This window comes from Coffea arabica, chromosome 1e, assembly GCF_036785885.1.
Source record: "Coffea arabica cultivar ET-39 chromosome 1e, Coffea Arabica ET-39 HiFi, whole genome shotgun sequence".
In the NCBI taxonomy this organism is placed as follows: domain Eukaryota; kingdom Viridiplantae; phylum Streptophyta; class Magnoliopsida; order Gentianales; family Rubiaceae; genus Coffea; species Coffea arabica.
Genome location: NC_092311.1, coordinates 7640814 through 7784992, shown reverse-complemented (window position 1 = coordinate 7784992; position 144179 = coordinate 7640814). Strand labels below are relative to the sequence as shown.

Here is a 144179-nt window from a genome sequence, read left to right as displayed (position 1 = left end):
CCGGGTTTCCAGGATTAGGGTTTGGGTTTTGGCCTTGTTGCTGCACTACTTGTGCCAGCAGGTTGGTCATTTGTTGCATAGCGGCAGCTATCTGCACGTTGGGGTCAACTCTCGGTTCAGGATTAGGTCCAGAGAAGGTTTCCCCAGTGCCCCTTTCAGGCGTAGGTTGCCTATTCCCGCGCCCACGCCCCCGTCCACTACGTGTGCCTTCCATAAAATCTAAGTCGATCTAGGTCACAAAATAAATATACTGTTAAAGGGCACCTAACCCTCCTTTTCGTAGCACTAAACAGGAACAAGTAAACAAGAACAATTAACTAACAACTCCCTCGTAGAGCATTTAAACACATAACACATATACAGAGAACACATAACAGAATCAACAATTATACAGAACAGTCAGTCAGGTACATACAAAGTCATCCCATAAAACAAAAGGGTCCTCCAAAAGTACTATAGACAGACTAGGTCACGAGTACAAAAGAACTAACGAAAAGCTTTCTTTCCCCCCCTAGGGCTCCACCCAACATACACGAGAACAACACCATTTATATCTTAATCAAGGTTAATCACGATTAACCATACCCGAACAAACCACTCGAAGTTCCATAGAATCGCCTTCCTAGTTCGCCCAATCCTTTCTAACCTAAGCTCTCATCTCTTTCGTATCCGGGCGCAAGAATCCCATCTAAGATAATTCACAACTCGAGCCGGCCGGTCCCAAGCGTAAATCATCCATATTAAAGATTCCTTCCCGACATACTTATCTGTCGTCCTCAAGTTCCATGATAAAGATTTTTACACTTATAACATGCCCCGGTCATAACTTACGCTCAAACGAGCACTTAGACATATCCATGAAATCAGGACCATAACACCACTTAGCCCAAACTCACTCCGCGCAGAGACCACGCGAAGTGGCTCTTATACCACCTGTGACAGCCCCACTTTCCCCTAAGGCGAACCAAAGGGGTTAGCGGACTGCCTGCCCAACTCTCGCTAGGACTAACGGTGCAGTTTAGAGCGATCTATTGCGTTCCGGAACTTGTAACGCGCGTAAACAAGTCAAACTGGCAAAATAACCCAAAATAAAAAAAATGAAATCCGGAGTCGGCCATGAATAGTAACCGACCCGTCAGAACCCAACCAAATATCAAGCAAACATTCACATCTTGAAATTTAGCATTTACAAGCCAAAATGGCATATGAAAATTTCTCAAAATTAATACATGTACGGTTGCCAAAATAAAAGTGAAAACGGCCCCAATGGCACATTTAGGGTTTCAATTCATAAACTATACAAAAGAGATATTCATCTAGTTCATTCGGCAACCAATTATCAAAAGTCATTCCAAAAGCAGTCAGATTCCTGTGAGGAAAACAAAAGGAACGGGGTGAGCTAATTGCCCAGTGAGAATACTATCACTCAAGCAACCAAGTACATATAAGCATCAAACTTTTCATTCAATACATTAAAAGTAAGCAAAGGCACACATCACATGTGGTGATAAAAGGATACGGGTGGCTCTCAAAAGCCCTTTTCCCTCGTTTGCATTTCTTGATCGAACTTCATTGACTCTCCGTCAATTCAAAAGTAACCAACCGTAGACTCCACTTTACTTCCATTCCTTCCACCCAACATACTCCTACCGGGCCCGAACTCCAAACACTTGCACTTTGGTATTATTCTAGTATACCGGAATCGAGAGTCTCTCATACTACAAGATTCCATATAACAGTCCCCAAGATTCATTAATTGGCACGACCAAGCCCTCGCCGGCTCGATTCAATCCACTACCAATGGGGTTGAGCTCAAAGATAACAATTGTAATCGTTGGATACTCGTCCAAACGACACCAAACCATGTACTTTCATTTCATGTAACATGTCGTATAACATTCCAATAACATGGTAAACAATAAGTGAGAGTGATAAAGTACGCTCTCACTTCAATCAATTCACATTCAATTCACTTCAAGGAATTCACATTCAAAGCCATATAGTAACACACAAGTGAGTAATACACTCACCAAGCTTGCAAATGAGGTTTCATGCACTTCCGTCAAAAGAACGTCGTGCACCAACGTCACGCCCTAAAACATGCAAACAAGTACAATGAGACTCGATAACGAGTCATAAACCAATGCCAAATACGACCCCAATAGGGAGTGCAACCATGTCAAAAATGCAAGATACTACACCAAAACCGTAAAATAGATTCACAGAACGCATTCTAGCGGAAGCATCATAAATCAGGCTATCCAAGTCCAAATCCAGAAATTCTAGAACCAACGGAAAGGTAAGAAACAGGGCTACATTTCATTAGAAGACCTCAACAACCAATTCGGAAGCAATCCCAACCAAAACAATCAATTACAGCCGTAATTCTTACATTCGGATAAAACCAGGACAGCAAGGGTAATTTCAATTTTTCTCATCCTACACTACTCCGATTGACCTGAAATTTTGTAGGTACCTCTAAAATATCATTCCCTACAACTTTCATGTTTTAAGACAAGGCCAATTTGGCCTCTAACTATGAGATACAAAACCGGGCAGAATGTACCTTAATCAAACCCTAATTTTCCAGAATTGCTTCCAAAACAGAAATTGGTTATAATTACCCACTTTTTCCACCTCCTAGAGTCCTTATACATCATTTCCAATCATCATAGATAACCACACAATCATGTTCATATTAAAACAGAAAAATCACCAATAAATAGAAAACTTCACCAATTCAACCAAAACTCAAGATGTAATCCATAAAGTTTCATCTCATACCATCACTAATCATAAATTAGGCATCATTAGAGGAAGGAAAGTGGTTCTTCACAACTCACCTTAGAAACAAGAGAGAGAGAGAGCAATAGGTCCTCTTAGCTTTCCAAATAACTCCACAAATCAACTCACTAACACTAAGTGAAGAGGTTTTATGGAGAGATTGCAAGATTAAATGGTTAGATTGTTGAACTTGAGCAAGATTGAAGCCAAAAACTTGAAGAGTTTTCTTTCTTTTGTTGCTCAAGGAGCTCGACCAAGATGAAGAGAAAATGGTAAAGTTTTGGTTATTTTTTTGATTTATTTGGTCAATGGTAAGACCATGAATAGTGTTTATAAAGTAAACCCACTCAAATGGTGACACTTGTCACCTCATTAATGACTTGCCTAACTTTTGTCTCTCTTATACCAATCCACTTAGTATCCTCTACTTATCTCTTAACACCCGATAAATTAATTCCAGTATCCAAAACTTAATCTAGTTGGCCGAATTTTTCCGAACTTTTCGCACTAGTGGGTCCCACGTCCGGTATACGCTCTTAATTTCTCAAAAACTATTCGATACTAGAAAAATCATCTAAAAATTATATCTGCTCCTTAAAAATATCTAGAATTTTTCCTAATCATGAAAATGCAGAAAACAAGCCATTGAATATAATAAAACCCTAAAATGGAAAAAATTACGGGCTCTCACACTCTCTCCCCCTTAAAAGAATTTCGTCCTCGAAATTTCTCACCTTGGTTCACAAACAGATCAGGGTATTCCTTTCCACCTCCCAGGTAGCCTCTTCTATCCCATGATGTCTCCACTTTTTTTTTCCCGAGCGACAACAATTGCGACTTACTCCAGATCGTGGGTTGGATAGCTTTGTTCGAGGGGTTTCAATTTCCCAGAGGCAAACGATATCACATTCTGGTTTTCCGTCAACACACACCCCAACCTTCCCTCGAAGCATCAGGGTAAACAGTAAAACTGTCCTTACCTTTAGGCAAGGCCAAAAGAAGAGCCATGGTTAACTTTCGCTTTAATTCCTGAACACTATCCTCTCTCTCCTATCCAAACACTACGATCCTTACAAACCATACCAGTGCTCAAATGATGTTGTCCCCATAGGAATACTACTTTCAGGTCGTAGGGTAGACGAGCAGGTTTGGTATCTATTCCGTCTATCAAAATTGGGGTTGACAAGTGAATGAATAACACCGGAATCTACTAATATTTCCGCAGAAATACCACAATCGTACCTTCCTCAATTTCAGGAGAATCGGGGACCTGTTGTGGCTCTAGTGAATACACTCGAGCTGCCACCTTAGATTTGGTCCCTTCCACCTTTGCCGGTTCGGAATTAGTTTTTGTCGATTGCTGACTCCCCTTTCCATCTCGTGATAGGACTGGACAAGTGGCGAGCTGATGGTTTGCACTTCCACAGCGCAAACATTTCCCCTCCTTCTTCCAGCAATTGTCCTCCGAGTGGTTTGACTTTCCGCAATACCCGCAGGGTCCGCGTACTGCAGAAGCCGAGCCTCCTTTCTGGCCTCTCCCCACTTAACACTTGGCCACCTCGTGACGGGCTCTCTTGTGACACTCACGGCATCCTTTCTCCTCCAGTTCCTCGCCCAAACTTGGAAGGGGTACTCTCATCCCCCTGTCCAGAGCTGCTTCCAGGAAAACCCCGTTTCTTCGCTTGGAAGTTTCGTACTTGCACTCTGGCGCTCTCTACCTGTTGGGCCTTCTCAACGGCCTCGCTAAAAGCGTTAATCTGGGCCACCTCGAGGTCCTTCTGAATTTCTACGTTCAGGCCCTGGACAAATCGCCGTATTCTTCGTTGCTCGGTCATGATGAGTTCGGGCGCAAATTTGGATAGGCGGGTGAATTGGCTCTCGTACTCCGCTACAGATTGAGCCCCTTGGCGGAGTCGGATAAACTCATCTTCCTTCTGCTCCTGGACTAGAGGAGGGAAAAATTTCGCGTTGAATTCTCTCATAAAATTCACCCAAGTCCTGGGCGTTTGTTCCCGTTCCCATTTTTGTCGAATGACATTCCACCAGGAACGGGCCGCCCCTTCCAGCTGGAAAACGGCGAAAGTCACCTGCCGTTCTTCGGTGTAGTGCAGGGCAGCGAAAATGTCTACCATTTTCTCGAGCCACCTTTCGGCGACATCCGGATCGGGCCGCCGATAAACTTCGGTGGTGCGAACTTCTGGAACCTCTCAAGTGCCCTATCGTCGCTTTCGACATGGTTGCCCGGGTTTCCAGGATTAGGGTTTGGGTTTTGGCCTTGTTGCTGCACTACTTGTGCCAGCAGGTTGGTCATTTGTTGCATAGCGGCAGCTATCTGCACGTTGGGGTCAACTCTCGGTTCAGGATTAGGTCCAGAGAAGGTTTCCCCAGTGCCCCTTTCAGGCGTAGGTTGCCTATTCCCGCGCCCACGCCCCCGTCCACTACGTGTGCCTTCCATAAAATCTAAGTCGATCTAGGTCACAAAATAAATATACTGTTAAAGGGCACCTAACCCTCCTTTTCGTAGCACTAAACAGGAACAAGTAAACAAGAACAATTAACTAACAACTCCCTCGTAGAGCATTTAAACACATAACACATATACAGAGAACACATAACAGAATCAACAATTATACAGAACAGTCAGTCAGGTACATACAAAGTCATCCCATAAAACAAAAGGGTCCTCCAAAAGTACTATAGACAGACTAGGTCACGAGTACAAAAGAACTCACGAAAAGCTTTCTTTCCCCCCCTAGGGCTCCACCCAACATACACGAGAACAACACCATTTATATCTTAATCAAGGTTAATCACGATTAACCATACCCGAACAAACCACTCGAAGTTCCATAGAATCGCCTTCCTAGTTCGCCCAATCCTTTCTAACCTAGGCTCTCATCTCTTTCGTATCCGGGCGCAAGAATCCCATCTAAGATAATTCACAACTCGAGCCGGCCGGTCCCAAGCGTAAATCATCCATATTAAAGATTCCTACCCGACATACTTATCTGTCGTCCTCAAGTTCCATGATAAAGATTTTTACACTTATAACATGCCCCGGTCATAACTTACGCTCAAACGAGCACTTAGACATATCCATGAAATCAGGACCATAACACCACTTAGCCCAAACTCACTCCGCGCAGAGACCACGCGAAGTGGCTCTTATACCACCTGTGACAGCCCCACTTTCCCCTAAGGCGAACCAAAGGGGTTAGCGGACTGCCTGCCCAACTCTCGCTAGGACTAACGGTGCAGTTTAGAGCGATCTATTGCGTTCCGGAACTTGTAACGCGCGTAAACAAGTCAAACTGGCAAAATAACCCAAAATAAAAAAAATGAAATCCGGAGTCGGCCATGAATAGTAACCGACCCGTCAGAACCCAACCAAATATCAAGCAAACATTCACATCTTGAAATTTAGCATTTACAAGCCAAAATGGCATATGAAAATTTCTCAAAATTAATACATGTACGGTTGCCAAAATAAAAGTGAAAACGGCCCCAATGGCACATTTAGGGTTTCAATTCATAAACTATACAAAAGAGATATTCATCTAGTTCATTCGGCAACCAATTATCAAAAGTCATTCCAAAAGCAGTCAGATTCCTGTGAGGAAAACAAAAGGAACGGGGTGAGCTAATTGCCCAGTGAGAATACTATCACTCAAGCAACCAAGTACATATAAGCATCAAACTTTTCATTCAATACATTAAAAGTAAGCAAAGGCACACATCACATGTGGTGATAAAAGGATACGGGTGGCTCTCAAAAGCCCTTTTCCCTCGTTTGCATTTCTTGATCGAACTTCATTGACTCTCCGTCAATTCAAAAGTAACCAACCGTAGACTCCACTTTACTTCCATTCCTTCCACCCAACATACTCCTACCGGGCCCGAACTCCAAACACTTGCACTTTGGTATTATTCTAGTATACCGGAATCGAGAGTCTCTCATACTACAAGATTCCATATAACAGTCCCCAAGATTCATTAATTGGCACGACCAAGCCCTCGCCGGCTCGATTCAATCCACTACCAATGGGGTTGAGCTCAAAGATAACAATTGTAATCGTTGGATACTCGTCCAAACGACACCAAACCATGTACTTTCATTTCATGTAACATGTCGTATAACATTCCAATAACATGGTAAACAATAAGTGAGAGTGATAAAGTACGCTCTCACTTCAATCAATTCACATTCAATTCACTTCAAGGAATTCACATTCAAAGCCATATAGTAACACACAAGTGAGTAATACACTCACCAAGCTTGCAAATGAGGTTTCATGCACTTCCGTCAAAAGAACGTCGTGCACCAACGTCACGCCCTAAAACATGCAAACAAGTACAATGAGACTCGATAACGAGTCATAAACCAATGCCAAATACGACCCCAATAGGGAGTGCAACCATGTCAAAAATGCAAGATACTACACCAAAACCGTAAAATAGATTCACAGAACGCATTCTAGCGGAAGCATCATAAATCAGGCTATCCAAGTCCAAATCCAGAAATTCTAGAACCAACGGAAAGGTAAGAAACAGGGCTACATTTCATTAGAAGACCTCAACAACCAATTCGGAAGCAATCCCAACCAAAACAATCAATTACAGCCGTAATTCTTACATTCGGATAAAACCAGGACAGCAAGGGTAATTTCAATTTTTCTCATCCTACACTACTCCGATTGACCTGAAATTTTGTAGGTACCTCTAAAATATCATTCCCTACAACTTTCATGTTTTAAGACAAGGCCAATTTGGCCTCTAACTATGAGATACAAAACCGGGCAGAATGTACCTTAATCAAACCCTAATTTTCCAGAATTGCTTCCAAAACAGAAATTGGTTATAATTACCCACTTTTTCCACCTCCTAGAGTCCTTATACATCATTTCCAATCATCATAGATAACCACACAATCATGTTCATATTAAAACAGAAAAATCACCAATAAATAGAAAACTTCACCAATTCAACCAAAACTCAAGATGTAATCCATAAAGTTTCATCTCATACCATCACTAATCATAAATTAGGCATCATTAGAGGAAGGAAAGTGGTTCTTCACAACTCACCTTAGAAACAAGAGAGAGAGAGAGCAATAGGTCCTCTTAGCTTTCCAAATAACTCCACAAATCAACTCACTAACACTAAGTGAAGAGGTTTTATGGAGAGATTGCAAGATTAAATGGTTAGATTGTTGAACTTGAGCAAGATTGAAGCCAAAAACTTGAAGAGTTTTCTTTCTTTTGTTGCTCAAGGAGCTCGACCAAGATGAAGAGAAAATGGTAAAGTTTTGGTTATTTTTTTGATTTATTTGGTCAATGGTAAGACCATGAATAGTGTTTATAAAGTAAACCCACTCAAATGGTGACACTTGTCACCTCATTAATGACTTGCCTAACTTTTGTCTCTCTTATACCAATCCACTTAGTATCCTCTACTTATCTCTTAACACCCGATAAATTAATTCCAGTATCCAAAACTTAATCTAGTTGGCCGAATTTTTCCGAACTTTTCGCACTAGTGGGTCCCACGTCCGGTATACGCTCTTAATTTCTCAAAAACTATTCGATACTAGAAAAATCATCTAAAAATTATATCTGCTCCTTAAAAATATCTAGAATTTTTCCTAATCATGAAAATGCAGAAAACAAGCCATTGAATATAATAAAACCCTAAAATGGAAAAAATTACGGGCTCTCACACTCTCTCCCCCTTAAAAGAATTTCGTCCTCGAAATTTCTCACCTTGGTTCACAAACAGATCAGGGTATTCCTTTCCACCTCCCAGGTAGCCTCTTCTATCCCATGATGTCTCCACTTTTTTTTTCCCGAGCGACAACAATTGCGACTTACTCCAGATCGTGGGTTGGATAGCTTTGTTCGAGGGGTTTCAATTTCCCAGAGGCAAACGATATCACATTCTGGTTTTCCGTCAACACACACCCCAACCTTCCCTCGAAGCATCAGGGTAAACAGTAAAACTGTCCTTACCTTTAGGCAAGGCCAAAAGAAGAGCCATGGTTAACTTTCGCTTTAATTCCTGAACACTATCCTCTCTCTCCTATCCAAACACTACGATCCTTACAAACCATACCAGTGCTCAAATGATGTTGTCCCCATAGGAATACTACTTTCAGGTCGTAGGGTAGACGAGCAGGTTTGGTATCTATTCCGTCTATCAAAATTGGGGTTGACAAGTGAATGAATAACACCGGAATCTACTAATATTTCCGCAGAAATACCACAATCGTACCTTCCTCAATTTCAGGAGAATCGGGGACCTGTTGTGGCTCTAGTGAATACACTCGAGCTGCCACCTTAGATTTGGTCCCTTCCACCTTTGCCGGTTCGGAATTAGTTTTTGTCGATTGCTGACTCCCCTTTCCATCTCGTGATAGGACTGGACAAGTGGCGAGCTGATGGTTTGCACTTCCACAGCGCAAACATTTCCCCTCCTTCTTCCAGCAATTGTCCTCCGAGTGGTTTGACTTTCCGCAATACCCGCAGGGTCCGCGTACTGCAGAAGCCGAGCCTCCTTTCTGGCCTCTCCCCACTTAACACTTGGCCACCTCGTGACGGGCTCTCTTGTGACACTCACGGCATCCTTTCTCCTCCAGTTCCTCGCCCAAACTTGGAAGGGGTACTCTCATCCCCCTGTCCAGAGCTGCTTCCAGGAAAACCCCGTTTCTTCGCTTGGAAGTTTCGTACTTGCACTCTGGCGCTCTCTACCTGTTGGGCCTTCTCAACGGCCTCGCTAAAAGCGTTAATCTGGGCCACCTCGAGGTCCTTCTGAATTTCTACGTTCAGGCCCTGGACAAATCGCCGTATTCTTCGTTGCTCGGTCATGATGAGTTCGGGCGCAAATTTGGATAGGCGGGTGAATTGGCTCTCGTACTCCGCTACAGATTGAGCCCCTTGGCGGAGTCGGATAAACTCATCTTCCTTCTGCTCCTGGACTAGAGGAGGGAAAAATTTCGCGTTGAATTCTCTCATAAAATTCACCCAAGTCCTGGGCGTTTGTTCCCGTTCCCATTTTTGTCGAATGACATTCCACCAGGAACGGGCCGCCCCTTCCAGCTGGAAAACGGCGAAAGTCACCTGCCGTTCTTCGGTGTAGTGCAGGGCAGCGAAAATGTCTACCATTTTCTCGAGCCACCTTTCGGCGACATCCGGATCGGGCCTCCGATAAACTTCGGTGGTGCGAACTTCTGGAACCTCTCAAGTGCCCTATCGTCGCTTTCGACATGGTTGCCCGGGTTTCCAGGATTAGGGTTTGGGTTTTGGCCTTGTTGCTGCACTACTTGTGCCAGCAGGTTGGTCATTTGTTGCATAGCGGCAGCTATCTGCACGTTGGGGTCAACTCTCGGTTCAGGATTAGGTCCAGAGAAGGTTTCCCCAGTGCCCCTTTCAGGCGTAGGTTGCCTATTCCCGCGCCCACGCCCCCGTCCACTACGTGTGCCTTCCATAAAATCTAAGTCGATCTAGGTCACAAAATAAATATACTGTTAAAGGGCACCTAACCCTCCTTTTCGTAGCACTAAACAGGAACAAGTAAACAAGAACAATTAACTAACAACTCCCTCGTAGAGCATTTAAACACATAACACATATACAGAGAACACATAACAGAATCAACAATTATACAGAACAGTCAGTCAGGTACATACAAAGTCATCCCATAAAACAAAAGGGTCCTCCAAAAGTACTATAGACAGACTAGGTCACGAGTACAAAAGAACTCACGAAAAGCTTTCTTTCCCCCCCTAGGGCTCCACCCAACATACACGAGAACAACACCATTTATATCTTAATCAAGGTTAATCACGATTAACCATACCCGAACAAACCACTCGAAGTTCCATAGAATCGCCTTCCTAGTTCGCCCAATCCTTTCTAACCTAGGCTCTCATCTCTTTCGTATCCGGGCGCAAGAATCCCATCTAAGATAATTCACAACTCGAGCCGGCCGGTCCCAAGCGTAAATCATCCATATTAAAGATTCCTACCCGACATACTTATCTGTCGTCCTCAAGTTCCATGATAAAGATTTTTACACTTATAACATGCCCCGGTCATAACTTACGCTCAAACGAGCACTTAGACATATCCATGAAATCAGGACCATAACACCACTTAGCCCAAACTCACTCCGCGCAGAGACCACGCGAAGTGGCTCTTATACCACCTGTGACAGCCCCACTTTCCCCTAAGGCGAACCAAAGGGGTTAGCGGACTGCCTGCCCAACTCTCGCTAGGACTAACGGTGCAGTTTAGAGCGATCTATTGCGTTCCGGAACTTGTAACGCGCGTAAACAAGTCAAACTGGCAAAATAACCCAAAATAAAAAAAATGAAATCCGGAGTCGGCCATGAATAGTAACCGACCCGTCAGAACCCAACCAAATATCAAGCAAACATTCACATCTTGAAATTTAGCATTTACAAGCCAAAATGGCATATGAAAATTTCTCAAAATTAATACATGTACGGTTGCCAAAATAAAAGTGAAAACGGCCCCAATGGCACATTTAGGGTTTCAATTCATAAACTATACAAAAGAGATATTCATCTAGTTCATTCGGCAACCAATTATCAAAAGTCATTCCAAAAGCAGTCAGATTCCTGTGAGGAAAACAAAAGGAACGGGGTGAGCTAATTGCCCAGTGAGAATACTATCACTCAAGCAACCAAGTACATATAAGCATCAAACTTTTCATTCAATACATTAAAAGTAAGCAAAGGCACACATCACATGTGGTGATAAAAGGATACGGGTGGCTCTCAAAAGCCCTTTTCCCTCGTTTGCATTTCTTGATCGAACTTCATTGACTCTCCGTCAATTCAAAAGTAACCAACCGTAGACTCCACTTTACTTCCATTCCTTCCACCCAACATACTCCTACCGGGCCCGAACTCCAAACACTTGCACTTTGGTATTATTCTAGTATACCGGAATCGAGAGTCTCTCATACTACAAGATTCCATATAACAGTCCCCAAGATTCATTAATTGGCACGACCAAGCCCTCGCCGGCTCGATTCAATCCACTACCAATGGGGTTGAGCTCAAAGATAACAATTGTAATCGTTGGATACTCGTCCAAACGACACCAAACCATGTACTTTCATTTCATGTAACATGTCGTATAACATTCCAATAACATGGTAAACAATAAGTGAGAGTGATAAAGTACGCTCTCACTTCAATCAATTCACATTCAATTCACTTCAAGGAATTCACATTCAAAGCCATATAGTAACACACAAGTGAGTAATACACTCACCAAGCTTGCAAATGAGGTTTCATGCACTTCCGTCAAAAGAACGTCGTGCACCAACGTCACGCCCTAAAACATGCAAACAAGTACAATGAGACTCGATAACGAGTCATAAACCAATGCCAAATACGACCCCAATAGGGAGTGCAACCATGTCAAAAATGCAAGATACTACACCAAAACCGTAAAATAGATTCACAGAACGCATTCTAGCGGAAGCATCATAAATCAGGCTATCCAAGTCCAAATCCAGAAATTCTAGAACCAACGGAAAGGTAAGAAACAGGGCTACATTTCATTAGAAGATCTCAACAACCAATTCGGAAGCAATCCCAACCAAAACAATCAATTACAGCCGCAATTCTTACATTCGGATAAAACCAGGACAGCAAGGGTAATTTCAATTTTTCTCATCCTACACTACTCCGATTGACCTGAAATTTTGTAGGTACCTCTAAAATATCATTCCCTACAACTTTCATGTTTTAAGACAAGGCCAATTTGGCCTCTAACTATGAGATACAAAACCGGGCAGAATGTACCTTAATCAAACCCTAATTTTCCAGAATTGCTTCCAAAACAGAAATTGGTTATAATTACCCACTTTTTCCACCTCCTAGAGTCCTTATACATCATTTCCAATCATCATAGATAACCACACAATCATGTTCATATTAAAACAGAAAAATCACCAATAAATAGAAAACTTCACCAATTCAACCAAAACTCAAGATGTAATCCATAAAGTTTCATCTCATACCATCACTAATCATAAATTAGGCATCATTAGAGGAAGGAAAGTGGTTCTTCACAACTCACCTTAGAAACAAGAGAGAGAGAGCAATAGGTCCTCTTAGCTTTCCAAATAACTCCACAAATCAACTCACTAACACTAAGTGAAGAGGTTTTATGGAGAGATTGCAAGATTAAATGGTTAGATTGTTGAACTTGAGCAAGATTGAAGCCAAAAACTTGAAGAGTTTTCTTTCTTTTGTTGCTCAAGGAGCTCGACCAAGATGAAGAGAAAATGGTAAAGTTTTGGTTATTTTTTTGATTTATTTGGTCAATGGTAAGACCATGAATAGTGTTTATAAAGTAAACCCACTCAAATGGTGACACTTGTCACCTCATTAATGACTTGCCTAACTTTTGTCTCTCTTATACCAATCCACTTAGTATCCTCTACTTATCTCTTAACACCCGATAAATTAATTCCAGTATCCAAAACTTAATCTAGTTGGCCGAATTTTTCCGAACTTTTCGCACTAGTGGGTCCCACGTCCGGTATACGCTCTTAATTTCTCAAAAACTATTCGATACTAGAAAAATCATCTAAAAATTATATCTGCTCCTTAAAAATATCTAGAATTTTTCCTAATCATGAAAATGCAGAAAACAAGCCATTGAATATAATAAAACCCTAAAATGGAAAAAATTACGGGCTCTCACACTCTCTCCCCCTTAAAAGAATTTCGTCCTCGAAATTTCTCACCTTGGTTCACAAACAGATCAGGGTATTCCTTTCCACCTCCCAGGTAGCCTCTTCTATCCCATGATGTCTCCACTTTTTTTTTCCCGAGCGACAACAATTGCGACTTACTCCAGATCGTGGGTTGGATAGCTTTGTTCGAGGGGTTTCAATTTCCCAGAGGCAAACGATATCACATTCTGGTTTTCCGTCAACACACACCCCAACCTTCCCTCGAAGCATCAGGGTAAACAGTAAAACTGTCCTTACCTTTAGGCAAGGCCAAAAGAAGAGCCATGGTTAACTTTCGCTTTAATTCCTGAACACTATCCTCTCTCTCCTATCCAAACACTACGATCCTTACAAACCATACCAGTGCTCAAATGATTTTGTCCCCATAGGAATACTACTTTCAGGTCGTAGGGTAGACGAGCAGGTTTGGTATCTATTCCGTCTATCAAAATTGGGGTTGACAAGTGAATGAATAACACCGGAATCTACTAATATTTCCGCAGAAATACCACAATCGTACCTTCCTCAATTTCAGGAGAATCGGGGACCTGTTGTGGCTCTAGTGAATACACTCGAGCTGCCACCTTAGATTTGGTCCCTTCCACCTTTGCCGGTTCGGAATTAGTTTTTGTCGATTGCTGACTCCCCTTTCCATCTCGTGATAGGACTGGACAAGTGGCGAGCTGATGGTTTGCACTTCCACAGCGCAAACATTTCCCCTCCTTCTTCCAGCAATTGTCCTCCGAGTGGTTTGACTTTCCGCAATACCCGCAGGGTCCGCGTACTGCAGAAGCCGAGCCTCCTTTCTGGCCTCTCCCCACTTAACACTTGGCCACCTCGTGACGGGCTCTCTTGTGACACTCACGGCATCCTTTCTCCTCCAGTTCCTCGCCCAAACTTGGAAGGGGTACTCTCATCCCCCTGTCCAGAGCTGCTTCCAGGAAAACCCCGTTTCTTCGCTTGGAAGTTTCGTACTTGCACTCTGGCGCTCTCTACCTGTTGGGCCTTCTCAACGGCCTCGCTAAAAGCGTTAATCTGGGCCACCTCGAGGTCCTTCTGAATTTCTACGTTCAGGCCCTGGACAAATCGCCGTATTCTTCGTTGCTCGGTCATGATGAGTTCGGGCGCAAATTTGGATAGGCGGGTGAATTGGCTCTCGTACTCCGCTACAGATTGAGCCCCTTGGCGGAGTCGGATAAACTCATCTTCCTTCTGCTCCTGGACTAGAGGAGGGAAAAATTTCGCGTTGAATTCTCTCATAAAATTCACCCAAGTCCTGGGCGTTTGTTCCCGTTCCCATTTTTGTCGAATGACATTCCACCAGGAACGGGCCGCCCCTTCCAGCTGGAAAACGGCGAAAGTCACCTGCCGTTCTTCGGTGTAGTGCAGGGCAGCGAAAATGTCTACCATTTTCTCGAGCCACCTTTCGGCGACATCCGGATCGGGCCCCCGATAAACTTCGGTGGTGCGAACTTCTGGAACCTCTCAAGTGCCCTATCGTCGCTTTCGACATGGTTGCCCGGGTTTCCAGGATTAGGGTTTGGGTTTTGGCCTTGTTGCTGCACTACTTGTGCCAGCAGGTTGGTCATTTGTTGCATAGCGGCAGCTATCTGCACGTTGGGGTCAACTCTCGGTTCAGGATTAGGTCCAGAGAAGGTTTCCCCAGTGCCCCTTTCAGGCGTAGGTTGCCTATTCCCGCGCCCACGCCCCCGTCCACTACGTGTGCCTTCCATAAAATCTAAGTCGATCTAGGTCACAAAATAAATATACTGTTAAAGGGCACCTAACCCTCCTTTTCGTAGCACTAAACAGGAACAAGTAAACAAGAACAATTAACTAACAACTCCCTCGTAGAGCATTTAAACACATAACACATATACAGAGAACACATAACAGAATCAACAATTATACAGAACAGTCAGTCAGGTACATACAAAGTCATCCCATAAAACAAAAGGGTCCTCCAAAAGTACTATAGACAGACTAGGTCACGAGTACAAAAGAACTCACGAAAAGCTTTCTTTCCCCCCCTAGGGCTCCACCCAACATACACGAGAACAACACCATTTATATCTTAATCAAGGTTAATCACGATTAACCATACCCGAACAAACCACTCGAAGTTCCATTGAATCGCCTTCCTAGTTCGCCCAATCCTTTCTAACCTAGGCTCTCATCTCTTTCGTATCCGGGCGCAAGAATCCCATCTAAGATAATTCACAACTCGAGCCGGCCGGTCCCAAGCGTAAATCATCCATATTAAAGATTCCTACCCGACATACTTATCTGTCGTCCTCAAGTTCCATGATAAAGATTTTTACACTTATAACATGCCCCGGTCATAACTTACGCTCAAACGAGCACTTAGACATATCCATGAAATCAGGACCATAACACCACTTAGCCCAAACTCACTCCGCGCAGAGACCACGCGAAGTGGCTCTTATACCACCTGTGACAGCCCCACTTTCCCCTAAGGCGAACCAAAGGGGTTAGCGGACTGCCTGCCCAACTCTCGCTAGGACTAACGGTGCAGTTTAGAGCGATCTATTGCGTTCCGGAACTTGTAACGCGCGTAAACAAGTCAAACTGGCAAAATAACCCAAAATAAAAAAAATGAAATCCGGAGTCGGCCATGAATAGTAACCGACCCGTCAGAACCCAACCAAATATCAAGCAAACATTCACATCTTGAAATTTAGCATTTACAAGCCAAAATGGCATATGAAAATTTCTCAAAATTAATACATGTACGGTTGCCAAAATAAAAGTGAAAACGGCCCCAATGGCACATTTAGGGTTTCAATTCATAAACTATACAAAAGAGATATTCATCTAGTTCATTCGGCAACCAATTATCAAAAGTCATTCCAAAAGCAGTCAGATTCCTGTGAGGAAAACAAAAGGAACGGGGTGAGCTAATTGCCCAGTGAGAATACTATCACTCAAGCAACCAAGTACATATAAGCATCAAACTTTTCATTCAATACATTAAAAGTAAGCAAAGGCACACATCACATGTGGTGATAAAAGGATACGGGTGGCTCTCAAAAGCCCTTTTCCCTCGTTTGCATTTCTTGATCGAACTTCATTGACTCTCCGTCAATTCAAAAGTAACCAACCGTAGACTCCACTTTACTTCCATTCCTTCCACCCAACATACTCCTACCGGGCCCGAACTCCAAACACTTGCACTTTGGTATTATTCTAGTATACCGGAATCGAGAGTCTCTCATACTACAAGATTCCATATAACAGTCCCCAAGATTCATTAATTGGCACGACCAAGCCCTCGCCGGCTCGATTCAATCCACTACCAATGGGGTTGAGCTCAAAGATAACAATTGTAATCGTTGGATACTCGTCCAAACGACACCAAACCATGTACTTTCATTTCATGTAACATGTCGTATAACATTCCAATAACATGGTAAACAATAAGTGAGAGTGATAAAGTACGCTCTCACTTCAATCAATTCACATTCAATTCACTTCAAGGAATTCACATTCAAAGCCATATAGTAACACACAAGTGAGTAATACACTCACCAAGCTTGCAAATGAGGTTTCATGCACTTCCGTCAAAAGAACGTCGTGCACCAACGTCACGCCCAAAAACATGCAAACAAGTACAATGAGACTCGATAACGAGTCATAAACCAATGCCAAATACGACCCCAATAGGGAGTGCAACCATGTCAAAAATGCAAGATACTACACCAAAACCGTAAAATAGATTCACAGAACGCATTCTAGCGGAAGCATCATAAATCAGGCTATCCAAGTCCAAATCCAGAAATTCTAGAACCAACGGAAAGGTAAGAAACAGGGCTACATTTCATTAGAAAATCTCAACAACCAATTCGGAAGCAATCCCAACCAAAACAATCAATTACAGCCGCAATTCTTACATTCGGATAAAACCAGGACAGCAAGGGTAATTTCAATTTTTCTCATCCTACACTACTCCGATTGACCTGAAATTTTGTAGGTACCTCTAAAATATCATTCCCTACAACTTTCATGTTTTAAGACAAGGCCAATTTGGCCTCTAACTATGAGATACAAAACCGGGCAGAATGTACCTTAATCAAACCCTAATTTTCCAGAATTGCTTCCAAAACAGAAATTGGTTATAATTACCCACTTTTTCCACCTCCTAGAGTCCTTATACATCATTTCCAATCATCATAGATAACCACACAATCATGTTCATATTAAAACAGAAAAATCACCAATAAATAGAAAACTTCACCAATTCAACCAAAACTCAAGATGTAATCCATAAAGTTTCATCTCATACCATCACTAATCATAAATTAGGCATCATTAGAGGAAGGAAAGTGGTTCTTCACAACTCACCTTAGAAACAAGAGAGAGAGAGCAATAGGTCCTCTTAGCTTTCCAAATAACTCCACAAATCAACTCACTAACACTAAGTGAAGAGGTTTTATGGAGAGATTGCAAGATTAAATGGTTAGATTGTTGAACTTGAGCAAGATTGAAGCCAAAAACTTGAAGAGTTTTCTTTCTTTTGTTGCTCAAGGAGCTCGACCAAGATGAAGAGAAAATGGTAAAGTTTTGGTTATTTTTTTGATTTATTTGGTCAATGGTAAGACCATGAATAGTGTTTATAAAGTAAACCCACTCAAATGGTGACACTTGTCACCTCATTAATGACTTGCCTAACTTTTGTCTCTCTTATACCAATCCACTTAGTATCCTCTACTTATCTCTTAACACCCGATAAATTAATTCCAGTATCCAAAACTTAATCTAGTTGGCCGAATTTTTCCGAACTTTTCGCACTAGTGGGTCCCACGTCCGGTATACGCTCTTAATTTCTCAAAAACTATTCGATACTAGAAAAATCATCTAAAAATTATATCTGCTCCTTAAAAATATCTAGAATTTTTCCTAATCATGAAAATGCAGAAAACAAGCCATTGAATATAATAAAACCCTAAAATGGAAAAAATTACGGGCTCTCACACTCTCTCCCCCTTAAAAGAATTTCGTCCTCGAAATTTCTCACCTTGGTTCACAAACAGATCAGGGTATTCCTTTCCACCTCCCAGGTAGCCTCTTCTATCCCATGATGTCTCCACTTTTTTTTTCCCGAGCGACAACAATTGCGACTTACTCCAGATCGTGGGTTGGATAGCTTTGTTCGAGGGGTTTCAATTTCCCAGAGGCAAACGATATCACATTCTGGTTTTCCGTCAACACACACCCCAACCTTCCCTCGAAGCATCAGGGTAAACAGTAAAACTGTCCTTACCTTTAGGCAAGGCCAAAAGAAGAGCCATGGTTAACTTTCGCTTTAATTCCTGAACACTATCCTCTCTCTCCTATCCAAACACTACGATCCTTACAAACCATACCAGTGCTCAAATGATTTTGTCCCCATAGGAATACTACTTTCAGGTCGTAGGGTAGACGAGCAGGTTTGGTATCTATTCCGTCTATCAAAATTGGGGTTGACAAGTGAATGAATAACACCGGAATCTACTAATATTTCCGCAGAAATACCACAATCGTACCTTCCTCAATTTCAGGAGAATCGGGGACCTGTTGTGGCTCTAGTGAATACACTCGAGCTGCCACCTTAGATTTGGTCCCTTCCACCTTTGCCGGTTCGGAATTAGTTTTTGTCGATTGCTGACTCCCCTTTCCATCTCGTGATAGGACTGGACAAGTGGCGAGCTGATGGTTTGCACTTCCACAGCGCAAACATTTCCCCTCCTTCTTCCAGCAATTGTCCTCCGAGTGGTTTGACTTTCCGCAATACCCGCAGGGTCCGCGTACTGCAGAAGCCGAGCCTCCTTTCTGGCCTCTCCCCACTTAACACTTGGCCACCTCGTGACGGGCTCTCTTGTGACACTCACGGCATCCTTTCTCCTCCAGTTCCTCGCCCAAACTTGGAAGGGGTACTCTCATCCCCCTGTCCAGAGCTGCTTCCAGGAAAACCCCGTTTCTTCGCTTGGAAGTTTCGTACTTGCACTCTGGCGCTCTCTACCTGTTGGGCCTTCTCAACGGCCTCGCTAAAAGCGTTAATCTGGGCCACCTCGAGGTCCTTCTGAATTTCTACGTTCAGGCCCTGGACAAATCGCCGTATTCTTCGTTGCTCGGTCATGATGAGTTCGGGCGCAAATTTGGATAGGCGGGTGAATTGGCTCTCGTACTCCGCTACAGATTGAGCCCCTTGGCGGAGTCGGATAAACTCATCTTCCTTCTGCTCCTGGACTAGAGGAGGGAAAAATTTCGCGTTGAATTCTCTCATAAAATTCACCCAAGTCCTGGGCGTTTGTTCCCGTTCCCATTTTTGTCGAATGACATTCCACCAGGAACGGGCCGCCCCTTCCAGCTGGAAAACGGCGAAAGTCACCTGCCGTTCTTCGGTGTAGTGCAGGGCAGCGAAAATGTCTACCATTTTCTCGAGCCACCTTTCGGCGACATCCGGATCGGGCCCCCGATAAACTTCGGTGGTGCGAACTTCTGGAACCTCTCAAGTGCCCTATCGTCGCTTTCGACATGGTTGCCCGGGTTTCCAGGATTAGGGTTTGGGTTTTGGCCTTGTTGCTGCACTACTTGTGCCAGCAGGTTGGTCATTTGTTGCATAGCGGCAGCTATCTGCACGTTGGGGTCAACTCTCGGTTCAGGATTAGGTCCAGAGAAGGTTTCCCCAGTGCCCCTTTCAGGCGTAGGTTGCCTATTCCCGCGCCCACGCCCCCGTCCACTACGTGTGCCTTCCATAAAATCTAAGTCGATGTAGGTCACAAAATAAATATACTGTTAAAGGGCACCTAACCCTCCTTTTCGTAGCACTAAACAGGAACAAGTAAACAAGAACAATTAACTAACAACTCCCTCGTAGAGCATTTAAACACATAACACATATACAGAGAACACATAACAGAATCAACAATTATACAGAACAGTCAGTCAGGTACATACAAAGTCATCCCATAAAACAAAAGGGTTCTCCAAAAGTACTATAGACAGACTAGGTCACGAGTACAAAAGAACTCACGAAAAGCTTTCTTCCCCCCCCTAGGGCTCCACCCAACATACACGAGAACAACACCATTTATATCTTAATCAAGGTTAATCACGATTAACCATACCCGAACAAACCACTCGAAGTTCCATAGAATCGCCTTCCTAGTTCGCCCAATCCTTTCTAACCTAGGCTCTCATCTCTTTCGTATCCGGGCGCAAGAATCCCATCTAAGATAATTCACAACTCGAGCCGGCCGGTCCCAAGCGTAAATCATCCATATTAAAGATTCCTACCCGACATACTTATCTGTCGTCCTCAAGTTCCATGATAAAGATTTTTACACTTATAACATGCCCCGGTCATAACTTACGCTCAAACGAGCACTTAGACATATCCATGAAATCAGGACCATAACACCACTTAGCCCAAACTCACTCCGCGCAGAGACCACGCGAAGTGGCTCTTATACCACCTGTGACAGCCCCACTTTCCCCTAAGGCGAACCAAAGGGGTTAGCGGACTGCCTGCCCAACTCTCGCTAGGACTAACGGTGCAGTTTAGAGCGATCTATTGCGTTCCGGAACTTGTAACGCGCGTAAACAAGTCAAACTGGCAAAATAACCCAAAATAAAAAAAATGAAATCCGGAGTCGGCCATGAATAGTAACCGACCCGTCAGAACCCAACCAAATATCAAGCAAACATTCACATCTTGAAATTTAGCATTTACAAGCCAAAATGGCATATGAAAATTTCTCAAAATTAATACATGTACGGTTGCCAAAATAAAAGTGAAAACGGCCCCAATGGCACATTTAGGGTTTCAATTCATAAACTATACAAAAGAGATATTCATCTAGTTCATTCGGCAACCAATTATCAAAAGTCATTCCAAAAGCAGTCAGATTCCTGTGAGGAAAACAAAAGGAACGGGGTGAACTAATTGCCCAGTGAGAATACTATCACTCAAGCAACCAAGTACATATAAGCATCAAACTTTTCATTCAATACATTAAAAGTAAGCAAAGGCACACATCACATGTGGTGATAAAAGGATACGGGTGGCTCTCAAAAGCCCTTTTCCCTCGTTTGCATTTCTTGATCGAACTTCATTGACTCTCCGTCAATTCAAAAGTAACCAACCGTAGACTCCACTTTACTTCCATTCCTTCCACCCAACATACTCCTACCGGGCCCGAACTCCAAACACTTGCACTTTGGTATTATTCGAGTATACCGGAATCGAGAGTCTCTCATACTACAAGATTCCATATAACAGTCCCCAAGATTCATTAATTGGCACGACCAAGCCCTCGCCGGCTCGATTCAATCCACTACCAATGGGGTTGAGCTCAAAGATAACAATTGTAATCGTTGGATACTCGTCCAAACGACACCAAACCATGTACTTTCATTTCATGTAACATGTCGTATAACATTCCAATAACATGGTAAATAATAAGTGAGAGTGATAAAGTACGCTCTCACTTCAATCAATTCACATTCAATTCACTTCAAGGAATTCACATTCAAAGACATATAGTAACACACAAGTGAGTAGTACACTCACCAAGCTTGCAAATGAGGTTTCATGCACTTCTGTCAAAAGAACGTCGTGCACCAACGTCACGCTCTAAAACATGCAAACAAGTACAATGAGACTCGATAACGAGTCATAAACCAATGCCAAATACGACCCCAATAGGGTTCCATAAGCATATACAAGCATTAGAGAAAATTAGAAAATCCGGAAATGGATTTAGCTTTGCCCTGAAAAAAATAGTTTTTGACCTCTTTTTGCGGTAATGGTACCCAAGGCACTACGATTACCGGATGAAGGTGTAAGATACACCGTTTCGAAGCTAAAAGACAGGGCTACAACATTACAGAAGGTCACTCAACCCAGTTTCGAGTGCAACCATGTCAAAAATGCAAGATACTATACCAAAACCGTAAAATAGATTCACAGAACGCATTCTAGCGGAAACATCATAAATCAGGCTATCTAAGTCCAAATCCAGAAATTCCAGAACCAGCTGAAATCTAAGAAACAGGGATACATTTCATTAGAAGACCTCAACAACCAATTCAGAAGCAATCCCAACCAAAACAATCAATTACAGCCGCAATTCTTACATTCGGATAAAACCAGGACAGCAAGGGTAATTTCAACTTTTCTCATCCTACACTACTCTGATTGACCTAAAATTTTGTAGGCACCTCTAAAATATCATTCCCTACAACTATCATGTTTTAAGCCAAGGCCAATTCGGCCTCTAACTATGAGATACAAAACCGGGCAGAATGTACCTTAATCAAACCCTAATTTTCCAGAATTGCTTCCAAAACAGAAATTGGTTGTAATTACCCACTTTTTCCACCTCCTAGAGTCCTTATACATCATTTCCAATCATCATAGATAACCACACAATCATGTTCATATTAAAACAGAAAAATCACCAATAAATAGAAAACTTCACCAATTCAACCAAAACTCAAGATGTAATCCATAAAGTTTCATCTCATACCACCACTAATCATAAATTAGGCATCATTAGAGGAAGGAAAGTGGTTCTTCACAACTCACCTTAGAAACAAGAGAGAGAGAGCAATAGGTCCTCTTAGCTTTTCAAATAACTCCACAAATCAACTCACTAACACTAAGTGAAGAGGTTTTATGGAGAGATTGCAAGATTAAATGGTTAGATTGTTGAACTTGAGCAAGATTGAAGCCAAAAACTTGAAGAGTTTTCTTTCTTTTGTTGCTCAAGGAGCTCGGCCAAGATGAAGAGAAAATGGTAAAGTTTTGGTTATTTTTTTGATTTATTTGGTCAATGGTAAGACCATGAATAGTGTTCATAAAGTAAACCCACTCAAATGGTGACACTTGTCACCTCATTAATGACTTGCCTAACTTTTGTCTCTCTTATACCAATCCATTTAGCATCCTCTACTTATCTCTTAACACCCGATAAATTAATTCCAGTATCCAAAACTTAACCTAGTTGGCCGAATTTTTCCGAACTTTTCGCACTAATAAGTCCCACGTCCGGTATACGCTCTTAATTTCTCAAAAACTATTCGATACTAAAAAAATCATCTAAAAATTATATCTGCTCCTTAAAAATATCTAGAATTTTTCCTAATCACGAAAATGCAGAAAACAAGCCATTGAATATAATAAAACCCTAAAATGGAAAAAATTACGAGCTCTCACAATAATACTCTCGTAGGAAAACGAAATCTGGATCTTCCTGAAGACTACTCATTACTGTGTGAAGTGAGAAGAAATTTCTGTATTAGTTGTTATTTTTGTGAAATTTTACATCAAAATATTCTAATTAGTAAATTATATTTTACTTACCAGCTTCTTCATTGTCAAGTAATTCGTCTACATTAGAGACATTCATTGGGCAAATAGATTCAATTGTAAGTTTTTTTTTTCCTCAATCTCTTAGTTTGTTCTTTTATTCCCTTTTTGGGAATACCTTGGTGCCATCCTAGATCACCAAAAGGAAACATTAGTGGGTACTGAAGTGGATCATAACATCCGTAATAATATTGAATATTTTTTGAGGTCCCACTATGAGTGTGCACTCTAATGTTTCGCTTTCCTGTCTGACAATTGTCTTCACCTTCAGCCCACAAAGCTGCTACTTGTGAGGTTGTAGGTTTATTATAGACTCTTTGGTCTAGAGCAGAAATGGTCTTTAAGACGATGTGATAACTATCAAGGTTAGGCACTCCACTTAAAGCTCTAAAAAATTTAGCGTATGGATTGTTTTCCAATAAGCACATCAGTTTCCTGACTAAAGTTTCTGATAGTCTCGGGCAAGAAGCTATCTGATTGGCTAACTCAATTTCAGGATCATGGAAATATAATTGAAGGTCTTCGTCATGATCATTGGTTGAATTTAAGTCATTTAGAAAGTGATAAACCTGCCCTTGAATTCTAAATGTATAGACTCCTTTATTTCTTCTACAAAGTTTTTTGTCATATTTAACACCAAAAGAAGTGAACCCAAAGTGGTTGTTGTAAGTTCTAATCATAGCTCTAAAGATTTTTGCTTCTTCTAAGGATGAAGTTAAGAGCTCTTTTAGAACATCAGGAAGTTTATTTTGAGAGAGGACTACTTCACCGTTGGAACAGCAGAAATTTATTGTCTCAGAATAGAATTTTGTTGCTCTACAGTGTTGGCATTGTGGCTCTAATGGTAACCTATCTGGGCAATCAGGTATGAAGCCTAGCAATTGTCTTCCAGTTGGAGAGCTTTTACCTATAACGTGATTCACATTCGTTGATTAGTATTACTCGAATGTTGCGATTTTTTTTATGGTAAAAATTGAATAGAAGCGAGTATAAAACTGAATGGTTATTATTGGAGATTTTTAAAAAACCTTTTCTTGCATGAAAACATTTGTAGAAGAAAGTAGAAATAGGCATATGTTAGACAGAACATTAATTACCTTTTCGTGTTAGCAATTGTACAGCAGGTTCTAATGCAAGGTGGGTAATAGTTGCCAAACTCTGAACCCTTTCCAATCTGATGGCTGGTACACGTGCCATTTTAGCGCTAACATGTGCGCGTAATTTCTTAGATTTCCACTTTATGTATGCTTGTCTTCTATAATTTTTTGTCTCAAAGTGTTTTTGTTAAAGATAATATGGAGAAAGATGAGAAGATATAGCAGAAAAAGGTACTAAGGAAGAAGTTGGCTGAGAAGTGGAAACATTTTGTGTTTCACTTATATCCTGAGGTCGTATGACTGTCAGATTATAGTTTTCATTAAAGGTGTTTTGACAGGAGGATGTTGTATTTGAAGTCCATCTAGGATCAGTATTGTTAGGTTGGGAAGAGTTCTTGATTTGAGAAGTATGAATTTTAGGGACGCATGTAAAGTTGATAGGAGATGAACATTGAGAGCGAGCATAAACCTCATCAATATTAGAGGTTAATAAGAGCGGGTGATGATTAGATAGATGTAAGTCATTTAGATCAAAATCATCTAAGGTAGGCATACATGCGATATTAGGAGTGGATAGATGGTTCAAAACAAGCAGAACTCCACTACTATAATTTTGATGATGCTTCCTGATGATGTTATTATTTTGGTCTGTCATAGAGTGGACAACAGGACCAGGTACATGATTGTTATTTGTTGAGGTCTCGGTATCTGCATATCCAGCATTAGAATGGACATGAATTGCATTAGGATGATGGGGCTGAGAAAGTGGAAAATTTGTTGATAGCTCTTGAGATTTTACTGTATTGTGAGAGCTATTGGGGTTCACTTGTGAAGCGTCAGCATTGTAGCGTTCATCAAACCACTCATCTACTAAACTAAAGCTTTTAGTTGCATTCCTTTTTCTTTTCATCTTAATGAAAGTAGTAGTAAGAAAATGTGAGTAATATTAGATAATCAAGAGAGTAATAATAAGTTATATATATGTGTGAAATGCAAACTGCTAGATAGAAGCAATTGAGCAAGAGATACAAAGGTGCAGACTAATTGTTTGAAATTACCATATTTATCCAATCAGAGTCATTAAATAGTACAAGGCAAAGTGCGGAAAAAAAAGGTCATATGAAACATATATTTAGTTATCATATTCTGGATGATGCATTGATGGAGAACAAAATTTAGGCACTAAAATTGTAAGGTACAGTCAAGGAATATAAGAAAATGACCTTGAAGTGAAGCAATTCTTAGTATGAATCCATCAAGCCCAAATATGCTGAACTAGTGAACGGAGCTGGTAATGTAAATTGGATGTAGAAGAATGCTATCAGTCAACATAAAACTATGCAAACTATCTTATAATATTAATACTCACAGAGGAAGAAATAAAACAAAAAGAAAGGTGTAATTAGTTTTAGTAGGAAAGATTGTAGACGTGCAATTATTTTCAGGCATATTCAGTCAATAAGTGAAACCAAATGAACTTACAACCTAAAAACTACAATCATTTAAGCTACAAAAGAACATAGTATTGTTTCTTACCAAACAATCTGACTTCATTAGGTTTGTGCATTTTTTGGTGCAAATATCAGTATGGTTCAAAGTTAGTGAGCAAACATATTTCATCAAGAAAACCTCATTTTTTTTAATGTTCCAGCTTTACAGATACTCAGATTTAGAGAAACTGTCACAGATTCTGTAATCTTTAATTGGGTGTAATAGTATTCATATAAGAGATTATGCATCACTCACTGCATTCAAAATATGTGAATGCATAAAACAGCCAACGTGTTGTGGTTTTAACATTTGATAGTTTTGTGGAACCAAGAACGTTGCCCTTACAAATAGCTTTGAGGAATTAATATTCTACACTTGTAAGCCAGGTACAACAAATCCTAGAAACTCAATATTAGGATTATCTGTTTTAAGCTTTGTTTCTTCTATTGCCTACCTGATTTCTGTGCATAATACCTTTAACGTAGGGTAAAACTTTAATATATAAGACTATCTTTTATTCTCATTTTCATCAGTGGGATTTTGGCACTTTTTTCTCATATGTGTAAGACATGCACATCACTACTCGTTCTAATGCTTTTACATAAGGCTGGAACTTTAGTTTAAACTTTAGGTTGAGAATTTAACTTGTTTTAGCTTGGTTATTTGTATTCAATAAACGGTGACAACCCTTAATTGGTAATGACTTGTACTATATTCTTAACAGGAAAAGAAAAACCAAGAAATTGAAGGACTAAAGAGAGTGATCTAAAATTGAAACAACTACTTGCTAGAAATCCGTGGATGCTAAATCAGAAGTTTTTCTGAACCAATTGTTTCAAATTGCAATTAAACTCTTGAAGAAATTTGGTAACTAAAATAAAAAGTAGACAGATTATCCAATCTCTTAAATACTGGTAGAGGAACAAATTAGACAAAGAAAAGAAGTAGTTACCTTTAGCACGAAAGGTTGCAGAGAACAAAGTAGAAGAAAGGTGTAGTTTTTTTGTGACCAGTATTTCTGTTTCTAATATAAAGGCACAAGGTTTCCTTCATTCTTGATAATTTGGCAATTGGTCAACAATATTAGGAAAACAGAAGGACAAAGCTATATCTCCAACAATAGTATTAGCCATCATGAATAGAGCAGATAAAGATGCAAACTTGATAAGTTGTCAGAGATTTTTCTTTTGAGTCTGGGTAATTTCTCAACCGGGCAAGAAATGAAAATGAATACAAAAGGACAAACCACATTCTCATGGTTGGGTATAATAATAAAGAGTACAGATGTAAAAAAACTTGGATGGATAGCCATAATTTAGGGAAGAAAACCATGAAATTATTGACCGAGTGATCTGAAAACAACAGAAGGGGGAAAGTAAAGAACGGAAAATAGAAAAAAAAAGAGACAAAGCAAGAGGAAAAGAATGGCTGGGGAATAAAAAGGAGTAGATAAGGACTAACGAAATAATTCGATGAGCAGCCGCAATTTAGCGAAGCCAATCCTGAAATTGTTGACAAATTGTTGGAGAAAGCAGGCGGACAACCCATTTCTTGGCCATTGTTTCTAAAAGCTATTCAGCTGCTTCTGTACTTCTTTTTTTCCACCGAAGAGAAGAATAGTCCAAGAAACGGGAACAATGAAAAGGAAAGGAGGATTATCATCTTTTGTGGAATAATCTCACAGTTCAGATATGGATGGGCAGCCATAATTGACTCTTTGTGGGAGAAAAGAAAGCTAAAAGAAAAATTAACGGGAAACAGAGAGAGACAGAAAGGAAGAAGAAAACAAAAGATGATGGGCTAAAGTTGTAAAATGAAGTAGAAAGGGAGTGTTTTGCTTTCCTGCCATCGGTGCACTTCCAGATTTTTATTTGACTTTTTGACTCCTATGGGCTAAAGTTGTAAAAATGAAGTAGAAAGGGAGTGTTTTGCTTTCCTGCCACATCGGTGCACTTCCAGATTTTTATTTGACTTTTTGACTCCAATAACTTCTTGTCTTTGATAACGGAGACAAAGAAGTGAAGAACAACGGAGGTGATGGCAACTACGTCTAAGAAAAGATGACAACTGAGAAATAAAGCAAAAGGCTATTTGCGAGAAGTCAAAAATAGACCTCAACAGTAAGTTACTGTTTTGGGGCTAGTTATTTTATCTGGGCAAGGTAGTAATTTCATGTGAAAAGACAAAAATGACCTCAACAGTGGTATACTGTTCGTAGAACTAATCAATATTCTCAGGGCATAAACGGAAGAAAAAATTCCTCCCTCCCCTCATCCCGCCACGTGGCTGAACCTGGGAGTAGATATCTTAGGTCTTTATATATATGTAAGATAAGCCGGTAAATAGTGTATACTATTGATATACTAGACAGTATCCACCCTAGCTAAAATATTTGACCAGTGTTGCAATGATTGGAATGATGCCGTTGCCATTAATTGGCTTAGAAAAGCAATTCTAATCATCAATTTTTCCTACAGGTCACTTTTTATCATAAGTATATATATGTATATGTATATATATACACACATACATAAATATACATATATATGTATATTTATGTATTTGTGTATAAAGAAGATGATAAATCTTTCCAGTCATAACATTAATTTGTTGTAATTGATGTTATAACTGGAAAGATTTATCATCTTCTTGATACACACATACATAAATATACATATATATATATGTATATGTATATTTGTTGTAATTGATGTTATAATTGGAAAGATTTATCATCTTCTTTGAAATTTTAATACATATATATATACATAAATATACATATGTATATGTATATTTGTTGTAATTGATGTTATAATTGGAAAGATTTATCATCTTCTTTGAAATTTTATACATATATATAAACACATATATATACATATGTATATGTATATTTGTTGTAATTGATGTTATAATTGGAAAGATTTATCATCTTCTTTGAAAATTTCAAATTAAACATGATAAAAAGTGACCTATAGGACAAATTGCTGATTAGAATATACATATATTATATATACACACACAAATATATGTGTGTATATATATGGATATTGAATTCAACATTCTTGGTTGCCTAAAGTTTAAGGTCTCAATTCTCAATGATATTACAAATTAAATAAAGTTAATTAATAGAAGTTTCAAGATTTCATTGATTATTATCTCCTTCCAAAAATAAAAGTTCAATTAAGTTGAGATCACTGTGTGTCTCTATTTTGAACCAAGAAGAAAAATAACTATTCTGAGAAAAGGACGTGTGTTTTTGTTTAGTGATGATAAAATAAGCTCAAGTGGGCAAAATGCAATTATCCCTAATTACATCCGGGTTTAGTGTAATTAACCCTTTATTTTGTTTCAATTTGAATGCAATGAGTCGCGTACAGTTTCTTGTCACTCTTTGTTGTATAGTGGATATTACATTACTGTGCCTACAATCATTCAGGTTGTGTAAAGTTTAGAGTTAAATTTCTCAATGATATTACATATTAAGTAAAGTAAATGAAAGCCTCAAAATTCCAAACAAAGCTATCAATTCCTTCAAAAAAAAATGTTTGATATGATTTGAGAATTGAGATCACAAAAAAAAAAATATTTCTGTAATAAAAATTTGTCAATCAACTCGGAGTACAAATACCGCACATGAGTGTCCTTTTTGCATTAGCACTCTGAAGGCCGAAGTCTTCTCTTAAAACTAAAAGCAGTCTTACCATTCGTTTGTTGAACCAATTATGTGATGAAATCACTAACCCCCATGAATGAGAACCAGCATAACCGTTGATTCTAAAGCACTAATTCGGCAATGGAGAATAAAGGGAAAAAGGTGAAGACCCCAGCAACAAGCCAAGCACCTTATTCATTCCTTTGGAAATTAAAGCATCCAACTTTGCCATCGAAGCCCTGCTCTACACGCATCGAGGGCTCATTATTTGTTACATAATTATCATTTTTTCTGGTACCCATAAATATCTCAATGGTTAGTGTGAATGCAAACATTGAATGCAGCAAATTACATATTTATGTACAATATAAGCATGAATTTGTGCTGTAATCAATATGCAAATGAGAGTCACATTGAATGCAGCAATTATGCCTAGTAATTATTCAGTCTTTCTTTACCCGTTCAATGAGATTCAAACAAATGCACCACAAAGGTTACTCTTTATCAAATTTCATAAGGGAAACAGTTTGACAAAAACAAGGGATATGTAATTGTTGATGCCCCTTGGATGTCAAAATTGAAGCAAATGCATCTTTCAAGTTACTAATTCCCAGACTTCATTGACCAATTTTTTTTTTCAAAGGAAAGAAAATTGGATTGCACCAATTCTCCGTGAAAGTGGACATAAAATCCTTGGTTTTGCAAAGTTTAAAAAGATCGAGTCTGGACAATTTTAAACGGTTTTATAATAAAAATAAATTACTGATGATTATTTTACAATTCCTTGATGATTATTCTCTTCAGAAAATATACGTTCAAATTAATTGAGATCACAAGTTTGGTGACTGAGACACAAAGTTATAAACCATCAACTTTATGTCTCTATTCTCAAACAACAAATCGACAAGTAGAGCCATCAGGAAACTATTGATGAATAGTCTCAACATATTATGTTATTTTTTCAAAGCATTCATGTGTTGCAATCTTCTAGAAATTATTACAGGCTAGAATCCATTGAACGGTTCATAAACAGTGTATCTCAATAAGCAAATGTATTTTCTTGTGGCCAATATTTGTGTCCAATAAATCACCATTGCTTCAATGGTTTCACTCTTTATCCGTTTTGGCCACTTTATTGAAGCAACGTGGAGCAGTAGCAATTAGTCAATTGCATGCCAGTAAACAGATCAAAGTGTATTTCGGTCAAAAATTCACCAAGCAAACAACTAACCTTTCTGAAATAGTGTTCCAAGTATTGTAGGTCATTGTGAGTGCTTTTCTAGCACAAGGATCAAGATGATGATAGTGTATATGATTCCAATTTTCATTTTCGGCTTGTAGCTCTGCCAAGAGAATTTAAACAAATCTCAATTTACTCCATGTACACATATAAAACTCTGTGAAGTTATGAATATATGTATGTATGTGTGTATATATATATTATAAATAAAATTATATATACAGATAATACATATATGTATATATAAGTATGTGTGTGTCTACTATTCCAATTATAAGAAACAAAAAAGAAGGATGGGGAAATTAGATGAAAGAAAGCAATAAAGGGCCGGTAGCGCTTTTTGCTTTTCATTCTCATGAAACGCTTATTGTTACCACTGCTTTTGTCAGTGGAACAGGTAAGGAATATAGGCATGGAATATGAATAAAGTGGGTGGATCCTTAGAAAATTAATAATAGATAGGAATTGAACTCATGATACTAATTATTGATTATGTGTTCACATTCATATACCATTCCAAGATAACTTGTTTTGAAGCCAAATATAACAGATAAAATCATGTATTCAAACAAAATGATACCAGTGATCTTTTTTTTCCCCCTAAAATCTAACCAAAAATTTTCGGTAACCCGTCATTTCGAGCATTTCACAATAAATATTAAGTAATAAGTATAATATTTAAAAACTAAAAATTGACAAATAAGTAAAATATTTAAAATAAAAAATTAAATAATTTGTAAGATTTGATTAGACTTGATGAGTACTCGAGCATAATATTTTCAAGCTTGAGTAGCACAGTGCTCAACTCGATTCACTTGTACATGTACTTTCCCTCACCCTTATAATTTAATACCTATCTCATGCACAACTAATGTGGGATAAACATAACAACTAATATGTTTTAAGTCCAAATAGAAATGGGAAAAAAATAAAATCACAAAATTGAGCCTGAACAAATTTCTACATCAAATGTAAATAAGAAAGCCTAAGTTGTAACTCTGATGATAAATCTTATGCAATATAAACAAAAATTAAGTTGAAGTTTTCAATAAAACATTGGCAGCAATTCTATAAATCTAAAAATGTAAAGATCAAACAACTATTTTTAGTTGTGATGGAGATTTGTATTGATATTTAGGAAATTTCTTTTGTTATATCTCTTATGATTAATTTTGAAATGAAATAGGAGAATCTGACTTTTTTATACAAAAATTAATTGCTCGATTATCAGGTGGGCAACAAATTCAATAATAAACCTCAAACATTTAAAGTTTGAGTAGACATAGACAATCTAATTACTAAGATGACTAGTTTAATATTTTTTTATTACAAATGATTATTAGTTTTAGGATCTGTCTAACGGGTAGCCAAAGTTATAATTCTGATATTAAATTTTTGAAAAGATAAGATTAATTAGGGAAATTGTATAAATATAAGGAAGGGTAATAATTGTTATTATGTGTATATACATGGTTGATTGGATGGAATTTAAGTGTGTTACTGAATGCCCATTGGACACTTATTAGAAAGACCATTATTTTTATTGGCCAATTTTTGCAATTACTAATTTGGAAATCACTTATGCAATTAACAAATCTAATCCCTACGGTACCTTGGACATTGCTCGGCTTATTTGATGTTAAAGAAGGTACATAGACAATTCACTATTATAGGAAACATTTTTGTGTAGAAGCTTTGTCTTTGTGGAGTGTAAGTTTATCTTATTGGTTTTTACTTTATTCTGGTTTAGTGTAATTAACCCTTTACGCTTTAGGCAAACTTTTTGGGTTTTTTTCAAGTAAAGACGAGTAAGATTTAAGATGTAAGGAGAGAATAAAGGCATTAAAAGTTTTCATACATAGACAGTATATGCACTACTAGATTTAGATACCTAGCATATATATAAAAATTTGATTTTCAAATTCAAATTGAGATAATATAGGATGCATTCGAATTGGTGATATATATACTAACAATGCAAGAAAGATTAATTCTTACTTTATTTATGTACACCTTCGACACAAGCAATGTACGATTTCAGCATGAGCTTGGGTTGTAATGAATGTCAAGGTTAATCTCGCCATAAATTGTTGATAGAGCGATTATTGGGTATCTTTTGCGCTGTTATTCTGTCCTAATTTTGGCTACTCACGGTGATAAGTATTGAGATTTTGCTCATATTTTATAATTTGTGTAAATTGTAGGTGATTGGTGTTAAAAGTAATTTTTCGAGGCAAATTTCCAGAAGACCCTTTATTTCATGGCGTGCCTACGCCAGAAACTGAAGAGACACATCTAAAAGACGGACCCTGCAGGATTGGTAGAAAAAAGTGGAAAATTAGGAAATCAAAAGGGGCTCGTGGGCCACGAAGGTGCAAAGGATTAAAACTCTTCTCCTAGAGGAAGTAAAGCTCTGATGCTTTCTTTCTTTTCGGCGGCTACTTTGGGGTGAATTGGCTAAAAAGCCAGATTCACGTGGGATAAGGAGATTGGCTTGGAGCTTTCTTACATTTTTCGTTGGGATAGCAATCTGCTGCGAATAAAAAGGGCCAGATTCACGTGGGATTGATAGATTAGCTTTTAGTTTCTTTTCCCTGTAGACGATTTGGCTCTCTGCTTTGGTTTTGTACGGCTTTCATCAGACCTTTACTTTTACATTTTCTTGCTCCAGTACGAATACGAAACCCAGAGATAAGCAAGACTTTTCGTCTGTCTCCTCATTCTTTTTTCTTTCCCAACTTGTTGGTAATTAATTGAATGATTTCAATTAAATCATGCGAGATTGATATGATGAGAAGCGGCTAGATTTCTCCTCTATCTAAAGGTCGACGCTAAGGCGTGGTCCATAACCTCTGTGAGATTTAATCGAATTTTCACTATTTCTTCCAATTGGTTACTATTCGTGTGTTTCCTGGATTAATTGTTCATGGTTATTTTATTAATTGAGTATCAACGGCCGGATATTTAATTTAATCTAATAGCCTACTGTCACGTTAACTAAATTGAATCCGTAATTGTTCGTTTGGTTGATAACTAGTGGCAACCACCATAATTGGCTTTATGTTGGGGAAACGTAAGATCTAGTTTAAATAAACCCTCTTAGCGTGTTTATTGGTTAGGGTTGGATTTTTCTAACTTTAATGCAACTGGATAATTAAATTCCTACGGTCGTACCTAGGGTTGTTTTCTGGTTAGAGAAGCAGTCAGCGGTCGTACCTTGGCTGTCGAAAAAATAAGGAAAAACTGACTGTCAGAGCTTATTGATAGCTATAACCAACCTAGTGACGAATGAATGAAATACCTTTGCATCGATGATCATTTAATTGGACTGTGCCTAAAAAGTTGATCCTTTGGGTAGAATTTTATTAATTGCTATTTTTAGTAAATTGTATTTGGTGAGTTAGCTTTTGAATTTTGTCTATTTTATTTTTATTTTCATTCCATTAAATTCCCCCCAATTTTGTTCTATTGACTTGGAAAGAAACAACTTCCCATCCGTTCCCTGTACAATCGACCCTACTTGCCATTGTATGCAAATTTAATACTTTTATAGACAATTCTGGTATATCGGATCAAGCAAACTCTTCGGGAACAGGGTGAATCAAGTAACCCATTGCACACCTACACCTAGGGTCCCTGCTCCAGTACTTGGATTTGTTCTATAATTAATTGTAGTGGTAATTAGGACTTTTTAGTAATTATTATTGCACAGACTCGACATCTGTCAATTGTCTCAAGCAATTCGGCCTAATAATTCAAGTTCCGACCTCTTAAATCCATTCAAGTTGTTCTTTTTCAGTTTCATTGGCCAAACGATGTAACATAAACAATCAATTTGTATTAATGCCCCTTTTGTGATAGGATTAAACAAAATGCATTGTTCAAGTTATTCTTAACCGAAGTTCAGTCATCGTAATATTATTTACACATCGATTCCCCATGATATTGGATTAATTTTTTCTATACTGTCAATGTTAGATGAATAATAATTATATAAAATTTAAATTTGACATTCAATTTTTACACAAATACCATAAATTAGTGTACATAAAATTTACTCTTTAAATTATTCCAAGATTCAAGATCTCGCTGATTATTATCTCCTTCAAAATAAAAGTTAGACTAAAGTAGGGTGTGCATTGAATAAAAAAATTGATAATTTGGAAGTTTGAATTCGAAATTTTTTGAAATTTTGGTATCAGATAATCCGACCGAATTCGATTTCGAATTCACCAATTCCGAATTCGAATTTATATCGAATTCAATTCGGAATTCGGTAAATTTCAATTTCACCGAATTCGGAAAAAATTATATATTATTATATAATATAAAATTTATAATATTTTATAATATTATATTTTATAAATTTTATATAATATAAATTTTATATTACATGTATAAAAAATATATATATATTAAAAATGAATTTGAAATCGAAATCGATATTCGGATTCTGATTCTGATTTCAAATTGTGAATCACAATTTGAAATCGAAAATTCTAATTTGAAAAACTCCATTACTGAATTCGAACCAAATTTGAAATATATGAATTCGAAAAATCCGAACTCAATTCCGATTTTGGATTTATCGATTTCAAAAATTTCGAATTTAATTCGAATTCGGTTGATAAATCGAAATTTTTTTATTTTATACACCCCTAGATTAAAGTGAATTGTCTTGTCACCCTTGACTGGGTACTTCATTACCGTACATACAATCATTCAGATTTTTTTTCACACAACGGCCCTAGCATTCAATGAGAGAAGACAATTCAAGTGAAAAAGCCAAGCAACTTCCACGCAAAATTAATAAATAAATAAATTGCCAACAAACTAGGCTAATTATTTAGAATATTATCAAAAAAAAAAGAAAAATTGGACACTTAGAACTCTGATAGGACCCGGCACCTGACACAATTTTTTTTTTTTTAAAAAAAAGATAACTGGCTGCCGGACTGTGTCAGCCCGGCGGCCAGTCAAAAGTTTTTCTTTGCCCGGCAGCCAGTAAATTACTACTCAAGACAGAATAGAAAGATGATAGGAATCTATAGTTGGCAGCTTGAAACGAGGAGGGAGAGGGTAATCCTCTATTTCAGGTGTGAAGTGGGGAAGCAGGTTTCTAATTGAAGAGGTGATTTTTGGACAGATGAGCTGCTTCGGATATCTGGAGTGTTCCCCTACTTGAGGAGACAGTAACACCAGGATCACTTGCTTAGATGGTTAGAGGTAGGGGCTAGGTCCCCCGGTTTTTTTCCGAAAATTAAGTTAGTTCAGGATAAGATATAAAGTTTATGTGTGAAAGTAACATTCTGTTACTAGAAATTCATCCCTTTTCTCAGTGGGATCTCCTGCTATTTATAGGGGACAATTTGGAGGGAAGGACAATGGGGTCCAACTCTCTTGACGTCTGATTGAGACAGCCCATCCCCTTGACATGTCCACTCTGGGCAGGATGTCAGAGCAGTGGTCAATGTCAGGGGTCATGTCGACTGTCCGGTTGTCAGGTCCTTGATCAGAACCCCAGTTATGACTATAACACGGTACCGAGCGGTCACCTCGGTCTTCAAGACAAAAGGTACTGCCGGGGTAGTCCTGATAGACGGGACTGGTATTCCGAAGTGCGGGCATGACCTCGGTTAAGTTGAGCTGGAATAACCATCCTCACTAAGCCCCCAAAGCCTTGGGAAGAAGGAACTTGTTCGTCCCTTCCCGAGGCTTCCGAATATTTTCAATGCGTAAACCTGTAATAATGGCGTCATATACGTGCAAATAGGGGGAAGATGATGAGACAGCTGGCAGATTTAAGGAGATTTATCGAAAGAACGTGAGACAATCGGTCAGATTTGCACTGCCCCATTAATGAGGAGAGAGAATGTTCTCCTAGGGAATCTCAAACGTGCCGCCTGTTTGGTTTCACCCCTCCCCATGGTCTATAAATAGGGGATCCATTCCACCTTTCACTTTTTACTGCCAAAAATCTCAAATCACCTCAGAGCATTCCATTGTAGTATTATCACCTCGGCAACTTCCGAACTCCCAGTCTTTCTCAAAAGTAAGTTTACCATCTTCCTTTTCCTTTGACTATGGCTAGAACAGCACGCACATACAAGGAGACGGTGAGGCCAAGCTTTGCCGAGGCAGAGGAAGGAGCTTCATACAATCCCAGGGAAGGGATCTCGTCTAATCCCGAGGTGGAGGCTACTGAAGTGGCCCATGAGGCCGGGACATCACAAGCACTGAGCCCAGAGGAGTCCGAAGTGCTCTACAATGACGAGCTCGGGACAGAGTTACCGCAAGACGAGGACGTGCTTGAGCCAGCTACCCCTTCGAATTTGTCGACCATTGACTACGGCCAGGTCCCCTTGTTCAACAGTGTCATGGGTGAAGCGCTGACGGTTGAACTGGTTTTCAGATATCCTTTCCGGGGTGACTATAGCATTCGTCCACTGGGGCGGAACTAGAAAGCAGAGCGGCCCCCAAAGGGTAGGGTGGCAATAATGCGGATCAATTGGAGACCGGGCTCAGAATGCCGACCATCAGGTTCTTCCGAGACTGTCTCAGATATTGGGGGGTGAGAATCACTCAACTCGTCCCCAATGCAGTCCGGGTCCTGGTCGGCTTTGATATGCTATGCTGACATCAAAAAATTGTCCCTACCGTCAACCTCTTCCGTCGTTGTATGTCATCAAAAACAGTGGCAGTGAGAAGGGGTGGTTCTACTTCGGGAATAAGGTCCCGAAGTTGGTAGTTGATACTCCCACTTTCATAAAGGAATGGAAGCACAATTTTGTGTTCGTGCTAGCCGAGGACTTCCCGAATGGGTTTTGGTGGAGGCCCCTTATTCCGGTGAAGGATAACTCTCCTGAGGACTTAGAGGAAGAAAACTTCCAAAAGTTGATGGGATCGGGTTTAAGGATCAATTGTTAGGAGTTTTCCGAGGCAGTTCTTGTCACAGGCGGAATCAGCCGAGCTCTCATCAGTCCGGATCACACTCTCTTCTTCTCTACTAGGTTTCGAAAACCTTGTATTTTTTCATTCATTGTTTTGTTTTGTATTTTTGTTTATTTCTAAGTAACCTCACATTCTTCTTGTGTAGTGGCAAGGGTATCCGACCTCATTATTTCGGGATCCGCCGTCGTTAATAAGAGGCCAACAAAAAGGAAGGCCACCACTGGAACGTTGGCTCCGCTGAAGAAGAAGACCACGGCAACAGCTGCGACCCGTACCACTCCGGTGGTTATCACGGGCGAGGCTTCCTGGATATCGGGTATTCCGATGGGATTAGCGACCCGAGGTGTAGCTCTAACCTCTCCACCTCCGAGCCGAGGCGTGACGCGAATTTCCGAGGTTCCTATGTTCGGATCGTCTCTCTTCAACCTCCATCACGTGCCTCCTCAAGAAGCCGAAGAGGATAAAAGGCACTCCGGTGCACAGTGGTGCCCGGAGTGGGATCTGAGCGTGAACGACCGATGTAAAGATCCCAAGGTCGCCCACGGACTCATGGTGCACTCAATCCTTCCAAGGGACTACGTTTATACTCGCAAGCTCACCCCACCCGAGCTGATGCAGAGCGCCTCGGTAGCTTGGACCTCTACTACGGCCTTTCTATCCGAGATGACGCAACGCTACACCAACCTCCTTGAACACTACCAGCCATCATTCCAACTTCAACAAAAGGTCGCCGAGCTGGAGGAAAAGCTTAAGGCTACTGAGCAAGAACGCGACAAGGCTGTTGCTGCTCAAGAACAAACCGAGGCCACAAACAACTCTTTGAGGACGGCTCTCGACGAAGAAAAAGACATAGGGGTCCAAGAAGAGCAGTCAGCCAAGGAGGCAATAGAGAAGGCTGGCACCTCGGCTCTGGAAGCCTTTCGCAAATTCGAGACCTTCATACGTGATCTTGGCGAACTCACGCTACCGAGTTTCATGTTTGGATATACCTCGACGGTCAACGATGCGGCGGCCTTTCTCTCTGCTGAGCAATTAGAATCCCTCAAAGATAAGCCCAACTTTAATGAGGATGCTAAGGAGTTGTGCGACCGAATGGCCGAAGGGATTCAGGCCGGCAGAGACCTGGCCGAAGTCCGGGAAGAATTCAACCAGTGGCTCTCCGAGTTCGACCCGGAGGATGATGAGCTCGGAAAAAATGATGTTGGAGGAGGCGAGGTCGGTGGGGATGCCAGAGAGACAGAGGATGTTGGGGGCACTGAGGCAGGAAATGTTTAGAAGCATTCATGCCTGGGCATTTTGTAGCCAAGTGACGAGGCAATGACCTCGACTTTTTGTAACCCCTTTTTTAATGCCAATGATTTCTTTTTACACTTAATCTTTGTAGTCTCTGTACCTTTATTACTCCGTACTTGTCTTGTCCCACTATTTTTTGCTTAGAAAAGAATAATACCAAGGAAAAAATAACTAACTTGAGAGCAAGTAATTCAATAGTTGTTGGATAGACATACTTTTCATGGGTGGTACAATTTGAAATTCTCCGCATGCTAAGTTCGGGGCACTAAAGAGCCATCTCGGTAGGCCAGTTTACAATAACCATTTCGGCTAGATTCAACGACACGGTACGATCCTTCCCATTTAGGAGCTAATTTTTCTTGGGGTTCAGTTCGTCTAACCCAGTTTTTCCGCAAGACTAAGTCTCCAGGATTAAACCGAAGATGCCTAACTCGTGTATTGTAATAGCTAGTCAGGATGTTTTTATATAGCGCCACTTTAGCTGCTGCGATGTCTCTTTTCTCCTCGGCAAGGTCGAGGTCGACTTTTCTTTTGTCTTCATTTACCTTAGCGGCAAAAACAGCTATGCGAGGGCTTGGGGTGATGAATTCAGCGGGAACCACCGCTGCGGACCCATAAGTAAGAGAAAATGGAGTTTCTTGTGTAGCGGACCTTAGGGTGATTCGATAGGACCACAGCACACTTGGGAGCTTGTCCACCCACGATGATCCTGCCTGATGCAACCTGATTTTTAAGCCATGGAGTAGCGTATGGTTGAAATTTTCAACTTGTTCATTAGTCTGGGGATACCCCACCGAGGTGAAGTGTTACTTGATTCCGAGATTCTCACACCACCCCTTGAAGGAGTTGTCAGTAAATTGCTTTCCATTATCCGAGATGACAATTCGGGGCAGTCCGAAGCGACAGATTATACTCTTCCAGAAGAACTTTTGGACTGCTAAGCCAGTTATGTTCCTTAGGGGTTCAGGTTCAACCCATTTTGTGAAGTAATCCATTGTCACCACCAAGTAGGCATAATTGCCAGTGGTTCTAGGAAACGGGCCGATGATATCTGTTCTCCATTGCTCGAACGGCCATGGCGAAGTGATGGGGATCATCAGGTTGGTCGGTTGATGGTGTTCTGAAGCATGATGCTGGCAAGAAGGACAACTGAAAACCAGGAGCTGAGAATCTTGCCGAATGGTGGGCCAGAAATACCCAAACAACAGAACCTTTTTTACTAGCATCCGGTATCCAACATGAGCACCACAGAGCCCCTCGTGTATATCTTGAAGGATTCTTTCTCCATCTTCGTGTGTGATACATCGTAGCCACGAGCCGACATATAATCTCTTGTATAAGAGATTGTCCCGAAAAGCGTACCGAGATGACTTACGCTGGATTTTTTTGGCCTCGGCTCGGTCCTCTGGTAGCTCTCCTCGAGCGAGGAATCGCACTAGGGGACTCATCCAAGTGTCCCAGAATAAACGGGGTACACGATTTCTTCCGAGTAGCCAGGCTCGACAAGAACTTTGATGAGGACTGTCTTGTTCAAAGCCGAGAAGGAGGTAGAGGCTAGGCGGGACAGGGCGTCGGCCCGTTTGTTCTGTGACCGAGGTATCTTTTGAATCTCAAAAGATTCGAAGTGTGTAGTTAACTGGTGAACCTTGGAGAGGTAACGTTGCATGACCTCCTCTCTGGTTTCGTACTCACTAAGTATCTGACATACGACGAGGTGGGAGTCACTGTTGACCAGAATACGTCGGGCACCGAGTTTGTGAGCTAACTGTAGTCCAGCTATGATCTCTTCATACTCAGCTTCGTTGTTAGAAATGGTGAAATCAAATCGAAGGGCGTACGAACATAGCTCTCCGTGCGGGTCTTCGAGGAGCAAACCTGCTCCACTACCCTCACTTTTAGAAGAGCCATCCACGTGTAGGATCCATCGCTGAGACTCGGCCTTGTCCGAGATGGACTTTTTTACTTCATCAAAAGTGAGCTCCGCCAAGAAGTCAGCCAGAGCCTGAGCTTTAATGGCCGTGCGAGGCTCAAATGATAGGTCATATTCTCCTAATTCGATAGCCCATTTGGTAAGTCATTCAGAGGTTTCGGGACGGGATAAGATCTACCTGAGAGGCTGATGTTCTTAAGTAGACGTGATGCGCAAAGAAATAAGGTTTCAACCTACGGGCTACATGAATCAAGGCTAGCACTAGCTTCTCAGCCTGAGTATACCTGGTTTTGGTTTCTCGGAGGACCCGGCTAACATAATAAACTAGCATCTGGACGCCTTCCTCCCGTATCAGTACTGCACTAACCGCTTCATCGGCTGCGGACAAGTATAGATATAACTTGTCCCCCGGCCGAGGTGAGGTAAGGGTCGGGAGATGGTGCAAGTATTCTTTCATCTGGTCAAAGGTTTGTTGGCATTCATCCGTCCAAGAGAACTTGTCAGCCTTCTTCAACACTTTGAAGAAGGGCAATGCTTTGGAAGCGAATTGCGACAAAAATCGGTTCAAAACTGCCAACCGCCCGGTTAGCCTTTACACGTCTCGGGTACACCGGGGTGAAGATATTTCTTGAATTACCTTCACCTTATCGGGATTCGCTTCTATACCCCGTCGCAACACGAGGGACCCTAGAAATTTTTTCCTGGTCCTCCTCGCTCATTCCGATCTGATGATAGCCCTTAAACGCATCAAGAAAGCAGAAGACCTCATATCCCATCGTCAAGTCCACCAAGGCGTCGACTCTTGGCAGTGGGTAGCAATCTTTGGGACAGGCCTTGTTCAGGTCAGTGAACTCTAAGCACATCCTCCATGCCCCCGTGTCCTTTTTAATCATGACAGGGTTGGATAACCAGGTTGGATATTGCGCCTCCTTGATCATCTTCGTCGGGAAGAGTTTATCCACCTCTTTATCCATAGCTTGATTGCGCTCTGGGCCGAAGTGCCGTCTCTTTTGTTTTACTGGACGTGCCTAAGGGTCAACGTTCAACTCATGCAATATGAGATGATGTGACACCCCTCTAACCTCTTCGGCAGTCCATGCGAAGGTGTCCCGATACTTTTTTAGGAGGCTAATCATCTGGCCTTTAAAAGGCTCGGGCAAGTGGATGCCGACACGGACCGTTTGTTCAGGTTTTGCTGGCTCTAGGATAATATCTTCTACCTCATCTCCGGTCTCCAGCCTTTTTGGCTTCCTGGTCTGCTGAGAGTTGATGCAATCAATTGAAAGAATATTCGACCTTCTCTCAACCCTTGGTTCAGAGGTTGAAGTGGATGCAGCCTATAAGGTGACGAGATAACATTCTCGCGCAGCACAAACATCACTACTCTCTTCGGCGATGCTCGCCGAGGTTGGAAACTTGAAAATCAAATGGTATGTGGAATATACCGCACATAAGGCGTTGAGTGTAGGCCGACCCATGAGTAGGTTGTAAGGAGAGTCAGTTTTAACTACAACGAAATTGACGGGGATGGTTCGGCAGCGGGGGTGACGTCCCACAGTTACCATCAGGGTGACCATCCCTTCGGGATGCACCACGTGTCCCCCGAACCCTACAAAAGGGGTTCGGACCGGGGTCAATTGCTCCTTGGTCAACTTCAAGTTTTTGAAGGTCCGGAAATACATGACGTCAACCGAACTCCCTGGGTCAACGTACACTTTCTTGACAATATAATTGTTGGTGAGCACCTCTATCACTAGGGTCTCATGACTGCTTGAAATGGCAGGGACGGGGTCACTAGATCCATAGGTGATCATTTCAGACAGGCGAGAGTTTGGCTCGACCTGATCAAGATTAGCTTGCCTGTAGGTCCTCTTACGGGAGTTTTGGCTATCTCATCCCGTCGGACCTCCAACTATGGTGTTTATGACCCTAGCCACGTTTGGGCCGTAGTCGAACCCACCACCAGGGGACCCGTCTCTGGGGGGCCTCTTCGGCTCCCTAGGGTCTTGTGGGGGTCGATAGCTACTTCTCGATCCCCGTTTTTCATCTCGGCGCTGTTCATTTCGGCGATCGTGACGAGAATCACTTCTGTTCCTTTCTCCGTCTCGACTGACGAACTGCTTCAGATATCCTTGCTTAATTAGACTCTCAATGTCCTTCAGGTCATTGCAATCTTCGATCTCGTGGCTAATATCTCTGTGGTAGGCATAATAGAGATTAGAATTTCTTCTCTCTCTACTTCCAGCCATCCGTGGAGGTGCACGACCGAGATGATTCTGCTCCATAACAGCGAGGATATGAGATCGGTTGGTGTTTAGTGGAGTAAGATCGGAATCAGGGACAGATGACTTCCCCTTGGCTATCCTGTCAAACACGCTTCGTCGATCCCGATTAACACTCAGGAATCCGCCGCCGGTGCCAGTATCACCTCGGCCTGAATCTTTCTTTCGTCGGGAATCAGTTCCCGAACGAGCCACCTGGGCTTCCTTTTTCATGCGGTGTAGGTCTTCAGCCTGTATGTCTTTTTCGACCTTTTTCCAAAATTCTCGAAGTGTTCGGGGATATTTCTTGTGTATCGCGGTGTTAAACACCCGGGCAACAAGCCCATTGGTGAATGCGGCTATAGTTACCTGCTCGTTGGGATCAGGTATTTGCATGCTTTCATCTTGAAACCTCTGCACATAGGCGAGGAGGGACTCTTTCGAATTCTGCTGCATCTTTAACAGATAAGCCGAGGTCTTCGTCGTCTGTCTGGAAGAGATAAACTGGTGGAGGAATTTGTCCACCAACTCTCCCATAGTGGAGATGTTCCTAGGTTTCAGACTCCAGAACCATTTTCGAGCTGTTCCCTGCAAGAATACTGGAAAAGCCCGGTAGAAAATCGGGTCGAGAATACAATATAGTCGGAATGCTGAAATGAAGGAGTGAATGTGATCCTCCGGATCACCTCGGCCATCATAAGATGGTATAGTGGGCAACTTGAAGTTTGAGGGGAGCCTCTCCTCATTGATATCATCCGTAAAATGCGGAGCCCTCATGTAATCCACTCCTGGCCTTCCGAAGTGCCGAGGTTCTTCCTCAACTCGTTTTCCCAGCAGGCCCCTAGAAAATGCCTTTGAAATGGAGGCAATCCTAGAGGTGGCCCTGGAGGAGACGCATTTTGGGGTACTCCTGATGGAGGGTCTCCCTTCGGATTCCTCATCAGATGAGAGTTCAGGAGACTCATCCGACTTTCTCTTGGAAGACTCAGCTTTCTGCTTGCTTTGTCTCTTAAAGTACCTCCCCAACTCTTCAAAAATATTTGGATTCTCACTTACGAACTCGACCATCCGGGCAATGGCTTCTTCATTCGCGGGCTGAGTACCCCGGGATCCTTGCCCTTCAGGGATATCCCCTTGTTAAGCTACACTACTTGGTTCAGCTCCAATGGTCAGAACCTTCCTGCTCCTAGAACGCGTGGGCCTCATTCTTGGATGTCTTCGGTTCCCACAGACGGTGCCAATTGAAGAGGTGATTTTTGGACAGATAAGCTGCTTCAGATATCTGGAGTGTTCCCTTGCTTGAGGAGACAATAACACCAGGATCACCTGCTTAGATTGTTAGAGGTGGGGGCTAGGTCCCCCGATTTTCCTCTGAAAATTAAGTTAGTTCGGGATAAGATATAAAGTTTATGTGTGAGAGTAGGATTCTGTTACCAGAGATTCATCCCTTTTCTCAGTAGGATCTCCTGCTATTTATAGGGGACAATTTGGAGGGAAGGACAGTGGGATCCAACTCTCTTGACGTCTGATTGAGACAGCCCATCCGCTTGACATGTCCACTCTGGGCAGGATGTCAGAGCAGTGGTCAGTGTCAGGGGTCATGTCGACTGTCCAGTTGTCAGGTCCTTGATCAGAACCCCAGTCATGACTATAACACGGTACGGAGGTGACTGCGGAATAGCGGGGGCACCTCGGTCTTCAAGACAAAAGGTACTACCGGGGTAGTCCTGATAGACGGGACTGGTATTCCGAAGTGAGGGCGTGACCTCGGTTAAGTTGAGCCAGAATGACCATCCTCACTAATCAAGCGGAAATGGTAAAGGAGGAAACAACAAATCCTTCTCAGGAAGGAAGTAAGAATAGAATCCTACCGGTTCCTTTACTAGTTATATTTCAAATGAGAAAAGTCTTTACTTTACTTCAAGCTTAATAAGGGAGTCAATAGACTGATTGACTCATTCTGTAACATAGGAAAAGAAAGGGGACGGTCTCAGAATCTTACCTAAAAAAGATCAAAGATGCTCTGAAAATAATTGTTTTGATACAATATTCCCTTATTTAATACAGTATTCCCTTACAATTTAGTAAATATTCCCTTAAAGTAGGTTATATTTACAATATTCCCTTATTTAATACAATATTTCCTTACAATTAAAGTAGTAAATATAACCTACTTTATTTAATATAGTCAACTTTTTTACCAATAATTATTTTGATATATGTCTTGAATGGTATTATAATTAATGTAAAGGTATAGTGATTAGTGACACCTCAAATATTAATGTAAAGGTATTTTAGAAAAATATTAAACTATATTTACTTTTTCATCAAAGTTATCTAATTTTTTAAAATTATTCTAGAAAAAAACCAAGACTGTCAAAGTAGGACAGATGAAGTATTACTCAGCAAATTTCTTTTATTAGTTCAGGAAAATTCAAAATAAATATTCAAAAATAATTGGTATAACTGTACATAGCTGCGAAAAAAATCAAAACTATCAAAATGAGACGGAGGGAGTATTTCTCAACAAACTTCTTTTATTAGTTCAAGAAATTCCAAAATAAATATTCGAAAATAATTGGTATAATTTTACATGGCTTTGTGATAGGTATGGCCAGACTTTTAAAAAAATGAAAGAAAGAAAGAAAAAAAACCATCTCTGTACCACGGCTGGGTTATAACGAAGAGAAAATTTTATTCATTCACAGACCTTGAGAATGTCCTTTATTCATTCAATGATTTTTTTGTTTTTTACTTTTTGCAGGTGGCTGCCAGGCTGACAATCAAAGAAAAACTTTTGACTGGCTGCCAGGCTGTGTGATCTTTTAAAAAAAAAAAATTTTTTGTGTCAACAGCTCGGCACCAATAGTTTGATACCACAACCCTGTCAGAGCCGTAAGTGTCCGAATTTTTTTTTTTGACAATATTCTAAGTAATTAGCCAACAAACCAGTGCCACTACACAGACTGTGGGCTCATAATCTGTCACATAATTATCGTTATATCCGAACATAAACATATGCTAAAAGCCAGGGTGATGCATGGGTTAACAAAAACAAGTAATGTGTACAAAAATGCATAATTCGTGTTATTGTTAGCCTATGTTCAGTATTCATGATATTGGACTCAACAGCCTTCGCTGTGTAAAGTAAATAGAAGTCTCAAAATTTCATTGATTATTTGATCCTTCAAAAAAAAATGTTTGATATGATTTGAGAATTGAGATCACAAATTTTTATTACAGAGAAAAAATATTTGTTAATCTACAACAAAGCAGTTTTCAAGCTCCATTTCGGCGTGGGCGTGTCAAGGTCCACTTCGCATGTCTGAAAATTTAGGATTTGGCGCGTAATTTTCAATCTTGAATTGGAGTTGGTTTGAAGTTATGGAAGTCAGGCTTTGCCCTACAAGACTAGTCTCCTATTCCTATTAGAACACTAGTATAGTTAGCTATCTTGACTTTTTGAGGCAATCTTTTTATCTAATAGGAAGTTTATTTTATTTAAGAATCTACAAAATAGGAGTGATTGGCTAGTTTCTTAGGTGATTAGTACTTCCGAAAAGGCAACAATTGCCGTGACTATTCTGGGGCCGATTGGAACTTGCTTTCATTTGGGTAGTAGTAGTTTAGTAGTAGTAGTAGGAGTCTGGTTAGTAGCATTTTCTATAGTCGTTTCCTTATTTCTTGGTTATGAAGGAAGGACGACCACTTGGCTGGCTTTCGTTAGTTTTGAGAAAAAAAAACCATATGCAATCAAATAAAAATGGAGTCTTGCGGATTTTCTTTGAGGATGCATAGCTAAATCTCTTTTTCTAGTCAAAGAACAACGGAGGCTTTAGTTCATCTAAAAATTATGAGATCGAACTAATTTTATTTATTCCTCTTATTTACTGGTAGTTGCACATTCTCTGATTGTAGAGCTTATGGTTGTTTTGTTAATTGAATATCCTGGGTCCGGACGTTGAATTAATTTGGCAACTTAATATCAATTGGAGCGTTAAATCCGTAATTATTTAATTGGTCTAAAATAGTGGCAAATCGCATGATTGGATTTGTATCAGAGGAATACGCTGACTAATATAAAATAACCTTGGTAGCGTGTTATTTGGTTAGAATAGGGCTCCTCTAATACGTAAAGCAATTGGGGAATTAAATCTTACGGGTGTACCTAAGATTGTTTCTTGATTAGAGTAGTGATTAACGGGCGTACCTTAATCACCGACACAGTAAGGAGGAGTTGACTGTCATCGCTTGTTTGGCAGTTATAACTTATTTATTAGTTAATAATTGGAATTACCTCTGTATCGATGATCAATTAAGTGAACCATTGCCGAAGTTATTTCTTGGCTAGAGCTTAATTATTATTAATTTGGTCTTAATAATTTGTCATTTAATTTTTAATTGGCTATTTATTTTTATTCGAACAGTTTAATTATTACCATTGCTAGAAAAATCCCCCATTGTTAGTTTGAACTTCAAGATAGACAAATATCCCCAGTCCCTGTACATTCGACCCTACTTATCACTATCTACAGCAATTATATTTTGTTTGAGCAGGTATTTATTATTGCACGGGCTCGACAACCTGCCAAACATATATGGATAATACACACACACACACACACACATATATATATATATATGGATATTGAATTTAACATTCTTGGTTGCCTAAAGTTTAAGGTCTCAATTCTCAATGATATTACAAATTAAATAAAGTTAATTAATAGAAGTTTCAAGATTTCATTGATTATTATCTCCTTCCAAAAATAAAAGTTCAATTAAGTTGAGATCACTGTGTGTCTCTATTTTGAACCAAGAAGCAAAATAACTATTCTGAAAAAAGGACGTGTGTTTTTGTCTAGTGATGATAAAATAAGCTCAAGTGGGCAAAATGCCACTTATCCCTGATTACATTCGTGTTTAGTGTAATTGACCCTTTATATTGTTTCAATCTGAATGCAATGAGCCGCATACAGTTTCTTGTCACTCTTTGTTGTATAGTGGATATTGCATTACTGTGCCCACAATGATTCAGAATTTCTCAACAGCATTAGTTGTGTAAAGTTTAGAGTCTCAATTTCTCAATGATATTACATATTAAGTAAAGTAAATGGAAGCCTCAAAATTCCAAACAAAGCTATCAATTCCTTCAAAAAAATGTTTGATATGATTTGAGAATTGAGATCACAAAGAAAAAAAAAATTTCTCTGTCATAAAAATTTGTCGATCAACGCTTAGTACATATACCGGACATGAGTGTCCTTTTTGCATTAGTTTTGGGAGCACCGTGGGGCCATTTTTGTCTTAAAACTAAAAGCAGTCTGAAGACGAAGTCTTCTCTTAAAACTAAAAGCAGTCTTACGATTCGTTTGTTGAACCAATTACGTGAGGAAATCACTGACCCCCATGAATGAGAACCCGCATAGCTGTTGATTCTAAAGCACTAATTCGGAAATGGAGCATAAAGGGAAAAAGGTGAAGACCCCAGCAACAAGCCAAGCACCTTATTCATTGCTTTGGAAATTAAAGCATCCAACTTTGCCAACGAAGCCCTGCTCTACACGCATCGAGGGCTTATTATTCGTCACATAATTATCGTTTTTTCTGGTGCCCATAATTATCTCACCGGTTACTGTGAATGCAAACATTGAATGCAGCAAATTACATATGTATGCACAATATAAGCATGAATTTATGGTTAATTATCTCGAGCAATTATGCCTAGTAATTATTCAGGCTTTCTTTATCCGTTCAATGAGATTGAGACAAATGCACCACAAAAGTTACTCTTTATCAAATTCATAACTGAAAACAGTTTGACGAAAACAAGGGTATGTAATTGTTGATGCCCCTTGGATGTCAAAATTGAAGCAAATGCATCTTTCACGTTACTAATTCCCAAATTTCATTGACCAATTTTTTTTTCAAAGGAAAGAAAATTGGATTGCACCAATTCTCCGTGAAAGTGGACATCAAATCCTTGGTTTTGCAAAGTATAAACAATTTTAAACGGTTTTATAATAAAAACAAATTACTGATGATTATTCTCTTCAGAAATTATACGTTCAAGTAATTTGAGACCACAAGTTTGGTAACCGAGACACAATGCTATAAACCATCCACTTTATGTCTCGATTCTCAAACAACAAATTGACAAGTAAAGCCTAAGTAAGCTCCATCAGTAAACTATTGATGAATAGTCTCAACATATTATGTTGTCTTTTCAAAACATTCATGTGTTGCAATCTTCCAGAAATTTTTGAAGGTTAGAACTTACTACACGGATTATGTATAGTGTCTCAATAAGCAAATGTATTTTCTTGTGCTCAATATTTGCGATCAATAAACCACCATTATTTCAATGATTTCACTTTTTTTTTTAGTTTTGGCCACTTTATTAAAGCAGCGTGGAACAATAGCAACAATTGAAAAATTAGTTAATTGCATGCCCATAAGTAGATCAAATTATATCTCGATCAATAATTCACCTAGGCCAATAACTAACCTTTTTGAAATGGTGTCTCAAGCATTGTAGGTCTTTTTTTTTTTTTTTTGTCAGCAATGATACATTTGTATAACCTACTCTATCCTAATCTAGGGGGGAGGGGAAACCTAAGGAGACTGTGGTAAGGGGTTAGTGGATATACAGAGCTAATTAGATCAAGGAAGTGTTATGACATAATCCTTATATTTTTTTCGCTGTCACCTACAGCCTAAAGACGTACTTAACTCCCTCCCTGGTGGCTACTGAGCGTGTAGCTTTGCCAAGAGTATTTAAACAAATCTCAGTTTACTCCATGTACACATATAAAACTCTGTGCAGTTATGAATATATGTATGTATGTATGTATGTATGGATGGATGGATGCATGTGTGTATATATATGTTTATATATTAGTATGTATAAATATATATATAAGTATATATATATACATAAGTACATATATGTATATATATGTATGTGTTTGTGTATATCTACGATTCCAATTAAAAGAAACGAAAAGGGAAGATGGTGAAAGAGGGCAATAAAGGGCCGTAGTGCTTTTTGCTTTTCATTCTCATGAAACGCTTGCTGTTGAACAGGCAAAGAATCTGAATAAAGTGGATGGGCCCGTAGAAAATGAATAGTAGGCGGGAATGTAACTCATGATACCACGAATTATGTGCTCACATCCAAATACCATTTCAAGATAACTTATTTTAAAGCCAAATATAACACATAAAATCATGTATCCAAACAAGCTCAATGATACCAACGATCTTTTTTTCCCCCTAAAATCTAACCAAAAATTTTCAGTAACTAGCCATTTTGAGCATTTCACAATAAATATTAAGTAATAAGTATAATATTTAAAAACTAAAAATTGAAAAATAAGTAAAATATTTAAAATAAAAAATTAAATAATTTGTAAGATTTGATTAGACTTAATGAGTACTCGAGCATAATATTTTCAAGCTTGAACTTGATTTGCTACTCAAGTAGCACGGTGCTCAACTCAACTCACTTGTACTTATACTTCCCCTCACCCTTATAATCTAACACCTATCTCTTCCATAACTAATGTGGGATAAACATAACAACTAATATGTTTTAAGCCCAAATAGAAATGAAAAAAAAAAATAAAATCACAAAATTGAGCCTTAACAAATTTCTACATCAAATTTAAATTAAAAAAGCCTAAGTTTTAACTCTGATGATAAATCTTATGTAACATAAACAAAAATTAAGTTGAAGTTTTCAATAAAACATTGGCAGCAAGTCTATAATCTAAAAATGTGAAGTTCAAACAACTGTTTTTAATTGTGATGGAGATTTGTATTAATTTTTGGAAATTTCTTTGTTATATCTCTTGTGATTAATTTTGAAATCAAACAGAAGAATCTGACTTTTTTATACAAAAATTAAATACTAGATTATGAGTTGGGCAACAAATTTGGTAATAAACATCAAACATTTAAAATTTTAATTAGACATCGACGATCTAATTACTAAGATAACCGGTTTAATATTTTTTATTACAAATGATTATTAGTTTAGGGTCTATCTAATGGGTGTCCAAAGATATAATTCAGATGTTAAATTTTTGGAAAGATAAGATTAATTAGAAAAAATATAAGGGAGGATAATAATTGTTATTATGTATATATACATGGTAGATTGGATGGAATTTAAATGTGTTAATGAATGCCCATTGGACACTTACTAGGTAGACCTTTTTGCAATTACTAATTTGGAAATCACTTATGCAATTAACAAATCTAATCCCTACGGTACCTTGGACATTGCTAGGCTTATTTGATCTTAAAGAAGGTACCTAGACAATTCAGTATTATAGGAAGCATTTTTGTGTAGAAGCTTGTCTTGGTGGAGTGGAAGTTTATCTTATTGGCTTTTTACTTTATTTTGGTTTAGTGTAATTAACCCTTACGTTTTAGGCAAAGTTTTTGGGTTTTTTTCAAGTAAAAGAATGGTAAAAAAATTTAAGAAGAGAGAAGAGAATAAGAGCATTTAAAGTTTTCATACATAGACAGTATATGCACTACTAGGTTTAGATACATAGCATATAGATAAAAATTTGATTTTCAAATTTAATTTGAGATAATATAGGATGCATTCAAATTGGTGATATATACACTAACAGTGCAAGAAAGATTAATTTTTACTTTATTTACGTACACCTTCGACAAAATCAATGTATAATTTCAGCATGAGCTTGGGTTGTAATAAATGTCAAGGTTAATCTTCACCATAAATTGTCTCAAGCAATTCGACCTAATAATAATTGAGACCTCTTAAATCCGTTCAAGTTGCTCTTTTGAGCTTATCGGATGTAACATAATCAATCAATTTGTATTAGTGCCCCTTTTGTGATAGGATTAAACAAAATGCATTATTTAAGTCATTCTTAGCCGACGTTCAGCCGTCACAATTTTTTTTACACATCGATCCCTAATGATATTGGACTCAACATTCTTTTGTTGTGTAATAGATTCTCAATGATATTGCAAATTAAATAATTTAAATTAGAATTTATTAGATGAATGATAATTATATAAAATTTAAATTTAAAATATAATTTTTATATGTATGTCATAAATTAAATCGTGATAGTAATGTATATAAGATTCACTCTTTAAATTATTTGAAGTTTCAAGATTTCGTTGTTTATTATCTCCTTCAAAATAAAAGTTAGATTAAAGTGAACTATCTTGTCACTCTTGGGTACTGCATTACTGTACGTACAATCATTCAGATTTTTTTCCACACAACGGGCCCCAGCATTCAATGAGAGAAGACAATTCGAGTGAAAAAGCCAAGCAACTTCCACACAAAAAAACTTCCACACAAAAAATAAATAAATTGCCAACAAACCACGGCCACTACACGGATTGTAGTCTCATAATCTGTCACGTAATTATCGTCATAGCCGAACATAAACATATGCTGAAAGCCAGGGTGATGCATGGGTTACCAAAAACAAGGAATGTGTACAAAAATGCATGATTCGTGTTATTGTTAGCCTATGTTCAATATTCATGACATTGGACTCAACAACTTTGGCCGTGTAAAGTAAATAGAGTCTCAAAATTTCATTCAAAAAAAAATGTTTGATATGATTTGAGAATTGAGATCACAAATTTTTATTACAGAGAAAAAAGATTTGTCAATCTACTAGGATTACAAATACCACATATGAGTGTCCTTCTTACCATGGTTTAATTTTTTCCACGACAAAGGCCCCACAACTTGAAGATGTCAGTAGCACTCTGAAGACCGAAGTCTTCTCTTAAAAGCAGTTTACTATTCATTTTGGCGATTCCTTCCTTGTCTCATGGGTGGCCGTATAACGAGTCCATGAGACGTATTATTGGCGATTCCTTCCTTATCTCATCGCAGAAAGCATCCCCATCACCATCATCGATATCAGAAAACTTTCATCCTCATTCCAATCCCAACCGAGAAAAAATGGCAGATGCTGCTGTTAGTGCTACTATTCAGGTTGCATTGGAGACGGTGGTTTCCCTTGCCGCTGACCATGTTAATCTGGTTCGTGAATTCCCAGAGGAGCTGGAGCGATTCAACCAATCTGCTGCAATGATCCGAGGCTTCTTGGCTGGTGCCGACGAGGATATGCATAGCTCCGACGTGAAAATTTGGCTCGAGCAGCTGGAAGAAGAGGTTTTCAAAGCTGGCAATGTGCTGGACGAGCTCATCTATGAAAATCTTCGTCGGAAGGTGAAGTATCAAAATCCACCCAAGAAAAAGAAGGTACTCTTCTGCTTTTCATTCTTTAATAAAATTGGTTTTCGTTGGAGGTTGGGTTCAATGATCAGGGAGATCAACACGAACCTTGAAAGGATCCATCAGAATGCCGAACGTTTGGGACTGCCCTACAAGCTCCAAGTTGAAGAAGCATCTGAAGCCGCGACAAGCCGACAGACCGACTCTACTATTGTTCGAAGTGATGTCCTGGGAAGAGACAAGGATGAATCAGAAATAGTTAAGAAGTTGTTGGCCGAATCTGAAAGTGTCATTTCAGTTATTCCCATAACTGGCATGGGTGGATTAGGCAAAACAACTCTAGCTAAAGCCGTTTACAAAAATGAACAAATTGTTGGACATTTTGACAAAAAAATTTGGGTTTGTGTGGCTGAAGAAGTAGATAAAATCGAGAAGGTCTTCAAAATGATCCTAGAATCGTTAACAGGAGAAAAGGTTGAAGGGGATCGTAGGGAGGTAACAGTTCAAAAAATTCAAGATGAACTCAAGGAAAAAAGATATTTCCTTGTTCTTGATGATGTGTGGAATGATCAAGAACTATTGTTGACGGACCTTTTCAGCACTTTGGCGGGACTCAATGCGAAGAAAGGGAGCTGGTGTCTTGTTACTACTCGTCTGCAAGAAGTAGCAACTATTCTGTCTAGACATGCGCAGATCAAGTTTACTCGCCATGAGCTAGGAAAGCTATGCAATGATGATTGCTGGTCTATCATGAAAAAATGGGCAAATGTAGGGGAAGAAGTACCAGAAGACATAAAGAAGAAAGTTTTAGGAAGATGTGACGGTCTACCTCTGGCAGCAAGGTTAATTGGAGGTTTGTTATCTAGAAAGAGAGAAGAGAATTGGCAATCTATTTTGGAGGAGAGTCTGTTGAATGGAGATCAGGTTGGGATCAAGCAAATACTTAAGGTGAGTTTTGATCATCTGTCACCTGCACCGGTTAAGAAATGTTTTGCATATTGCTCAATTTTTGATCAAGATGCTGAGTTGGAACAAGATCTACTAGTTGAGCTTTGGATGGCTGAAGGCTTTCTTCAACCGGATTCCCAAAATCAAACGATGGAGGGAATGGGATATGAGTATCTGAGAACTTTGCTGCAAACTTCCTTATTGGAAGAAGTAAAAGAGGAGAGGAGAACATGGTATAAAATGCATGATCTTGTGCATGATTTTGCAAAATCAATTTTGAATCGTAACAGCAGCAATCAGGACCGTTACCTTGCGGTATACTCACCCGAAAGAATCAATGAAAAAGCATCAGCATCGCTTCGCACACTATTTCTGAAGGGTGGCGTGGCTGATGATATGTTATCAAAGTTCAAATACTTGCATGTCCTAAAATTGTTTGGAGCAGATGTCAAAGAGTTGCCGACCTCCATCGGCAAACTAATACATTTGCACTTACTTGACATTTCAGGTTCTTGGATTACAACTTTGCCAGAATCTCTTTGCAAACTTTACCGTTTGCAAACACTGAGAATTGGCAACCTTGATGAAGGTTTTCCAAAGAAGATGAGCAATTTGGTTAGCATGAGACATCTTCACTATTATGGTGATCATATAGGATGGAATATCCAAATGCCATCCAGCATTGGGCGATGGACTTGTCTTCAAACGTTAGAGTTCTTTATCATTGGTCGTCAAGAGGAAGGTCGTGGCATCCAGGAGCTTGGGACCTTGCAAGATCTTAAAGGCTCCTTGGAGATCAGAAATCTTGAATTAGTAAATGGCAAAGATGATGCTGAACAGGCGAACCTATCTAGAAAGCCAAATCTGTATCGTTTGGTACTTAAGTGGGGCAACAGGGATCGGGAAAGTGATAAATGTGACGAAGATGTGTTGGAAGGTCTCCAACCTCACCCAAATTTAAAAAAGTTACAAATTTTGATGTTCATGGGTGATCAGTTTCCACAGTGGTTCATGAATTTGACATCACTAGTGGAGTTGCGGGTGGCGTATTGCACAAGATGCAGAGAACTCCCTGCAATAGGACAACTGCCATCCCTCCAACACCTATATCTGTGTGGATTGGAAAACATAACGTGCATTGGGCTTTCACTCTATGGTATTAGTGATGAGGAGGACAGCAGATCAGGAGGTTCAGGCACTATTAGAAGACAAACATTCTTTCCAGCCCTTAAAATTCTCTCTCTTGAAAACATGAAAAATTTGGAAGAGTGGAAGGACGCACATGAAGCGATGGATGTGTTTCCCGTGCTGGAAAAGTTGTATATTAGTGAGTGCCCCCAGCTGACCACCATTCCAACTCCCAAGTCGTTTCCACATGTGATGGATGTTTTGGAAATCAAAAACAATTGCCACGTTTTGCGGGCAGAAAAGTTTTTGAGCAATATATCCAATCTCTCATCCCTTGAATTACGGGGTGGTGAATGCATGGAGTCTCTAAATTTAGTGATACGACCAGAGGGCAGTTTGAGTATTGATGGCTGTGACGGTCTGCCCACTGACATGCTCGAGCGACTCTGTCTTTTCCCAAGTCTTCAAAGTGTGGAATTGTGGTTTTGCCCTAATATAACAACATTAAGAGGCATGAGTTGCGCGGCTTGTCTTAAGAGATTGGTAGTCTTCTTTTGTGAGAATTTACGGGAGTTGCCAGAAGATCTTTATCAATTTCAAGCTTTAGAGGACTTGAATGTAAAGTATTGCCCGGAAATTGAATCATTTGGATCAAATCCTAATAAAGGACAGAAAAGCCTCCTCAAGTCTCTTGTGAAATTTTCTATTGATGGGTGCGATGGATTAAAAAGATTACCGGTGGAAATGTTCGAGTCGTGTACGTCTCTCCGGGTGCTAGAGTTGTTCAATTGTCCCAATCTGGTCTCCTTTCCCCTTGATTTGCGACGAACCCCTTCTCTCGAGAGCTTCTGGTTACACAAGTGTCCCAACTCGATTGCCGACATGCCTAGTGGATTTGGTTATCTTACCAGCTTAAGGGAAGTGGACATTGATCCTGTCTCAGATTACTCTGTAATGGAATTTGATTGGGCTGGATTAGCATCCTCATCGACACTCCAGCACGTGGGTTTAAGTGGGATGCCTGACACGAAATCTCTGCCACATCAGCTTCAACACTTGACTAACATCACATCACTGTATCTACGAGACTTCGGAGCAATCGAAGCCTTACCAGATTGGCTTGGGAACCTTGCGTCTCTTGAAAGATTACGTCTGGCCAGTTGCCCAAAGCTTGAATATTTACCCTCCATGTCTGCCATGGAACGCCTCAAATTGAGACGTCTGGAAATTGGTAATTGTCCTCTATTAATCCAAAGATGCACTCCTCAAAGCGGCTCCGAGTGGCCCAAAATCTCTAATATTTCACAGCGTGATATTAGTTAGGAGTCATCTTTCCGAGCCATCCGGTAATATTGCAGCTCAAAATTTTTATTCATTGCTTCTGATTATTGGATATGGCTATTTTTCTCCATCTTATTCTATCCATATTTGTCCCTTACTCTTTTTCTCTGTAACCCTCTGTTTCTCTATTCATAAACCGGTAAAGATTACTTTCTCTCTCAATTTATAAACTAATTCTTGTCATTAACAAAGTAGAGTTACGAGCAAATTGAAGACGATAAAAATTGTGGATTTCATCTGCTTTTCTGAACCATCGAAAAGATTAATAAGCATGGTAAAATTCACTACTCTCTATGAACTTGGTACTGACTATTTGCCCACGAAATTCACTTATTTTTTTTGAGGCTGATATTTTCCGAACAACATTAAAACCAATAAAATAGCAATTTTGGGAGAACATTACAATTTTGTTTTTACCGCTGGCATTTAATGGATGGATATGTTCTTAATCTTCATTGTTATCTCCTCTGTAAGACTCTATGTTATGATTGCCATAAAATTAGCTCAATTTCGATCAAGTTAAAATTGTTTTCAGAGGAAGTAGGGTGTTGTTCAAACTATAAATGTTTATCATCTTTCAAAATTTTTGAAGCACAAAAACTATATCTAGCTACTTTTCTGTGTTGTGAATTGGATTGATGATATTATGGCCTTGCAGGCAACAAGTATCGGTGAGATAGAAAGCGGTCATAGTGCCAAAACATTGTAGAAGGCTCAAAAGTGTGCTCAAGGCAGAGTCAGCCTGGAACCTCGAAAGCATCCTATTGCACTTTTCACATTCTGCAACTGCAACATTAGGCTGCGGTTTCCAATCGTTTTTGAAGAAAGATGAGGAGGTATTTGGTTTGGAAAAGTCTCCACCCAACTTACAAGAAGTACAAGGGAATTGGTCCAAGTTTGCAAGTATGTTTGAGTCATGTAATTGTGCTTGAATGCAGGGTGATATCTACACTAGTTTGTGTTATTTATGGCTTAATAAATGGAATTTAGCTTAACTTTTGCACTTTAGGATTTTGAGTGATAAATTGTTGCACTAGTTACCAGACCAAACCTTTCTGTGGCTCATGTTTCTACTTAATGTCATAACTGAAGCAGCACTGTGATGTAATATTGTGATTTCTTTTCCAGAATTTGTTTAGGAAGCATAGATCATGCTTTTTGGACAAAGAACACCAAGGTTCCCGTGTTGTTCTTATGAGAATGTCATGAGGGAGAAGTTATTTTCACTTATCAGTCAGGTTTTGAAGATGGAAGGTAGTTATCTGTGATTTTTCCCACCAGAATGCCATATATTGCTCGGAATGCGGAAATAAAGGTAAAAAATGTTGACTGCATGTCTTTTGGGCTGTTTCAATGGCTTTTTTTTTTTTTTTTTTATCTGTTTTCTGGAAGTGTTTAACAAAATAAATCAAATACTGAACCTTTTCTCCTTGTAGCATGCTGAAAACAGAGTGGCTTGTGCCAGGCTTGTGGAAAGTAGTATGGATGGAGAAGAATTAGAGGGGAGCATGGTAGCTGGTACTAGAGAGCTATCAAGATACAAGACTTGCTTGAAGAAAACTGGACTTACTGATACTTTAGTTCCAGAGGTGAGAATGATCATTTGGATTACATAAACGAAGCATGTGATTGCAATGTCAATCATTTATTTGGGTGAAACAGTTAACAGATTTGGTGCTGCAATTGCAGATGCAAGAATTCCTACGTCCTCATTCAAAGGTTCCGGCCAGATCTTTGCAAGGCCTTTGTCAATTGGACGACAGCTGATACCTTTCCACTCAAGAACAAGAGAGAATCATGGTACAACTGTGCTAATAGTGAGTCATTCTAGGTATTAGACTCAGCGTTGACTTTGTTTTAGTAAAATAACGTATCCTAAGTACCATCGGGGTTCTTAACTAACTTAATTATTTTGACATGTCTACTTCGAGATAAATAGTCACAATCCAAAAATTTGCAGTTTGATCAATAAACAGGTTTTGTTATTGTAGCAAGCATTCCATCATATGCTGTAACATGTAGGAAGCAGTGGTTTCCAAGCAAAAATATATGGGTGGTGATGTGGTAGAAAATTGTTCTCTTAAGGAGTGATGATCATTCTTCTAGAAAGCAATATGCGATGGAGTAAATGAACAGGTATGCGGTCTCAGTGGATTAAAGGTTTACTATGTTTGTGTTGCAGTTGCCATAACTTCAAATCAATCACATATAAAAATTGAGCTTTGCACGTTGTGTGTTTTACGCTTAATTGATATGACTTTGCTTAATTTTCGCAATTCTTTATAATCTCATCTGATGAATGATTAAAAAGAGCATATATGCACAACTAACAGAAATCAATTGTTCTTTTCATCATCAAAATCAAAGATAAACATCAAAACCTCGAGCAAAGATGCGGCTCCCGGATCATTGGGAAGAATTGCAACTGACATACGCTTCTTATTAGTAAACTCACAGTTGCCTTCAATCTGCATAGTAAACAGCATGAACATTAGCTTCCCCTGGAATAGGCTCTTTGCATGTCAAAATAAGAAGTGAAACACTGGCATGATAACTGAAAATTGATACCCTCTGGAACAGAAGAAAGAAAATTCCCACTCTGACAGAACTGTACCTGACGAATAAGTTGCCTCATTTCTCGACGGAACCTCTCAACTTTTGTAGATTTGCAGAACTCACGTAACGGAACAGTGGGAACAAAAGATAGCTCAAAAAAGGCTGCAGAATAGCTCCATTGTGCTAAATGCTCAGTGAGTTCTTCAATTACAGAAAAAACACACATCTCTTGAAATGCCCTCGTTTTCAAGGCTAACTTTTTTACCTGTCACAAACAATTCCAGTATACCAGAATATCAAAATTGTTATGTCCAATTTGCACTTGAAATAGAAGCAAAGACAAGCAATCTAAATTTACAAGGAAAGACAAGCAATCTAAATTTACCCTCAGCATAGTACGGAAATCAACAGCTTCACCAACTCCTCCAGTAGGTGGTCTGTGCAATTCTTTTATCTCTAGCATTTCTAATAGCAAGAAGGAAACCGGAATAAAGGTTCCAGTTGAAGCAGCAATTCTATTTAGCATTTTTATACACCACAATCTGAGAGGAAAATACTGAGCTGCAGGAACTAAACGAGCCGTTGCAGTTATAATCTGAGTAAGTGGGTAAGCAAGGGGCTTAAGATCAGCTTCTGAGCTATATGCACAGATTGCACCAGTCCAAAGCTCAAGACAATTCATAAATTTCCATCCATAAACCTTTCTAAATAACTCCTTGAAGGATAGCTTAGAATTCTGCAAAACAGACAAGAACCGCTATCAGCAGATCCAATAAAAAAAACAGCAGTTTAAGTAAAATGTGACACGATCTAAAAAGCACGCGCTCAGAAAGATACTTCAGTCAACATAACACAGTGTGCAACATAAAGAAGCAACATAACACTTCTTTGAATATACAATATACAATATAAAAGAAGCTAAAGCATCATGTAAACCCCATTTTCTTTGAATCCTCAGCATTTTATTCCAAGCAAAAAGGGAAGTTAAGAAAAAACGAAATATCAGTGACAAAAGAACAAAAGAAACGTTGAGAGTATCCTATCAAAACCCTGATATTGAAGTACACAAAACATCCATTCCTATAACTTTATGTCCTGTATATAAAAACATCATACTTGACCTCACCTTTCAGTTTCAAAGTTTCTAGATGATATTAAACTAAAAACAAATGGAGAAACAGTTCTCCTGTAAAATGCCCCAAGTGATTATGCCATTCAGTTTGAAAATAGATGCCAGTACCATATAACAATGCCATTCTGTTGATAACAGAGCTCTTCATTACTGACCATATGCGTGCATGTTTCCATTTCTGTCTTCGCGTAACATTCTTCAGGTATTTTTATAAGCAAATGTATCATTTACCAAATCTTTCTTGTTACTCAGCTTAATAGATGCAATGTATAAGACCAACCACACACATGTTTAGCTCCTGTGTATGAATAATTTGAAAGTATAAGATCATTTACATGCCAAACTAAAATAACCTAATATCCCTTTATAGACACAAATCTCGCAAAAATAAAAGAGAAACAACTGGCAGTACACCTCCCCTGGTGCCCCAAAAGTGAAGAACCACCTGAAAACATTAGAATGTGTTATTTGATAACCACCTAACTTTGTATAGTGATCACCTATGTAAAAGACTTGGCAACGGTTCACTTAATTGATCAATGATGCCAGAAATAACTCATATATTCGCAAATAGATTGGTTATAGCAATTCAATAACCGTCGAACTACTAATATCTCCTCAATTTCTTGGTAGTCAAGAGACGTCCATTAACTATTTTTCTTGCAAAGTAGATAATCCTAGAGATGCTCATAGAATTTAATCTATTCACGGCCTTTTATATTAGAGACCGAATTCTAGTTAACAACCATACATGCAAGTTCATTTAAACTAAATTAATTATTCTCACAGTAAAAACTAGACTACTTGTGAAGTAATGAAATTGTGTTATGTGCTACTAATATTAAACTATCAAGTATTATGAACTTGATGTCTTAATTGGCATTGAATCATTTAGACAATTGAATACATGGTCAAATTATTCAACTAAACCCAAATGATAGTAAGCAGTGAAATACAGGAAATAACTTAATACTCATGAATATATATAATTAAGCATAGAAAAATTAAAAGATCTCACAATTGATCATGAAATAATTACTTTTCAACTAGACATAAATTTAGTTTCACTCTATGAAGAAAACACAGCCAAAAATCCCCACGAAATTCTTCCTACAAGTCTTGTATTGATAAGCTTGTAAACTAGAAAGAAACCCTAACTAAGTGTTATTTGAAAGTAGGAAAGGAAGCCAATCTAGTGTTATTCCAAAAGTATGAAAAGAAAAATACAACTACTGGTCACATTCCTTCCTCCTTTCAGTCAAGCTCAAGTCACGAAAGAGAATATAAAGAAAACGTCCTCCACGTCTTCCTATCCTGAGTGATTGATCAAATCTTGTCTTTCTTTTTTTCCTCCAACTGTAAATTGACTTTTCCTTTATTTCCTATCCTAATCAACTTCCAAAAGCTTATCTGAAACTAACTTATTCCAAAATAAATGCTAACTAAACAAGTTCCCTACTCTTTCAAACTTTAGAGATAATTTCTGGGTCCCATCTCCAATCTTCAACTTCTCAATCTTGTGAGGACTCGCAAATTTCTTATATTTTTCTCAAAAATGCCCTTTTATTTGGAAATTATTCATTTATTATAGCCCTACTACCCAATCATTTCCCAATAAGTGCAAATGAACCTAGAAAGTAGGGTTTCACTCTACGTTTTCAGGATTGGAGCAAACTAGGGTTTTCGCGATTTTTCGCCGGATGATTTTTCGGTACGGAGCAAATCTCAAATTTGGTGATTAAAAGTGACTTTTAGGTGAGAAATGATGTGTGATTAGGAGCAATGACATAAGGTTAGTGAATAGAAAGTAAAAACCCTAGTACGTGTGATTTGAGGAAAAACGGTGCGAACTGACGTGTACCGCGCACTACCGATTGAATGCACCACTGGACCACCACTTTCTTACCACATGAGCTCATTAATATTTAAGCAAAATATCTCCTTATTTCCAGCTGGCTTTGACCGAAATTTAGGGCTAAAAATGCAAGGAAAGAAAGAGAAAATTTGGATGGTTGTGGAGTTGCCAAGTGTCGGCAACTTGTGGCTTTGACTAAACTTAGTTTTCTTACCTTCTTATCTTGCAAATTTTGCTCTTTCTTCTTCATTATTTCTGCTGGTTGGCCGAACAAGAGAGGGGAAAAGAGAGAGCAAAACCCATCTTCCTTCATCTTGAATTTGAGCTACAAAGTGAGGAAACAAAGAAAGTAAACCGATTAAAGTTACCTTTGAGTGTTGATTTAGTGAGGTGTTGGTGATTTTTTTTGAAGGGGAAAGCTAGGGTTGCCCTTAGTAGACACTAAGCAAGGTAAAGATGGTGATATCCCCAATTTTTACTCTTAATCTTGTTTATATTAGCTTAGCATCTCAAATTTGTGGTGAATAATGGTTGTTATCATGGCTTGGGTGTTGTTTTCTGTTGCGGATACATGACTTAGGGTTTGATGAATTGCTGCCAAACTTGATGTATGATTAATATATGTTGTATCCAAGATTGTATAGGGGGTTTTGGTAGCAAGTGAAGCAAGAAATGAAGAAAGTTATTATTGGAATAAAAAATTCCAGATTTCTGGAAAAATTTCGCCCTGTTCTGTCCGGTTCCAGTTCGTGTGGTTAGAGACCGAATTAGGCTTGGCATAAAACATAAAAGTTGTAGAGAATGGTATTTTATAGTTTCTTACAAAATTTTAGCTCAATCGGAGCAACGTATCCTGTGAAAAGTCCGAAATACCCTCACTGCCCTAGGTTGTATTCCAGTGTTCCACGTAGACAGTTCAGTCTATTTGGCTGTGTTTATTCACCATAATCCGTACGAATTTAGCCATTTTCCAAAACATGAAAGTTTTAGTACTCTGTATTAGCTTTTCAACGCCACCAAGAACACCTTAAACGGACCTTGGTAGACTGAGATATGGCCATTTGAATGCAGTACGGTTAAATAGCCGATTAGTTGGAATTAGGTTATGTGAATTGGGAATTTGATTAGGTTACACTGGAAATTGGACTAAGTGATCTCATGAACATTGGAGCCCTGTCTCTTAGCTTCAAAAGGGTATAAATTGCACCTCAATCTGATAAGCGTAGCCTCGGATGTGCCCATTCCGCAAGAACTCGTCAAAACTGTCTTTTGTAAATTTCATTTCCGCACTCGATATTAGCTTAATTTTTGTTCTTGTATTGTTTTGAGCCTATGGAATGGCTATTGAAATGAAATTGTGTTATGGATAACCTTGGGTTTGATTGAGTAAAAAGATGAAGCCATAAATGGCTGGAAAATAGGAAAATACAAAGGGCATGCTGCCCAAATTTTCGCTCGAGGACTAAGTTTCTATTTGAAGTGGTATACTTACGTTTGGCCTATGAAACCCTAGTTATTTTTGTCCACGGGTCCAAATGTCCTCGTTTCACTTTAAAGTCCTTTTTGTACGTTCTACTCAATAATTGTCGAGTTTCTTTGATTGCACCTAATTGTTGTGCTAGATGATCTGTAATATTCTTTCTCGTTTAATTTAGGTTTTCTCGGTGACTGAGGATAATATCCGGAAGGATATTTTACCCGTTGTTTTGCGTACATAGGTGAGTGTTTCTTGTTTGTTATATTCTCCATGACTTCATGACTTGTTGTTGTCGTTTGATGATGTGTTAAGTGTTTTCAAGGATTTCCAAAACGAATTTTCTAGGCGAGCATGTACTTTATCGCGCTCGACTTAAATGAAACGTGAAATTTTCAATGATTTAACGATTGAAACATCAGTTACGCATGATGTAAGCCTTTTGGCTGAATTGGGCCCTAACCTTCGTTACCGATCGACTCGAGCTAGAAGCGGACTCGGTCGGGCGATATGGTGACCCTGGGTGAATTTGGTATACTCGAGTATTACCTTGTAGTCCGGCCACGTCCAGATGGGTGGAGTCCGGCCAACGTCCGAATGGGGATGAATGAACGAACGCAGGCACGAGGGTTTTCCTTCTCAAAAAGGAAATTTCAAATAATTGGAGGAATAAGGGGAAATGTCAGGGGAACGAACGAACGAACGAATAGCTCCATGTGAGCCCGTATCCTTTTAATGAATGTATTACTATCGCTTTCCATTGTAAAAATTTCTTGGATATTGATACTCCATGTTTAACGTATTGAATTGACTATCTGACTATGTGTTCGGAACCTCACTGAGCTTTTAGCTCACCCCTTTAGTTTTGTTTTCCTTAACAGGGGACGGCGAGTAGGATGAGAGCATAGACTAGCTTAGTCTAGTTCTTTTGTTTTTTTTTGTTTTTTTTGTAATGGTTCTCCCCCTAGTGCTTGGCATGGGCTGGACGTATGAAGGATTGAGAACCTTTGTATATTCGATCTTTATACTCCCTTTTGGGATGGCAATGTATATAAGTTTCGCTTTAAGTTTGGATCGCTACCCTATTTATTCTTGTGATTTATTCCGATTTTAATTGAGGACTGTAGTGAATGACTGAGTCCCGGCGAGAGCTGGGCAGACGACCCGCCGAACCTTGGGTTACGCCCTAGGGGGAAGTGGGGCCGTCACAAATCTCTGGTATGGACATGCTTTGAAGCAAATAGTCTTCTGGAAATTTTAACTTGAAATGTCATTTTCTACTCCAAAATCCTATAAACAATACAAAATACCAAATATAAACAAAACCCATCAATTAGCGTAATATCTAGCCAAAATTAAGATAAAATATTAACAAATAACATTCACAATTACTCAATATCATTAATTCATGTATCAAAATTCCAAGGACTTGTTTTAAATAAAATTTTTCCTCTTTCATCAGAATATGAGTGCAAAATGAACACAAAAAGTTGCTCCAACTATATCAACAGTCCTAATATAACCAAAGAGGGTAGAATCCAGATTTAACTGAATCTGAAAGTTATTTTTGTTCTCTATACGTTAAAATAAATCAAAATCTTAAGTCCTCTGGATATCTTTACAGTTTGAGCTGCCCTGTCTTAGTAGAAACTCAAGAACTAAGATAAATGCTTCTCAACACAAAAGTTTGCGGGAAGAGAATACCCATCATCATACAACGAGGCAGACATGGCCCTAACTAGGAAATTTCAAGAGCCCAACACAGTTAGGCAGCCTATGAAATTCTGATCCTTTTGGGGACCATATATTGGCTACTTGTGCAATTTGACTATCTCAAGTTTGTTTAGAATTGTGACAGCCCCACCTCCCCCTAAGGCGAACCAAAGGGCTCGGCGGACCGCCTGCCTAGCTCTCGCCGGGACTCACTACAGTTCTCAAATAAAATACATCACTCACATCCAATAACATAGGGTACAACCTCAAGAATAAACGAAATAACATTTTTCAAACTTAGAACGAGATAAGATACATTACAAATCTCAAGTAAGGGTATCATTCCCCGAATAAGACAAAAGTCCTTAGTTCTCATATAATTACATCAAATACTTATCAAGTCAATCGAATTCAAATTATATATGAGATATCCCTTCAGGCACTAATCACTCAATACAAACGCTTTCTTTGGCCTCGAGCCCTGTGGGAAAAAAAATATTTTGGGGGTCACTAATTAAACCTCAGAACTTCCACTTCCAAACCTGTTAAGGAAAACAAATTGGGGTGAGCTAACGCTCAGTGAGACCAAGGGAAAAACATGCAAGCATGCTAGTAAAGACACAATATAAAGCAATAACTCGAGTAACAAGTAACTGCGAAACATTAAGCAATTAGGGAATTTAATCACAATAAATACGGGAGCTCTCAGGAGCTAATCCACACGCGATCCAAGCTCAGGTAGTTGACCCTCCGTCAACTTTCACAGTTATCCATGTAGAACTCCACTTACTACCTCCAGCCACCATGACACCCTCTTGGATCCGTAACCAAACAAGCATGTAGGTGGTATCACTTAACAAGTATGCCTAGAAAGATCCCTTATTTGGATCAAGCTATAACACTTCCCAAGGTTCACCAAGTTTCTCGACCAAGCCCTTGCCGGCTCGAGTTACAAGGCTAGCCAATGGGTTGGGGCGTCCCCCTATTCACTTTTAGGTCGATGAGATGAAGCTCCAATCGACAAGATCTGGTCATAGCATTGAGACGGGAGGAGCGGTACCTCGGGAGCGGTACCTCCTACCCTAAAAGGGCATGATACATTCTGCTGCTCAATGCTCACGAAAAACATTTTCATTTGCATTCACATGTAAAACGTATCACTTATCAAGCAAGCAATTTCATGAAAAAGAGGACAAGGGCGATAAAGTACGCCCTAGCCTCATTAACTAGCAAGTACAAGAATCATTTCATTTAAATACTTCACATGCACTTGATACTCACCAAGTATCAAAAGTCAAAGTTTGAGAAATTAGCTCTAAGACGCTTCGCCGGGAGTTCCCTCGAAGTCCTCTTGAGATCCTGAAGGTATGCAATAATGCATTGTATATCAAATTCCAGGCCATACAATATTCGTGTAAAGAAAAGAAACAGTCAATTTTGACTCCAATATTCCAGTTTGCAAAGTATTTCAGTTCATAAGGAACCGACTTTCAAATGAGGTCTCAAGTGATAGGTGAACTTAAGTTCACCATGAAAATAGGTTTGAAATGCTCTAAGAGTTGTAAAAATGTAACCTAGGCCCTTAAAAGAACATTTAGGTCCAAATTGGAAATTTTCACTTTTCGAGTCATTCTTGGAAAAAAATCAGTCTGGAAGTTCGGAAAGTCTAAAAATGGAAAATTTTACACCGTCAAAAACTTCATTCGAAGCATAACAACTTTACAGAAGGTCACTTTCCAAGAATCAAATCAGAAACAAGTCAATTTCTCCAAGAAAGTTTACTATGCATTGAAGATAGGTCAAAACAGTCCAAGTTTTTCCAATAACTTTGGAATTTTTGCCAAAATCATAGAATCAAAACCAGCCTTTGAAATTTCACCTGAATGTAAATTTCCAATCCAGGTTTCAAATAAAAAAAAAGGAACTCGATTCCGATGTTCCTAGCTCAAGATATAAAAAGTTGAAGTTCGCTAAAATTCCTGGACTGTTGGCCTTTCCAGAAATTTTCCAGATTTAATGCACTTCGCTAATTAGGCCGTATCTCACTCGATTCTCTGTGAAATTGAAAATGACTGGTGGCTTTAGAAACTAGGTTTACAAGGTTATATTTGTGTAGAAGAAATCATTTCCAAAATCCAGACATAAGCGGTTCAAAATCAAGCAACAAAATGGATTTTCTGGACAGTCTCGGATGAACAGTAATAAACAGGCAGCCGACTTTCAAAACTCGCCACGAATCACTCGGGACGAACTAGAAAATGAGCTTGGTACCATTTTAAAGCTCTAAGAGTCTACTTTCAAACACCACAAATGGCACTCCATTTCGATCAATGAGCAAAACGTTATAGCTACACAAATGTTGCTGGTCAGAAAATTCTAGAGCTTGTTCCAGTTTTGCTTCTTTACTTGTAACTCAAAATTTAACCAACCATTTCGGTTGATTTTTGGTAGACAACCACAATACACATAGCACAACATATCTACACCAATTTGGAAGCTCAATTTGCACCAGAAAATTTTCGAAATTACAGGGCAGCAGAAAACAAGAAAGTCGGCAGCAAGTCAGAAATTTCAGACAGTACCTTCTCCAAATTTCTAACTTTCTTCCAACTTCATTTCATCAATCATTCTATATACATGTAACATAGCACAATATCAGCAACCAAAACATGTTAATTCATCAAATCAGCCACCAATAAGCATCCTCAAGCCGTCCAACATATCATGAAATTGCAATCAAATAATTAATCAACCAATCAACCAAAATTCTGCCATAGGTTGCAAACCCATGCTACCTTTGCTCCATTTGAGCTATAATTTTGCAAGATTGAAGTGTGGGTGAGTGAGTTACCTCAAGCACTTAGTTGGACAGCTTTAGGGCAGAAATTTTGACAGAAATTCCTCCAAGAAAACCGATGAACAGCCCCCTCTTCCAAGCTAGGATCAAAGCCCTCCAATGGATGATGAAATTTGGAAGTGGATTGAAGTAATTTTGTAAGGATTTTGGCTAGATTTTTCTGCCCTTTTTCTTCCTATTTTCGGCCAAACAGAGAGAGTGAAGAGAGGAGAGAGAGTGCCATCAGATATTGCAATGAAAGTGGAGAGAATTGATGACTTAATGGTTAAGTCTAAGTGTCAACTCATGCTAGGTCCGTTTAGGGTCTACGCGTGTCCAATTTTTGCGTCCGTTTGCAACTTTTGTGCACTAAACCTCTGAGGTAATTTCCCTAGTACATTAATAGTACATTACTAGTAGTCTAATATCATGTTCTTAAAATCTCCAATTAATCAAATTAATGTGTCTGTCGGGGCCTTTTCGGCACGCGCGCGTATAAAGGTCAAACTTAAGGGTTTTCTCGTTTGAACTTGGAAATTCAACTTATTCGATTCTAAAACTCTAAAATATGATAATTCAAGTATATATATATATATATAATAATAATAATAATAATAATAATAATAAAAATCACGATAAGCAATTCATCTTGAATAAATTTGGGCATTAAAATAATATACGCGTAAAGAACTAATCGGTAAAATTTATTTTCGAGAAATTTATGTACTTTAGTATTTTATTTATTTTTTTTTTTTGGGGTAACTCGAGTACGAAATATTTTTAAAATGACCAATTTAACAATATTTTGAAATAATAAAATTATGGGTCCTCACAAGAATAAGAGTTAATTTACATGACAAGGGCTCCTCTAATAAAGTGATTTATAGAACTTATTCTAATTAAGTGGATTATCTAACGTCTTTACTTTTTGAGGGAAGCAAGCAACTAATGAACAATATAATGTATATATCCACTATGAAACATGATGGAACTCACTGTATAAGAGAAATATATGCATGATCAACTTTCTGATTCACAATATCATGTGAGACTAGTCCCGAGGAATAATTCCGCAATTTTTAGGTGTGATTTCTTCTGACCCTCAGGCAACTTAAGTTTGTTTGGATTGTGTTTTATTTCTTCAATTTTATCTGCTTACATCATCATTACAATTTCCAATACACATTTTTATCTTCCCAATTACCTTTTTATCTCACACACATCACATCACAAAAAGTGCTACAGTAAAAATATTCCAAATAAAACACAATCCAAACAAACACCTCTATGAATTTTGCTCGCATTCTTCTATTTCTTTCTCTGAGTCATATTCGTAAAACTCAAGAAAACCAACCATATGACGAAATATTACTCGCAGACGCGCAAAATCTCACCTTACGACATATCATACCAAAAAATTGATACTGAATGCAAAGTAAAAAGGCAATCGTAGTTCAACTAAGTGTATAACTTTACATATTTCCTTAAATATAGATGAATATCTTAGCCTTCGCAATGTGAAGGATATCATTTTTTGTGTCTGTCATTTGGTTCAAAACATGTAGAGAATTTCCAAGATATGATTTCACCAAGTGGTTATAGTTTTTCCATAGTCTAGAACTCATCAGGTCCAATAAGGTCTCCTTCTTTCCCCCAAAATGGGGTTATTTTAGTAGTTCTCGAAGAATTCCATCCATTTCACTTCAAACAAATAGCATGATTTTGTTGAAGACACTGCTAGACATTATACTTAGCTAACTAGTGTGAATACCGTGCTACACACGGTGCTGACATTATTAAAAAATGAAAATAAAAGGGTGAATTAAAAAAGGTTAAAAATTTATACCAACATAATTAAAATATAATATCTGTCTAATAATAGTTTGAAATATGATAGAATGTGTATATTATTAAAAAATTACCATTTTTTGGAAGATAGATCCTGAAAAATAATAGAAATTTATATTAGAAAATGAATGATATATGATAAAAATGAATGTAATTAAATGTTGTTAAAATAAAATACTTACAAATATTATGCATTCGATTTGATAATATTGCACGAAGGTGCGAACACTCTTCACACCAATCAACTTTTAGTACGAAAGCCAAAATTGGTGATTTAATTAATTCTGTTGAATTTTGTGAAATGCGTACTACAAATGAAAATGCACGATCTTTGCATGAATTGATTCGTTGGTTGAACAATCTATTACCATTGTCCTAAGAATTAAGTACGTGCGAAATTCAAAGTTAGTGTATTTTTTTTTTACATAGTTTATAAATAGCATTATAAAAAATAAACATATATCAAGAAATTCTACATTTCTTTGTAATTCTCTGAGATAAGAAGCATTACAATCAAATATGAATCGTGCATGTCTGTCCTGTAGATTAAGATGTGTGTTACCACTGGAATCTTTGATTTGTATGTTAATATTGTACCTGTTTGACAAATAAAATGTTATATACAATACAAAAAAATTTGTTGAAATTAAAGGTACATGAAATTAATTACCTAACAACAGTATCGACCACGTCATTACAATGCATACACGTTGTTTTTTAAAAACGACCTTCACATAGTTATCCACAATTTTTGCATAGCTCATAGAACATGTTTTCTATGTTAATGCTCTGAATGTAAGCAAGTATCGAAAATATTTAACCTAGTAAGAATGAAAGAAGATATAGGTTATGATTATAAATTTAAAAAATTTATGTAGTAATTAAATTAAATAGAGTAAGTTTACCGTATGCATGATTGTACATTCGGATATTCATATTCTCTTTGAATTTGCTATCAATAATGCTTGTGATATTGTAAAATTGCTTGACCTCAACCACGTAACTAACTTTCGAGCACATGTATCATTTTCAAACCTATAATTTTTTGAAATACATGTTGATAAGAGTATGAAACAACATTAAAAGTTTGATGTAGTGTTACTGATGGAACTCACCAACTGCGCAGGTATCGAGCAAAATCTAAATTGTGATGATAAACAATTTGCTAGCTCCAATTGTACAAAGTGATGGTCCTGCATAGTATAATTATATTCGCTAAAAAACTATTCAAATTGTATAGAGTATAAGTAAAAGCATTTGATTTACCTCTGAAATTTCGTACGTAAATACCACATGCTAGTAAAATATTATTTTTTTGTACCAGACTGATATTATAGGATTTGTAGTATATTCAATAACTTGATACTCAAATCACCGATGATGCAAAGTTTGTCTAAATAAGCTTTACAGTGTCCTAACTCCTTGCAAAAAAAAAAAGAAAGCACTAAATAGTCCTAATTGGCATCGCAAGTTACGGCAACGTGCCAATGCCATCTAGGTCTAATTTTTTTTGGGTTAAAATCTAATCCTAATTGGTTCTGCTGTTTCTTGATCATGTTGTATGCTTGCGAATTAAAATTGTATTAAAATAGAATAATGAGCATTTGTTTTTAATTAAGGAGTAAAAAGGTTTTAAAGCATAAATAACAAACTATAAATGATTTATGAAGTAGATTATGTGAAAGTTTTAAATTTTAAATTTGACTGGTGATAGGGTTGGTTGTAACCCACTACTTTTTATGTATTAAAATAAATACAAAAATCTATAACCCACTACTTGTTACATTCTTGAGATTTTTTTAGGGTTAAATACAATAAACTCCTTAACTTTACATTTAGCTGCACTTTACCCCCTCAACTTTACATTTATTTAGTTGCACATTTGTGATTTTTTTGAAACGTGATTGTAATTTGCAAAACTCATTTGTAGGGGTGGTTATAGGGTTAGTGTGGTGACAAATATTTCTCAATTATAAAAATGTAACATTATATTAAAATAGCATACGAATGAGTATTTGTCTTTAATTAAGGAGTAAAAAGGATTTAAAGTATAAATAACAAACTATAAACGGTTTATGAAGTAGATAGTGTGAATGTTTTAAATTTTAAATTTGATTGGTGATAGGGTTGGTTATAAGTTATAACCCACTACTTTTTATGTATTAAAATAAATACAAAAATCTAGAAAAAAGAATGAGAAGTTTGGAAGTCATTGAAAGGGTCTCTGCTAAAAACCCTTCTGCAATACATATAGATATAGATTTGCATTATCATCATCACAGTGGCAAGCTGTGCGATATGCTTTCATAAGTGCACGCACTTCACCTAAACTTGTGTTCTCTTGAATGGATTTGCACCAATAATCAACCATTGCAGTTGTAATGACATTTTTAGACGATTCATCACCACAGGTTTTCCATAGAAGAAGCAAAAAGCTAATGGATGGAAAAACCGAAAGTTAAAAAGAAGAGAGAAGAAGATTTAAGAAAATGATGACATCTTGGATTAATGTAGACTGAAGTACTGAACTATATGTAATATTATTGACTTGTTACAGTCATTTAATTTCTTCCTCAATTTTCCCTTCTTTTTGCCTATAAGCTCAAAATTAACCTGTTAATATGAGTCTATAAATTGAAATACCTTGTATTGGTGCCTTTTATTGTCAGGAACAACAAGAAGGGAACGTGGAAAGGGGAAAAGAAAAATGTTCTACTGTAAAATAACATACCAACATTCTATTCACAATCGTAGCAAATCACCTTCTAACACTTGTCTCTTGATGGTTTGCTCAATAATCCGGACAAAGTTCATTTTAGCAACAGCTCAAGTGCATTATGGTGTATCAATTTATCCCCCTCTACAAAATTTCTAGGCCATTTTATACTAACAATGGTTCTGGTGCCAATGGTTCCTTGTGCAGCATCGTAGGAACAAGTGCTCTTCTAGGCAACAACTCCAAAACCTTCCTAGTGTACATCTCTTCCCCGTGTTTCCCCTACAAGAAAGGAAGCCAAAGAAAATTTTAGTGCTCAATTTTTTCACTCGTTTGGGGCCTTGTCTATCACTAATTGCTACATGAACACAAATTACACTTGCAGCATTACAGAGATTGGGTTACAAGAGGGTCAATTTAGGATAAAATATTTTATGCGAACACTTCCAGGAGCACACTTGTCACAATATGGCTGCTAAGCGGACTGCATAGCTAGATCAATAACATGGAAGATAATCAAACCTCCACCTGTTAGGTGCCGACATTCGTGATAAAATTTAGTACTAATTGAACCCAAAGCTTTTCTGGTTGATTACTCATCTGTCTTTGTGAGTAACATAGTTTGAAATTCTAGAGACGCCTAATCTGTTTCTGGCATTGCCCAAAACATAAAAAAATCTTCTTAGATCTGCATTTTAAACATCAAGATTCCAGGAATATTCGACCTGCACTGTTTTGCATAAATTATAGTGCCCAGGATTATGTGTGATTATGTTAAGAATGGGTTTAGAGGTATACGTGTGTGTTTGTTTTTCTAGATTAAATATTAGGAAAATATTTTGAAGGTTTGAAAAGAGGATTGTTTATTGGGGAAATAATTTTGATTTATATTGGATATATATGGTGAATATGGTGTGTTCAAATTAGCAAGTATTTATATTACATTGAACAGATTTCTAATAGAGTATTTGTTAAAGAATGATCAAAATAGTGAAATCATATGATAGAGAATGGATGGATGGAAGCATTTTGACTGAAAAAAAAAGTGACAAAAAAGAAGAATTGTGGGAAAATGCATTGATATGTAAAAGAATTGTGTTTAATTAATGTGAAAAAACATATTTTATTAAGAACAGGAGCTGGAATGTGTGCAATCATGATGACCATTGTATTTAGGAAGTAGTTAGCATGAAGTGGCAGCTCTTAAAAGTAAAGACAAGCACTCTTGCTCCAACCGAAAATGACATTAACACCCTTCTTTAATATTTTCTCCACCTAAAAAAGTTCAAAAGATAACTCAAAGCTAGTAACAATTTGTTTAGACCAAATAATTTAATAGGAAAAAGCATTATAATTTAAAAATGATAATAATAACCATCATACTATTTTTTAATGAAAAGTAAGAAAGAATAATTTACTAAATTAATAATGAAAATGATATAAAAATAAATTAATTAATTTTGAAAGGAAAATCACTACAAGAAAATTGCGTTTCTGTGACAGGCGAAAGTCGTCACTAAAACTTCAGAAGTCGTCACAAAAAAAGTCAGTGACGACTTTTACTGCTGTCACAGAGCTGTCACTAGTTCTATGTCACAAAAGGGGGTCCATGTGACGACTGTTGAAAGTCGTCACAAACGATTTCGCTTTTGTGATGACTCTTGTCGTCATTCATTGTTGTACATTGTGTGACGACTTTTATTGTCACTAAGCTGGCTAAATTCTTGTCATAGTCAACCCTTGGAGTTGTCACATTATGCTTCCGTTCAGTGACGACTTTTGTTGTCATTGTTTTCCATCCATAAAAAGTGACGACTTTCTGGTGTCATTAGTGAAACTTGTTGGCAGTGACAACTTTTTTATTGTCATTTATTTTTTTTGTAAAAAGCAATAATCTAATGTTAATTACGCAACATAGCTGCCAACAATCACAAAACGTTCATTGAGTAGCAAGGAGAAAAAAAAAGCCAACATACGAAAAGAAAGCCAACATTCATTTCCAATAGAAGATCAACCCAAATACATATATATATATATATATATATATATATATATATATATATATATATATATATATATATATATATAAATGTTGCCTCAAATGAGTCATAAACCATGCACCATCCAAAATAAGCCATTCAGTTACAATACTAGTGATTTCCCATCCACAATAGAGAGTAGTAAAGTTCTATACAAAAATATGAGCACGATTCCCATCTAGAACAAAACATGAGCACGATAGGCCTTGTAGTCTTCAAATCAAAAACCATCTTCACAGCAATGACTGGCTTCTTCTTCTTGGGAATCGTGTTAGAACCTACACGTTACCAAAATTGAAGCAATGAGCACTGGTGTTAAAACTGGAACTACACTTCTAGATAGGCACCATATTAAAAAAAACTAATGTCACTCTAATTTGAAATTATAGCAATCTAAGTAAATTGCTTAACACAAAAATAAAGTGAAATTATAGCAAATAAGACATTGGATGTATATTCTGTGAAATATAGAATAACAATACAAACACAATAAATATCTGCATGTTCACAAATATATATGCAATAACAATAACAATAACAACAATAAAATCCTAAAATCATTGAGAGCCTAGATGATCGTGAACCACACAGTATATCAAGAAAAAAAAAACACACACACACACACAATCACAGGTGCCTCTTTTTCCTTAGCACAAAAAAAAAATTCTGATACAGAAAAATTTAGATGAGTTCGACAAAGAAAAAAGTGGAATACATCCCAACATTCAAACACCTTTGCTTTAAAAACACTAAAGTTTTGGTTGCAACATCCAGCACCTCAATGGCTGTAATTAAACATGAACAAGATTTCAAGCACCTAAATCAGCCTCAAGCAACTCAATTGCATTAAATAGGAATCAGATTTGGTGGAACCAGATTTCAAGTGCCATCAAGCAACTAAATTGACATCAAGCAACCCAATTGTATTAAAAATGAATCTCTATTTTGTAGAACCAGAATTCAAGTGCCTCAATTGTAATAACTATGAAGAGCAAACAATTTATTTATACCTGACACAGAAGTTGCTTATTTGCGCAAGTCTTTCAGCTGGTTAGCTAACTCATCATACAGGCTTCTTGTTTCTGTTTGTTGCTGTTGCAAGGTCTTAATCAACTCTTGCTGAGCAGTGAATTATTGAGTTACTTCTGCAGCTCGTTTTTCTGCTTCATTTGCTCTTTTTCGGCTGTCCTCAATCTCATGCCTCCAGCGTTCTACCTCAGCAGCTTGCTTCTTGGTTGCACTACAACCGCGGATGTGTCCAGGTATGTAACCAAGTTCTTGCTCGCATATTTCCTTGTTAGTAATTGAAGTTGTAGCCTGCAATTCCCTCATTTTGTCCTAGGCAAGTAAAAAATATGATCATTATGTAGATGGAATGGATGTCAATAATTTAAAAATCCATTATCCAAGTGAAACAGCTTACCAAGGTCTCTTTTGCTTTGTCATTTACCAGCCCCCCTGACTTCTTTGACTTTCGACTTAACTCAAACATGTCTATCTCTGAAAGCTCGACATCTTCTTTCCTTTTCTGTCCAAATTTTCAATTTTTTCATTTTCAGTCATATGACAAAAAGGATGTACATGTATAAGTATTGGCTGGGTTTCAGATTACCTTTTCCTTAACAACTCTTGCAAGCGATTTTGTGCCAACAGTAGTGTGGCAGTCATTTTTGGCACGATTTTGCTTGTTACGTTCACTAATTTTCTGCCACAAATTATTGAAAATTTTAACTAACAAAGATTAGCAAATTTGTGAAGTGAAATCTGAAATTTAATAAAAGGATAGGTTATTTTGACAAGCTAACCTTAAATTCATCATTTTCAAAGTAGCTGACCAGCCACTTCCAATCTTCTTCACTCACACCTTCAGGAACTTGCCTCAATGCTTCTTGCCTTGATTCAAAACTCTGGAAATACTTGTGAAGCCGATATCGATGGTTTCGATATTGTGTGTTTAACTACCTATTAATAGCAGTTTTTGAGGTGATGTGCTCTGGAAATCGAAAGTCATCCTACAATAACAGTGCAATCTACTTAAAACCAAGCAAATCTATGTGAAAATGACATATTAAATCTAAGGAAGATTTGAGTGCAAAAGTAGTGCAAATCTAAAGCAGTAAAATCTCTCATACTTTCTGGATGAAATTAGAGTATTAGCAGGTTAACAAATACCGTAACCATGTTGTATATGCCTTCTCGGTCACCGGGATTGAGATGGGACCACTTTGGAACATTAAGTCTAGCAGCTTTCCTAACAACACAACCCCCTTCTGTGATGAAGTATTGAGAATCCTTCCTAACAATCCGCCGAATACAATCATCAATTTCAATGGTGAGCGTCTCATTAGTCTCCCTTTCTTTTGATAATGATAGATTTCGTGTACGTCCTCTTCTTCTTGCTGACAGCAGCATAGCTATTAACAAATATCAGTCCATACATTACTTTGACCACATTAACAAAGTCAGTCATGAAATAGAAACTTGGTTTTTAATTTCGGCCGTGAAAATGAAGCCTAACTTACCATTTTCTTGCTCATCCGAAACTGGAATAGTCTCATTTTCTCCGTATGCACGAGACTCAGATGTCTGAGGGTGTATCATCCTACTCTCACTAGCAATTTCTCTAGGTGAAGAAGTTGGAGTGACAGATATTGCATTCTCTGAGGATACACTCTTGGATGCACTTCTTGGTTGATTGCTTCCAACTTAATTAGGTATTGCAGGCTGTTGTGCACCTTGAGCTTTTCTCTGCAGCATTTGGCCTCGCTTTCCTGGTCCAGCCATCTAAAAGTAACAAGAAGTTAATGTTACAGCATAGTATAATTTAGGAATAAAAACTAGTTAGCCGGAGTTAAAGAGATTAAACTTAGTGTCATGTAGTCCTCATCAATTTCACCTATTCCGAATCGATGTCATTATCACTAAGAATCTCCTCTTCGTCTTCCTCATTGTTAGACTCATGTTCATTCACTTCATCATCATCATTAATGAAGTCTTCAAAGATGCCATTTGAGCTATTTTTTGACTTCTCAGCATGTACAATGGATGAAGGTACAGCCTTCGGTATCTCATTGTCTTCTCTTGAAAGTAATGGTGGATTGTCGAGGTCTATTATAATAGTGAAATCCCTAGTTGCTTCTTCTTGATATATTTCCTCAACAATTGGTTCTTTTTCTAAATCTTCAGGAACATCATACAAGTGCCTTGGACTGAACCTCTCGACGACAAACCAGTTTTTACCTAGTTTCAAGTCTTCAAGATAAAAGACTTGTTGGACATGTTGAGGGAGGACATATGGTTGGTCTTCATACCATTTTCTGGACGAATTGACACTTGTGATACCCCATTCTTTGTCCACTTGCATCCCAGCACTATCATCGGTCTTCCACCAGTCACACTTGAATACTATAACCTTTTTTTTCCCGAGCCAGTATCTTACTTCAATAATTTGTTGTATCACACCATAAAAATCGATCATATTGTTACCATGCTCACCTCTAACTACAATACCACTGTTTTGAGTCTTTCTTTGCCTTTCCCGATTTTCCGTGTGAAACCTATACCCATTAACCATGCAGCCCGTATACATGCAAACTCGGTTGTCTAGCCCAAATGCTAATGCTCGAAGCTCGCCATTGGAAGCCTCGCTGCCATACATAACCTAGTAAGGACAATTTCACCTAAATCAGTAATTTATTGTATTAGAGATAATAAAAAAAAGTAGGCTGTCCAAATGACACTACAAACATACACGCTGTTTAACCCATTTTGCAAATTCTCTATCGTGCCTTTGGTCCACATTTTCAGCACTCTCTGCCTCCAACTCCATTTTATGCGCACTATAGACAAAAACAATAAACCCATAAATTTTTTATGAACATAGCAAAATATAGAACAAAGGTACAAGCTTTAATTAACATTAAAAGCTTACTTTATATAGTCCTCAAGCTCATCACAATTGTTCAATATAAATGTATGAATTTTTTCCAGCTCTGAGTCAAGGAAATTGCCCCTTTTGGGCCCTCCAAATGGATGACCAGGGCATGAAAAAATGCACAATTCACCAGTATTATATCCCCTATCATTGTTTCGTTCAGGCTTGTTGAATATCATATCAATATTGTCTAGGTACATAGAGCAGAATGTCAAGCATTCTTTATCTATGTACCGCTCAGCAATGCATCCCTCTGGCCGGGCCTTATTCCCAACATAACTTTTCAGCACTGCCATATGTCTTTCTCAAAGGAAAATAAAAGAAATTAGAAGATTGCAGTGGTCTTTAATAAAAAAAAAACTTACAAGGCTATATGTACAACTCTCTACCTCTCAAATGGGAACATCCAACGATATTGAACTGGACCGCCAAGGATAGCTTCAGCAGGCAAGTGAACCATCAAGTGCATCATTATATCGAAGAAAGCTGGAGGGAACAACCTCTCTAATTTACATAAGATGACTGCAATTTTTTGGCCTAACTCCTCCAGAACCTCTCTATGTAATGTTCTAGCACATAATTTTTTGAAGAATTCACTTAACTCGAATAGCACTTGCCGAACTTCTTTTGTTAAACTTCCACGGATTGCAAGTGGGAGTAGCCTTTGTATAAAAATGTGGAAGTCATGACTTTTCATTCCAGAAATTTGAAACTGGCCATTCTTTATACATCGGCAAATGTTTGAGGCAAACCCATCTGGATATTTGACAGAATTCAACAACTAACAGGCATGTGGCATGATATAAGAGTCGCCATTTGGAATCAAATGCATGTAGCTCTTTTTTCAAACCCAAATCCTTCAAATCTTGACGACACAACCAGTGGTCTTTGGTTTTGTTTTCAATATCCATAATTGTGGCAATGACAGCCTCTGAGACATTTTTTGACACATGCATTAAATTCAAATTATGCCTAAGAAGGAGGTCTGCCCAATATGGTAACTCAAAGAAACAACTTTTCTTTGTCCAGTTCAAACCACTCTCAGAACGCTTGCGTTTCTTTGCATTGGATTGCGCCTTGGTCTTCCCAAAATTTACCTCCATATTTTGTACCTGATCCAAAATTTCATTTCCAGATAAAGGTGCAACAGGATTCCTAAAGTCCACATTGCCATCGAAAGGTTTTTTTTCTCGCCGCCAAGAATGGTCAATGGGTAAGAAGCGGCGATGACCTGTGTAACACAACTTTTTTCGGTGTGGTAAATGTACGTAAGTTGTCTCAACCATGCAAATAGGACATGCTTGATACCCTTTCGTACTCCATCCGGACAGCATTGCATAAGCTGGAAAATCATTTATAGTCCATAGTAAAGCTGCCCGGAGGTCAAATTTCTTGCCACTATATGCATCATATGTTTCAACACCAAGCCACATTTCATTCAGTTCATCTATTAGAGGCTCCATGTAAACATCAATCTCATTTTCCGGGGATTTAGGCCCAGGAATTAGCATTGATAGGAAAAAGAAAGGATCTCTCATACACTTCCAAGGGGGCAGATTGTATGGCACTAGATAAATAGGCCAGATGCTATAAGCACTACTCATGGTCCCAAAAGGATTGAAACCATCAGTTGCAAGACCTAACCTCACATTTCTAGGATTAACGGCGAAGTCCGGATGCAACCTATCAAAGTGTTTCGATGCTTCACTGTCTGCTGGATGCCGCATGATGTTATCATCATGCACACACTTTTCTTTATGCCATCTCATATCTGAAGCTATTTCTTTGTGGGTATATAATCGTTGCAGCCCAGGCTTCAAAGGAAAGTAACGCAAAACTTTGCATGGAACTCTTGAACCTGCCATCTTGTAGCGAGGTTCTTTACAATTTAGATTTAGACAAGTGTCTAAATTTTCATTTTCCTTGCAGAAGAGAACACAATCATTGACACAAGCATGGATTTTTTCAGATTTAAAACCTAAGTCTCGAATGAGCTTCTTAGCATCAGCAAAAGACTTGGGAACTGTGGCTTCAGGAGGTAGTGCATGCCTAAAAATTTCCAGCAATGCATTGAAGGACTTTATAGTCCACCCGCTCATTGTTTTCAAATGGAGGAAAGTGACTACAAAGGATAGCTTTGAGGAAAAATGATTCCCTGGATATAGCTCCTTTTTTGCATCTTCTAACAATTTAAGAAAGTTATCTGTGTCACTATGATTCGCATTTAGACTATCATCCGTTGATTCTTCCCTACCAGCCCAATTGTCCCCCCATTGTGCTGTCCCAATGTCGTGCAACATGTCATTTAAATCTTCAGTATCACTATCCTCCTCTCCATCCCCATGTTCAGTACTATCCCCACAATTTTGGTGTCGAAATTGTTCCCCATGGTGTATCCATCTTGTGTAGCTTTTACGAATGCCTTGAGTCAATAAATGATCCTCCACAACTGTTTTAGTTTGGTTACAAAAATTATTGCATTGTGTACATGGGCATGGGATTTTCTGATTTTCAACTTTTTGAGAATATGCAAACTTGAGGAAATTTTTGACTCCGAGTTCATAAGCCTTATCCTTCCTATTGCTAATCTTCATCCAAGTTTTATCCATTGCCTAGATATAGACACATCAGGCTTTAGTACAAAATACTTTTCTAATATCAAACTAAAGAGAATAATTTGTTAACTAGCCTTTTCAAAAATTAAGGCTACAAGTCATATGAAAAGTAGCCATAAAAGTAATATGAAAATTCATATGAAAAGCCATGAAATCAGTATCATATATCAAGAAAAGTAATATGTAAAATGCAACATTTCAGAAGCCCAAATTGCCTCGGATAATGGCAAGGAAATGAAGCCTTTTGGGGGCAGGACAGAAGCCATTGGATAATGAGCTAACAAAAATAGGGGAAAATTAAAATGTAGGTTCAAAAATGGCAAGGAAATGAAGAACAAAGAACAAACTTCAGTTGAACTTACCTGAGAAATGTATAGCTTTCCCCAATTGCCTCGGATTTGCTGGTGCTAAAGAGCTCAACGCGGTTGCGGGTCAATAGAGGGGAGAAAGGGCTATCGTCAGTGGTGAAGGAAATGCCGAAGAATAAATTATGGTGCTAGATAGCTTGGACTTCAGCGGCTGATGGTGGTGGATAGCGGCGGACTTCAGAGGTTAACGGTGGTGAGCGGCATTTCGACGCGGTTGCGGGTCAATGGAGGGGAGAAAGGGTCATCGTCAGTGGTGAAGGAAAGGTTGAAGAATAAAGCTCAAGTTGCTGGGTAGCGGCGAACTTCAGCGGCTGATGGTGGTGGATAGCGGCGGACTTCAGCGGCTAACGGTGGTGAGCGGCATTTCGAATCTACGGGAAGGAAGGGTTAGTTCACCATAGGAAGGAAAGACTGAGAATGAAATTTGTCTAAGTGTTGGAAGAGAGAAGCGGCGAGACTTTGTTTGTGTGTGAACAACAAAAAACGACGTCGTTTTGTAGAGATTTCAACCACCCGCCTCGCGCCTCTTTCAGATTTCAGACTGGCGCTCTTTTTTTTTGGCATCTAAGCACGTCTTTGAGATTCCAGGATTCACGCCTTTAGCTTCATACATCTTTTTTCTTTTTTTTTTAACCAAAATTTTTTTTCAGGTTTCTTTTTTCATACTTAATCTCTTTTTTTTTCCTTAATCTCATCTATAAATATCAAATAAATTATTTGATATTGGTTTCTTTTTTGTGCATGTATATATATGTGTGCTTGTTTGTGTCTATATACATCTTTTTGGGTTTGGATAACTCAATATACAAATTATTTAAGAAATTACCTTACAATAAAACTTACACAATAAAACATGTTTAAAAAATTTAACATGCATAGAATCGCTTATATACAGTATAGCACTTCTTACTCATGCTTATACTACTCTTTGTCTATTACTTAGTTTTTATAATAAATTAAAAGAAACATGTAATCAAATATTTTGTTAAATGTGTGGCAACTCTCAATCTTATTGCACAACAGATATTTTACTGAATAATTTTAATTTCGTATATACCCATTCCATATGAAAATAATTATTACTTATGATGTATTACACGTTATACTAATCTTTCACAGTGCTAACATTAGACTACAAATTATATTCAATTACACTTTTTCAAATTATTTCAGTTATTGATTTTTGGGGGTTGTTATAAGAAATAATAAACAATTCGTGAAAAATTTTTTATGCTCAGACATGTCTATTATGTCAACTTAGCAAAAATTACAAATATCTAAAAATAGTTTGTTATTATATCATTTGTATTTTGCTAATACGTAATGAATAGGGGCTAAATTATAAAATTAGGGTGTCATATCTTCGGTGCTTTTGCTCATATAAAAGAATTGGGGGCTAAATAATAAAATTAGGGTGCCATAGTAGAATTAGTGAAATTTGATGAAAATACTATAGAATTGCTTATATACAGTATAGCACTTCTTACTCATGCTTATCCTACTCTTTGTCTATTACGTAGTTTTTATAATAAATTAAAAGAAACATGTAATCAAATATTCTGTTAAATGTGTTACAACTCTCAATCTTATTGCACGACAGATATTTTACTGAATAATTTTAATTTCGTATATACCCATTCCATATGAAAATAATTATTACTTATGATGTATTACACGTTATACTAATCTTTCACAGTGCTAACATTAGACTACAAATTATATTCAATTACACTTTTTCAAATTATTTCAGTTATTGATTTTTGGGGGTTGTTATAAGTAATAATAAACAATTCATGAAAAAAATTTTATGCTCAGACATGTCTATTATGTCAACTTAGCAAAAATTACAAATATCTAAAAATAGTTTGTTATTATATCATTTGCATTTTGTTAAAACATAATGAATAGGGGCTAAATTATAAAATTAGGGTGTCATATCTTTGGTGCTTTTGCTAATATAAAAGAAGTGGGGGCTAAATAATAAAATTAGGGTGTCATAGTAGAATTAGTGAAAGTTGATGAAAATACTGTAGTATACAATGACGCAAAAAGTTGTCACAAAATTGGAACCGGGTAGACTTTCAATGACAACAAGTTATGTTGTCACTGTAGAGAGAGCGTTTGTGACGACTTTACTTGAGTTGTCATAAAATCATTTCCCGCGGCATCAAATGAGATGCGCGCCAACTATTTCGTAACGAGTTGAGAATGACAACTTCCAATGTTGTCACTGATTATGCTTGTGCTGTACTCATCTGTGATGACACCTAATGTCGTCACTGAATTAGGTTATTTGTGACAAGATTTTTGTTGTCACATAAATTTTTGTCACTGAAAAATATATTTCTTGTAGTGAATATTAATTCTTTACACAAAAAAAAGCTAATTATTTGTACGAATCTAAGGAAAAATATTTTATGCAATAACACCCCATTTAATAATAAGAATAATATAAACTACACCAAATAAATTAATCACAACGATAACTATTTTATCCAAATGATCACAAGACATGACAAATTAATTACATCACAAGCAAGCTATTAGATGCCGATATTCAAGGATAAGTAAGAATTGAAATCAAAGTTTATCTGTTTGACAAAAATTGTTAGAAGCAAACAAAATTGTTCTATTTAATTGCTCATCTAAATGGTGCATTGTTGGGTGGATCACAGATTAATATAAGAAAACAGAAAAGTGAATTAGTTGCTTTGTGGACCATTAGTGATTTCCCTGGATATGCAATGCTATCTGGGTGGAGCACTAAAGGTGAATATGCCTGTCCTGTTTGTCACAAGTTTACTCATGCACGATGGTTGACTCATAGTTTCAAACATTACTATATGGGTCATCGTAGATTCTTAGATAGTAAGTATAAATTTAGAAAGCAAGCCTAATTCTTTGATGGCACCGAAGAATATGGAAAGCGACCACCTTTGCAAACTGGGGATATAATTGTGAGTGAATTGGAAGACTTGCAAATTAAATTTGGAAAACTTGTGAAAGGTAATCCGAAGCTGCCTTTTAATTGGAAAAAGAGGAGTATATTCTTTGACTTGTCATGTTGGAAAGATAATATCTTAAGACACAATCTTGACTTCATGCACATTGAGAAGAATGTTGTAAAAACATTTGGGGGACATTGCTGGACATTGAGGATAAAGCAAAGGACCATTATAATTCCCGCCATGATTTGAGAGAAATGGGAATAAGAAAAGAGCTGCATCCCATTGAGACAGAACCTGGAAAGGTGTACTTACCTCCATCTTCCTTTGCAATGGATAAAAAACAGAAAATAATGTTTTACAATGTGCTAAAAAAGGTGAAAGTTCCAAATGGTTATGCAACTAACGTCTCAAGATGCGTTCGAGTAAAACCACCAAGAATTTCGGGGTTTAAAAGTCATGATAATCGTATCCTAATGCGGCAATTGATGCCTATAGCTTTGAAAAAGACTTTGCCAAAATCTGTGCGTTATCTTTTGATTCGATTGAATAGATACTTCAGGTAGCTTTGTTCTAAAGTTATTTGTCCTCAAGATGTGGTTCATTTGGAAAGTGAAATTGCCGTTATACTCTGCGATCTTGAGAAATGATTTCCACCAACCTTCTTCGATGTCATGGTGCATTTAGTTGTTCATTTGGCAATTGAAGTGAAATTAGGTGAGCCGGTGTATTATCGTTGGATGTATCCTATTGAGAGGTACTGCTTGTAATTGTAATTATGCCTTAAATGTTTATTCCTTTTTTGCTTTCTTTGATTTTTGGAACTAATTAGAGAGTTTGGAATGATGATACTTTAGGTGCTTAGGAACATTAAAATCTTATGTTCGAAATAAAAGTAGGCTTGAAGGTTCGATTGCTCAAGGCTACTTGGTAGAAGAATGCATTAACTTTTGCTCATTGTATCTTGTGGACTATGTTGAGACAAACTTCAATCGTCCTGGCAGTAGTCTGTCAGGTTAGGACAATGTGGCTTGTGCTTGTTGATCAAATTGAAGACGTACTGTAGTGTATTGTCAGTTGCTCTGTATTACAGATTTACAGAGTAAATCTGCAAAGTTTTCTTTTTTTTTTCGCCTAAATGATGGACTTTTAAAACTTTGGTGCTGATTGATTATGAGGAAATTTGTAGTCACAAATGAAAATGATAGCTCTAGATTCTAGTATGATTGTTGAAAATTACAAGTGTCTTTGCTAGTACTTGGTAGAACTTGGGTTCTAAAATGCCTATTCTGTTGGTTTTGTTTTCCACCAGCAAATGATTGTGTATTGGACTGCTTGATTTGAGCCAGTAGAGGGTTTCTGCTTGATTTTGTTTGAACTAGTATATAATGTCTGCTATAGGCTTGGATTCTGTATTCTGCTATAGGCTTGGTTTCTTAGGCTCGACTTGCTGTGTAAGCCTAAGTCAAGATAACTTGTTCATTAATTTTAGCTTGTATACTTTATCCATTAATGAAGATTGATGCGCTGCTATAGGTAGAGTTTTAAACCATAAAATCAAAAAAATTATGTTTCACATGATATATAAAGTGTGTACACGTCTACATCTGATGTTTCATCTTGGTACATAAACTTGTTGAAGAAAATCAAGTTTTGATGGAATTGATTGTAAGTCAACGGTCATTTAGTATGTTGATCTTCTAGCATTTGCATTTTCCAAGCTTGCAGAAACTACATGGAAAAGGGAATCGAAAGAAGTTTGTAATTAAGTACGAACAAGTCAAAATCAATTAAAGTTGAGCCTTCTAGCTAATCTTCCTGTTAAATAGAAAATGCACATGTGTTACTGATTTTGGTTTATGCTGGAACTGGAAACTTTGATTGATGGCTTTCACCTTCAAGATTGATGGACCTGGTATTAAATAAATGGTGAATTATGCAGGTATGGCCCGTAGAGGTCGGAAATGTAAGCGAGCTACAAATGGATTGAGAGATGAACCAATTGAGCAACCTCCCTCATGTCATGAAACAAGGCAATAGCCTCCACTTGGAACAAGCCATGAACCAACTGAACAAGTTCAAGGAGAAGCTGCTCGAGCACCTCAATCTCCAATTTAGCATTCTACATTGGGAATAATGCATGAATCAGGTGACCAGGTTACTCAACAAGCTGATGGAGGTCCACGGTCGCATGAGCAATGCCAGGACTCTCCAATTCAACAATCTCCACTTGGAACAAGGCATGAACCAACTGAAGAAAATGAAAATCAGGATTCTCAAGGTCCACATTCCAATGACACCACCTTCATGTCATGCAACTCTGACAATGCAGGTATTGATTACTGTTTTGAACCAATTCCAGAATTGCATTTTTTATGTTCATAACCTGCAGCTTTTTCTCATTTTATACTATAAGGTACTACAAATGATTCAAGTGAAGTACATCAGAAAACACGAGGCCCTACATTTATGAAAGAAATTTGGGGTCGGCCTAAGGACCTTTCACGGATTGAGATTAAACTCGATGACAATGGGATCCCAATAAGTGAGAAAACTTCTTTCTCTGAATTCTTGGGCAGTTTGGCTAGAAATGGTATGTATTGTCCAATAGATGTTGAAAGTTGGCTTAAGGTGCCAAGGAAACTTAAAATAGACATGTTAGAAGTGATAAAGGTAATGGTAACTTCTGTATTATGTATGCTGACTAGAAAAATTACTGTGAAATTATGTTCATTTTCTTATTCCTAACTACGTTTCAAGAAAGGTTTGCTTTGCCTATGGGACTGGAAGCTTGGACCTTAAGATCTATTGGCAAAAAATGGAGAAGCTGGAAGGCAAATTTAAAGGCTACATATTTTGATCCTGCCGTGCCAAATGCTGAAGCTCAGTTTCAAAAGGACATAAGGGTACGGGAAGAACAATAGATCAAACTTTGGGCTTATTGGAAAAGTGACGAATCAAAGGTACAAATCAGCTACAACATTCTTCATAAAGTTTAGTCTATTCAATGCTGTAATCTTGCTTATGATTTTGAAATGTGAAGAAACTAAGTGAGAGGAACAAGAAAGCTAGAGGGGAGAAGAAGATGAACCACACAATCGGAAAAAGTCATTTGCTCATATTCGGAACCATTTGGTGATACCTCATCCTTTTTTAGTTGCTTGTTTTTTTGATTCATACATGTTTCATTATGTTAGCTTGTTTTTTAATTACATGCTAAATGCTAAAACTATAATTAAAAAAATTCAATTTCTTATAGGCCAAACATTTGGGAAGACCTCCTACTAGAGTAAAAATGTTCAATAAGTTTTATACCTATGCCGATGGAACTCCATCAAGTACCATAGTTGCTGAGAATTTGGTAAGGATCCGAGAACACAAGCCTATAAATTGCATTCGATTGTTTTCAGACAGGCTTTTGCAATAACAAGTGTTTTCCTTTATTATGTAGGAAAACATGAATGAGCTGAAAAATCAGCTTCCATCGGATTCGCAAGATCCAGTTGGTCGCAATGATATATTTGCTCAGGTGGTTGGGCAAGACAAACATGGTCATGTTCGTTTGTTTAGTGATGGTGTGAATCCAACGGACTTATGGGAAGACATTCCTAGTCGTAACACATGTTACCGTATAAGTGTTCAACAACAGTCAACATTGGTCCGTTTGGAGGAAAGGCTTCAGTGACAAGATGATGAAATAGCCAGCTTGAAGAAAATGGTTTTAGTTCAACATGGAAGGGGCTCTCTAATTGACTACCCAAGACATCCTTCATCATTATCTAACAATGTGTCAAGCCATACTCCATCGCGAGCCACGCGACCTATTCGAGTAAGTATTCACAACTTCTAAACTTTTACATTTGTAATTTGGAATTTGGCATGAGTTTGATTCTTGTACTTGTTGGATCTTTACTAGGTAGGGAATATGGTTTCACTAAAAAGTTTGTTTGACTCAACAAAAATCGTGGCAAAGGGATATTTACGGAGTCTGAATCCATTGGATGAGGTCGGGGGACAAGCTCTTGGGCCAAACTGGTGTGAAATACAGATACAAGTTGCAATGAGTCCATGTGAGTAATTGATTAGACCGTATGATTTGTAACAAACAATTCAAGATGCACTTGGTGCACCAGTTGCTTGGCCTTATCATTTAGTGGGATATGCACTTAAATACATTGTGGATTTTCTGGAATTTTAGTTCTAGCTATGATGATCTAATGATCCCCTTGGTCTTTGTGCACAGGTGGAACCAGCTGAAGAATGATGGGGACTTCGTGGTTATGACTGAGGGCTCTCAACAAAATGGAAAGTTTGGAAGCTACTTCTACTTCTTTCAACTTGTTAGGGATGAGAGTCTTTTAGTTTGTACACAAGAAAGTCTTTCAAGTTATTGTAAATGAGAATCTTTCGATACATGTTTGGGATTTTAGTACTTGCTTTTAGCACTTGTTTGCGATTTTAGTACTTGCTATGTTTGTACTTGTTATCGACTTTTAATTCAACGAATTATATTTGATTATCGATTTTTTCTTTTAAATTACTATATGCATTCTGCTCTTTGGGATAATTTTACAAGTCCCTTGGGATTCTGGTTGATGGAATGTGCAGCAGGGAGGACTAATCGTAGGTTGCTTCCATATAAAAAAAAAGGGAAAAAACTCCTGGCAATTAAAAGTGTCAGCATAGCTCAGCTTCGAAACAACACTAATGACAAATTGGCATGTCGTCCAAAGCAGTGTAAATTCACATGGCTGCGTGTCCTTAAAGCCAGATATTAAGACAACTCAAAATGCCTTCATAAATTGAATATCCTACTGGTCGCTGCTGATGTCCTAATGCTATACGGACATTTTCGATTATCACAAAAAAAAAGTTTTTTGTTGGCAAAGGGAATGCTATAGCAACATGATTTCCTAACACATTTGAATGTTGCTAAAGATTTGAGGCTATCTCCACATTGGAAGAGACGACACTCGCCCGAGGTGTGAGGAAAGATAAAGTGTCAGGTTAGATTTTTTATACTGACACCTTTAAATGCCGTTAAAGGCCATTTTTGTTATAGTGTCGGTCCAATCAACCCAAAAGCGCCAATAAGTGATCATCACTTGATGTGAATGATGATTAAATTAAACTAAAGAGATTAATCACATTATTAGGTTTATTGACCAAGCAATACTTAAAACAAGTCCTACCTACTGATATAATTTGAAATCACTTTTGTTTGTTTTTTTAATTCCTACAACGAAAACAATGGAATTTGTAAACAACTAAAGGCCGCCACCATTGACCAAACTTGTTTCATGGCCCACTTTTTATTCTTTCTTCTGAGCTTCCACACAAATTTTACTTATTTGCTGCTGAAACCTCCCTCCCCTCCTCTGATCTCAGGAAACTATTGGATTGATATTTTCTGAAGTTTTTATAGAAAAATATACTGTAACGATTTGATATATATTAAGTAAAAAGGTGATTGATAAATGTATTCACGAAAAACGTAAAAATTTTCTGCGGAGAATGGCTTTCTAAACAAAGCTTTATCTTAATTCCAATTTTAAACAAGAAAAAAAAATGGCTGATGCTGCTGCTGATATAACTGTTGATTTTGTGTTATGGAAATTTAACCTTTGTTTTCCCCTCGGCCCATCACCTGCCACCCGGCAACCTCCATCACCCACCACCTATATCCATCTCTGTCACTCGTACCCTTTTTTTCCCACTAGGTTGGAAGATTGTATCCTATGTACCGCAAAGTTGGAAATACAGTTGACTCTGGCCGAGGCTAGATGGCTTTCTAAGATGCATTTAAAAATTCTATTTAGTGCAGCTAATTGTTGGGCATTTCCCTCTCAAATTCTTTAGAGTAGTAGCAGTAGTTAGTACTGTTACTATAAGATACTCGGCTTCTATATTAAACAGACCTGTTCATTGCGAACATCTTAAATAAAATATTCTTCCTAATATTAGGATAAATGATATCAATTTCTGTGTCCTTGCCTTTTGATTTCATGAAATGTGTTAAGTTTGGCTGAAATATTCTGAGTGTGTGTGTGTGTCGTACGGCGGATCTCTATTTGTTGAAATGTAGAGTTGCAAGGTCCCAACATGAAGCAGTCCACACTCCTAGTGCCCTATAACTACTTACATGTGCCTCGAGTTTTTGTGGTGATATATGATTTATATACTAGAACCATTTACTGAATTTGCAATTAATTGACTTCGGCATACAAAATTTAATTACTCAAATTTGCCAGCAATCCGTTTCCTGCCACAACACGGATTGTGGGTCATACACCGGGTAATTCATGTGCGCCTTTGACGTAATGAATTTACAATTTCAGCTTGAGCTTGGGCTGTAATGAATGTCAAGTTTAATCTTTGCCATAAATAGTCTCAAGCAATTAGACCAAATAATAATTGAGAGCTCTTAAATCCATTCAAGATACTCTTTCTCAGCTTCCTTAGTCAACAATTTAACAAAAATAGGGAATTTGTATTAATGCCCCCCCCCCCTTTGTTATACGATTAAAAAAAAGAATTAACCTTTCCTACGCTGGCAGTGCATACACTGTCAGCGTTAGATAAATGATAACTATATAAAATTTGAATTTGAAATCAACTTTTACATATATGTCATGAATCAAATGGTGATAGTATATACACTATCGGTATATATAAGATTTACTTTAAAAAAATGTAGTGTTCAAGTTTTTTTTTTTTTTATAAGTAGAAGATCTCGAATTCAACACTTTTTACTTATATTTTCTCTCTTCGTACCACCCAATCCCTTCCTATCCTAGCAAAAGACTATTTTTAAAAATATAAATAGAAAATTTCGAGCTCAAGAGCCATTCTCATTTGCATTATTTAAATTATTCTAAACTAACGTTCATTTGTTAAAATTTCTTTAAACATACTAGGATGAAGACTGGGGATGGCATGTTAATCCCCCATGATATTGGACTCAACATTCTTGATTATGTAAAGTTTAAGATCTCAATTCTTAATGATATTTACAAATTAACAAAGTAAGTTGATACTCTCATTGTCTCAAAAATTGGGACATTTTTGGGGACTAGCACTTTTATGCACAGTAAAATTGTGTACTGCTACACAATTTTCAGATTCTTCCGATCTTATCCATGTTTGAATATGGAGACAACAGGTCATCGGCCTTTGCGAAAGAGTGCATGTATTATGGTGGGCCTTATGAAATTCTTTTATTGCCAATTGATGGAATCTTCCGAAAGTTAGTACGGTCCATTTTATACTTACTAAAATTGGAATTGAAAACTCCCATTCATTTCCATTCCTCGTCCCTTCAATATAACAGACCTTTATATATTTTAGTGGGCCCTAAAATGCACTTACCAAGTGCAAAGACATTACACTTCATATGGCGCTATCAGATGAAGGGCAAACAACAATCGTGAAGGTTGCTTTCCTCAAAAAGTAGTTTGGAGAAATTTCACCCTTTTGCGTCCCACATATTTTGTCACAAAACCTGTGTTTATCATTCAAAGCCGCAAGAACACCCGGAAACTCGAGCAGGGATATTGCTGGAATCTAAACCCAAATCATTTAAAATTCTTGCATTGTTGAAAATCAATGCGAGACCTGAAATGCGGCAAAAATTTCGGGACGAAGGGAGTATTTTAATTGAGTCAAGTCCATATTGCTATGTTTAATTGGCGTGTATTTATAGCATTAGCAGTTAGCAATTATTCTTTTGTACAAATTTTCCCTCTACTGATTAAGTATTTTTGTTCATTATCTTTTATATAAATTCAATCAGTGATAATTTTGCACTATTGAGTTTGTGGGGAAAACAATCAGTGATAATTTATATCTATATAAATTTGAGAAGGGATTTTTAGGAACAAGCCTCTATGCATCTTCCCACTACCAATTCCATTTTTCTAGTATTTCACATTTAATTTAATTTATAAAATATATTTCTCTCAACTTCTACATCTATTCTTCACATTTGAAATTATCGGTTACTTTTTAAAATCATTTCATTTCAAATTATGGGTTAATATGCATGTTATCCTATTTGAACTTCAACCCATCACGTATCCGATTGCCTTGCGGTATTTATGATTTTACAACAATTAAAACTTCTATAAGATCATAAGAAGAGATAACAAATATAACATCTTTTCATACTTTCTTATTAATTTAAATAAATAAGATTATTCACACTTTAATAATCATTTTGGCTATATAATTTTTATTAATTATACTATATGATAAAACAAATAGTGGAATTGCAAATAATAAAAAATGGAGTGCAAATAATATTGTCTTAAGTAAGAAGTGGCTTCCATGCCTTTCTAATTTAAAAAAGTAGTGACTCCACTTATATAGGAATGTGGTTTGAAGTTTATTAGTGGGAGGGTAAATAAAAAGAAAGCATTGCCAAACTTAGTAAAAGTAAAAATTAAATGACAATAGTTTATCTTTTAACTTAGTAATCCTAAGTAAAAGGGCAAAATTAAATAAAAAAATATTCATGAAATAATGTCATGGATTAAAAAATCAAGAATAGTACCATTTGTGAACTCAAATTATGAAATCATTAAATAAAAAACAAAGTGCTATTAGCCTTTTAATGTGGAATTTTTTTTGAAATATTCATTTTTGATAAAAAAAAAAATAATGATAATAACAACACCAATTCTACCAAAAATTTTAAAAAAAAGTAACATTATAGTTTAAGAGAAAGATATAGAACATTCAACCCTAAAATACTACTTAATTTGTATATATCTGGCCCAAATTTGACATTAGATTTGAATAAGAGTGCAAAACCCAAACACTAAGGATAACTTTTGGTATCATTAATTATTTATGTATTCTTATTGCTGCCTTCATATGTAAATATGTATTTGCTATGTTAAATATAAATATATATATATTGATTGTAGTACTTGAGGATATTATAGATATTATCAATTTTTCATTCCCATTTTTAGATACTAATAATTGCAACCATTGTAATCAATTTTCAATTTTATATTTTCATTATGATAGGTAAAGTTAAATATATTGGGTTGCAGGGATATGAATTTAGAGGTTAAGTATAGGGGGAGGAGGGAGAGAAGAAAATGGTGAGAAGTTGAAAAGTGGCAGGAAAGGTTGAAGAAGAAAATGGGTTACAAGGATGAGCAGAGAAGGGAGAGAAGAAGAAAGGGGATTGCAAGGATATGACAGAAATGACAAAAAAATAATAATAGAGAGAGTAGTACCATGATAGAAGATATGAAAGTTGTAGGAGACATCTGATGACTAGGTGTCGGATAAGAGAAGAGGGAAATGATGGTGATTTTTAATAATTTTGAGAATTCTAAAAACACATATTACGGAGATTTTGTTTTAAAATATACATTAAAGTATATGAAAAATGCTAATCTAAATGCATTCGACAATTATAGGGGCACAAGATAGGAGAAAGATTTTTTTTCTAAAAATGGAAGAAAACAAATTGGTTATAATTTATTTTTTTATATTATAAGTATTGATATATGAGTATAACATAATATGTTTTGTTGGATATTGATAAATTGACTTTTTTTTAAGAAAACTCTTCTCACCTTACCACCCAACCTAACCCTCTCCTTAAATGCGTTAAAATTCTTTTATCATGTAAATCATTATAGATTAAATTTTTTCAAAATATTAAGCATCACTTCTTTAAAATTTTTAGTATATATATATATATATTTATTATTCTGTACCATAATATATAAATATATACAATATTATTTTGATTTGAAATATAATCCCGTGCATAGCACGGGTCAAAACACTAGTTTTGTACTAATCTCTTATGAAAGTAAAAACCTTTCAAAGTTTTCAATGGTAAAAAGCAATGTGTTTTAATTTTAAAATAACAAAATGCATTACAAAGTACCAAATTTTTATTAAGAAATCATCATTATATTTGAGTATACATACAAAACGGATGGAAAATTGAAGCATTTGTTACTAACAAAAAGTTTAAAAAAAGGCAAATTTAAAATATACTCCCTCTGTTTCAAATTATTTGTCACATTTTAGGATTCAAATTTTTAAAAATTGTAACTTGATGGTGATGTTGGCGGATTTATTTCTATAATTGTCCTCAAAAATTCAAAATTTAAATTTAAATTTAGTGTCAAATATTGATAAACGTGGAAATAATATTAAAGAAGATATCAAAAGTAACTTTAAGTTTAATAAAACGATAAATATTGACATTTTAAAATAAAAAAGCATGATATTTTCAATCGAATGGAAGGAGTAAAAATAAAACGAATAACAGAGCCATTGCAAGATGATGAGGTAGAAGTTTTTTTTTTTTTTTTTTTTTTAAATATGAGTTAGAAGTTAAGCCAATTTTATATTAGTACCTGTTTTGCCGCATTGTTATAAGGAGGAATGAGAGAGCCCGCTGTTTTAGCCAATAAGAAATGTGACCGAAGAGTCAAGTTGCAGGTTGGCTCACGCATGCAATTGTCGGCAACTTCCTTAGATGTTCACGTTTAAGTGTTTAACAATTGCTAAAAGGGGCTGCGCTTAGATAACAGAGGCTGTGATCCGCAAGTCACGGACACCTGCTGCAGCCGTGCTTTCTAAAGCCTTAGTATAATATTTCTAAAGCTTTAATATTGCTGGATTCGTAAATTCATTTATGACTTTTACTAGATCCGGGCAAATTGCAAAAGTGGAAAAATTTGTAAGTTGAGTTGCAAATTTCAGTCCGGCAAGTTTTAGTCTCCGCCGATTTTGCTCTTAGCTGCTGAAGTTGAACCCTTCCTTCCTTGTCTCATCGCAGAAAGCATCCCCATCACCATCATCGATATCAGAATACTTCCATCCTAATTCCAATCCCAAGCAAGAAAAAATGGCTGATACTGCTATTAGTGCTACTATTCAGGTTGCATTGGAGATGGTTGTTTCCCTTGCCGCTGAACATGTTAATCTGGCTCGTGAATTCCCAAAGGAGCTGGAGCGACTCAACGAATCTGCTGAAATGATCCGAGGCTTCTTGGCCGGTGCTGACGAGGAAATGCATAGCCCAGTGGTGCAAAATTGGCTCAAGCAGCTGGAAGAAGAGGTTTTCAAAGCTGACAATGTGCTGGACGAGCTCAACTATGAAAATCTTCGTCGGAAGGTGAAGTATCAAGATCAACCCATGAAAAAGAAGGTACTCTGCTGCTTTTCATTCTTTAATAAAATTGGTTTTCGTTGGAGGTTGGCTTCAATGATCAGGGAGATCAACACGAACCTTGAAAGGATCCATCAGAATGCCGAACGTTTGGGACTGCCCTACAAGCTCCAAGTTGAAGAAGCATTCCCTACTATTGCTGCTGGAGCCGCGACAAGCCGACAGACCGACTCTACTATTGTTCGAAGTGATGTCCTGGGAAGAGACAAGGATGAATCAGAAATAGTTAATAAGTTGTTGGCCAAATCTGAAAGTGTTATTTCAGTTATTTCCATAACTGGCATGGGTGGATTAGGCAAAACAACTCTAGCTAAAGCCGTTTACAAAAATGAACAAATTGTTGGACATTTTGACAAAAAAATTTGGGTTTGTGTGGCTGAAGAAGTAGATAAAATCGAGAAGGTCTTCAAAATGATCCTAGAATCGTTAACAGGAGAAAAGGTTGAAGGGGATCGTAGGGAGGTAACAGTTCAAAAAATTCAATATGAACTCAAGGAAAAAAGATATTTCCTTGTTCTTGATGATGTGTGGAATGATCAAGAACTATTGTTGACGGACCTTTTCAGCACTTTGGCGGGACTCAATGCGAAGAAAGGGAGCTGGTGTCTTGTTACTACTCGTCTGCAAGAAGTGGCAACTATTCTGTCTAGACATCCGCAGATCAAGTTTACTCGCCATGAGCTAGGAAAGCTATGCGATGATGATTGCTGGTCTATCATGAAAAAATGGGCAACTGTAGGGGAAGAAGTACCAGAAGACATAAGGGAGCAAGTTTTAAGAAGATGTGACGGTCTACCTCTGGCAGCAAGGTTAATTGGAGGTTTGTTATCTAAAAAGAACAAAGAGGAGTGGCAATCTATTTTGGAGGAGAGTCTCTTGAATGGCAATCAAGGTGGGGTTGAGCAAATAGTTAAGGTGAGTTTTGATCATCTGTCACCTGCACCGGTTAAGAAATGTTTTGCATATTGCTCAATTTTCGATCAAGATACTAAATTGGAACAAGATCTACTAGTTGAGCTTTGGATGGCTGAAGGCTTTCTTCAACCGGATTCCCAAAATGAAAGAATGATGGAGCAAATAGGATATGAGTATTTGAGAATTTTGTTGCAAACTTCCTTATTGGAAGAAGTAAAAGAGGAGAGGAGAACATGGTATAAAATGCATGATCTTGTGCACGATTTTGCAAAATCAATTTTGAATCGTAACAGCAACAATCAGGACCGTTACCTTGCAGTATACTCCTCCAAAAGAATCAATGAAAAAGCATCAGCATCGCTTCGTACACTATTTCTGGAGGGTGGCATGGCTGATGATATGTTATCAAAGTTCAAATACTTGCATGTCCTAAAATTATTTGGAGAAGATGTCAAAGAGTTGCCAACCTCCATTGGCAAACTAATACATTTACACTTACTTGACATTTCAGATTCTATGATTACAACTTTGCCAGAATCTCTTTGCAAACTTTACCGTTTGCAAACACTGAGAATTGGCAAGCTTGAAGAAGGTTTTCCAGAGAAGATGAGCAATTTGATTAGCATGAGACATCTTCACTATTATTATCATGCAGCACGCGAAATCCAGATGCCATCCAGTATTGGACGATGGGCTTGTCTTCAAACATTAGAGTTCTTTAACATAGGTCGTCAAGAGGAAGGTCATGGTATCCAAGAACTTGGGACCTTGCAAGATCTTAAAGGCTCCTTGGAGCTCAGAAATCTTGAATTAGTAAATGGCAAAGATGATGCTGAATTGGCGAACCTATCTAGAAAGCCAAATCTGTATCGGTTGATATTTGAATGGGGCAATAGGGATCAAGAAAGTGATCAATGTGATGAAGATGTGTTGGAAGCTCTCCAACCTCACCCAAATTTAAAAGAGTTAAAAATTTTGAACTTCATGGGTGATCAGTTTCCACAATGGTTCATGAATTTGACATCACTGGTGGAGTTGCGGGTGGCGTATTGCACAAGATGCAGAGAACTCCCTACACTAGGACAACTGACATCCCTCCAACGCCTCTATCTGACTGGATTGGAAAACACAACATGCATTGGGCTTTCATTCTATGGTATTAGTGATGAGGAGGACGGAAGATCAGCAGGTTCAGGCAATACGAGCAGACAAACATTCTTTCCAGCCCTTAAAATTCTCTCTCTTGAAAGCATGAAAAGTTTGGAAGAGTGGAAGGACGCACATGAAGCGATGGATGTGTTTCCCGTGCTGGAAAAGTTGTATATTAGGGATTGCTCCCAGCTGACCACCATTCCAACTCCAAGTCGTTTCCCAAGTTTTGTTGTATTGGAAATCAAAGAGAATTGCCATGTTTTGCTGGTAGAAGAGGTTTTGAGCAGTATAGCCAATCTCTCGTCCCTTGAATTAAGGGGTGGTCATCAACGCATTGAGTCTCTAAATTTAGTAATACGACCAGAGAGTAGTTTGAGTATTAAAGGCTGTGACAGTCTATCCACTGACATGCTCGAGCGGCTCTGTCTTTTCCCAAGTCTTCAAAGTGTAGAATTGAGCTATTGCCCTAACATAACAACATTAAGAGAAATGAGTTGCGCCGCTTGTCTTAAGAGATTGGTGGTCAATGGTTGCGAGAATTTACGGGAGTTGTCAGAAGATCTTTATCAATTTCAAGCTTTAGAGCACTTGAAGATATTGCGGTGCCCGAGAATTAATTCATTTGGATTAAATCCTAATAAAGGACAGAAAAGCCTCCTTAAGTCTCTTGAGGAATTTAGTATTAGTGAGTGCAATGGATTAACAAGATTACCGGGGGAAATGTTCGAGTCGTGTACGTCTCTCCGAGAGCTGGACTTGCGCTTTTGCCCCAATCTGGTCTCCTTTCCCCTTGATTTGCGACGAACCCCTTCTCTCGAGACCTTCTGGTTAACGTGGTGTCCCAACTTGAATACCGAGATGCCTAGTGGATTTGGCTATCTTACCAACTTAAGGCGAGTGCTGATTGGTGGCATCTCAGATTACTCTGTAATGGAATTTGATTGGGCTGGATTAGCATCTTCATCAAAACTCCAGCATGTGCATTTAGGTGGGATGCCTGGCACGAAATCTCTGCCACATCAGCTTCAAGACTTGACTAACATCACATCACTAGATCTACAATACTTCGGAGCCATCGAAGCCTTACCAGATTGGCTTGGGAACCTTGCATCTCTTGAAGAACTAATTCTGTTCAGATGCGAAAAGCTTGAATATTTACCCTCCATGGATGCCATGGATCGCCTCAAATTGAGACGTCTGCAAATTAAAGCTTGTCCACTATTAACTCGAAGATGCACTCCTCAAAGCGGCTCCGAGTGGCCCAAGATCTCTAATATTCCAGAGTGGCCCAAGATCTCTAATATTCCACAGCGTGATATTCGTTAAAAGCCGTCTTTCTGAGCCATCCGGTAAAATTTCACCTCAAAATTTCAATTAATCGCTTCTCAGCATCTTATTCTATCCATATTTGTCCCTTACTCTTTTTCTCTGTAACTCTCTGTTTCTCTATTTATAAACTGGTGAAGATTACTTTCTCTTTCAATTTATAAACTAATTCTTGTCATTAACAAAGTAGAGTTACGAGCAAATTGAAAGACAATAAAAATTGTGGATTTCATCTGCTTTTCTGAACCATCAAAAAGATTAATAAGCATGCTAAAATTCACTACTATATATGAACTTGGTATTGACTATTTGTCCAGGAAATTCACTTTTTTTTACACTGATATTTTCCAAACAACATTAAAACCAATAAAATAGCAATTTTGGGAGAACGTTACAATTTTTGTTTTTACCGCTGGCATTTAATGGATGGATATGTTCTTAATCTTCACTGTTATCTCCTCTGTAAGACTCTGCGTTATGATTGCCATAAAATTAGCTCAATGTGGATCAAGTTGAAATTGTTTGCAGAGGAACTAGGGTGCTGTTAAAACTACAAATGTTTATCATCTTTCAAAATTTTTAAAGCTCAGAAACTATATCTACCTACTTTTCTATTTTGTGAATTGGATTGATGATATTATGGCCTTGCAGGCAACAAGTGTCAGTGATGCAGAAAGCAGTCATTGTGCCGAAACATTGCAGAAGGCTCAAAAGTGTGCTCAAGGCAGAGTCAGCCTGGAACCTCTAAAGCATCTTGTTGCATTTTTCACAGTCTCCAGCTGCAACATGAGGCTGCGGTTTCCAATCTTTTTTGAAGAAAGATGAGGAGGTATGTGGTTTGGAAAAGTCTCCACCCAACTTACAAGAAGTACAAGTGAATTGGTCCAAGTTTGCAAGTATGTTTGAGTCATGTAATTGTGCCTAAATGCATGGTGATATCTGCACTAGTATGTGTTCTTTATGGCTTAATCAATGGAATTTAGCTTAATTTTTGCTCTTTAGGATTTTGAGTGATAAATTGTTGCACTGGTTACCAGACCAAACCTTTCTGTGGCTCATGTTTCTACTTCATGCCATAACTGAAGTACCACTGTGATGTAATATTGTGATGTTTTTTTCCAGAATTTTTTAGGAAGCAGAAATCAATGCTTTTTGGACAAAGAACACCAAGGTTCCCGTGTTGTTCTTATGAGAATGTCAGGAGGGAGAAGTTATTTTCACTTATCAATCGGGTTTTGAAGATGGAAAGTAGTTATCTGTGATTTTTCCCACCAAAATGCGATATATTTCTGGAAATGTGGAAATAAAGGTAAAAAATGTTGACTGCATGTCTTTTGGGCTGTTTCAATTACTTTTCTTTTTTTATCTATTTTCTGGAAGTGTTTAACAAAATAAATCAAATACTGAACCTTTTCTCCTTGTAGCATGCTGAAGACAGAGTGGCTTGTGCCAGGCGTGTAGAAAGTAGTATGGATGGAGAAGAATTAGAGGGGAGCATAGTAGCTGGTACTGGAGAGCTATCAAGGTACAAGACTTGCTTGAAGAAAACTGGACTTACTGATACTTTAGTTCCAGAGGTGAGAAGATTTGGTGGAAAGAAGTTAGACATTGTAGACAGCATTGGCGATCATTTGGACAGACATAAACGAAGCATGTGATTGCAGTGTCAATCATTCATTTGGGTGGAAACAGTTAAAAGATTTGGTGCTGCAATTGCAGAGGCAAGAATTCCTACATCCTCATTCAAACGTTCCCGCCAGATCTTGCGAGGCCTTTGTCAATTGGAGAACAGCTTATATCTTTCCACTCAAGAACAATCGAGACTCATGGTACAACTGTGCTAACAGCTAGTCATTCCAGGTATCAGGCTCAGCGTTGAATTTGTTTTAGTAAAATAACATATCCTAAGTACTGTTGTGGTTCTTAACTAACTAAATTATTTTGACATGTCTACTTCAAGATGAATAGTCACAATCCAAAAATTTGCAGTTTGAATGATCAATAAACAGGTTTTGTTATTGTAGCATTCCATCTTTTGTTGTAACACGTAGGAAGCAATGATTTCTAAGCAAAAAATATATGGATGGTGATGTGGTAGAAATTTGTTCTCTTAAGGAGTGATGATCAGTCTTCTAGAAAGCAATATGCGACAGAGTAAATGAACAGATATGTAGTCTCAGTGGATTAAAGGTCTACTATGTTTGTGTTGCAGTTGCCATAACTTCAAATCAATCACATATAAAAAATGAGCTTTGTACTTTGTGTTTTTTATGGCTTAATTGAAACGACTTTGCTTAATTTTTGCTATTTAGGAATTTTTGTAATACATTCTTCATAAGTTTTGAAGTTTTGACATGGCTAATTTTACCCTTAATATTATTGTAATGTAACATGGTGATTATTTTTCCGGAATCTGTTTGGGAAGCAGACTTCATCTTGTTGGAAAAGAACCACATGGCTCCCTGTTGTTTTTGTGAGAATGTCAAAGTGAAGAAATTATTTGTCACTGACCAAGCAGGTTTCGCAAATGAAGATGGTTACCGATTACAGTTATTTTGCTCATTAAATTGCGTTAGCCTTGATGGAGACTTCTCAAACACCAAATAGAAAAACTGAAAGTGTTATGTCCTGTAGTGCTCGGAACGCAGAAATGAAGGCTATGATTTGGCTGTATCTGAGATTTGTGAAGACCAATAAAGGTGGTAAATCAATAGTAAATGTTACAGAATAAAGTTCTTCAAGGTTAGATAAGCATATTTCAGCATAGCCATTGAAATGAAGTTGACAGTTAACTCTAACAAATTCAACGAAGAAGGAAACTACTTGCCCACAACTTTAGAATAGTGAGATTCTTTTGCTGCTTCCTTCTGAAAAAGGTTATCCTTTACTGGTCCTTTTTTGTCCCATATATCTTTTGTATTAGGAGAAATCAGTCTGCTCAAAAGAAGGTACTTAGAGGCTTGATAATACATGAATGTTCAACCATGACTTTTTTGCTTGGGATTATTTTGCCAAACTAGCTAAAATTAGGACCTCAATTTTTAAGCAGAGGAAGGATTATCATCTCACTCTTCTTCTAAGTTTTACATAGACACATAGCTTTCATTCTTATGTTCTATTAACATTGACATTCATGCAAATTTTATTGCCTTTGCTAATTTTTGCGTTCCATTTTTGGTTCATCCACTAATTGGTTAGAATGATCATCTTTCCATTACTAGTTGCTTATAGAGTTCTTTGCTTATTGTGAACTGTTAATCGGATATCTATGTCAATATTTAAGACAGTCAGTGTCTAACAGGCTATGTTGGAACACGTACAAAGCAACAGTTTCCGAGCTGTAGTGTATGAATGTAGTTTCGATTGATTAAAAGCTTGCTTCTCTTGAAGTTGGCATGTCTTTCACATACACATGGAAGTGCCTAAAAAGTTTTCATGTATTTTGCAGGTTTCTTCTAATTTGATTTGCTTCAGACTGAGGAAAGCGTATCAAGGAACCAATTTGCTCGCATGGCTGAGACCAGTAGCCAATTTGGTTGATCTTGGTTCCATTATAAGCTCTCTGGATTCCTCTACTTGTCAATCGCATGAACATCGATCTCATATCATTTGAAGCATTGAAAGTGAGAGAACGAGAAGGAAAGAGCATTGGAAGCTAGTTGTTGGATTGTAGGTGTGAAAAAGTCCTTCAATTCACATTTTCATTATTTGTTGCTATACTAAAGTTTTGCTCGATAGTACTGTATCCCAAAACTTCAATTTAGCTATACTAAAAGTGTCGTACACATGGCTGGCTAGAATGCATGTATTACTCTAGTTTGGCTTACAGAGAGAGACAGCATTGTTGGGAGGGTGAAGTATTAAAAAAAAAAAAAAGCGAAAGGAATAAGAAAATAAAAAGCTTTTGTGGGATGATAAGCTTTTTCTTTGTAAAATCACTTGGACATTATAAAGCACCATTTTTTTTTGAAGGAAAAGGCATACATCTAGCAATTCAAAATACATATTTTTGCCATGATTTTTCAAGAAATAAGTTGCCAAAAGAAAAAATTTTGGTAACATTGAGCAAGATTTATTTAAATTGTTTATGAAGAAAAGAAAAGGATTTTTTATAGTTCCAATTCATTCTGTATTGATAGTATCATAAACATAAAAATGAAATGATTATATTGAAATTGAATCAATCTTCGTCCAATAGTACGACCAGATTCAAAACTCAAGAACAAATGTAGAAAATTTGTTAGCTAGTTTTGCAACCTGTCCCTTTAAATTTAGTTGAGAAAATTTATTATAGTAAAGTTGGAAATCAAATTTTTAGTCCTAACTTTACCTATTTTGCAATTTTCGAATCCGAAGTTAAAAGAAAATGGAAAAATTTATAAATTATTCATCATAGAAGGATTGTGAGGACTCGAAAATCTATTATTTTAAAATCCCTAATTTTGGCCAAATTAATTAATTATTTGGATTTTTGCCACGAATAATATTTTCTAGCTTTTTTAGACCTAAGTACATGGTTTTATAGTTTCGTTATATTTTTAAAATGTCTCGTTTCAAAAATTCTTTTCTTAGAAGCTTGTTTAGTGAAAAGGTGAAAACGTGTCTGAAAACTTTAACCAATTGGGAGTAAAATAAGCTCGGAAATTTGGAGACATGTACAATGGTCCTAAAATAGGTAAATTTAGATTTAAGTACTCATGTGATAGTTAGTGGTACGATCGTTATAAGAATTTCTCGAAAGTTTTACTTTATTGCGCCTAAATTGGAAATACGCGTTTTCACGTGCGCGCTTAATTGAGGGACTTTAGACCATTATTTTGGGACAATTAAGAATGAATAATATTTATATGAATGTAAGTGCCTCAGAGGTTTAGTGCACTAGTGCAACAAACTTAAGAGAAATCGAGCACAAAAAGCGCGCGTATGCGCACTATTTGCAATTGACTTTTGTGCACCTAAACTATTAGACGTTAAGCGTTCTTTGTACGCCAAAGGGTCAGACCAAACATTTCATTTCTCCAAGCTTCCATGGCCGGCTAGCAGACAGCAAAGGAACAACCGAAAACTCTCCAACATTTCCTCTACAAAACTCACTCAAATCACCACCAAATCTTCTCAAATTTTAGCACTACTTAGCCTAAGCCTTGGAGTTCATATCTGGCTAAAAAGGGGAGGCTTTTCACGGCTCACTTAGGAGCAAGGAGGGACTGAATTTCTGACTTGAACATCAACTAGAGTAAGTCATGATCAAGCCTTCTAACTTCAATTTTTGGAAGTTCTAGTATATCTTTTAGCTCTTAATTTCTTATGGGTTGTTGTTGTTCTTGAAAAAATGGAAGGTGGGCTCTATGAACTTCCACCTCTGTCTTGATGGCTGATATGGTGATTGATGTTGTTTATAATGTTGGTTTAGTGTTTGAAATGTTGGATTAATGGAGTATAATTAGTAGAAACCTCAAGGAACTCATGGGATAGAAACTTCCGATTTTGCCCCTGCCCTGTTCGGTTATTTTAAGGCCAATTTTTGATGATTTAATGGCTTGATTGTGTTGTTTACATGTTGTAGTAGTTGTATAAAACTTTTCATTGAAAAATACTGAGTTTTGGCTGGTCAAATGAATTTATTTCCCAAAGCTAGTAATCTGGAAACTGTTTCCGTGTAGCTCTGTCCAGCGATAGTATTTCGGCCGTAACTTTGTCCTCCGATGTCAAAATCGAGTGCCGTCAGTGGAATTTGAAACTAGACATCCACACCTTTTCAATGGTATAAAATTCATGTTCTCAGCTGTGTGAGCCATGGTTCCATGTGTGTGAGCCGCACCACTCTTCTGAATTCAGCTGTTCTGTTTCTCTGTTCCGTTGGAACGATTTGATGATGCTCCAACTTTAGGCTTAATTTCGAGCCAGTTGCATGCTGAATCTTAAAACAATTTATTCTGTGAAATTATAGCCCTATGAATGTATTTTTCAAAACTATCAACCATGGCCAATTCCGAGTTAAATTGAGTGAGTTATGATCAAAATACTGTGACTGCCCTGTTCTTGAAAACCCTTGGATTTGGACAGATTTGATGTGAGACTTGTTGTGGTCTTACTAAATGAATTTCTTGGTACTAAACACCTACCAAATGTACCATGCATGTTCCTTGGACTTTTCTTGCACAAATGAACCATGTTTGGAGGTTTTCCTTAGCCGAATGTTTGGAAACGGAGAGAAATGGAGTTAAAGGCAGTTTTGCCTTAGTAATTTCAAAACTTTGGTTGATTGGTTAACCACCTTTCCAAAGGTATTTTTCCACGAAATTTGATAGAGAGATACCCTTCATATATAAATACTATACTGCAAAATTTGGCACCAATCCAAGTCCGTTTCGACACTTAACTAAAGGTCCAAAGTCGGAAACCCAAATCTGGAAATTGTTCAACAGTCTTGAATTTTCCCCAACTTTGAGCTACCATATCTTGGTGCTCGAAACTCCGATTCTCGATCCTCTTGTTCTGTCCTAAACCTTACTTGCACCTCTAATTGAGTTATAAATTTCAAGGGCTGATTTTCAACGACGGAATTCTGCTGAATTTCCAAAATTAGCGAAAAACCAACCCCGACTCAATCCTGGGTGATCTGGAACAGCAACTTTAAGCTCATTTTTGAATACTTTCCACTTAGATTCGTGGAAAAGTGTCTTCTAAGAACTTTTCCAACGGTATAAAGCTTTCCAATTTTAGACTTGTATTGAGTGAGATACGATTTTTCAAAAATCCATATCAGAACTGAAAATTTTCCAATTTTCTAGGAAATAGAGTTTTCCAAGAACTCTTTATTCTTTCGACATTATGCAAACGTTTTAACTTCAATTTTCAAGATAAAAATCCAAATGCTCTTGTACTTTAAGAAACTCTAATTGAACCTCGATTTACGAGTAATTGAGGTTCAATTTCATGAAATTTTCTTAGATTGTACTAGTGTACAATCTTCCTTGACAATTAGGATATATGAATGATAATATATTATTATTTGCTCAGGCGCACACGAGGACCTTCAAGAGGATCCTACCGTGAACACTTGAACTTCCAGAAATATTTCTTCTTGTTTTGCTCGGTGAGTGTCAAGTGTTTGACTATTTGAACTCTATGAACTTGATTTCATGCTTAGCCTACTTGTTATTTTGAAAATGGAGTCGAGTGTGTACTTTATCGCACTCGTTCTCATTTGAAACAAATGACTCATGCTTAACATGATTTGCCTGGTTTACATGATCTGAAATATATGCTTAGACCTGTCAAATGCTTGAATACATGACATGGTATGTTATGCTTGCATACGTCGTTGGAGTGGACCTCTTCAACACTTACATGATACATGGGGGACGCCCAAACTCATAGGCCGACCTTGGAACTCGAGCCGGCATGGGCTTGGTCGGGAACCTCGGTGAGCCATGAGATTCACATGATAAGCTTGATCTATTGAGAGATCTTGCTTGGCATACTCGTGGAGTATCGCCTTATAAATGTCGTGCGGGCCCGAAGCGGTGTATGGTGGACGGATGAGAAGTAAGTGGTGAACTACGGATATGAAATATCAACCTGGATGACGGAGAGTCATCGCGGGGAGATATACGAATGACATCGGCAAAATGTGGAACTTAGCTCCTGAGAGCTACCATATCCTTGAATTGTTTCTGGTTACATTCTTGTTGGCATTATTAATTACTTGCAAGCTATTACTTGAATTGTTACTTGGGCTTGTTACCTGAACTGTGTGCCTGCATGTGTGTTCTTGGTCTCACGAGCGTTTTGCTCACCCTGTAGATTTGTTTTCCTTAACAGGTTTGAACTTGGAGGTGTACTGGAGAAACCCTCCTGATGTGTTTTTGTTTAGGGTTGCTATTACTTTTGGTTATGCCCTTGGTTTTGGATTGTACTTTTGGAATTGAAATGTAACTTTTGGGGCGTAATGTATATTTGGGATTCATGATGTATTTTGTATACCGACGTGTGGGTTGGATAATGGATGACTATTATTAAACTTGAACGCTTCCGGATTTATTGTATCTAAGTTATTTACATGTGTTGTGTAGTTCGATAATAAGCTTGAATGGAATTGCTTGAGTCCTAGCGAGAGCTAGGCAGGCGTCCCGCGGATACCCTTTGGTTCGCCTTAGGGAGAAGTGGGGGCGTCACAAGGATTTAATTTTTTTTTTATCATACATGATACTAAGGAAAGATAACTATTGAGACAATTTACTGGAGTTGTATCCTAGGGGTTCATTATAATCAACGCATTAAAAAAAAATTTTAACTGAAAATTTGAAAAGGACAAAATAATGAGAGCTTGTCCGAAATTGTGGGAGATATATATAAATAATGTAAATTAGTGATTGAAAAGATAAGGTTAAGAAGAAAAAATTAAAGTATTAAATGTGCGAGAACACATCATGGAACAGACTGATAGAGTTGCATTCAAGTTATACACGTATTCATAATGTGCACATTATAACACAAGGGGGTGTTTGATAATCCCATTAAATACCTAAATTAATGCATTTTGTGCTTTTTCTATTAAATTTGTTTTATACCACAATTTTCTTACATATGAATGCATTGAGACCCACTTAACTCGTATACAAAGTTTCAAGTGAAAATTATATCACTTAATTTGCTGAACGTTGAATTATAACATTCAACCAAAACATGCTCAGACTCCCAGACATTTTCATACAGATACACATTGATTATTAGATTTTTCCCCCCCTTATAGCATTGAACATTTTCACTAATGTTGTTTATAAATTAAAACGTTTTACCCTATAAAACTTTTTAGGAAATATCACACTACAGACCTTAGTTTAAATGTTCTATATCTATCCCTACCCCAATTTCATAGTCTAAAACTACATACTTGTTTGATAATCCAATTCAATGTTTAAATTTAATGGATTCATATATTAACATGTTCAGACACATTTGATAACCAAAAAATTGAACATCTGAATATATTAAGTGGTACTAAATTTTTTAGGCAAAACTTGTTCTCAAAAATGAATAATGAGCTATTTATTTATCATTTAATATAATATACACTCAAATGTATCAAATTTAGTACTTAACAATTCAATAACTTAATGGATTCAAATTTCAAATTTCAGATATTAGATTTTAGATTTCAAACTACAATTTTATCAACCATACCCTTCTATACTATCTCTTTCCTACTCAATATACTAATTAACTTTACAATTAGCCAATGATTTCCCTATATTGCCTTGAAATGCGATATGAACACTGTATATTTCTCATTCAATACATTTGATCATGAATAAATTCTTTATGACTAATGAACTGCATGGATTCCCTTTGTTGTTTAATAAGGTATCTTTGAAATATAAACATATTTTGCAATTCAAGGACAAAATATATATTTCTTTAGATGAAAGGTTTTCTTTTTTTACCTCCTATCAATTTCTTTAAATCATTTTTAAATTTCCAAATACTATACAAATAACGTGTTATAAATAAATGTTTGCACAGACATTTTTTATGAATTAGTATCAAATGCTATTATGTTTATTTTTCAACTATATGTAAAACTAAATATTTTTTGTAGAGTCTGAAATATTTGATGAACCAAATTGTAGATTTTAAAAATTTGTTTTTCAATAGGGGTGAAGATGTAATGTAAAATTATTTGCTTAGAATCTACATAAGAATTAAGGTTTAATGTAAAATTATCTGCTTACAATCTACAATTACTACAATTAGTTTTGACACCTGCCAAATTATTGCAAGAATTAGGTTCCTTATTTTATTTTATTTTTGGGACCTATTAAGTTAGGTGCTATTTTTAATTATTTTTTTGCTCCTTTTAATTCATTTGCTATGTCAGTTACATTATCCAGCTGTGCAATGTTTCATAGCAATCATATGCTGGATTAGCCGCTTTGTAGATTTTTGTGTCAACTTCTGTACCATGATTGCAGAATCCCGCACATGAACTCTATGTAAAGGACAATTCTAATTTTTTTCCTGTCGTATGCATTTTTATTTTTTTTTTAAAAAAAGCAAATACATCACAACCAAATAATTTTTCTTGCCAGTTGTTGATTAATTTATAGACGCGAAATTGAAGTCTCAAACAACAAACCAACAAGTAAAGCCTGATTAATGTTTAAGGTCTCAACTCTCAATGATATTACAAATTAAACAAAGTAAATACAAGTTTCAAGATTTCAAATAAGATTTTTAAATGCTTAGTAAAAGCACCAACGACATGAATAAAACTAGCATAAAGGAGAACTCCAAATTTCTTTTTTATCCTATGTATTTTTTATTTCAATAAAACTAGCCTATGCATCACAACTGAATAATTTTCATCCGACTAGTTCTTGCATTCATTATAGATGCAAAATCAGAGCCTTAAACAACAAACAGCCTGATTAAGGTCCATCAGGAAACTATGAATAGTTTCGATGTATTGTGTTGTCTTTTCAAAGTATTCATGTGCTGCAATCTTCCAGAAATTATTGGAGGCTACAACCCAGCAATCTTCGAGAAATTATTGGAGGCTACAACCCACTAGACGGCTCATGAATACTGCTTCGATGAGCAAATACATTTTTTTGTGGCCAACATTTGCGATCAATAAACCACCGTTGCTTCAATGGCTTCACTTTTATCAGTTTTGGCCACTTTGTTAAAGTAAATAATTAGCCAATTGCATGCTAGTAAACAGATCAAACTGTATTCCAGTCAATAATTCACCAAGGCCAACAACTAACCTTTCTGAAATGGTAGCCCAAGCATTGTAGGACATTGTGAGTGCCTTTGTGGCACAAGGATCAAGATGATCATAGTGTATATGATTCTAATTCTCATTATCAAATTGTAGCTCTGCTAAGTGTATTCAAACAAATCTCATTTTACACTATGCACACATATAAAATTCCATGTAATTATGAATATATGTGTGTGTGTCACATATATATATAGAAATATATATATATATATATATATATATAGAAGAATGGGGAAATTAGATGAATGAGAGCAATTAAGGGGCCGGTAGCAGTTTTTGCTTTTCATTCTCGTAAAACGCTAACAGTAACCATTGCATTTGTTAGTAGAACAGATAAGGACTCTGAATAAAGTGGGTAGATCCTTAGAAAATGAATAGTAGGTGGGAATTTAACTCATGATACTAATTACAGATTATATATTCACATCCAAACGCTATTTCAAGATAACTTGTTTTGAAGCCAAATATAACAGATAAAATCATGTATCCAAACAAACTCATTGATATCAGCGATCTTATTTTTTTCCAAAATCTAACCAAAAATTTTCAGTAACCCATCATTTTGAGCATTTCAAAATAAATATTAAATAATAAGTAAAATATTTAAAATAAAAAATTAAATAATTTGTAAGATTTGATTAGGCTTGATGAGTACTCGAGCATAGTATTTTCAACCTCAAGCTTGATTTGCTACTCAAGGAGCACGGTGCTCAACTCCCTTCACTTGTACTTGTACTTTCCCTTGCCCTTATAATCTAACACTCGTCTCTTCCACAACTAATGTGAGATAAACACAACAACTAATATGTATTAAGTCCAAATAAAAATGAAAAAAATTAAATCATAATATTGAGCCTTAGCAAAGTTCTACATCAAATGTGAATAAAAAAAAGCCTTAGTTTTAACTCTGATGATAAATCTTATGTAACATAAACAAAAATTAAGTTGCAGTTTTCAATAAAATGTTGGTGGCAAGTCCTTAAACCTAAAAATGTAAAGATCAAACAACTGTTTTTAATTGTGATGGAGATTCACATTAATATTTAGGAAATTTCTTTTGTTATATCTCTTATGATTAATTTTGAAATGAAACAGAAGAATCTGGTTTTGTTATACAAAAGTTAATTACTCGACTATGAGGTGGGCAACAAATTCAGTAATAAACCTCAAACATTTAAAATTTTGAGTAGACGCAGATGATCTAATTACTAAGATGACTAGTTTAATATTTTTTATTGCAAATTGATTATTAGTTTTAGGGTCTATCTAACCAAAGATGTAATTTATGTATTAAATTTTTAGAAGGATAAGATTAATTAGGGAAGGTATATAAATATAAGGGAGGGTAATAATTATTAGTATGTGCATATACATGATAGATTGTGTGAAATTTAGGTGTGTTAATGAGTACTCATTGGACACTCGTTAAAAAAACCTTTAGTTTTATTGGCCAATTTTTGCAATTACAAACTTGGAAAGCACTTATGCAATTAACAAATCTAATCCCTACGGTACCGTGAACATTACTAGACTTATTTGATCTAAAAGAAGTACATAAACAATTCAATATCATAGGAAACATTTTTGGGTAGAAGCTTGTCTTTGTGGAGTGGAAGTTTATCTTGTTAGCTCTTTACTTTATTGTGGTTTAGTGTAATTAACCATTTCCATTTTCGGTAAAGTTTTTGGTTTTTTATTTTGCTTTCCAAGCAAGAGAAGTGTAAGATTAAGAAGTGGGACAAGGATAGGGAGATTTAAAGTTTTCATGCACTGATGCTATATACACTAGCAGGTTTAGAAACATATCATATAAGTAAAAATTTAATTTTTAAATTCAAATTACGATAATATAGGATGCATCCAAATTGATCGATATATATACTAATAGTGTAAAAAAGATTAATATTATTTGGTTGTGAAAGCAGTTTCTTTGTCCCTCTTGGCTGGATACTGTACCCAACTATTCGCACAATCATTTGGATTTTTTTCCACGCAACAGTGCCCAGCATTCAATGAAAGAAGATGAAGACCCCAGCACCAAGAATATTCAAGTGAAATGCAATTGAATAACGTTCAATTTGCCAGCAAACCATTTCCTACCACTACACGGATTGTGGGGCATGCATGGGGTAATCATGTACACCTTCGATACAATCAATGTACAATTGCAGCATGAGCTTGTGTTGTAGTGAATGTCAAGGTTAATTTTCACCATAAATAGTCTCAAGCAATTCGGTCTAATAATAATTGAGACCTTTTCAATCCGTTCAAGTTACTCTTTTTCAGCTTCATTGGTCAAACGATATGACAGAAACAAGGAATTGTATTAATTCCCCTTTGGTGATAGGATTAAAAAAATGCATTGTTCAAGCTATTCTTAGCCAACGTTTATTCATCACAATTTTTTTAAACATACTAGGATGTAGAATGGGAGTAGCATACCAATCCCCCATGATATTGGACTCAACATTCTTGGTTGCGTAAAGTTTAAGGTCTCAATTCTCGATGATATTACGAATTAAATAAAGTTAATTAATAGAAGTTAACTAATAGAATATTAGAATTAATTAAGTAGCACTGAATTTTCTAAACAAAATTTGCTTCAAAAAATAAGTGGTAAACTATTCACTTATTATTTAATATAATATACATTCAAATATATCATATTTAAGTACTTAAGAGTTCAACAACTTAATATATTCAAATTTCATATTTCACATTTGAATTTTATCAAATCACCCAAAGTTGAAGATGATCAAGGTTGACTAGATAATAGAATCCTCAATTTTGTTCCCTTAAACAAAGTTAGTTTCTAAAAAGTTTGTTAGGCTGTATTCTTCATTCTAAAGGTTGTGTTCCAGGTTTAAACATCCCATGAAATCTGATAGATTCGTCATTCTTTATTTTTATTTATCTTTTTTTGGGAGATTATCAAAGAAAAAGAAGTACTAATGAACTGAAATTACTGTTCAGGAAAAAAATGGTTATTAACTATCCGAAGAGAATGAAATTTTTGTTTAATTTTTTTGGTCAAGATAACAATAAATTAGTCTTTGATAAATTAAATTAAATCATATTAAATTTCGTCAAATCCATTATTAACTTTTGGGGTGACAAGTTAGGCCAGTGCCATGTTGGTCTCAATATAAAGGTGTAAGGTCCATTTAAATTGAAGTGGATTAATTGAATTATTAATTCAAAATAGGCTATCTAGGCCGATTTGTTATTAAAACGCAAATTAAATAGGTTTCTTGGGTTACAAATCACTCAAATTACAGGAGGATTTCTTGAATACCAAGTCTACATATTTTTGGCTATAAATAGAACATAGATTGAAATCCCTAAATTTACTTTCTGACCTCTAGATTGGATATAATATTTGCTTTCTGACCTATAGGGTTTACTTTAAGGTAAGACTTATTTTGAATTTAATTTCAAGTCGAAAAACCTAAACAAAAATAAAATATTTGGAGTATAATGTGAAGTCAAGTATAAAAGCAAGCAGCAGATCAGGCAATTCTTTTTTAAGACAAGAAATTCTTTTGGAGCACTTATAGGATATAAAAACAAGAAGTAAAAACAAGAAGAAATAGTTCTTTTCTCCAAAAAAGAATTTCATTGTCCAATATTCCTTCTTATGGGTACGGTAATGGGTAGGTTCTTCCTTATAAAGTGATGATTGAGATTTTTTACAGTTGAACTATGTTTGTAAACTCCAAAAAACTACATTGCAATAAAATTAGTAATCTCTAAGTTAATCATTTTAACTTAAATTCATGAACAAGTTATCAACCGACGTGCCAAGCACGTATTTTCTAGTATATCTAAAAATGAAAAGATCATATATCTAACTATTGTTAATCGTGAAGGAGATTAATATAAGTCTTGAGGAATTGTTTTGTTGTTATATCTCTTCTAATTAATTTTAAAATGAAACAGCAAAATCTGACTTTGGCATACAAAATTTAATTACTCGATTATGAGTTGGTGAACAATTACGGTAATGGACCTCAAACGTTTGAAATTTTGAGTATACGTAGATGGACAATCCGATTACTAAGATGACCAGTTTTAGTATTTTGGCATTGCATACAATGATTACTTTTGTTGGCCAATTTTTGCAATAACTAATTTGGAAATCCCTTACCCAAAAACAAATCTAATTCCTACGGTACTTTGCACATTGCTAGACTTAATTGATGTAAAAGACGGTGCATAGACTATTCAATATTATAGGAAAAATTTTTGGGCAGAAGTTTGTCTTTGTAAAGGACAACTCCAATTTTCTTTTTATTTTTTCTATTCTATGCATTTTTTATATCAATAAAATTAGCAAATACTTCACAACAAAATAATTTTCATCCTACCAGTTATTGCATTCATTTATAGATGTGAAGTCGGATTCTCAAACAACAAACCGACAAGTAAAGCCTGATTAAGCTCCATCAGAAAACTATTGATGAATAGTTTAGACATGCTGTGTTTTTAGAAAAAAATTCATGCGTCGCAATCTTCAACAAACCGTACCCACAGGACAACGGTTCATGGACACTGTCTTCATAAGCAACTGCACTTTTGTTGGTCAATATTTGCGATCAATAAACCATCATTGCTTCCATGGTTTCACTTTTTTTTTTTTTGTCAACACAGGGGTGTCCGGGTCAATTCTTACGGGGTCCGACTAATCCCCTGCGGCCCGGGAGAGTAGGCCCCACTCCACACCGAGCACGTTAACAACGGGACTCGAATTCTGAATAAACCAGGAAGGTCACCATACCCTAAGGAGGGGGAGCGGACCGTTCAAGCTATTCCGTGGAGGCAGAAGACCAGCCACGTAAGGTGGCAAATTTGTGAGAGGCAGGGGTTGAACCCCTGACCTCCAGCATCACTCAATAGAGTGATGACCCCTGGACCAAATGGCCAGTGGCATTGCTTCCATGGTTTCACCCTTTATCAGTTTTGGCCACTTTATTAAAGCAGCACAAGTAACAAATAAATAAGGTAGTGTCCTTAGACTTAAAGTCCATAGGAACACCTTATCTGGATGGATATTTCTTATAGATTCCCCTTAGTTTAATTCTCGAAATATTTCAGTTAATTTTAATTTAACTTGTATATAACTTTGACGTATTGACAAAAAAAAAAACAATTAAATGATTAGTCAATTGCATGCTAGTAAATAGATCAAATTGTATCCCAGTCAATAGTTTACCGAGGCCAACAATTAAGGGGGCGTTTGGTAAGAGGGTATCAGATTCGGGGAATGGAATGAACCCCATAAATGGTGTTTGGTTTATTGGAATGGGAATTGAAATTTTGGAATGATTTCTAAAAATTTGGTATTTCTCCATTCCCAAGTATTTTGGTGGGTTTTGTCCGATTCTCAAGTTTGATTCCAAGAAACAAATCCAATTACATATTATAATTATACAATGATATAATTAATATTTATATTTATTATATATTATAATATATACATATATATAATATATTATAATTATATTATTAGTACATTATATAAATATATATTATAATTATTTAGTTAAATATAATTATATTCATATAATATATATTATAAATTTATTAATATTAATAATAATATATTTATAATATATATGTATATTTATAAATGCATATTATATGTGCATATGATTATAATATACACATGTATATAATATTAATAAATTATATTTATATTTATATTTATATTTATTATTTTAAATACAATAATATATAACAATTACTATATCTAATATTAATATGCATTATACTTATATAAAATATGAGTACAATTAATATTTATATATTATATAATTATAATTATGTATTTATTTTATAGCCTTTGTATAATTATAATTAATTATATATATAATATTTAATTTAATTAGTTACAAACTTATAATAATGATGTTATTGTATTATATAATTATATATTATAATTATTTAGTTAAATATAATTATACTTATATAATATATATTATAAATTTATTAATATTATATAATATTATATTTATAATATATATGTATATTTATAAATGTATATTATATGTGCATATAATTATAATATATACATGTATGTAATATTAATAAGTTATATAATTAAATAATTATTATTTTAAATATAATAATATATAATAATAACTATATTTAATATGTAATATATATTATATTTATATAAAATATTATTATAATTAATATTTGTATATATTATATAATTATATAATTATATTATAACATTTGTATATTTATATTTAATTATATATATAATATTTAATTTAATTAGTTACAAACTTATAATAATATTATTATTATTTATATGTATTATATAATGTATATTAATTTATGTAATATAATTAATATTATCCATTATACTAATAAAAATACATGTTTACTAATAGAAATTATTAATTAGTTAGACTAAATTTACTAATACATTTATACTAATATATTTAATTAGTGAAGATTTCTTATATCCCATTTACAAAGAGCCAATAACTATCATTTACGATGGGCTTTATAATATATTTATTATATTCCATTCCGAAAGAGTCGACGAACCAAACATCAACTATAGTAATGATACACATTTCAGGTACTTGAACCAAACAAATGTATTGGAATGAATGACCTCATTCCAAACCCAAGATATCCGATTCCGAATCCGAATCCAATACCGATGTGCGAACCAAACACCACCTAAGCCTTTCTGAACTGATGTCCCAAGCATTGTAGGTCAGTGTCAGTGCTTGTCTAGCACAAGGATCGAGATGATCATAATGTATATGATTCCAAGAGTAGTATTTAAAGTTTTAAACAAGCAAATGTAGAATGGAAATGGCACACCTATCCCCCGTGATATTGGACTCAACATTCTTTGGCTGTGTAATATTTAACGTCTCAATTCTCAATACAAATTAAACAATTTCAATTCCTCTTGGGTGCGAACCACATTACTGTACGTACAATCAATCAGATTTTTCCACGCAACCGGCCCCAGCATTCAACGAGAGAAGACGAAGGCTCCAGCAACGAGACAATTCAAGTGAAAAAAAAGCCAAGCAACTTCCACGCAAAAACAATTGAAAAACAATTGCCAACAATCCACTGCCACTGCACGGATTGTTATGGGTCAACAAAAACAAGGAATGTGTACAAAAATGGGGTAAATTCCATTTTGTCCCCTCGAACTATACCCAAAATCTCACTTCAGTCCCTAAACTTAAAAAATGGACATTTAAATTCTTAAACTATATAATCCGTTCCACTTTACTCCAAATTTTGACGGAATACACAAAACCTAACAGAATAGTTGCCAATTCTGTTAGTTATTATTATAATTAAAGTTAATCAAATCCAACGGGGACATAAATGTAATTTCATGAGACTCAATATATAAAAACAAAAAGACAGAGAGATAAAGATAATTTTACCTCTTTAATTAATAATAATTAAAGTTTTTTTCTTTTTTAAACAAAAAAAGCCAATTTTTTAAACTTTCCTTTTCTTTTTTCCACCTTTTTTCTATTTTCCTTTCATTTCCTTTTCTATTTTTTCTTTCTTTCTTAGCTGCCTCCTTCCTCCATTACCGCACATCCACCACTGCTACACCATCACCTCCCTTTTCTCCTGCCATCATCGTCCACCACCTTTTACTACTCCCTTCTCCTCCTCCCTGGTGATGAATCAGAAAACATATGTTTATCACAGAAGGAATCACCAAATGTTTGCCATACCAATCCATAGCCGCCCCACCCAATTTCTTATCCCCTCTTCTTCATTCGCCCCCACCAAAAATCTCTCCTTCCATAGTTTCTCTATCAACCTAGCCCTCCATTGCTCTATTGCTCTCTTCTCTTCCCACCATATGACCCACCACAAATATCTAGGAAACCCAGAGCCATCTGGGAATCACATTATCCGCCATCCCACACAAATCAAAAGCAAGCATTTGGTATATAAAAACCGGCCCCGCAAAAGCCTTAACTACGATGTACAAAGCATAAAAAGGAGGCGACAAGGAGTCGTACAATCTGGCAGCAAATTCCGAGTCCGATTTGCGGGCACTAGCCAGCGTCCACGCATTTTGGCAGAAGCTGGTAATTTCTGCCAGAATCAATAGCACCAGTATCGCATATGCCCCGTGGTATACGGAGTACCGACACGTGACGAAAACGAATAAAGTGGCCAGATGGTGGCCGATGAAAAGCACATCTCTTGGGTAGAAAATCAAGTAATGGCACAGGCCCATCAAGAAATAGGCAATGCTGTAATCGAGCACTAGATTCTGGAAAAGGGGTATTCTGGGAATGGAAATTGCGGTTCGGATCGATCAAGATGGCGCGACTGGCTAAAAACACGGTGGAAGTGCAGTGGGCTAGTGAAATTACGTAGCTCGACGCTTCTGGCCGGAGATTCCTGGACCAATTGCGGAAGATGACGAAGTAAGCAATCAAGTAGAGTAGAAGATACACAACGAAGAACACAGGAAGATTTGGCATCGGCAGCACACTAGTAGAGAGATAGGGAGGAAGAGAAAGTAGGTGGGTGAATAATTTTTAAAGATTTGGAGTGTCTCAAAAGCTTTGGATTGCATGAAATTACATTTATATCCCTATTAGATTTGGTTAACTTTAATTATAATAATAACTAATAGAATTGGCAACTATTCTGTTAGGTTTTGTGTATTCCATCAAAATTTGGAGTAAAGTGGGACGGATTATATAGTTTAAGGATTTAAATGTCCCATTTTGAAGTTTAGGGACTGAAGTGAGATTTTGGGTATAGTTCGAGGGGACAAAATGGAATTTACCCCAATTTTTATTCTTTCTTCTAGGCGTCCACACAGATTTTTCTTATTTGCTGCTGAAACCTCCCTCCCTTCCTGTGATCTCAGAAAACTTAATCTTAAATCCAATTTTAAGCCAGAAAAAAATGGTGATATATGATTTATATACTATAACCATTTGCTGAATTTGCAATTAATTGACTTTGGCATACAAAATTTAATTACTTAAATTTGCCCGCAATTCGTTTCCTGCCACAACACGGATTGTGGGTCATACACCGGGTAATTCATGTACGCCTTTGACAAAATGAATTTACAATTTCAGCATGGGCTGGGGTTGTTATGAATGTCAAGGTTAATCTTCGCCATGAATAGTCTCAAGCAATTAGACCTAATAATAATTGAGAGCTCTTAAATCCATTCCAGTTACTCTTTCTCAGCTTCCTTAGCCAACAATTTAACAAAAATAGGGAATTTGTATTAATGCCCCCTTTTGTGATAGGATTTTAAAAAAATGCATTGTTCAAGTTTTTTTTTATAAGTATAAAGGAAATGTTTTGAATTCAGAATTTTTCACTTATACTTTTTTCCCCGGATCCCCAAATCCTTCCTATCCTCCCAAAAAATTAATTTTTTAAAAATGTAAATAGAAGGTCTCGAACTCGAGATCCTTTCTCATTTGCATTTTTTAAGTTATTCTAAGCTAATGTTCATTCATTAGAATTTCTTTTAAACATACTAGGATGTAGAATGGGAATGGCATGTTTTTTTCCTATGATATTGGACTCAACATTCTTGATTATGTAAAGTTTAAGATTTCAATTCTTAATGATATTTACAAATTAAACAAAGTAAATTAATGCTCTCCCTATCTCAAAAATTGGAATGTTTTTCAGAGTTGCACTTTTTATGCATAGTAAAACATGGGCTGCAATTTTCATATTTTTCCGGTCTTATACATATTTGAATATGGAGACAAAAGGTGAATATAGTGACAAAAGGTTATAGTCCTTGTGAACCAGTGCATGTGTTGTGGTAGGTCATATGAAATTTCTTATTGTCAATTGATGGAATCTTATCATTATTAGTGAAGGGTGTAAAAGCAAAGTACAGCATTGAAAGAAGAGAAATAGTTAGCCTTAAAAGACGAGGTGCGTTTTTGTTTAGTGATAATAAAATAATCTCAAGTGGGCAAAGTGCAATTTATCCCTAATTACATTGGAGATTAGTGCTAATTGGCCCTTTTTTTCAATTTGATTGCGAGGAGCCAAAATCAGTACTTTCTTATCGCTCTTGGGTTGGATACACAATAGCCCCACCGTTCAATCAGAGAAGATGAAGGCCCCAACAAAAAGACAATTCAAGTGAAAATGCCAACAAGCGGCAGCCACTACACGGATTGAGGGCTCATAATCTGTCACGTAGAAGTGTCATATTTTTCTTTATGATCCGTCCGAAAATTAGTGTTACTTACTAAAATTGGCAATTAAAACTCCCATTCATTTCCACTCCGTGTCCCTTCAATATAACAGACCTTTTTATATTTTAGTGGGTCCTAAAATGCAGGTATCAAAAACATTGCACTTCAGAGTAGGGGTGGGCACAGATCAGGTACTCACCCCTAACATGATTTGGCTGAGCCGACCCTAATATATCGGATCAGCCATTTTGCGACCCTAACCCGCTCCGAATGTCTTTGGGTACTCACTATTCGTATACTCAAAAAAAAAAAGAGCGGGTCATAGGGTACCCACTCCTGACCTGTCCCTAAAAAAAACTATTTTTTAATAAAAAAATTATTTTTCACTTAATATCAACATGTTTTTCAATTAAAAAAAACATGATTTTTCAATTAATATTGGTAGAGATATTGTAATTAAAGTCCATACATCACCATTCTCACACAGTTCATCCAACAATCAAATCGATCTCATAAATTTAGTACATATTAGAATTATAATATCTAATGGACAAAACGAAGTTTCATAATAATTTTGAGTACATCACCATTTTCACACATTTCATCCTTCTACAACACAACAAACACAAGAATAATAAGTATTTAGCAACTTCCCCAGCTTCCTTAAGGATGTTATGGTACAAGACTGCATCCCAAATAAGTCAATTGTGAAATCAAGTTCGGAGAAGAATTGAATAGAACTAATTATTTTTGGAAAAAATATAACCAAAAATAACCTTAAAAAATCTTCTCCAACTTCTTTACATCTTTGGAATAAACATTATGGTATTAAAGGTGATGAAAAAGAAAAATAATTTCTTACACTAAATAAAAGAGACAAATTTCAGAGACATAATTGCAATAAAATAAATCAAATAAATAAATAAGTGAAAAACACAAATGTTTTAATTATCTAGCTAACAGAAAATTGAAACTTCAAACACAAATCTTTGATTGAATTGATGCAAAATTTGTAGGAAAGATCGATGGAGGTAGAATAAAAATAAAAAGGATGAAAGGGATGAACAATTTTTATAATAGAGTTTCACAAATTTTTTTTCATTTTGTTCATTTGGTTCATGTTTCACTTAGAATATTCACTTTCTTCAAATAAGATGAGAAGAGGTGAATCATATAGGATTAAAATATGAGACTGTGAGGCACTTCACTTGCACTTAGAATTAAAAATTATAAAGTTATAAAATGATCCCTAATTTTTTAATATTTATAAAATATACCCTACGGGTTGGGTACCCGCGGATTTTTATTTTTCTGATCCGTATCCGTACTCGATTTTTACGGGTACCCAACCCTTATCTGTCCCGCTAAGAAAAATTGAATCGAATATCCTATTTTTTGGATTAAATTAGATCGGGTTCATCGAATTTTCGGATCAACGGATTTTTTGGCCCACCCTGCTTTATAGCGCTGTCACACGAAAGGCAAAACAACAATCACATGAAAGTTTGGATAAATTTCATTCTTTTGGGTCCCACATATTTTGTCACAAAACTTGTGATTGTCATTCAAAGACGCGTGAACACCCGGAGACTCGAGCAGGGGTATTACTGGAATCTAAACCCAAATCATTTAACATTCTTGCATTGTTGAAAATAAATGCGAGCCGTCAAATGCGGCAATCATTTCGGGTACTTTAATTGAGTCAAGTCCATATTACTATCATGTTTAATTGGTGTGTATTTAGGTAAATTCTGTAGTGTATTCACATATTTCAAAGACAGGTGTGGAAAGTAAATTATATGGCAAAGAAACAGGCACGTGGAAAGGTAAAGAATATGTCAAAGAAACTGACATGTACGGATGATGAAAGGAATATGTTTACAAAAGCAAATGGTGACCTATAACAGGCACGGGCCGGTTTGGAAATGTTGTGTATGGCAGAAGCTGAAAATGTATTGGGGTGTCACGGAATTAACATATATATAATGGGTATAGAAATAAAACACCGAAAAGGAAGCGTAAGCAGTACTAAACACAGCCATGCTTGGTTTTGAAGCAACATATGGACATTATTGAATAACGAGTTGAGAGCTTTTAAAAAGTGAAACTTAAGAAAATAAATGTTTGAAATATTAAGTTTTTTAATTATATAATCTATTTTGATTATCGTTGTTCTAATATATAGTCATTTGGAGGATTTCTAGAGCTGAAGTACTAAATTCTTTTTGGACTTTTAATAAATTTGAGTTATTTTTCTTTTGGTTTCTCACTTTTCTAACAACTTTTATCTAACCTACTAAATTTGAATTATTGAAATTGATTTTAATTGTTATATTAGTAAAATATTAACATTTTTGGAAACTGGGTTCATGGGAAGACAGATTGTTGCATGTTTCATATTTAATTGAATACAAATATCTCTACTTTACATAAAGCGTCCAAGACTGAGGAATAGTGGATTCCAATTGATTCTCCCGATTATGGGTATTACATCAACAAAATACTATCTATTTATGGGCATTTTACTCCGAATAATTACAATTATGTAAAATAAATAAATGTTTATAACTAAAATTGAAAAACTGTTACACTAATATTTTTGTGAAAGGTAAACTGATTGTCCTGTATTTAGCATAAACTGATTTTGAAAGTAAAAAACAAATTGCCCATAACATACGTGCTCTTTATAATTTTTTTTGCATTATATCAACAAAATACTAGCTATTTATGGACATTTTACTCTGAATCATTACATTTATGTAAAATACATAAATGTTTGTAACTAAAATTGAAAAAGTGTTACACTAATATTTTTACAAAAAGGAAACTAGTAAATTTTGTATTTAACAATTTTTAAATATGTGAAAGTAAAAAAGTTTTTGCCCATAACATACCAGCTCTTTATGAGTTTTTTGCATTACATCAACAAAATACTAACTATTTATGGGTATTTTACTCTGAATCATTATATTTATGTAAAATACATAAATGTTTGTAACTAAAATTGAAAAAGTATTATACTTATATTTTTACGAAAGGGAAACTGGTAGATTTTGTATTTAACAAAATTTAAATATGTGAAAGTAAAAAAGATTGCGCCCATAACATACCAGCTCTTTATGGATTTTTTGCATTACATTAACAAAATACTAGCTATTTATGGGCATTTTATTCTGAATCACTACATTTATGTAAAATAAATAAATGTTTGTAACTAAAATTGAAAAGGTGTTATACTTATATTTTTACGAAAGAGAAACTGGTAAAATTTGTATTTAACATAAATTAAATATGTTAAAACAACATTACAGGTGATTTTATTAGTTACTTAATTTGTTGGTAAGAAACAAGGTTTTTTTTTTTTTGCAAAATTTGTTCATTGGATTTTTTCAAATAATTAGGATATAAAGGTAAATTTTCACAATCTTTTATTAGCAATAGACCCCAATTTCTTCCTAAGCAGTGACGAAATCAAGATTTTTTCCTTGGAGGGGGGGCCAAAATGATTGACAAATAAAATTATTTTAATATGTTATATTCAAAATAATTTTCATCTATTTAAATATATGGCATCCTAAATTATCAAATATTAACTTTAATTATAAAGGTATGTCTATTTAATAAATATGTAATATAGTCATAACAAAAATTAAGACAAGAAATAACATTTGATTAAATATTTTATAGGAAAAAATGCACTTTTCATCCTCAAAGTTTCACCCCAAACATATAGCATCCTCAAAGTTTCGTAATTTTGGCCAATTAAGGACAATTGACGGGAAATGAAGAATTGATCGTTAGAACCAACGATTTTACCCAATAAAAAATGGGTAAAATCGAATAGAGCCATTTTTAACGGAACAATTGCAACGGACAAAAAGCTCAATTCTTCTCCTTCTTCACTCTGCCTTTATGCAACTCCAAAATTTTTTTGCCAATCTCTGGAGTTTTAACGACCGTTATACAACTTTCAAAACAAATAAATTCATTCTAAATTTTTATTTGGGATTATTTCATAAACCAAATTGCGGTCACTTTGTGTAAAGTATCACTTTCCCATAAAAGACCAGTTCTTTATGATTTTCCTCCATTATTAGAATAGGGTACCCATTTTTTTATAACTAAATTTATTTATCGAATAAAATAAAAATAAATTCATTTTCTAATAAAAGACCAGTTCTTTATGGTTTTCCTCCATTATAAGAACAGAATACCCATTTTCTCATAAATAAATTTATTTATCATATAAAATAAAAAAAATCTATTTTTTAATAAAAGACCAGCTCTTTATGACTTTCCTCCATTATAAGAACAGAGTACCTATTTTTCCATAAATAAATTTATTTATCGGATAAAATAAAAATAAACCCGTTTTTCAATAAAAGATCAGCTCTTTATGATTTTCCTCCATTATTAGAACAGGGTACCCATTTTTTTATAACTAAATTTATTTATCGAATAAAATAAAAATAAATTCATTTTCTAATAAAAGACCAGCTCTTTATGATTTTCCTCCATTATAAGAACAGAGTACCCATTTTCTCATAAATAAATTTATTTATCATATAAAATAAAAAAAATCTATTTTTTAATAAAAGACCAGCTCTTTATGACTTTCCTCCATTATAAGAACAGAGTACCTATTTTTCCATAAATAAATTTATTTATCGGATAAAATAAAAATAAACCCGTTTTTCAATAAAAGACCAGCTCTTTATGATTTTCCTCCATTATTAGAACAGGGTACCCATTTTTTTATAACTAAATTTATTTATCGAATAAAATAAAAATAAATTTATTTTCTAATAAAAGACCAGCTCTTTATGGTTTTCCTCCATTATAAGAACAGAGTACCCATTTTCTCATAAATAAATTTATTTATCATATAAAATAAAAAAAATCGGACTCTATGCATTCCTTTAAATGATTGGGTCACCTAGCCGAGGTATTTAATGATTTGCCCCAAAAAAAAAAAAAAATCCTGTAGCAGAGTCTGTAGCTTTTATCAATACGTTGTGTTGTTTTTGTCATTGCTGCTAGAGAGGCAGATATAATACATGGAGGGAATAGAAAACCACAAGGCGTGCTTATAATCTAATTAGCTTCATCAACAAGAACAAGGAGGAGATGTACAGGGTATTATTAATGTGTTGTGGGTTATAGGAGCTGTTACTCGGCATTCAAACTGCCCTAGCATTTTGTTGACGACTATTTGAACAATTTCTCTTCCAGTACCGGAGCAACCAAGTTCTCCACAAAGGACCTCTGTTTTCTAGTTTCCTCGAGTATCACCGAGAAAGCAGCCTTGCAATCTTTGGCGCTCAAAAATCCAAGTATCCATCTTCCTTGTTCTGGGAGTGATGTATGGGAGTCGAGTGTTTTCGTTTCATCTGATCGGAGTCTTGGCTCAAAGTCTCTAAGATGCACTAGCAACCATGTAGGATGCTCCTCGTCTATCTTGGGCTATTCGAACAGGGGAAGAAATGAGTGTTAGATGAAAATTTTGGACCAAACAACCTTTCCAAGTCACCCACAAAACAAGTAGATGACATTGACATTTCACACATTGCATCAGCACATCTCCCAGATCATACTCACTGGGTTCCCGCATAATGACCTGTTCATGTCAACAGGCCAGGTCTGCAGTGGTTCTAAGCGGAGATATGTGCTACAGTTATATATTATCCAAGAAGTGTCTACCAATTAATATCTTAGTAACAGTAATTAAAATTCGATCAGAGAAACTCGGAAGATTTACGCATTTGGCATAATTTTGAATGATTCAGCGAGTTTTATAATCATTTTGAGCATTTATATGATGCCCAAAGGTCAATACTATGAAAGAGACTTTCAAAATAACGTGGGGGTAAGGACTTACATCCAATCCAGCCAATGGAGCAATGGCAATTACAACTCCTTTTCTAGAGTGTAACGGATGTCGTTCCACAAGTAGCAATTTACCAGATATTTCCCTTGCAATTGGTATCACATAAATATCTCTTGTCCCAGCTCCAGAAAATGCAATTTTACAGGGGATTCCAGAACCTGTGAATGTTTAAGCAAACTATAAAGATAAAAACTCCAATTAAGAACATGATTATGCATATTTGAGTGAATGCTAAGTAACACCTCCACAGGATGTTATAACCAACCTAAAGCTACCTCTGAACCGAAGCTTGCCAATGAAAGATCCGAAGGATATCTTTTCCCCGATTGAGCCAAGTAGCTATTTTTCAAATTTGCTAAAGGATTATCAAAAGGATCACCCCCAAAAATAAATGGCTTCAGTTGAAGATGGAGAACAAAAACCTATCAAGTTTACAAGCCAGTGAAAATCAGTCAAGTATCATTTTTGTGGTTTCTGTGACAACTGACACAAAAAAAAATTGTCTGATTCACACCCAAATGGCACAGATGAAACAGGAGGCTGACATACTCCTAAACTTGGCTCAATAAAGAGACTGAATATCATATACCTAAAGTTCTATCGAACTTCCCATCCCACAAGGTCCGGAAATCACTGAAAAAACAGTACCAGTCATCATTATTTAGCCTCCTTGGTAGGTACTTGTATCAATATTACTATCAGGCATTTCCTCCCAAATTAAACATCACCTATTCAATTTCACATACTCTGAAAACCAAACACCATAATGGTGAAGGATTAAATCTGTTAGGTAATTCCCATGATTAGAGTTCAAAAGATAATTGTTAACCTTGACACAATCAACCATCCGTTGCCAATCAAAAGCAGGACCGGTATTGCCTGAGATGTTAAATAGAAAACTAGCAGGTGGTAAGACTATACTTTTTAAAAGCAGACAGCAGAGATAAAACAAAAGAAATATGAATAAAAGAAGGAAGGAAGAGAGTAGAAGAAACGCCATACTACCACTGGGAGGATTTTGAATAGATGCAAATTCTAGAAGAAAGAAAGGATCCTTGGACTGTGATGATTCTTCGAGTGCTGTAGCCTCACAAGGCAAACAAATGCTCAAAAAAGATTACATAGCCCATTATGAGAAAACAAAATGGTAAAATCGTACCATTTAAAGGAATGCATAGACCCAATCATTTTCTGATTTGGCGTCTGCATCATCACTATCTGCTTCATCAGCAGCATCATCATCATCGCCTTCCTCAGCCTAAAAGAACAAGTTTTTCCCATTAAGAAAGTGCACATAATAAGAACATATCACAGATAAAATCTGGAGCAAAAAGAGTCTCTTTTGAGAACAACATTTTAGTCAGGAACTTACATCAGAATCGACTGGGTCATCCTTTGCTTCCTGAAACAAATCAGACAGGAGTTCGAGATATAAGTTGTCTCTTCATAATCAAATGATCACTGTTCAAATAATGCAGTATAAAGGAAGTCCAAAGTCCAAACTATACAGAAATGGAATTCAAATGTACTCAAGACATCATGCAACAGAGGAGAATTAATGAAAAGTACCTCCTCCTCTCTCTTCTTTTCTGCCTCATCAAAAGCAGCTTTTTCAGCCTACAACATGAACATTTTCATGTGTCAACAAGCAGACGAAAGTAATTTAAACCTTTTTATTTTTTGTGCATCGCTTGGAGAAAAAAAATTCCACATACATCCTTATGCTTGCCCCATGTCTCTTCAGCCAACTTCTTAGCATATTCAAGATCATCAGATACCAATACATTGTCAAATAGAGTTCCAGATTTCACCTGAAGAGATACCAATATATTGTCAAATAGAGTTTTTCTTGCGATTGTTAAATTGACCAAAAATGCAAGAAAAAGGCAATTGACAAAACAGAGATGAAAATAACATATTAAAAAACCTACACCATCGTTTTTCCTTGAAGTCTGCCATTGCATCGGAAGGGTCTTTAAAGTGTGTCCATGATTGTATAAATTCAGATCTGGATGCTAGAGAGGAAGAGGGGAACCATATGTCTATGGGAAACTGAAAATTAATAGAGAGGGAAAGAGAGATAGAAGGAGAAAGGTGCAAGGGAGGTTGCAATTGAACTTTCGAGCGCTCTGATCTGAGAACAATATTTGGGAAAGTAGCCTTGCAAGTGTGGAAGGCTTGGAATTCATGTGGTGCTAGGCTTGACAAGTGTTGTGCCGGGAATGGTTAAAAAATTTTCAATGCGCGGCTCTACTAAAAATTGGAAGGGAGCAAAATTTTGAAATTTTCACAAAAAAGCACCCATGATTTCTCACCAATAACATAGAAACTTTGGCCCTCTAGAATCAGTATTTGGAGGGAAGCTTTCCCGCTCTCCTTTTGGCGAGAATTTAAAGCGAGAAAAGTCCTTACCCTCGCAGAGTATATGATGGCTCCAATTTCTTGTGAGGTATTGTCCTTTTCCTTGCTATAAGCCTCTTAAGAGCGTCAAGCTTTCTACTTCTTCCTAAAGTTGTTGTCACTAATACCCTTTTTTGTTGTAGTGAAGGGAGGAAAACCATAAAAAATTGGTGTTTTATTGAAAAATATATTTATTTTTTCATCCGATAAATAAATTTATTTATGAAAAAATGGGTACTTTGTTCTTATAATAGATGAAAACTATAAAGAGCTTGTGTTTTATTGAAAAACGGGTTCATTTTTATTTTATTCGATAAATAATATTTTTTTTTAGAAAAATGGGTACTATATTCTTATAATGGAGGAAATTCATAAAGAACTAGTTTTTTATTGAAAAAAAGAGTTTATTTTTATTTTATTCGATAAACAAATTTGTTTATGGCAAAATGGATACTCTTTTCGTATAAGGGAGAGAAGCCATAAAGAGCTGATGTTTTATTGAGAAACGGGTTCATTTTTATTTTTTCGATAAATAAAATTTTTTTTATCCGATAAATAAATTTGTTTATGGCAAAATGGGTACACGGTTCTTATAATAGAGGAAAGGCATAAAGAGTTAGGATTTTATTGAAAAATGGGTTTATTTTTATTTTATCTGATAAATAATTATTTTAAAAAAATAGGTACTCTGTTCTTATAATAGAGAAAAGTCATAAAGAGTTTATTTTTTTATTGAAAAATGGGTTTATTACAATTTTATTCCAGCCAATTGTGACCCATTTTCCCATTAACCTAAGTTAGACGGACTAAATCATTGAGTTTGTTAACCACAGTCAAAATTAACACAGAAGCAACTGACTCAAATTACTCAATCCTTCATGACTTATACCGAATGAATACTAGGAAGCTTATTTGAAATAACAATAAAAATATTCTATAAATGATTAAAATTTAGTACATTAGTTAGTAAGTACTTGTAACATACTTGTATAATGCATGATTATATGTATAATTTAATATTCTTTTGTACTTATATATTTTAAAATATTTTGTGAAAAATATTTTGACCTTTCACATAACCTTAGAAAATAATAAAATTTTATCGTATTATAAAATAATAATTTTATCTTATTATATTCATAGGTTTTAAGTTATAAAAATTGTGATATAGAAACAAGTGATATTCTACATGTAACTAGAAAGATTTGTTGTTATTGTTATCCAAACTTTCAAATTTTTCAAAAATTGAAAATGATTACAAACTTACTATTCTACAATCAGTATAATTTGTTAATTAGCCAAAATTCTAGCAAAAGGCAAGCAAATGCAACTTGTAATCAATCCATTCTGATGCATGAAAAAATAAGGTAGCATTCTACAAATAAATAAAAAAATCCACTTTATATGGTTCGTTGTGATAACCAGGCTTATCCCCACTTTTGTTTGAGTTTTGATTACAATGGATATAACCTATTCCCTCCAAACCCCAAATTTTGAATTATAACATTCAACCAAAACATGCTCAAACTCTCAGGCTTGATCATACAAGGACAACTAGTGTGAATATCCGTGCTACGCACGGTACTTACATTATTAAAATAAATTAAAAAATTATACCATTTTAATTTGAAAAAAGTTAAAAAAATTATACCAACATAATTCAAATTTAAGATTTGTCTAACAATAGTTCAAAATATGACAAAAACTGTAAATCATTCAAGAATTGTGTTTTTGCAAAAGATGGATCTTAAAATAATAATAATAATTTACATTAGAAAATGAATGATATATGGATAGAAATAAATGTAATTTCATATTTTTTTATTTTAAAATGAAATACTTACCAATATTATGCATTCGATTTGATAATCTTATATATATATGCATTATGAGAATATATATATGTATGTATATATCTGTGTGTGTGTGAATTAACTACCTTTGAATTAATTTTTTTAAAAAAAATTATTTATTTTTAATGCCTTTATAATTTGTGAATGATTGTGAGAGTAAAATATATTATGACAATAAGATACGTTGAATTGTGAAAATTGTAATTTAAACAGGCTTCTAAATTTTGGATATTTGACTTTCGTAGTTGCGAATTTCTTAAATTAACGGTTAGTTATTACTCTAAGTGATATGGTAAGTGTCAGTAATAAATGTGAGATGTGAATTGGAATTTGCAGATATCATTTTACAGGGGTGGTTATTATCCGTTAGTTAAAGTTTAGGAGTTTGAATTTTACGGGGTAGTGGAAAAAACATAAGGGAAATGTGGAAAAAATATAAGTATGATTATAGGATTTGTAGGGCCGGTTACATGATTAGTTAAGAGATAAATATTTTTTAATTAAAAAATGTAAAATTCTATTAAAATAGCATTCAGACTTTTGATAATTTTGAAAGCTCCTTATCCAAAACCCCCTCAGCAATACATTTAGATATAGATACTAAGCGATAGTTTTGATAGCGCAATAGTTTTTACCTGATATAACACGTTGTTACACTTTTAGCGATCATTTGATTTATTGTTGGACATATTCGCCTAAATAAAATAACACCTAAAATTATGGAAGTAAGTTTCCTATCTAAAATAGTAAGTTAAGTGTAATAGATTAGTAACTTTTATACCTCAAAAGATAAATTGGAATAAATATTAAACTTAATTTTTAAATAAATAGATTACTACTTGATATCCCAAACTTACTTTTAAAAGAGTAAGTTTAGTTCAAATAACAGTAAGTTTTTATACATCAATAGTAATTCTTACTAATAACATGGCAATAAAAATGATTAAGGATCAAAATTTACCATTTTTTGGAATGCATGTACAATTTTTACATTAAAACCTTATCTCAAAGTAGTATTAGAAAGTTTATTTGAAATAATGATAAGATGTTTTTATTAATGATTAAAACTTAGTACCTTAGTTAGTAAGCACTCATAATATACCTTAGTAAGTTTAATTCAAGTAATAGTAAGTTTTTATACATAAATAGTAATTATTACTGATAACATAGCAAATTTGATTAATAATCAAGATTTATTGATTTATGGGACGCATGTACTATTTTACTTTAAAACTTATTTCAAACTAATATTAGGAAGTTTATTTGAAATAACGATAAGATGTTTTATCAATGATTAAAACTTAGTACCTTAGTTAGTAAGTACTCATAATATACTCGTATAATATATTATTATAGGTATAATTTAAAATTTGTTGTACTTATATATTTTAAAATACTATGAAAAATAGTATGAACTAAACCTACTCTCCAAAAAGTAAATTTCTGATATGCAGTAGTAATTTATTTTTAAAAAATTTAAGTTGCATATTTATTTCAATTTACGCTTGAACATACATCGATCGGTGCTCTTTGGATACGTCCAAACTCCAGTGAATGTCTTTAAACTAAATTCTAATCAAAGTAGTATCCAAAATGTAATGATTCAGAGTAAAATGCTCATAAAACTTAGTACAAGGATAGCTAGTGTGAATATCCGTGCTATCCAAAATATTTATGTATTTTACATAAATTTAATGATTCAGAGTAAAATGCCAATAAATAGATAGTATTTTGTTGATGTAATGCCCATAATCGGTGGCCCCAGGATGGCTTTGTTTAGTAATTAGTACTGCTTACGCTTCTTCACAAATGTTTTATTCTTAGGCCCTTTATATTTATGTTAATTCCGTGACATCCCAACACACTTTTAGCTTCTGCAGTACGCAACATTTCCAAATCCCGGTTATAGGTCACCACTTACTTTTGTAAAAATAACCCTTCTTGATCCGTACATGTCAGTTTCTTTGACATATTCTTTACCTTTCCACGTGCCTGCTTCTTTGCCATATGCTTTACTTTCCACACCTCTTCTTTGATTACTAAACATACTGCAGCAACATCCGTGTATTTATAGCATTAGCAGTTAGCAATTGTTCTTTTGTACAAATTTTCCCTCTAGTGATTAAGCGTTTTTGTTCATTATCTTTTATGTAAATTCAATCAGTGATAATTTTGCACTATTGAGTTCGTGGGTAAAACAATCAGTGATAATTTTGTACTAATCTATTATGAGAGTTAAAACCTTTCAAAGTTTTTCAAGGTAAAAAGCAATGTGTTTTAATTTTAAAATAACAAAATTTGCAATACAAAGTACCAAAATTCTATTAAGAAATTATCATTATATTTGAGTATACATGCAAAACTAATGGAAAATTGAAATATTTGCTACTAAAAAAAAAAAAATACTCCCTTGATTTCAAATTATTTGTCTCATCTCAGGATTCAAATTTTTAAGAATAGTTACTTGATGATGATGTTAGCCGATTTGTTTCTAAAATTATCCTAAAAATTCAAAATTTGAATTTAAATTTATTGTCAAATATTGATAAACATGAAAATAACATTGAAAAAAGAGATCAAATGTAACTTTGAGTTTAATAAAATGATAAATATTTTGAGATATTTTAAAATAAAAAGTATGATATTTTCAACTGGATGGAAGGAATAAAAATAAAACTAATAATAGAGAAAGTACAAGATGATGGGTTAGAAGTTAAGCCAATTTTATATTAGGGCGGCCTGTTTTACCGCAATGTGATAAGGAGGAATCAGGGAGGCCGCTGTTTTAGCCAATAAGAAATGTGACTGGAGTTAAGAAGACATGGAATTGGTGGCTATCATACTGTGGAATCTCTGGAATAATCGTAATGGAGCTACCTTTGCTGGTTCCTCTAGAGACCCCCTTAGCCTGGCTTCACTTTCTATGAATTTTTTGCATCAATATCGTGACGCTATTTCAAACCCAACACACGGGTCAATAACCTCTACCCAATACCAAGCCACTCGGAAGCATTGGACGAAGCCTCGGATGGGTTTTGTCAAAGCAAACTTTGACGGGGCCATCTTTCCGTCAGAAGGTTTCTCTGGTATTGGGGTGGTAGTGCGTGATGACGCAGGCCATTTCATAGCGGGGTTGACGAAGAAGATCCCCGGTGTTTTGGCCCCTGACGTGATTGAAGCGTATGCTGCAAAATTTGGAACGAAACTGCTGGTTGAGCTAGGCTATAGTCACGTGGCTCTTGAAGGTGACAACCTCAAGGTTATAAAAATGCTCCAGCTTTGTGACTCTGATGATTCGGCATGTGGCGTATTGGTCGAAGATGTCCTGCAGCTCCTGAGAAGTTTCACCAAGTGGGAAACCACATGGATACCGCGTTCTTTGAACAGTGCAGCTGATAACTTTGCTAGGAATGCTTGTACTGCCTTGGATGACTATTTGTGAAATATTTCACCCCCGTCTTTTGTTTTATCCGCACTACAGGCGGACCTCATTCCATCTTAATAAAAACTTTTACACTCCTCTATCAAAAAAAAAGTTGCAGGTTGGCTCACATGTGCAGCGTTTGGCTACAAATTGTCGGCAACTTCCAGGAAGCGTCTCAATTATCAATATATTACAAATTAAATAAAGTCAATTAATAGAAGTTTCAAGATTTCATTGATTATTATCTCCTTCAAAGATAAAAGTTCATTGAACTTGAGATCACTATGCGTCTCTGTTTTTGTCTAGTGATGATAAAATAAGCTCAAGTGTAATTGACCCTTTATTTGGTTTCAATGTGAATGCGAGGAACCGAAAACAGTTTCTTGTCACTTTTGGGTGGATAGTATCACATTACTGTGCCTACAATCATTCAGATTTTTTCCACAGGACCAATATTCATCAAAATGATATTGGACTCAACAGTTTTACTCCCCGTTTGGATTGCATTTTCCGTCATTTTTCATGAAAAAAATACTATAGCGATCTGATATATGTGAGGGAAAAAGGTAATAGGAAAATGTGATCACGAAAAATGACTCAATTTTCTAGCAGAAAATGGCAATCCAAACAAGGAGTTAGTTGTGTAAAGTTTAGAGTCCCTTCAATTTTCAATGATATTTCGTATTATGTAAAGTAAATAGAAGTCTCAAAATTTCATGGATTATTATTTCCTTCAAAAAAATGTTTGATATAATTTGAGAATTGAGATCACAACCAAAAAAATTTTTGTCTGTAATAAAAATTTGTCAATCTACTAGGATTACAAATACCATATATGAGTGTCCTTTTGCCATTGGTTTTAGGAGCATGGCAATTACGGTTTAATATTTCCACAACAAAGGCCCCACAGCTTGACCATGTCAGCACAGTTTGAACACCGAAGTCTTCTCTTAAAAGCAATCTACTATTCGTTTTGGCCATTCCTTTCTTTATCTCATCGCAGAAAGCATCCCAATCACCATCATCGATATCAGAACACTTTCATCCTCATTCTGATCCCGAGCAAGAAAAATGGCTGACAGTGCTGTTAATGCTACTATTCAGGTTGCGTTGAAGATGGTTGTTTCCCTTGCCGCTGAACATGTTAATCTGGCTCGTGAATTCCCAAAGGAGCTGGAGCGACTCAACGAATCTGCTGAAATGATCCGAGGCTTCTTGGCTGGTGCTGACGAGGAAATGCATAGCCCAGTGGTGCAAGATTGGCTGAAGCAGCTGGAAGAAGAGGTTTTCAAAGCTGACAATGTGCTGGACGAGCTCAACTATGAAAATCTTCGTCGGAAGGTGAACTATCAAAATCAACCCATGAAAAAGAAGGTATTCTTCTGCTTTTCATTCTTTAGTAAAATTGGTTTTCGTTCGAGGTTGGGTTCAATGATCAGGGAGGTCAACACGAACCTTGAAAGGATCCATGGGCATGCCAGGGGTTTGGGACTGGCCTACAAGTGCCAAGTTGAAGAAGCATTCCCGAATATTGCAGCTGGAGCCGCAAAAAGCCGACAGACCGACTCTAAGATTGTTCGAAGGGATGTCCTAGGAAGAGACGAGGATGAATCAAAAATAGTTAAGAAGTTGTTGACCGAATCTGAAAGTGATAGTATTTCAGTTATTTCCATAACTGGCCCGCCAGGATTAGGAAAAACAACTCTAGCTAAAGCCGTTTTCAACACTCCACAGTTTGATAATCATTTTAACAAAAAAATTTGGGTTTGTGTGGCTAAAGAAGTTGAAATCATGGAGCTCTTCAAAATGATTCTAGAATCGTCAACAAGAAAAAAGGCTGAAGTGGATAGTAGGGAGGTAATAGTTGAAGGAATTGAAACTGAACTTAAGGAAAAAAGATATTTGCTTGTTCTTGACGATTTGTGGAATCATCAAGAAGGATTGTTGAATGACTTTTTCACCACTTTGGAGGCACTCAAACCGAAGAAAGGGATCTGGTGTCTTGTTACTTCTCGTCTCCAAGAAGTGGCAATTGTTCTGTCGAGACATCGGCGGATCAATTTTACTCGTCATGACCTAAGAAAGCTATACGATGATGACTGCTGGTCTATCGTGAAAAATTGGGCAACTATAGGGGAAGAAGTGCCAAAAGAATTGGAAGCTTTAAGGAAGCAAGTTTTAAGAAGATGTGACGGTCTACCTCTGGCAGCAACGTTAATCGGAGGTTTGTTATCTAAAAAGAGAAAAGAGGATTGGCTATCTATTTTGGAGGAGAGCCTCTTGAATGGAGATCAGTGTGGGATCGAGCAAATACTTAAGGTGAGTTTTGATCATCTGTCACCTGCACCGGTTAAGAAATGTTTTGCATATTGCTCAATTTTTGATCAAGATACTAAATTGGAACAAGATCTACTAGTTGAGCATTGGATGGCTGAAGGCTTTCTTCAACCGGATTCCCAAAATCAAACGATGGAGGGAATAGGATATGAGTATCTGAGGACTTTGCTGCAAACTTCCTTATTGGAAGAAGTAAATGAGGGGTGGAGAACATGGTATAAAATGCACGATCTTGTGCACGATTTTGCAAAATCAATTTTGAATCGTAACAGCAGCAATCAGGACCGTTACCTTGCGGTATACTCACCCAAAAGAATCAATGAAAAAGCATCAGCATCACTTCGCACACTATTTCTGGAGGGTGGCATGGCTGATGATATGTTATCAAAGTTCAAATACTTGCATGTCCTAAAATTGTTTGGAGCAGATGTCAAAGAGTTGCCCACCTCCATTGGCAAACTAATACATTTACACTTACTTGACATTTCAGATTCTATGATTACAACTCTGCCAGAATCTCTTTGCAAACTTTACCGTTTGCAAACACTGAGAATTGGCAAGCTTGAAGAAGGTTTTCCAAAGAAGACGAGCAATTTGATTAGCATGAGACATCTTCACTATCATGATGATGCAGGATGCAAAATCCAAATGCCATCCAGTATTGGACAATGGAGTTGTCTTCAAACGTTAGAGTTCTTTAACATTGGTCGTCAAGAGGAAGATCGTGGCATCCAGGAGCTTGGGACCTTGCAAGATCTTAAAGGCTCCTTAGAGATCAGAAATCTTGAACTAGTAAATGGCAAAGATGATGCTGAACTGGCAAACCTATCTAGAAAGCCAAATCTATATCAGTTGATACTTGAGTGGGGCAATAGGGATCGGGAAAGTGATAAATGCGATGAAGATGTGTTGGAAGGTCTCCAACCTCACCCAAATTTAAAAGAGTTGCATATCAGGAATTTTAGGGGAGATCAGATTCCACAATGGCTTGTGAAATCATCAACATTAGTGGAATTGCACTTAATAGATTGCAGAGAACTCACCGTCCCCACACTAGGACAACTGTCGTCCCTCCAACGTCTATATCTGTGTGGATTGGAAAACACAACGTGCATTGGGCTTTCATTCTATGGTATTAGTGATGAGGAGGACGGAAGATTAGGAGGTTCAGGCACTGTTAGAAGACAAACATTCTTTCCAGCTCTTAAAATTCTCTCTCTTGAAAGCATGAAAAGTTTTGAAGAGTGGAAGGATGCACATGTGTTTCGCGTGCTGGAAAAGTTGTATATTAGGGATTGCCCCCGGCTGACCACTATTCCAACTCTAAGTTGTTTCCCAAGTCTTGATGTATTGGAAATCAGAAGGAATTGCCATGTTTTACTGGTAGAAAAGGTTTTGAGCAATATAGCCAATCTCTCATCCCTTAAATTAAGGGGTCGTGGACCAATGGAGTCTCTAAATTTAGTGAAACAACCAGAAAGCAGTTTGACGATTGATGGCTGTGACAGTCTATCCACTGACATGCTCGAGCGACTCTGTCTTTTTCCAATTCTTCAAAGTGTAGAATTGTGGGAGTGCCCTAATATAACAACATTAAGAGGAATGAGTTGCGCCGCTTGTCTTAAGACATTGGTAGTCATTGGTTGTGAGAATTTACGGGAGTTGCCAGAAGATCTTTATCAATTTCAAGCGTTAGAGCACTTGGAGATATGGGGTTGCCCGAGAATTAATTCATTTGGATTAAATCCTAATAAAGGACAAAAAAGCCTCCTTAAATCTCTTGAGGAATTAATTATTATTGGATGTGATGGATTAACAAGATTACCCGTGGAAATGTTCGAGCCGTGTATGTCTCTCCGAAGGCTGACATTGTCCGGTTGCCACAATCTGGTCTCCTTTCCCCTTGATTTGCGACAAACCCCTTCTCTCGAGACCTTCTGGTTAGACAGCTGTCCCAACTTGATTACAGAGATGCCTACTGGATTTGGCTATCTTACCAACCTGGGAAGTCGCTATTGATGGCGTCTCAGGTTACTCTGTAATGGAATTTGATTGGGTTGGATTAGCATCTTCATCAACACTCCGGCACGTGAGTTTAAGTGGGATGCTTGACACGAAATCTCTGCCACATCAGCTTCAAGACTTTGAAGCAATCGAAGCCTTTCCAGATTGGCTTGGGAACCTTGTGTCTCTTGAAGAACTATTTCTGTTCAACTGCAAAAAGCTGCCATGGAACGCCTCAAATTAAGACGTCTGGAAATTGTTTATTGTCCTCTATTAACCCGAAGATGCACTCCTCAAAACGGCTCCGAGTGGCCCATGATCTCTAATATTCCAGAGCGTAAAAGTGATTATAAGTCTTTCTGAGCCATCCGGTAATATTTCACCTCAAAATTTTAATTAATTGCTTCTCATTATTTGATATCGTTGTTCTTCACCATCTTATTCTATCCATATTTTTCCCTTACTCTTTTTCTCTGTAACTCTTTGTTTCTCTATTTATAAACTGGTGAAGATTACTAATTCTTGTCATTAACAAAGTAGAGTTACGAGCAAATTGAAAGACAATAAAAATTGGGGATTTCATCTATTTTTTTGAACCATCTAAAAGAAGACAGCCCAAGGCAGAGGGAAAAATACGAGGTACTTTAATAAGTATGGTAAAATTCACTACTATCTATGAACTTGATACTGACTATTTGTACACAAATTCACTTATTTTTTTGACACCGATATTTTCCAAAACAACATTAAAACCAATAAAATAGCAATTTTGGTAGAACATTACAATTTTGGTTTTTACCGCTAGCATTTAATGTATTGATGTGTTCTTAATCTTCACTGTTATCTCCTTTGTAGGACTCTGCGTTATGATTACCATAAAATTAGCTCAATGTCGATCAAGTTGAAATTATTTGGAAACTAGGTGCTGTTAAAACTATAAATGTTTATCATCTTTCAAAATTTTTAAGGCTCGGAAACTATAGCTAGCTACTTTTCTGTTTTGTGAATTGGATTGATGCTATTATGGCCTTGCAGGCAACAAGTGTCAGTGACGCAGAAAGTAGTCATGATGTCGAAACATTGCGGAAGGCTCAAAAGAGTTATCTTGGAACCTCTAAAGCATCTTATTGCACTTTTCACATTCTCCAACTGCAACATTAGGCTGTGGTTCCAATCATTTTTGAAGAAAGATGAGGAGGTATGTGGTTTGGAAAAGTCTTCACCCAACTTACAAGAAGTACAAGTGAATTGGTCCAAGTTTACAAATATGTTTGAGTCATATAATCGTGCCTAAATACGGGGTGATATCTGCACTAGTATGTGCTCTTTATGGCTTAATCAATGGAATTTAGCTTAATTTTTGCTCTTTAGGATTTTAAGTGATAAATTGTTGCACTAGTTACCAGACCAAACATTTCTCTACCTCATGTTTCTACTTAATGTCATAACTGAAGCAGCATTGTGATGTGATATTGTGATTTTTTTCCAGAATTTGTTTAGGAAGCAAAAATCATGCTTTTTGGACGAAGAACACCAAGGTTCCTGTGTTGTTCTTATGAGAATGTCTGGAGGGAGAAGTTATTTTCACTTATCAGTCAGGTTTTGAAGATGGAAGGTAGTTATCTGTGATTTTTCCCACCAAAATGCCATATACTGCGCGGAATGTGGAAATAAAGGTAAAAAATGTTTACTGCATTCTTTTGGGCTGTTTCAATTGCTTTTCTTTTTCCTTTTTTTTGGAAGTGATTAACAAAATAAATCAAATACTGAACCTTTTCTCCTTGTAGCATGCTGAAAACATAGTGGCTTGTGCAAGGCTTGTTGAAAGTAGTATGGATGGAGAAGAATTAGTGGGAAGCATGGTAGCTGGTATTCGACAGCTATCAAGGTACAAGACTTGCTTGATGAAAACTGGACTTACTGATACTTTAGTTCCAGAGGTGAGAACATTTGATGGAAAGAAGTTAGACATTGTAGACAGCATTGACAATCATTTGGATGACAAAAACGAAGCATGTGATTGCAGTGTCAATCATTTATTCAGCTGAAACAGTTAAAAGATTTGGTGCTGCAATTGCAGATGCAAGAATTCCTACGTCCTTATTCAAAGGTTCCCGCCAGATTTTGCAAGGCCTTTGTCAATTGGGTAATAGCTTATACCTTTCTACTCAAGAATAAGAGACACTCATGGTACAATTGTGATAACAGTTAATCATTCCAGGTATTAGGCTCAGTGTTGAATTTGTTTTAGTAAAATAACCTATCCTAAGTACTGTCATGGTACTTAAATAATTAATTACTTTGACGTGTCTACTTCAAGATAAATAGTCAAAATCCAAAAATTTGCAGTTTGAATGATCAATAAACAGGTTTTGTTATTGTGGCATTCCATCTTATGTTGTAACATGTAGGAAACAGTAGTTTCTGTTAGAAGAATATTAGTATTATTGTAGATAATAAATTAGTAAGGGTATTCTTGTAAATAGTTGGTTAGATTTGTACTCCTATAAATACTAGTTAGTCACTCATAATACGGTGACTAGATATTTTCCTCTCAAGATACCTGTTAACATGGTATCAGAGTTAAAGTCCTAGGGTTAGGGTTAAACATCTAGCAAAAGTACTGTTCACGCGCACTGTTCATCGCGGTACTGTTCATGCCGTTACTATTCACGACGTACTGTTCACGGGGGCACTGTTCACACCGTCCTGCTCACGCCGTTACTGTTCATGGCGCACTGTTCAAGCGGTACTGTTCGTCTCGAGTTTTGACCCTTTTTTGGGTTTGAAGTGCTATTCGCTATTGCTGAAAGTTTATCAAAAGGTATTGTGACATCCACTAATATTATGCCAATGGTGATGCCTCAAATCACAAATTGAAAGTTGGATGATACCAATTATCAATAGTGGTCAAAAGCTGTTAAGATTTATCTGACAGGCTTAGGAAAGCAACGTTATCTCACAGATGATTCTCCTACGGAGGACAGCAAGAAACTAATGTGGATTCTAGAGGATGCCTAAATTCTTGGAGTAATATGGAATTCTATGGAGTCACGAATTGCCTACATGTGTTCTCATTGTGAGACAACAAAAGAAGTTTGGGATTATGTCCGGTTATTATATTGCAGTAATCTCTCACGGATGTATGATATTTCTTTGGAGTATTTTCAGTTGCAACAAAATGACAAGACAGTAACTGAATATTTTGCTGATCTTAAGCGAGTCTCAGAAGAATTAAATGCTGTAATGCCTCTCTCAAGTGATATTACGATTATGCAGAGGCAAAGAGAACAAATGCTTGTGCTCAAATTTTTGGCTGGTCTCAAGCCAGAATTTGAACCAATCAAATCTCAAATTCTAGCATGTGAACAATTACCATCCTTTGCAGAGGCGTATGCTCGAGTCTTACGTTCTGCATCTAAGGATAATGCACAGGGTGATGGTGCTTTAATTAATGACAAATCTATTTTAATTGCTAACAATAATCGGATAGAGCAACTTAATTTTGGACCTGGCTCTCGTGGAGGAAGAAGTAGAGGAAGTCGTGGAGGTCGTAGGGGTCGTGGGGGTCGAGGCACCCGTGAGTGCAATCATTATGGTTTAAAGAATCACACTTGTGATACTAGTTGGGATTTAAATGGGAAACCACCTCAGTTTGTTAATATGGTTACCACTGATCAAGTTGAATCAAGTTCTTTAGCACAAGGGTCACAAAAGACTTTTACTATATCTGAGAAAGATTATGTCAAATTTCTGCAGTACCAAATTGCAAATCACGCATCTCTTCCCTCTACTTCTTTAGCACAAAAAGGTAATGCTATGACTTGTCTCTCCACATCATCTAATTCTGACTCATGGAACATTGATTCCGGAGCTACTGATCATATGTCAGGTATCTCTAGAAATTTTTCTAATTTTCAACAGTCTACTTCCTTCCCTCATGTTACTTTAGCTGATGGATCTACAACTAAAGTTAAAGGACTAGGCACTGTAGAAATTAACTCATCTTTTCTGCTGCCTTCTGTTCTTTACATTTCCAATTTGCCTTTTAATCTAATGTCCGTTAGTAAGTTTACTAAATCTTTACAGTTTTCTCCTGATTTTGTTGTCATTCCGAATTTGAAGACAAAGAGGACGATTGGTGGAGGACATGAGCATAATGTCTTTATTTTCTCAACTCTAATGGTCTAATTGCGTGCCCTGCTTGTGGCGACCCCACTTCCCCCTAAGGCGAACCAAAGGGTTGGCGGGCCGTCTGCCCACCTCTCGCCAGGACTCACGCAAGCATACTAACCCGAATCCATTCGAATAAAAACCTAATCTATTACAAAACAAATTTTCTCGAATAAGTTCTTCCTTAAATCCACATTAACTTCAGAGATAGCAGTGATAAATTCGCCAGTCGAGGCTCTTAAACGTCCCACGTGCTACGTACCAAAGTATAAAGTCGTACCATACCGGATAGATAAACACATAAATCCATAATACAAACTTACAAGCCAAGCAATCGAATTAGGGTTTACACATTTTCCAGCTTCAAGTGGCAATCAAAAAGAAAAGTACATTATCCCCAAATAACGCATTACAGCCCACAAAATAAGTCATAGTATTCAAATACAATCCAAAAGGAAAACATAAGTAAGTATCCAGCTTTCAGTTTCCAGAACCTGTTAAGGAAAACAATAAACGTGGGGTGAGTTAAAGCTCAGTGGTGCCCCAAAACATGCAATCACGTAATAACAAACAGCGGTTAAGGACATAGCAAATTTAAACAGTTAGAAAAGCGGATAACAGTACAAGGTAGGATACATGGGCTCTCAGGAGCCATTTTCCTCGCTTGATCACCATTTATCGTAGTTGACCCTCCGTCAACTCTCACTACTTATAATCCATGTAGAACGTCTTATTTTGATCCTAACCCGTCACCGTTCATACCCCTGTCCCGGGCCCGCTCGCCGACTAAGGACGCAGTATACTTGAGATATACCCGTAGATGATTGGTCGAGAGATTCACCCAGCGACATTTTCGTAGTTGGATTCAGAAGTCGAGGGATTCACCCAACGACACAACTACATTTTGTGGTTACCAGGTCAGGATAAGAGGCCCTCCCACCCTTAAGGTGTGGTACATTCCCCTGCC

The 144179-nt window shown here is 36.6% G+C and overlaps 10 protein-coding genes, 3 long non-coding RNA genes and 2 pseudogenes across 15 annotated transcripts; 5 read left to right on the top strand and 10 right to left on the bottom strand.

Annotated features, from left to right (window-relative positions):
• Positions 1-41094: 41094 nt before the first annotated feature.
• LOC140015953 (uncharacterized) lies at positions 41095-42037 on the bottom strand. Its single transcript, XM_072068789.1, has 2 exons — positions 41818-42037; positions 41095-41699 (listed from the first exon to the last, which is right to left on the bottom strand). Exons 1-2 carry the CDS (start codon positions 42035-42037, stop codon positions 41095-41097), a joined length of 825 nt encoding a protein of 274 aa, XP_071924890.1.
• Positions 42038-42224: 187 nt separating this feature from the next.
• Positions 42225-43394, bottom strand: LOC140015946 (uncharacterized). Its single transcript, XM_072068783.1, has 3 exons — positions 43143-43394; positions 42663-42917; positions 42225-42608 (listed from the first exon to the last, which is right to left on the bottom strand). Exons 1-3 carry the CDS (start codon positions 43392-43394, stop codon positions 42225-42227), a joined length of 891 nt encoding a protein of 296 aa, XP_071924884.1.
• Positions 43395-53700: 10306 nt separating this feature from the next.
• LOC140015942 (putative disease resistance protein RGA3) lies at positions 53701-56198 on the top strand. Its single transcript, XM_072068777.1, has 2 exons — positions 53701-55972; positions 56032-56198. Exons 1-2 carry the CDS (start codon positions 53701-53703, stop codon positions 56196-56198), a joined length of 2439 nt encoding a protein of 812 aa, XP_071924878.1.
• A 218-nt stretch (positions 56199-56416) lies between these two features.
• Positions 56417-103566, top strand: LOC140008496 (uncharacterized). 2 transcript variants are annotated; one of them, XM_072053052.1, is made up of 6 exons: positions 56417-57509; positions 58163-58407; positions 58633-58819; positions 58941-59093; positions 59194-59640; positions 102566-103566. In XM_072053052.1, the coding sequence occupies exons 3-5, from the start codon at positions 58787-58789 to the stop codon at positions 59269-59271; spliced, it is 264 nt and encodes an 87-aa protein (XP_071909153.1). In that variant the 5' UTR covers positions 56417-57509; positions 58163-58407; positions 58633-58786; the 3' UTR covers positions 59272-59640; positions 102566-103566. The 2 variants fall into 2 exon arrangements, with proteins under 2 accessions (XP_071909153.1, XP_071909155.1); XM_072053054.1 differs by lacking the exons at positions 56417-57509; positions 58163-58407 and having other exon boundaries at positions 58428-58819.
• On the bottom strand, positions 59759-61368 carry LOC140015937 (nucleolar complex-associated protein 2-like). Its single transcript, XM_072068771.1, has 4 exons — positions 61348-61368; positions 60446-60796; positions 60119-60325; positions 59759-59972 (listed from the first exon to the last, which is right to left on the bottom strand). The coding sequence occupies exons 1-4, from the start codon at positions 61366-61368 to the stop codon at positions 59841-59843; spliced, it is 711 nt and encodes a 236-aa protein (XP_071924872.1). The 3' UTR covers positions 59759-59840.
• LOC140015934 (nucleolar complex-associated protein 2-like) lies at positions 61557-75423 on the bottom strand (annotated as a pseudogene).
• On the bottom strand, positions 75751-76909 carry LOC140008499 (uncharacterized). The gene is made up of 2 exons (XR_011815889.1): positions 76684-76909; positions 75751-75951 (listed from the first exon to the last, which is right to left on the bottom strand). It is a non-coding gene; the product is annotated as an uncharacterized lncRNA (long non-coding RNA).
• Positions 79459-79701, bottom strand: LOC140021233 (uncharacterized). The gene is made up of 2 exons (XR_011825119.1): positions 79605-79701; positions 79459-79512 (listed from the first exon to the last, which is right to left on the bottom strand). It is a non-coding gene; the product is annotated as an uncharacterized lncRNA (long non-coding RNA).
• LOC113718119 (uncharacterized) lies at positions 80291-82216 on the bottom strand. The gene has a single exon (XM_027243038.2). It carries the CDS (start codon positions 82214-82216, stop codon positions 80291-80293), a length of 1926 nt encoding a protein of 641 aa, XP_027098839.2.
• On the top strand, positions 96078-103953 carry LOC113736731 (putative disease resistance protein RGA3). The gene is made up of 6 exons (XM_072053049.1): positions 96078-96252; positions 96352-100160; positions 100789-100966; positions 101260-101446; positions 101562-101997; positions 103586-103953. Exons 1-2 carry the CDS (start codon positions 96208-96210, stop codon positions 100135-100137), a joined length of 3831 nt encoding a protein of 1276 aa, XP_071909150.1. The 5' UTR covers positions 96078-96207; the 3' UTR covers positions 100138-100160; positions 100789-100966; positions 101260-101446; positions 101562-101997; positions 103586-103953.
• Positions 103954-118811: 14858 nt separating this feature from the next.
• Positions 118812-119445, bottom strand: LOC140015930 (TLC domain-containing protein At5g14285-like; annotated as a pseudogene).
• Positions 119446-126134: 6689 nt separating this feature from the next.
• LOC140008493 (protein TRANSPARENT TESTA 9-like) lies at positions 126135-128021 on the bottom strand. 2 transcript variants are annotated; one of them, XM_072053028.1, is made up of 4 exons: positions 127851-128021; positions 127287-127443; positions 127013-127179; positions 126135-126597 (listed from the first exon to the last, which is right to left on the bottom strand). In XM_072053028.1, the coding sequence occupies exons 1-4, from the start codon at positions 128019-128021 to the stop codon at positions 126343-126345; spliced, it is 750 nt and encodes a 249-aa protein (XP_071909129.1). In that variant the 3' UTR covers positions 126135-126342. The 2 variants fall into 2 exon arrangements, with proteins under 2 accessions (XP_071909129.1, XP_071909137.1); XM_072053036.1 differs by having other exon boundaries at positions 127297-127360.
• Positions 127373-129000, bottom strand: LOC113729610 (calreticulin-like). Its single transcript, XM_072053045.1, has 5 exons — positions 128953-129000; positions 128737-128832; positions 128591-128638; positions 128394-128423; positions 127373-128279 (listed from the first exon to the last, which is right to left on the bottom strand). The coding sequence occupies exons 1-5, from the start codon at positions 128983-128985 to the stop codon at positions 128184-128186; spliced, it is 303 nt and encodes a 100-aa protein (XP_071909146.1). The 5' UTR covers positions 128986-129000; the 3' UTR covers positions 127373-128183.
• A 6769-nt stretch (positions 129001-135769) lies between these two features.
• LOC140015927 (putative disease resistance protein RGA3) lies at positions 135770-139283 on the top strand. The gene is made up of 2 exons (XM_072068761.1): positions 135770-138925; positions 139005-139283. The coding sequence occupies exons 1-2, from the start codon at positions 135770-135772 to the stop codon at positions 139281-139283; spliced, it is 3435 nt and encodes a 1144-aa protein (XP_071924862.1).
• Positions 139284-140543: 1260 nt separating this feature from the next.
• LOC140004491 (uncharacterized) lies at positions 140544-141425 on the top strand. The gene is made up of 2 exons (XR_011815871.1): positions 140544-140715; positions 140827-141425. It is a non-coding gene; the product is annotated as an uncharacterized lncRNA (long non-coding RNA).
• The last annotated feature ends 2754 nt before the right edge of the window (positions 141426-144179 follow it).

Bases quoted from the DNA above. Each gene is read 5' to 3' on its own strand.
- LOC113736731 (XM_072053049.1), top strand. From the start codon at position 96,208: ATGACTTTTACTAGATCCGGGCAAATTGCAAAAGTGGAAAAATTT. The intron at 96,253-96,351 runs GTAAGTTGAGTT...GTCTCATCGCAG, and splicing joins TTGCAAAAGTGGAAAAATTT to AAAGCATCCCCATCACCATC.
- LOC140008496 (XM_072053052.1), top strand. From the start codon at position 58,787: ATGCCATATATTGCTCGGAATGCGGAAATAAAG. The intron at 58,820-58,940 runs GTAAAAAATGTT...TTCTCCTTGTAG, and splicing joins CTCGGAATGCGGAAATAAAG to CATGCTGAAAACAGAGTGGC. The intron at 59,094-59,193 runs GTGAGAATGATC...CTGCAATTGCAG, and splicing joins CTGATACTTTAGTTCCAGAG to ATGCAAGAATTCCTACGTCC.
- LOC140015953 (XM_072068789.1), bottom strand. From the start codon at position 42,037: ATGAAAGAATACTTGCACCATCTCCCGACCCTTACCTCACCTCGGCCG. The intron at 41,700-41,817 runs GTAGGTTGAAAC...CTATCGAATTAG, and splicing joins AGCCTTGATTCATGTAGCCC to GAGAATATGACCTATCATTT.
- LOC140015927 (XM_072068761.1), top strand. From the start codon at position 135,770: ATGGCTGACAGTGCTGTTAATGCTACTATTCAGGTTGCGTTGAAGATG. The intron at 138,926-139,004 runs GTCTCCTTTCCC...ACTTGATTACAG, and splicing joins TGTCCGGTTGCCACAATCTG to AGATGCCTACTGGATTTGGC.
- LOC113729610 (XM_072053045.1), bottom strand. From the start codon at position 128,985: ATGCAATGGCAGACTTCAAGGAAAAACGATGGT. The intron at 128,833-128,952 runs GTAGGTTTTTTA...GTATCTCTTCAG, and splicing joins CTTCAAGGAAAAACGATGGT to GTGAAATCTGGAACTCTATT. The intron at 128,639-128,736 runs GTATGTGGAATT...TTCATGTTGTAG, and splicing joins CATGGGGCAAGCATAAGGAT to GCTGAAAAAGCTGCTTTTGA.
- LOC140015946 (XM_072068783.1), bottom strand. From the start codon at position 43,394: ATGATCACCTATGGATCTAGTGACCCCGTCCCTGCCATTTCAAGCAGT. The intron at 42,918-43,142 runs GTAACTGTGGGA...GTCACCTTATAG, and splicing joins AAGGGATGGTCACCCTGATG to GCTGCATCCACTTCAACCTC. The intron at 42,609-42,662 runs GTTAGAGGGGTG...GTTGACCCTTAG, and splicing joins TCGCATGGACTGCCGAAGAG to GCACGTCCAGTAAAACAAAA.
- LOC140015937 (XM_072068771.1), bottom strand. From the start codon at position 61,368: ATGGAAACATGCACGCATATG. The intron at 60,797-61,347 runs GTCAGTAATGAA...TCTGTTTTGCAG, and splicing joins TGGAAACATGCACGCATATG to AATTCTAAGCTATCCTTCAA. The intron at 60,326-60,445 runs GTAAATTTAGAT...TGTTTGTGACAG, and splicing joins ATTTCCGTACTATGCTGAGG to GTAAAAAAGTTAGCCTTGAA.
- LOC113718119 (XM_027243038.2), bottom strand. From the start codon at position 82,216: ATGGATAAAACTTGGATGAAGATTAGCAATAGGAAGGATAAGGCTTAT.
- LOC140008493 (XM_072053028.1), bottom strand. From the start codon at position 128,021: ATGGCGTTTCTTCTACTCTCTTCCTTCCTTCTTTTATTCATATTTCTT. The intron at 127,444-127,850 runs GTTAACAATTAT...TAAACTTGATAG, and splicing joins GGATGGTTGATTGTGTCAAG to GTTTTTGTTCTCCATCTTCA. The intron at 127,180-127,286 runs GTTGGTTATAAC...AAACATTCACAG, and splicing joins CGGTTCAGAGGTAGCTTTAG to GTTCTGGAATCCCCTGTAAA.
- LOC140015942 (XM_072068777.1), top strand. From the start codon at position 53,701: ATGAGACGTATTATTGGCGATTCCTTCCTTATCTCATCGCAGAAAGCA. The intron at 55,973-56,031 runs GTCTCCAACCTC...ATGGGTGATCAG, and splicing joins TGACGAAGATGTGTTGGAAG to TTTCCACAGTGGTTCATGAA.